The sequence below is a fragment of the Nycticebus coucang genome, chromosome 16 (genome assembly GCF_027406575.1).
Source record: "Nycticebus coucang isolate mNycCou1 chromosome 16, mNycCou1.pri, whole genome shotgun sequence".
Taxonomy (NCBI): Eukaryota; Metazoa; Chordata; class Mammalia; order Primates; family Lorisidae; genus Nycticebus; species Nycticebus coucang.
Genome location: NC_069795.1, coordinates 3,871,352 through 4,012,989, shown reverse-complemented (window position 1 = coordinate 4,012,989; position 141,638 = coordinate 3,871,352). Strand labels below are relative to the sequence as shown.

Sequence of the window (141,638 nt, the reverse complement as noted above, 5' to 3'; positions counted from 1 at the left end):
ATTAGTGATATTGGTCTATAATTTTCTTTTCTTGTTGGGTCTTTTCCTGGTTTGGGAATCAGGGTGATGTTTGCTTCATAGAACGTGTTGGGTAGTATTCCTTCTTTTTCTATATTTTGGAACATGTTGAGTAATATAGGTACTAGTTCCTCTTTAAGGGTTTGGTAGAATTCTGACATGAAGCCATCTGGTCTCGGACTTTTCTTTTTAGGGAGATTTTGTATGGTTGATGCTATTTCAGAACTTGATATAGGCCTGTTCAACATTTCCACTTGATTCTGGCTAAGTCTTGGAAGGTGATGTGCTTTCAAGTATTGGTCAATTTCCTTAAGATTTTCATATTTCTGAGAATAAATTTTCTTTTAATATTCATTAAGGATTTTTTTAATTTCTGAAGAGTCTGTTGTTATTCCGTCTTTGTCATTTCTGATTGATGAAATTAGAGATTTTACTCCTTTTTTTCCTGGGTAGGTTAGCCAAAAGTTTATCTATTTTATTGACCTTTTCAAAAACCAACTGTTTTATTTATTGATCTGTTGTATAATTCTTTTGTTTTCAATTTCATTTAATTCTGCTCTAATTTTGGTTATTTCTTTTCTTCTACTGGGTTTGGGGTTGGAATGTTCTTCCTTTTCCAGTTGCTTGAGATGTCCCAATAAGTTGTTAACTTCCTCTCTTTCTGTTCTCTTGAGGAAGGCTTGCAGTGCTATAAATTTCCCTCTTAGGACTGTCTTTGCAGTATCCCAAAGGTTCTGATAATTTGTTTCTTGATTGTCATTTTGTTCCAAAAATTTGGTAATTTCCTTCTTAATCTCATCTCTGACCCAGCTATCATTCAGCATAAGGTTATTTAACTTCTATGTTTTTACATGAGTATGCAGATTTGTGTTGTTGCTGAGTTCAACTTTTATTCCATGGTGGTCTGAGAAGATGCAAGGAATAATTTCTATTCCTTTAAATTTACTGAGGTTAGACTGTGACCTAAGATGTGATCGATTTTGGAGTATGTTCTATGGGCTGATGAGAATTATGTGTATTCAGTTTTGTTGGGATGAAATTTTCTGTAGATGTCTGCTAAATCCAAATGTTGGATGGATAGGTTTAAATCTAAAATTTCTTTGCTCAGCTTCTTCTTGGCAGATCTATCCAACACTGCCAAAGGAGTGTTAAAAATCTCCGACTATTACGGAGCTGGAGGAAATCAAGTTGCTCATGTCTGTTAGAGTTTCTCTTACAAATTGAGGTGCATTCTGGTTGGGTGCATAAATATTAATAATTGAAATCCCATCATATTGAGTATTACCCTTAACAAATATGAAGTGACCATTCTTATCCTTCCTTACTTTTGTTGGTTTAAAGCCTATTGTATCTGCAAATAGAATTGCAGCACCTGCTTTTTTCTGATTACCGTTTGCCTAAAATATGGACGACCATCCTTTCACCCTGAGTCTATATTTATCTTTTAAGGTAAGATGTGATTCTTGTATGCAGCAATTATCTGGCCTGAGTTTTTGTATCCAGTCAGCCAACCTGTGCCTCTTTAGAGGACAGTTTAAGCCTTTCACATTAATGAAGAATATTGATAGGTCTGGTAAAATTTTGAGTATCGAGTTTTTCGAAAGTTCAGTGGACATTTTTAATCCTTTCACCACTGTGGCATTTGGAGTTTGATCAAAAGTTTCTGAGTGAGTTTACTTTTGTGGTAGAAGATTGGGCTGGTCATTATGGAGGATAGGTCTGAGAATATCCTGAGGATCTGGTTTGGTTATGGCAAATTTCTTCAACATACGAATGTCATTAAAGTATTTAATTTCTCCATAATAAATGAAACTCAGTTTAGCTGGATACAAGATCTGGGGTTGAAAGATATATTGCTTTACGAGATTAAAAGTCGATGACCACCCTCTTCTGGCTTGAAAAGTTTCAACAGAGAGATCTGCAGTCATTCTAATATTCTTCCCTTTGTAGGTAATGGATTTCTTTCATCTGGCTGCTTTCAGAATTTTCTCCTTCATATTAACTTTAGTGAAGTTAATTATGATATGCTGGAGGGATGTCTTATTCAGATTGAGTTGTGCTGGGGTTCTGAAACTGTCTGATATCTCAATTTCAGACTCTCTTGGCATGTCTGGAAAATTCTCTTTCATAATTTCGTGGAGAAGGGCCTCTGTGCCTTGCAAAGTCACTTCATCACTTTCAGGGATTCCAATGAGGCGGATATTACCCTTTTTTGAATTATCCCAGAGCTCTCTTAAAGAATGATCCATTTTTGCTCTCCATTTCTCTTCCTCTTTGAGAGTTTGGGAGCATTCAAAAGATTTGTCTTCAATGTCAGAAATCCTTTCTTCTGCTTGCGCCACTCTGTTACTGAGGGATTCTACTGTATTTTTCAGATATGGAGGACTGCAAATTCTTGCTTCAGTGTGTCAAAATCTCTGGTAGTTTTGTCTTTAAATTCGTTGAATTCTTGAGATAACTTTTGAATTTCTCCTCGAATTTCTAATTCCAAATTTTGAATTGCTCCTTGAATTTCTAATTGCAAATTTTCCTCCATTCTATTAATCGTGTTTGCAATCCAAATTCTGAATTCAATTTCTGACATCTCGGCCAGCTATTTATGAATGGGATCTTCAGTTACATCTGCCATATCTTTCCATGGGGGGGTTGATCTACTCTGGTTATTAATGTTACCAGAATTTTTCCGCTGATTCCACCCCATAATTATTTTACACTGTTTGACTTTTCCCCTGGAGCTTTGCCGAGGACCTGTACAGTGCTACGGCCTGAGAAACTGGGGACCTGTTTGATGTGGTGGGGCTAAGTGGCTCTATCTTGTTTTCAGCTGGTCTCTGTCTGACCCTAGTGAACAGTTATTCTGGGTTGAAGTCTCAGCTATGGAGAAATACCAGCAGTTAAGTCGTCCCACCCCCCCATAGGCAACATTTGGAAAAGGAAAATCAAACCTTCCTACATCCATACATCCAGGGCACCACTTGGATAGTCCTTGGGCAATTGGCTGAATTCAAAAGGTCCAAATCAATTGTCTCAGTCAGCACCTGTCTTAGGTAGAAGAGTTTAAAAGGTCTCTGGCAACTAGATCACAGGGGTCTGCTCTGGTGCTCCGTGGGGTCAGGAGGATCCACTCAGCAAGTATATTAGTCTTGGAAGGTTGATGCACCTCTGTCACACCCCACTTTGCACCTCTCTCACACACAGTCACTGAAAACCCCGCAGGGCTGTGACTGAGTTGCCTCCAATGATCCAGGGGTTTGCACCTGCCTGAATCACAAGGAAATCTATGTCTCCTCAGCCAGGCCACTGCTCTCTGCCTCTATCCAGTAGAGGAATGTGAGGCCTGACATTCTCCGGAGGCTGGGGCTGTTCACTCAGTTCTAGCCCCTCCCCTGATTGATGTTACTGACAGAACAGAACAACTTTGCGGGAATTTGTTTCTGTCCCTGCTAAATTCCCCTGCAGAAGAGAAACTGCTTTGAGTTCCCAGAATCTGTGCCTCAGGCCCTGTCTATGCCACTGTAGTTTGTATTCGCAGCATGGTTACCTGTCAGTTCCAGGCTGTACCTGCCCTCCTTTGTTTATGCTGATGATCTCCTGGGGGCTGTGTGCATCTTAGGGTCAGTAAAGTGGTCCTCTGGCTCAGCCCTGCGCTGGGAATCTCTTGGCTTCGTGCACGTGTTTTCTAGTCCCTGTGCTCCACCCAGGCCGGTACCACCTCAGGCAAACCCTTTACTCATGGGGCCTGCGTTTCTGTCCCAGATCTGTTTGCCACCTGAGTAGATTACCTGGCCTCCTCTTGTTGCCCAGAGAGACAGGGGGGTGTGACTCCAGAATATCCAGGGGTGAGAGCTATTGTTGCCAAAAACGGCTGCTGCTCTGCCCCTCGGGGCACCGCCACTTGGGTGTGGTTCCCTGTCAGCTGACCAATCGTCCTCTTCTCACTCCCATGCCGCAGAATCAGCACCGACCAGCTGCAGTCCAGGCCCTGTCTACACCCCTCGAGAAATCACCCACGAATCTGGACTCCTCGGGGACAGGCCTGCAGGCCTCAGATTGAGAGTGGAGAGGAGTGTTGGGAGCTCAGAACTGCAGGTATAGAATATATACAGTTTTACAGAGTTTTATGCCTGGCAGGAGAGCGCCATGGCACCCTAGTAGGGGAAATAGGTCCAGTTTTTAGAGGGTCTCTCCCTTGGAGTATAATGGGAGGACTTTCGAACTCTGCTCATTTGTTTATGGGGTACTCCAAGCCGTTCTCATGGGGGAGGGGACTCCCATCCTCTTGGTGATGGATTGTGTACCTTTTGTTTGTATCCTTGGGGTCATAGCTTGCCTCGGTGGGGTTGACATGCGTTCTTCAACCTTCTCTTTTGGCGCAGCTCTAATCTACCAGGTTACTTGCTAAATTTCTGTCCTTTAACTCTCCTTCTGGACAGGAGCCTCTGTGGAGAGCTGGCTTCAGTCAGCCATCTTGTCTCCGCCTCCACATTTTGTTTCTTGGGGGAAAAAAAGGCTATATGCATTTTTCATGTATCTTTATTTTTCATAATGTACATGTGTAATTTATTTTTTAATTGTTAAAAGACACCTTCCTCTTCTTTCTGAACAATTTGGTCCTAAAGTCATTGGGTGGGCTGGGCAGGGTCAGCATCTGACCCTGGTGTGGGTGGGGGCAGTGTCCGGTTCAGAGCGAGGTGCAGGGTGTAAGTAGGGGAGGGTCATCCTTACAGAGAGGAGGCATGATGTAGGGAGTCAGAACCAGAGGTCAGGAGGTGTTTGTGCATGGGGGCAGCTGACTCTGGGTGTAGGTGCCCTAGCCAGGAAATGGGATGCCATGTAGGAGTGCTGCCTGGTGTGGCCCACATCTTCATGATTAACTCAATATGTCCCTAAATGATTCCCTCAACTCCAGGTCCTCCTGAGAAGTAAGGTGCCCAGCATGAGGAGGCCCTGGGCAAAAGGCAGTTAAACATGTTCATGCATTTCCCTCTTAATGGAAGCAGTTTGTAGATGTCTGCTGGAAAGAAAGTGTGAAATACTAAAATCTGGTTTACATCTGAGCATGGTGGCTCACCCCTATAATCCCAGCACTCTGGGAGGCTGAAGCAAGTGGATTGCCTGAGGTCAGGAGTTCAAGACCAGCCTGAGCAAAAAGTGGGACCCCATGTCTACTAAAAATAGAAAAACTACCTGGGCATTGTGGCAGTGCTGGTAGTCCCAGCTACTGGGGAGGCTGAGGCAGACGGATAGCCTGAGCCCAAGAGTTTGAGGTTGCTGTGAGCTATGATGCCACGGCATTCTACCCAGTGCAACAGAGTGAGAGTCTGTCTCAAAAAGTGTAAAAAAAATAAAATCTGGTTTTCATAACAAATCAATGGTTATAAACAAGCCAAATCAGAAGTCCATGGTGATATTTTACTTACTCTGTAAGGCCAGTGACAGCCAAGGGGCACACTGCTGCCCGGCCGCCTGGCAGAGCACACACGTGGCCACGCGGTCAGGAGGCCAGGAGGCCACATGCAAGGACCGGACCCTGGTGGGCAAGTGCCCCACCTGCCCCCACAGTTGAACACTGCTCTTTTATATGACAGAGAGGCCAGGGAAGGGAGTTAGAAAGGCTTTTGAGTGACCAAATCCCCAGTATTGAACATACTGGTTTTAGACCTTGGATACCTAATCTTGGGACAAATTTGACCTATCTCAATGACAATGGCCATAAAAAGTTTGTTGCACAGAGACACACGAGTGGCAGTCCTTTGGCGTGACTCTCCATGCTGGGTGCGTCCCACTCACTATCCGTGCTTCCGTTTGGCCTGTGCGGTGAGCCCGTGGGGTAAAATACAGGATCTTCCCACAGAACAGCACCACCCTGTATCCAGTCCTTGAACGTATCTGCCCATGAGAGTCGTACAAAAGGGAATGGGGAGTGTGATACCTTTGGCTTGGACTTATTTACGTGACTAAGTTTATAAAAGTGTTTAATGATTCTTGTTAGCAGGCTATATAACTTACTGCCATTTGGTAGGTGTGGCAGGATTGACACCCCTGTCCCTGCCCCTGCCCCTGGCAGACATCATTAGTCAGTCGAGGCCTCCAGTCGTACTGAGTCTGGACTTGGATCCATGGGGATTGAGGGGATGACAGCCCTGCTGACTGGTCAGACCGGGCCTATGAGATAAACCTGATGACCTCGTCCACCTGTGATCCTTCATGCTGACGGGGAGCTCCGGGGTGTTTTCTCACCAGCCTGTGCTGAGCAGGAATTTGGAAACCAGCAGAGCTCTGAGGCCTCCACCTTCAGAAGTGACCTTGAACCAGCAGAGTTCTGAGACCTTCAACTTTCTGATCAACATAGCTCTTCCCATTTTCCTTTCCACTGTCATCAGAAAAGACCCCAAACTTTGCATAATAATTTAAAGAGGTTTATTCTGAGCCAAGTCTGTGTGACCATGGTCCAGAGAGCCACACCCAAGTAGGCTTGAGCAAGTGAACTGGAATGGTTGGGTGACAGTTTGGTTTTATGCATTTCAGGGAGGCAGGAATTACACATAAAGTCAGAAATCAATACGTGGAAGGTATACACTGGTTTTGCCCCCAGAAGGCTGGACATCTTGAAGCAGGGATGGGCAGATTACAGATTGTCAGTGGGTTTAAAGATTCTTTGATTTCTATTGATTAAAGAAATGAAGCTTTGTCTAAAGGCTTGGAATGTTTTAAGTTGAGATAAGAAAGTCTGTTAATCAGAGACAAGCCCTGGAACGTATGCTCAGGATCAATGCTCTGTTAACTGAGGACCTGCAAGTGTGGCTGAAGATGTACCTTGCGCAGCCTGAGGCCTGTTAATGAGTGACAAAGGACATCTCCAAGAAGGAAAGGGGCATGAGGAGGCATGTCTGACCTCCCTTCTCATGGCTAACAGCTCAACTTTAGGGAATCTCTGGGGTCCCCTTAGCAGAGGGGGTCCATTCAGTTAGCTGGGGCCTTAAGATTTTATTTCAGCTCACACCAGCCTCACCTCTTTGGCCCCTGGGTTGCCCCCATAGCTGTGGACTGCTCTCTAGGTGTAGCTGGGCCACACTGGCCTCTGCAGTAACCCACCTGGACCCAAGTAGACACACAGAGCCTGCGTCTGTCACTAAAGATTATGCTCCGGCTGCCAGAGTCCTGTTCCCGGGAGAAGACCAGGTTGACACACCTCCCTGGGGCTGGAGGTTGAGTGGGGGTATTTCCTGACAACCGCAGCATTGTGGGGCTCTCTGCACCGACTTCCACGTCTGGTCCTGTGAAGAATTACAGTAAGTCAACCTATCTACAAAGGAAACAAAAACAGGCTTTTACCAACTGGCCTGGGAACCTAACCCCTGTGTCAATGGGAAAATGTATTCTAGACTCTAACAATCAGCCTGCAAAAATGCTGCCGTGCCCGAGGGGGGACTGCCAGCACCACGGGTGCATCGCCAGCAGTCCACAAGCTGCCCAAGCCTCCACTCCTGGCAGGACTGATGTGGGGCCGGACTTTTATCCACTGGATCCTGAAGGTCCCTTCTGCACTACGGTTTGTAGGTTAGGGTCTTCGTAATTTCAAAAGACAAAGCCTTTGGGAGTTGGCGTTTTGATGATAGGGCACATTTTTACACAGGGTCCCCGTTTAACTATTAAGAGAGTGGCCAGGAGCCTGGGAATCCAGATTAGCACTGCCAGGCCCTGGCCACCCGGCTCTGCTCTGCTGGGAGAGCCCTGAACTGTCCGGGAGTCAGAGAGCTTCAGCAGCCCCACCCACCATCAGCTCCACTTGGGTCCATCTTCCATCCCCTGGGTCCCTGGGCTTCCCTGGAGCCCTGCCCCATAACAAGGACCCCTGTGTGTCCCCGCAGTGACTCGCACAAGGATCTGCAGCACGCTGGATGAAGAACGTGCATGTAGACCCTGAGCCGCCCGCTCCCTCCCTCTGTCCCCAACTCAGCGCACCTCGCTGGTTTGGCTTTCCTTTCCTCTTGGCTCCCGTGTCACACAAATGGCCTTCCTTTCCTATAGCCACCGGAGCTGTCCCATGTGGCAGGACCTGGACTGTCTTGGTGAGCAGATTTCAGATTTGTCCAGCATCCCTCAGACTGCACAGAGGGCAGCCTCCTACCGTCACCTTCCGTGGGCTGGTGCCGTGGGATGGGCAGATTCCAGAGAAATGTAGTTTCTGGTTGCTTGAGGTTATTATTAAAAACAGGCCTAATTAATTCTATACCCTGTACCGTACCGTGCTATACCTCACACTCGGTATGGACTTGATATTAATGTTGAAATACCCTAAGTAAAAGCAAATTCACTTACTGTGACATAGTTTTACTGAGACAAACTTCACTCACTGTGACATAGTTTTACTCTGTGATAAACCAGCTTTGCAAAAGCAGCATGCAATTTTAGTGAAATGGCCAGCAATACAGTTTCAACCTCATTACTGTACTTTTTAAACTTTAAGTTGAAAAAACTTAATACTATTACAGAGAACACATGGGAGACATGGGGGCAAGGCAGGTGGTTACTGATGCTGGGGCACCCAGTTTAAGCTCTGATTTTTTTGCCGGGCTGCGGGTGGTGGCTTGGGTTCGGACAGCAGGGAGCTGGCTGTGGATGTCTCTCAGCCCAGCTGTGAGAGATATTCTCATGCGCTCTTCCGTTTCCCACATGCTGACACTATTCAATCGACACCAGGTAGCGCGGCTGGAAGTTCTGCTGCTGAGAGCGGGAACTTCTTAGGATCCTCTTCCCAAGCCAGGGAGCAAAGTGCCTGCCCTGACCTCCTGGGCCTGGTTCTGACATTTTGCACTTTCTGTTGAGTGGAGCTGGTGGCTGATCTGGGTGGCCTTGGCCCTGGTCCTGCTTCTACGTGGAAGGCTCAGAATACACACGCCCCTGCTGAGGCAGTATAGGCGCCAGACTCACCACCACCACAACCAGACTCATCTGTGAACATCCCAGGACAGGGCAGACAGCCCGGACAGAAAGTTAAAATCTGGAAGTAGGTGTGGCTGGTCTGCACTCACTGAGCTTACAAATGAACCCATGTGGGAGGCTCTGTTCTTTTGATTCTAAGTCCCTGGGGCGGGGTGGGGGGGTTGGGAAGAATGTGCCCGCTGGAAACCATATCCAGACGGGGTTGTGGTTAGCACTGTAGAAGTGCCCCAAGTGCCCAGCAGAAGCGAGGTGCAGATGCCAAGTGTGGCCAAGCACACTACCAAGACCACTCACTAGATTAGACCAGGCGGGGCAGGTTCTCCAAAGGATAGGCCCTGGCAGGCTGGAGCAGCAGGCCTCAGGGTCATAGGGGAGGCCACTGGCCCCCTCTTCTCTGTCTTTGGTGCCCACTGCCCCCCTCCCTTGCTTACCTGCCCCCTGCCCACTCCTGTTGTCTAGAAAACATCAGGCGTGTCCGTCCTTGACCTGCCTTCCCAGCCCCACACCTCCTGTCAAATCCTGTTACATTCCTAGTGTTAGTCCTCTTTTTCATTAAACCTTCCCCCATTTCTCTATTTCGAGGTGGGCCAGAGCCAAAAGCTGAGGAAGCCCTCTCTTTTGGGTGGGACGAGCAGGGCAGACGTGCTGACTCCTTGAGGGTCCTTCTCCATGTCACTCCTTACTAAGAAGGAAAGTAAACCCCACATCTCAAGCTCTGGCCTTGCCAGCTGCTGCCCACCCCACCCACAAAGGCAACTGCACTTATCCTGCTCTCTCCTAGGCCCCTCCTTGGCTCCTGCCCAGAATGTTTCAAACATAGAATCTAAAAGAACTAGAAAGGACAGTTTAGCAGTTTGAAAAAGAACTGCTTTGGAGAATGCCATCTTTTTATGGCTAAAATACTATTCTTTATTCATGGAGCTCTTTACATTAGAAGGACCATGTTTGCTCCTGGACTTGTACCCAACAGGTCGGTCAGTAAAGTAACCGATGCTCCCTCCCCAGTTAGTCACTTCCCCTGTTGCTCCTGGTGCCAGGATGCCTCTGAAAGGCAGACCACATTTCCACAACATGGGTGCAGCATGAATGCACATGTCGGGGGGAGGGGGATGTCAAATAGCTCATCTCAGATGCAAAGGGCAGGTTCTGAAAGGCAGGGAGAGAAAGACAGAGGTCAAGGACACCAGAGAAGGCATCAAGAGGGGGGTGACCTGAGGGATCCTGCAGAGGGTGGAAAGGGGGCCCCTCGAGGGCATACAGCCCCTTCGAGTGTGGAGGCTCCGCGGGCAGGTGGCTTGTCTGTGTGTCCCCATGCCTGGTTGCCACACAGGAGGGGACAGCAGCTGAGAGGAGAGGGGCTCTGAGTTTCCTGGCCTTCCACATCTTAGCAAATCAACAGTGCCTAAAGTCACCCCTGACAGTGCCAGAGGAGAAGCCAGGAGTTGGTCAGGGCCGTGAGCCCAGGAATCCGGGCTGTCATTGGTGAGTCTGTCCCAGAAGCCTATGGGTGAAGTGAACTGCTAACAAAGCTGAGCAGAGCCTGGGCTGGGGAAATAGTGTCTGGGTGGCTCGGGTGCCTCAGGAGAGCTGGGGGCACAGCTTCTTAAGGGGGGCATCAAGGAGTTGGAATGCACCTGGAGCAAGGTGGACAGAGAGCATTCCTGTGGGATGTGCCCACTCTAAGGTGGTGAGAATGTTTTTAACGTACAGACCTAGTGCTGCCTCAGGTGGGGTCCTGACCTGTTTGGGGAAGGAAAGGCACCCCCTGACTTCCAGTCATGGCCCATGACCTCGCCATGGTGTGGGCTATTGCACCGGCATTATTGTTAAAGATGGGTTGCAACATTCATCTCCTGACCTGGTTCTTGGAAACGAGGTAACAGAGCTAAGACGGACGTGGGACTGGACAGCAGCGAGCCACAGGGCAGAGGTGACGCAGAGGCGGGAGACAGGCCTCATCCCTTCTCCTGGGTGGAAGCAGCTTGTGTGTTCAGAGGCCAAACTTCAGAGAATGGCCCAGAGAATGGAGTTCGCAGCAAAAGACTTAAAAACAACTATGACAAATATGTTAAAAATAGAGCAAAAATTGACAAAATGGGTACAAAGAGTAAGCATTTCATTGGAGAATTAGAATCTGTAAAAATGATCTAATGGACATCTTAGAAGTGCAAATAAACATTTGAAATGAGGGGATTGCAGATGGCTTTGTCAGCAGGATGCATAGAGCAGAACACAGACTTTATAGTAAGCTGCAAGGTAGGGCAGCAGAAGATACCCAACGTGAACTGGAGAAAAAAGTGGTGAAAACAGAACAGAGGTGAGATACGCGATGTTCATCATCGATGAAGGTGTGAAGGCAAAGGAGGGGAGAGGGAAAGGAGGGGGGGAGGGAGGGGGGAAGGGAAGGAGGGGGAGGGGGAGAGAGAGGGGGAAGGGAAGGAGGGGGAGGGAGTGGGAAGGGAGGAAGGGGGAAAGGAGAAAGGAGGGGGAGGGAAAGAGGGGGAAGGGAAGGAGGGGGAGGGAGGGAGGGAAGGAGGGGGAGGGGGAGAGAGAGAGGGGGAGGGAGGGTGGGGGAAGGGGGAAGGAGGGGGAAGGAGGGAGGGGGAGGGATGGAGGGGGGAAGGGAGGGAAGGGAGAGGGAGGGAGGGGGAAGGGAAGGAGGGGGAGGGAGGGAAGGAGGGGGAAGGAGGGAAGGGGGGGAGGGCCAGGGAGGAGGACAGGGAGAGGAAGAGAAGCAGCATCTGAAGACCCGATGGCCACTCATCTTCCAAATCTTATGAAACACAGCAACCCACAGATTCAGTACCCAGATTCAAGAAGAATGAATGTTTTTTCAAAAGATCGTACTTAGGCACAACACAGGCTGTAAACAAATCTATGAACTAATGATTATCATTAATAAGTGATGTTAGGAAATTCACAAATACATGGGAATTAAAACCCACTCTATTAACCAATAGTTCAAATAAGAAATCACAAGGAAAATTAGGAAATAACTTACCATGAAAGAAACACAACATACAAAATTTATGGGACGCAGCAAAAGCAAGCTAGAAGGAAAACTTATAGCTGTGAACACCTATGTTAAAAAAGAAGATCTCCAATCAATAACCTAAACTTTCACCTTTAGAACCTACAGAAAGAGGAGCAAGCTAAATACAAAGCAAGCAGAAAGACGCGAACAATAAAGATTAAAGCAGAAGTGATTTTAGCAAGGCTGCAGGCTATAAAGTCAACATACAAAATCAATTCTATCTCTATACAACAGCAACAAAGAATTGGACAGTGAGACTAAAATACATCACTCACAATTAAATACTAATATGACGTATCTGAGAAATACAACTAAAGATGGATAAGAACTGTACCTGAAAACTTTATGAAACCGCAGAGAGAAATTCAAAAAGACAAATAAGGGTGCTCCTGTGGCTCAGTGAGTAGGGTGCCGGCCCCACATACTGAGGGTGGCAGGTTCAAACCCAGCCCCAGCTAAACTGCAACAAAAAATGTCTACAAAGGGCAACAAAATGAGACTCTGTCTCTACAAAAAAAAAAGAAAAAAGTAAATAAAAAGACAAATAAATGGAGCGCTCTTCTGTAGTTATGGATTAGGGTATTGAATATTGTTAAGATAATAGTTCTCCCAAATTAATCTATAGATTCAATGCAATCCTAGTCAAAACCCCAATAACTTTGTTTTCCTTTTTTTTCTCACTTTCTTTTTTGATGGCAATTGACATGTGATTCTAAAATTTATATAGAAATAAAAAATCCACAACGGTCAAGGCAACCTTGGAGAAAAACAAAATTGGAGAACTTAAACTGTCATATTTTCAGACTTAACAACTACTTAAGATGGTGCGGTGCTGGTGTAAGGACATAGCTACACAGCCCCGCGAGGGTGTGAGAGTCTGCCAGGGCAGCACCGTGAAGAGATCACGTTCTCAGTCAGTTGTGCTGGAGTTTCCCAGTAGCATGTGGAAAAACAATGTACCTTTCAGGATAGAAATTAATCAAGATGGGTCACAAACTTTAATGTGATCACAAAACCAATGGCACTTCTAGAAGAAAACATGTCAAACTAGGGTCCTATTCTTGTGGAAGGCAGAGATTTCTTAAAGAAAATTTATAAGCAAAAACCCCCACTAACTATAAAATAAACTATTGGTTGATTAGATTTTATTAATACTAAAACCTTCTGTCACCAGAAACACCAACAAAAAGCAAAAATGAAACAAAAGTCCCAAAGCACAGCACTGACAAATTGCACGGCAAGCTGCAGGCTGGGACACACAGTGGGGGTGCATCTACCTGACAGAGGACAGGCATCCAGGTTGTATCAAGTAATCCTGCAAATCGATACTAAAAAAAAAAAAATTTCAGTTTAAACATAGGGAAAAAATTGCAGGGCCACACAACTTGTCAGGGCAGAAAGGCAAAGTAAAGCCTGGAGGACGTAATCTCGGGTCCTAACAGCCGGGCTGCATTTTAAAGGAACTGACGATGCCAAGTGATGGGGAGGGCTCGGCATCCCTAGCTCAGTGAGTAGGGCGCCAGCCACATGCACCAGCCGTGGCGGGTGTAAGCCTGGCCTGGGCCTTCTAAACAATGACAACTGCAACCAAAAAATGGCCGGGCGTTGTGGTGGGCGCCTGTGGTCCCAGCTGCTTGCGAGGCTGAGGCAGGAGAATTGCTTGGGCCTGGGAGCTGGAGGTTGCTGTGAGCTGTGGCGACATAGTGAGACTTTGTCTTAGGAAAAAAAGAATAAATTAAAACACAATTAACACCAAAAAAACAAAACACAAAGTGATGGGAAGGGTGTGGAGCAGCTGAAACTCTTCCCTTGCTTGTGGGAGTATAAATTGGTATAAATTGCTATTAATTAGTAAAACTGGTTGGTGGTATCTACTAACATTAAACATATTCTTGTCCCATCACCTGGAGATTTCCTGCTAGGTAGATACACTAGAGAAATAAAGGTGTAAGAGACCAAGAGACCTTTCACAAGAATGCCGAGAGCAACTTACTCATAATAGGCAAAAACTGGAAACAACTCAAACATCTCTTAACAGGAGAATAAAAAAGCAATCTGTGGCATGATGGAGTGAACTATGGCCACAGACAACAGCGTGTGTGTGAAAGAAGACAGACGTGAGGGAGAAGGCTGTATTCTATCAAAATCAAGAATAAAAAAAAAATTATGCTAATCAAAGCCAGAATAGTGTTTACCTCTAGAGATAGAGATTCATTAGGGAAGGGAATAGGAACACTTTCACAAGCAGCAAATGTTCTATATCAGAATCTGGGCGTTTAAAAATGTAACATTCATCAAGCTTTACATTAGGATTCGTCTACTTCACTTAAAAAAGAAAGGAAAAAAAATCCTTTTTTTACAAGAAGAAAAAAATTGGCAGCCTCTGGAGCCAGACCTGTCTGTTTTTACTGAGATTGGGTACTTTCTTGCTGTGTGACCTCAGGAAAGTCAAATAACCTCTCTGTGTTTTGCTTCCCCATTGTGGACATAACAGTGTCTGGCTGGCGCTGTGATAAGGATTAAGAGAATTAAACGATATAAAGTACTCATCGCAGGGCCAAGCACCTAACACACCCCCACCCACCCATTCATCCTGTTACCAGGTGTTTGCTAAGCTTCCTTCCAGGGCCCACTGTTCCCCCTTTGCAGCAATAATCACCAGCTAGAGCCATCATAATATGACGTCATTTAGACCTTTTACTAGGCCTTCCACTAGGCAAGATTCAATTAACCCTCATCTATTATCTTATAGACCCTGATGAATTTGTTTTTACTAAAATTGTTTCCAACGTGTGTTACAGAAAATAAATTCCATCTTGTTTTACAAATGCAAAATCCATAATCTTCCCAGAATTGGAAAAGAGGTGGATTTTCAAACTAGATAGCTAGTGGGTGCTCTAATGTCCAGTGACCTAAGAGGGAACAGAACTGCCCTTTAGTAACCTTGCTCACTTCCTGTTTTCTGCAGTAATAATTACATGAGGCAATGTTATTACACACAAGATTGCCTCATGCTTATTCTGAAACAATTCTCCTTGTAGCATCACTAGAAACCAAATCATCATTTGTGGTTTAGATTTTTTTTTTCATGTCTGCAGTGGTAAAAATTGAAATGTAAGGAAGGGGCTTCTCTTTTTTATTAATTGCAAAATAAATATGCTTCACTGCAAAGGGCAGCAGATGAACCCCTTTGAAAGTGCTTATACCTAAGTTTGTGGGTGACTCATCAACAAAATAAAAGAAACATCTTTAAGTATAAAAGAATTTCATATTACAAATGTATGGAGTAAGTGCATCAAGAAAAGTGAGGTCATGTCTCCCAGTTCAGGCAGCAAGCAATCATTTCTGCCTGAAGCTGTGACACCGAGTACCTGTGACTTAAATCAGTTGGTCAACAGACACCAGCCAGTACCTAGACAGCAGCTGCTACATTTTAGGGATCCAGAGAGAGTAAGTCAGAACCCAGAAAAAAATGGGGAGACAGGGGCCCCCTGAAAACTTGGTCACTTGCACTTGGTGGCTGGTGAGGGTAGGCACAGGTAAGCCAGATGTCTTGGTGGGCCTGCAGTGGGGCTGCCCCCTGACCCTGGTGGCTGCAGTGAACTGGGCCAACACCACCAGGAGGGCCTGGCATCCTGAATTACCCCAGCCCTGGAGGGCCCTAGCAACAGGTGTCTGGGTCCCTTCAGAGAAACCTCCAAGGACACCACATGGCTCCCCAGCTTCTCTTCCCCAGTTAGCTGAGAAGATTTCTGAGCTCGTATTCCTCCTGGACACGGTCTTCCTGGACCTGGGGAGTGTCACTCTGAACAATTCTTCCTGGAGTCTTCCCACACCATTGGGTGACCTGCCCTGAGTTGATGTGAGCAGGCTCCATCCAGGTGACCTCTCCTGTCTGACTGCAGAGCTGCACCAACCTGCTCCGTGTTTCCCAAGACCCAACACTCAGCCTAGAGCACAGCAGGCACTCAGAGATGGCCCGTCTGTGCCGGGAGTTGTTCTTGGGGCTGTGGACGTGGGTGTGGACACCATGGGGAAAGCCCTGAGTTCAGGTGTGGCTCCTATCTGGACTGGGCATGTTTTAACTTGTTCTGAGAGCCTGGCTGCTAGAGAGCATTGGCTCAGGCTGGGACCTCCTGCTGTGTAGCTGGAAGAGGGGGAAGCCGGACGCAACCTGGGGACATGTGTCTCCTGCCTTCCGAGGGACTGGGGGGGGCAGTACTTCAGATGCCCCCTGGGCCTTAGTTTCTGCAGTCATGCCCCCAAGCCGCCTCATCCAGTCTGTGCGGGGTGGAGTGATGCCCCCAAACTGCCCATCCGGTCTGTGTAGGGTGGAGTGATGCCCCCAAACTGCCCATCCGGTCTGTGTGGGGTGCAGTGATGCCCCCAAACTGCCCATCCGGTCTGTGTGGGGTGGAGTGATGCCCCAAACTGCCCATCCGGTCTGTGTGGGGTGCAGTGAAGCCCCCAAACTACCCATCCGGTCTGTGTGGGGTGGAGTGATGCCCCCAAACTGCCCATCCGGTCTGTGTGGGGTGCAGTGATGCCCCCAAGCCGCCCATCTGGTCTGTGTGAGGTGCAGTGATGTCCTCAAGCCGCCCACCCGGTCTGTGTGGGGTGCAGTGATGCCCCCAAGCCGCCCATCTGGTCTGTGTGAGGTGCAGTGATGTCCTCAAGCCGCCCACCCGGTCTGTGTGAGGTGCAGTGATGCCCCCAAGCCGCCCATCTGGTCTGTGTGAGGTGCAGTGATGTCCTCAAGCCGCCCACCCAGTCTGTGTGAGGTGCAGTGATCCCACCCATCCATTCTGTGCAGGGTGTAGCTGTCAGTTGGGTCCATGCTCGTCACTGCCTTCTGGCAGGGAAGTTCCAGTGGGCAGGAGAGGTCATCTACCAGTGGACCCCCAGCCCTTGGACTCCTCAGCTATTGAGTCCAGGAGCCAAGGCTCCATCCCAGATGCTGCCGGTTTCCCCACCTGGGCAGCTGCCAGCACACACAGGTGTGGACACAAGCCTGCTGGACGTGCTCTACTAAGAGGTGTCAGGTGTTGCAGCACACCTCGCCATCCCGCGGAGAAAAACACAACACTAAAGAGGACCGGACCCCTCCCCTTCCTCCTGTCCTGTCCAACCCCACCGTCCCCCCATCCTCTGCTCCCCCGTGGCAATGTGGGGCAGGACGATGTCTGGGACTTCTCTCCCCAGACCCTGGAAACTGGATGCCGGAGGGGAGGAGGATGCTGCTGAGAGGTGTATGTGCGTCTGCTGGCTTTGCACAAATCAAAGCTCTGACTCTGAAGGTAGAATCTCCAGCCAAATAAGAGCAGAACACAGTACCACAGGCACCAGAAGGAGAGGGGGGGCTGGCGGCTGTCCCGGCTGGGCTGCACACGCAAGGTGAGAGACGGACGGGAGGAGCGCAGCAGACCCAGGACAGCACGGAGGGCCTCACTGCTGTCAGGTGACCCTGGGAATGAACCGGCGTGCGGGCCCAGCCCGAAGACCTGCCCCTGCCTCTGTGGGCTTCTCTGATCCAGGGAGGGGAGAGAGTGTGTGAGCATCTTAGTGCTTTCTGTAACAAGATACCACAGACTGGGTAATTTGTAGACAATAGAAATGGATTTCTCACAGGTCTGGAGTCTGAGAAGTCCAAGTTCAAGGCATCAAGGATTCAGTGTCTGGTGAGGGCCTATTCCTCAGAAAGGCACCTTCTGTGTCCTCCCTTGGGGAAGGGGAAGAGTCTTCTCTTCAGCCTGTTTTGTAAGAGCCGAACCCTATTCAAGATGGCAGGACCCTCATGACCCAATCACCTCCCAAAGGTCACACCTCCTAATACTAATAAGTGTATTCATCACCTTGGGTATTAGGTGCTAGCACATACATTTAGGGGGATTATAGCATTGTTTCCCAACCCTCCAAAAATTATATTCTTCTCACATGCAAAATGCCTCATTCCACCTCAGCAGCTCCTGAAGTCTCAACTTGTTCTAGCACCAACTCAAAAGTCTAAATCTAGAGTCTCATCTAAATATCATTTAAATCAGACATGAGTGAGACTAAATGAGCTATAGGTGTCTGAAATACAACAGTGGGACAGGTATAGGATAGACATTCCCATTCTGGGACAGAGAGGTAGCAAAGAAGAAACGGGTAGCAGGTCCCAAGTAAGTCCAAAACCCAGTGGGCACCCCTAAAGTCCTACCTTCTGGACAGTCTGGGGGAGGTGCTCAGGGCTCAGGTGGCACTGCCACATGGGTTGCTGGGCACAGCGCACACTGCAGCCACCCTGGGCCGGAGGTATAGGCCAGTGGCTCTACTATGCTGCGGCCTTCAGGTGGCCTCAGCTCCCCAGCTCACTGGGCATTGCCGTGATGGGGGCACTCTGCAGTGTCCCCCACTCTGGTGGCAGTTCTATGCTAGGACTCCAAGGCTCTCTGAGGTATCCTTTGAAATCTAGGTGGAGGCAGCCATGTGATGAAGGTGGCATGCACAGGTGCCATCAAGGTCTTCTGCCTGCGTCCCCTGAGGGGCAGCCACGGTGCCCCGAGCCACACCTGGGCCAGCTGATGAGCTCTGCACCAGAGTGTGGGAGCCACACCCAGGCAGCACTGGGCAGCGAGGGTCGAGGGCTTGTATTCAGGGCTGTCCTGCAGCTGTCCAGACCGTAGCACCTGGCTTCTGCCTGTCACACTGATCTCATCATACAGCAGTCTGGCTATGATTTTACTGTTCTCTCTCCAACAGGTGTTTTGTATTCTTTACAACATGGGCAGGTTGAGATTAGTCCAAAGTCTTTTAGGTCCTTTGGATTATAAAGTCTGTCTATAATTCATTTCTGCCTTCCCACATTTCACTATAAGCAATCAAGAGAAGTCGTGCTTTGATTAGGGATTTCTTCCACCAAATACACTATTTCATCCCTTGTCAGCTCTGAGGACACAAACAACTTGGTCCAGCCCTTTGCTACTCTTACAGGAGGGCCTTTCCTCCAGTTTTTGGCAACACATCTCTCACTTCTGTCTGAGACCTCGTCAGAGTGGCCTTTACCATCCATACTTCTGCCAACGCTCTGCTCACAAGCACTTGAGCAATCTGGGAAGACAGAGGCTCTGTCTAGACGCTCAGGTTCCTCCTTTGAGCCTCTCCAGAGTCGCCCTTTGTGTCCATTCTTGGCTACCCAGGCTTTCCTTAGCCTGCTCCTCCAGACTGTCCCAGCCTCTGCCCACTCCCCAAGTCCAAAGTTTCATCCCCGTTTTCAGGTGTTGTTAAGACAGCAGCCTGATTCTCAGGAGCAATGTTTATCTTAGTTCATGTGGCTGCTCTAACAAAATACCTGAATCTAGGTAATTCATAAACAGCGGAAAGTGATTGCTCACAGGTCTGAAAGTCCAAAACCAAGGCACCGCCAACACATCCAGTGTCTGGTGAGGGCCTGTTCTTCATAGATGGCACCTATGTCCTCGCATGGTGGAAGGGGCTGGGGTACTGCTCCCTGCAGCTTGTCTTATAGGGCTCCAAACCCTACAGAGCCCCCAGGCTGAATCTCTTCCTAAGGACCCCACTTCTCAGTACTACCGCATTGGGTGTTACGTTCTAGTGTGTGAATTTGGGGGGACACCAACATTCAGATCCTGGCAGAAAGAGAAAGGAAGGAAGGAAGACAGGTAGAGAAGGAGGGAGGAGGGAGAAAGAGGGGCAAGGGAGGAGCAGAGAACTGTAAGAGGTAGGGACAGGCGCAGGGGAGCCCGTGCCCCAGCCCTTCCAGAGAGCGGATGGGAAAGGGAGCAAACAGCGTTATCAGGGAGGTGGCAGTGCAAGGCTGGCAGACACACTCTGGGGCTCTCTGTAAGTTGGTTCATCTCTAATCTACACAGTCTGTTTCTTATTTTGCTGGTGCTCTTTCTGAAATGTCCTTCAGCCTCTGATGCCCAGATGTGCCCATTGCTTCTGCTGGAAAAGTAGGGCAGCTCCAGAGAGGAGCCACATTCTCCGTGCCAGGGTGTGAGATGGGGAAACCAAAGAGGAGAGGGAAGAGCAGGGCTGGGGGTGGGCAAACCCTCGGAGCCACCATGGAAAGATGAGATGAATAGGGGATGTTTTCATGGAACCAGAAATGCAAGTAAATACTTCTCAAATTACGAGGAGGCAAATTCAGCATTGCAAACAGATTGTTTCTGTTTTCTTCCACTAGCATAGAGAAAAGAAGCCCGAGAAAGATCTAGGAAACAATTTCTTCAAACACAGAAAGAGGAAATAACATCTGGCAACAGGATGACCTTCCTCGTTGAAGATTAGGACAGACACCGGAAAATTACTAGAGGCCTCCTCCCCGTACAGTGACAGCCCTCTCGCCATACCCAGCATGGTCCCCGCTAGGAAACGTCTGCAGTCCACAGGACACCGTGTGCTCCCCTCTTCCTCAGAGCAACTGCCCTCCCTGGTTCCACAAGGTCAACCATGGAACACAGCCCCCACCCAAAGCCAGTCGGAACATTCTGCCCTGAGCCAACCGCCCATGTTCTGAACGACACACGACCCGAAAGGGGCTATCGGCATTCTCCCCGGACTTACCTGGACCCTCCGAGGGGAGTTTGCTTCCCTGTTCACATTGAGTAGCTGTCAGGAGAGTGTCTGTCTACTGAGGAGGAAGTGGCCATCCCCAGGGCAGCAGAGCTGAGAGGGGGAGGAGTTATGGACAGCTCCATAACCGTGGCTATCAGGGTCCCTCCGCCTCAGCCGTGCAGTGGGCTGACAGTGGTGACCACCCCATTAGCTTGTTTAGAGCAGAAGATGAGTCAGCATTTGAAAACCAGTCCTGGAATCTTACAAATGCTGGTTGTCATTATTATTCTCTGTGGTGGGACTCAGAACTCTCCCTTTTGATCTTGAACTAGCATGAATTAGGTTTGGCCTTTTGAAGGCCAAAAGATCTTAATTAAGACAGTCAGACAGATTGACAAAGAAGTGCAAAGTCAGAGCCCAAAGCCAGTTTCAGGGAAAACACTTATGAACAGTTTACAGAGTGGCATTGCAACCCTCAACACAAGCGCCAGCCACCAAAGAGGGGACAGAGCCCAGCACCTCTCTGCATCTCTCACTCTGCACAGCGCCTGCCAGAATAGATGCTTGATAAGAATCAGGAGTTATGCTTGAACAATCTCTAGTGCTTTGGAAAATGCTGTAATGCACCTTTTATCCTCAGAACACCCCTGCAGGGCAGGGGGGCAGGTGCCATCATGAGTTTTACTTGCCAACATCGGGTTGCAGGGCAAGCCATATTTTGTTATTTCCATCAGTCAGGTAAGCTGCTGCGGTCCCCGGAAGGCAGCTCCTCCAGGCCGTCCCCGGCTGGGACAGATCAAGTCTCCAGGGCTCTGTCTTCAGTATAACTCAGCACCCTCTTACCTGAGTAGAAGTCCTCCAGCCTCCCTGCGACCCTTGCAGATCCACATCTTCCCTGCCCTCAGGCTCTGAGAAATTACTCTTCAGCCTCCAGCCTCCCTGTCCAGAGCCCCAGCTCTGTACCCTGCCCCAACAGGAAGACCTGGGGCAGTCACTCTGAGGGGTCTGAGGTTTTGAAAGTAAAAGTTTAATTAGGGGGATTATCTCCTCCAAACCTAGAAACTTTTGCCTGGGGCCCTGCAACTCAAAAGGCCAAGAGATAAACAACTTAGTTAAATAAACATTCAAAAGACTTGGCTACATTTAAAAGGTGGGGGGAAATAGCTTAGAGCAGGGAAAATAAATATCACAAGTTATCACAGCAAATTATCCTGCCACTTGAAAATAAGTAAATAAACGGGCTCTGAGGTTTGTAGCCTGCCTGGGGCCACAACTCCCAGGTAAGAATCTGGGAGTCCTGACTCCTGGCCAAGCACTGTTGCCACTTCCCCACATGCTTGTTGAGTGACTGGACCCAACCCCGACTTGATAGGAGGGGAGACACAAGAAGCAAGGTCCCATCTGCTGAAGTCCTGAGAGATGCTCGGGAAGACGTAGCGTTCCTCTTCCAGTGCTCCATGTCTTCATTCCTCCCTCTAACTAAAGACCTTGATCGTTCATTTAAAACAAATATAAGAAGATTCTGAAAGATGGGGAGAAGGCAAACATGCCAGTGACCTTGGAACTCAGGGAATTGCACTGCGGGGAGGTCTCTGGGTGTTTTTCTTTTTTTCTGCCTCATACACACTTATCTCAGATTTTGAGATAAAGAAGCTGAGAACTTGGAAATGGCAATGAGCAGAGACAAAAGAATATACATATATATTCCAGCAAAAGCACACTCTCTAGCCAGAAGAACAGGAAAGCCCCACCTAGCAGGATTGAAAATTTTTCAACAATTACTACTGTGCTCCAGCCAAATGCCACAGAAGCAGCTGTGGCCCAGCCCCACCACACCAGCAAAGAATGAGTGGGGGGCTTGGATTTCAACCCTCCTCAGGCTGAAATGAGGCACCGACCTGCCTACTCCCCGAGCCATGACAGTGTCAGAGAAGGCCAAGTAGGGTCAGGACCTCTGCCCAGGGCAGTACTGAGGAGCCTCTCACTCTCCCTGCAGGGGAGGTCTCGGAGGACACCCAGTAAAGTCAGAACTGTCCAGACCACCCAGTGGTAACAAGGACAAGGACAGCCCCTCTCCACAGTGTCACAGGGACTGTGTGGAGAACAGTACCGGCTTCTGCTACCTTTCTCAGCTATCAACCTACGGTCTCTGATATTTACAGAAGCATCCATCCAACACATTCAAGAGCCCAGGAAACATATACCAAATTGCATCACATTCTGGGCCATAAAACAAACCTCAACAAGTTTAAAGGAACTGAAATCCTGCAGACAGTATTCACTGATCACAATGGGACCTAACTGGAAACAAGCAGCAGAAAGACAGAAGACAGATGACCAGATGCTTGGAATCCAAACATGCTTGTGAATAATCCGTGAGTCAAAGACTGAGTCTCCAGGGCAATGAAAATACACTGAACTGAGCGAAAATGAAAATAAAACATATCAAAATGTGTGGGACTGCACTAAAGCCAAGAGGGGAGGAAGTTTGATGGCAGTAACTCTTACCTCAAAAAGGCAGAAAAGGGAGAACAAAATAAATGTTAAAAGAAGCAAACAATATGGATACAGGCAGAAATCAAGAAAATTTAAAAGAGAACAGTACAAAGAATCAATGAAACACAAAACTGATTCTTAGAAATGATCAATAAAATTGACAAACTTTAGCAAGACTGGCAAAGAAAAAGCACAGAGGATAGAAGCTATCAGTGTTAGGGATGAAACGGGACATCACTGTAGACCCCACAAACAGCTCTACACACAGACATCTGGTGCCTTCAAACCAACTCTGGACAATCACCTCAAGAAAATAGAAGGAACACTTCCTAATTCGTTTCATTTAGCTACTAGTCCCCTAATACCAAAATCAGACAAAGATAATATGTATTTTAAAGCACTATAGCCAGGCATAGTGGTGTGTGCCTGTAGTCCCAGCTACTCAGGGGACTGAGGTAGAAGGACCCTTTGACCCCAGGAGCTTGAGGCTATAGTGTGCTATGGCTGTGCCTGTGAATGGCTGCTGTGCTCTAGCCTGGGCAACTCAGACCACAAACAACAGGCGAACATCCGTCAGGAATAGAAATACAGAAAACCTTAGTATAATATTAGCAAATAGAATTCATCAATATATGTAAGAAATTATACACCCTATCTAAGAAGGGTTTATTCCAGGAATACAAAGCTGGTTCGATATTTTAAAGTTGATCAGTGTAGTACATATTTTAAAGTTGATCAGTGTTAACAAACTAAAGAGGAAAAATCACGTGATCCTGGAACAGTGAATGAAGTGTGGTCCAGTCATGCCACAGAGTAAGAACACCCCACCTGGATGGATCTCTATAAAATCCTCCTGTGAAAAGTGCTTCCTCCAAGAATATACCATTCTTAAAATGACAAAAATTGACAAATGGGGAGCAGGTTGGTGACTGTCAGCGGTTGGAAGGGGTGTGGCCATACAAAGGGCAATATGAGGCTTCCTTGTGGGATGAAATGTTCCGGGTCTCTACCTGTCAATATTAAAATCCTGGCTGTGACATTTTGCTATGGTTGTACAAGACGTCACCACCAGGGGAAGCTGGGTAAAGGCTTCATGGGGTTTTCTGATGCTCTTTTTAAAAACTGCATGTGAATCTACAAGTATTTCAAAATAAAACTTTTTTTTAAATTTTTTTGAACAGTGCATTGGCATCATAGATCACAGAAACACAAACTCCTGAGCTCAAGCCATCCTCCTGCCTCAGCCTCCCCAGTAGCTGGGACTACAGGCGCCCACCACCACACCCAGGTTGTTTTTATGTTATTAGTAGAGATGGGGCCTTGGTCCTGCTCAGGCTGGTCTTGAACTCCTGAGCTCAAGTGATCCTCCCACCTTGACCTCCCAGAGTGCTGGGGTTACAGGCATGAGAGAGCGGCACCCAGGCCAAAATAAAACATTTAATTTTTAAGAGGAGGCAGACCCACCTGAGGCTACCCTGAATATGGTGGCCTTGGTCCAGACCTGTGGCAGAGAGCAAGTAGGGATGGAGGAGGGATGGGACCCCCAAGACAAAAAATAGAAAATGTAGTTGTGATGCTTTGTCCCCTTCCTAGAAACGAGTGTGCTCCCCAGGTAGAAGATGATGCAAGGGGGGACACCAGCACTGGTCACTAGCTGTGTGCCGTGCTGGGCCAGTTTCCAACCTCTCAAGGACTTAGCTTGCATCAGTAAAATGGGTACAATGTTGGGCATTGTGCCTAACAGAGGGGAGGGAGGTGCGTACGCATACAACAGGTCATCCGGCCTGAGGTCTCGCCCCCTCCCTGGCCTGCCCCTTGTGTCACTGCTCACCTCTGACCTCTCTCTTCCTTGCTTCCTGTGTATGGGAAGTTCTGAAGGAGCATTGCGGTGGGGTGGTGGCGGTGAATGCACAAAGGAGCCCCTTCCAGTTTCAGATTCCCAACCTCAGATTTATAGTTTCCATATTGAATATTAATGCATCTTTTCACTAACGCTCAATCCATCTGAAGGTACATGTTCATGGTCAGTTTCCCTTACTCCAGTGGTTCTCAACCTGTAGGTCGTGACCCACAGGAACTGTATCAAAGGGCCGTGGCATTAGGAAGGTTGAGAACCACTGCCTTACTTGAAAGTTTCTGGAAATGGCCTGTGTGCGGAAACCAGTGAATTTGGGGTGGAGCCTTGGCTCCTGGACTCAATAGCTGAGAAACCTAGATGGAACTCTTCCCTGGGTGCTGTCCCTGGGGCCAGGGATCCACTGGTGGAAGACCACTCCTGCCCACTGGAGCTTCCCTGCCTTATGATGGTGACAGGCACTGACCCCATCAACAGCACACTGCACCCTGCCCAGACTATGAGAGGCTCACCTGGAGAGTGAGGCAACCAGGAGGGGATCGCTGCAGAGACAAATCCCCAGGGGCACCTGGGTCCAGAAGGCAAAAGACAAATGTCCCCCAGTTGCCTTTAGCTGCCTCCACCCCATCCCCACACACTCCACCCCAGCTACCCAGCAGGAGCTCCTGGCCTGAGCCAGTGCTCTCCAGCAGCCAGGCTCTCAGAACAAGTTATAACATGCCCAGTCCAGATCACAGTTTCAGCTTCCAATCCTCTCAGTACAGTGTGCCCACTCCAGCACACAGGGCCTTCTTTATCACGTCCACGCCCATGCCCCCAGCTCCAAAAAGGGCTCCTGGCACAGACAGGCCATCTCTGAGTGCCTGCTGTGTGCCAGGCTGAGCCTTGGGTCTCAGGAGACATGGTACAGATTGGTGCAGCTCTGCAGTCAGACAGGAGAGGTCACCTCAGGGCAGGTCCCCCTCAGTGTAGGAAGACTCCAGGGAGAATTGCTCAAAGGGACAACTCCCAGGTCCAGGAAGACTGTGTCTGTGAGGAACATGAGCATCAGAATTCTCAGCTGGCTGGGAAGGGGAGGCTGAGGAGCTGCGGGGTATTTGGAGGTTTTTCTGGAGGGACCCAGACACCTGTTGCTGGGCCCCTCCAGGGCTGGGGTAATCCAGGATACCAGGCCCTCCTGGTGGTATTGGCCCAGTTCACTGCAGCCACCAGGGTCAGTGGGCCACCCTGCTGCAGGCCCAGCAGGGTGTGTGGCTTACCTGTGCCCAACCTCACCAGCCACCAAGTGTAGGTGACCAAGTTCTCAGGAGGATCCTGCCTCCCCATCTTTTTCAGCCACAGGGAGTCCTACAGAGAGAAGCTGTATGCTCCCAAGACAGGATTCGAGAGGGGAGGCAGCTGGACTAACAGTTCTCTCTGCACAGACCTACGCTCACACGCTGCTGAAACCGCACTTGACTGACTGGATGGTGCCATTGCCTAAAGTCGAGGCCAACTTGGGCTGTGCTAATAGAAGAAGCTTTTCCAGGTTCTCCTGGCTCATTCTCTCCTGTCTCTGGTGAGCCCCAAATTTCACAGGGGACGCTGAGAAGCTGGCACTCACTCCGAGAAGGGGTCAGCAGGATGAAAGGGTGTCCTGGGGGTGTTGGGTTCAGAGGAGCAAAGTCCTGGAGGAAATACTGGTGCCATTGTTGGCTAGCCAGGGCCTGTGTCCCTGCAGGACACAGAGTAGTCAGGGGGACAGGGAGTCCAGTCAGACGCAGGGACATCTGCTAATGGTGCATCACTTAACAATGGAATGGTTGCTGGAAGTTGAGGAAGGAAGTGGCTCCCACTGGGAGTTCTCAGGCCCAGCCTGGCCTCCTTGCCAGTGAGTGATGTAGCAGGATTTCCTGTCGTGGCCAGGCCCAGACCGGGCGGTCCTGTGGTGAGCTCTACTTGTGTGTGCCTCACGCTTCTGCTCAGAGCACCCGAGACGGCCTTGGCAAAGCATCAACGCCCAGTCTTTCTGTGCATTTTCACTGGGGTAATTTTCCTGCTTTGTTCCACAGGAGCTATGCTGACACTCCAGGGCTTGGTGCCCTCTGGGCACGGTGGCTGGCTGTGGTGGATAGGATGCTACTGGGAGGGCCATCTGGAGACCGCCCCAAACCTGAGCAGGAGACCACAGGCATGCGGGGCAGGGTCTTGAAGAGAGCAAGAGGCCAGGGGTGGAGGACATAGCACAGTCCGTGGCCCGGCAGACCTGTGCATTCCCCATCATAGCACAGTATGTGGCCTGGCAGACCTGTGCATTCCCCATCATAGCACAGTATGTGGCCTGGCAGACCTGTGCATTCCTCATCATAACACATTCTGTGGCCTGGCAGACCTATGCATTCCCCATCATAGCACAGTCCGTAGTCCAGCAGACCTGTGCATTCCCCATCATAGCACAGTCTGTGGCCCAGCAGACCTGTGCATTCCCCATAGCTTATGCCAGTGGGAGGTGGATTTCTGTCACTTACCACCGAGAGTCCTGACACAGATGGCACAGATCCATGCGACTGTAGCATTTGCTCCTTCCCTGATTTGGTACTCAAGGGGTAAAATGGTGAGGATGACCCCTGGGCATGTGCTCTGTGCCCTGACCTGTGCTCTATGTCCTGTGCTCTCTGACCTGGAGGAGGTTATGATCCCAATGTACAGATGAACAAGTGAAAGAGGCCTGTAACAGAAGACAGAGCAGCTCAGGCACCCCAACAAGGACTCAGAGGAATGTCCTCCCTCTCCGGCTCCTGCCACAGGCTCCACACACTGTGTCCTGGTCCTTCCCTGCAACCCAGCCCAACCATCATGGCCAGGCTGGGCGGGGGAGCATGGACTGGCTGAAGCCTGGGGGCCTGCCATGAGCTGAAGGATGGCCAACCCCACACAACCACAGGGCGGAGCACGGGGCCCAGGGAGAGATGCCTGGAAGGAAGTTCTAGACACATTCCTGGCAGTGAGAAGGATGATCAGATAGAAAATAGACGTCCATCGATGCAGGTGCCCAGATGACGTGCCATTTGCCCTGGCCACATGGGAATCCGCTCAGCTGTGCCCTGGGTCTCCTCTCCAGCTGGAGGTCCTGTCTGGGCAGGGTTGGGCACATTTTTCTCTGCCCTTTGGCCTAAACTCTCCCCAGGAGGTTTGTGGATTTGAATCCTCTCTTCAGAACCCTCAGGCTTTGTCAGCCTCCTGGTTCAGTATGTTTAAGGCACATCATGGCGTCCTAGGCCTGGCACTGGGTCATGGCACCAGGAACTAGAGCCAATCAAGTTCCTTCACCTCAGCCAAGCATAAAATAGAGGCAACCTTTTGACTCTTGAGGTAAAACTCTTCAGCAGGGCCTTCTTCCCCTGTGAGCTCATGATCACACCTACTGTCCTTCCTCTGACTTGAGGCAGACAGCTGGGTTAAGGTGAAATGACCTGGGCATGTGAAGTGCACCTGCTAGGCAGAAAAAGCTGTGAGAAGAAAGACTCGGGCTTTGCTCATCTGAGGCGGTGGGGGGCGGGGGGAGGGCTGACCCGCTGTGCTGGGCGGGAAGAAACACCTTCCTGGGTTTTGGTGTCAGGGCCTGGATGGGACTAAAGAATGCCTTGTCACCATGGCTACCAGGAAACGGTCCCACTTCCATATAATAAGGGCTTTGGCAGGTGAAGGACCATTTGATACCCTGGCCTGGGGCCAAACGAGAGAGTGGCCTGCCTGCCCTTCCTCCTGCAGTTACACAGAGTCGGAGGAGTTCCCGACCTGACAAAAAATAAGCCTTTTCCTTTTTAGCTTGGGGGCGGGGAAGGACCGAAGCCGGGCATCTTCACCCGGCAGCAGCTATGGTTACCCACACTCAACAAGCATGTTGCACCCGTGCGCACAGGTGCCGCCCCAGTGTGAGGGGTCACCGCGTCGGTGCTGGGGCTGGGGGCTTTGGAACCGGCTCTCTTCGTTGGAACCTCAAGCTCTTACCTGGCAGGCAGGTGCCCAACAATGAAGAAAAAAGAATCCCCCTACCTCTCACCCGCCCTCCCTGGACGCCCCCTCTGTTTACATCCTCGCTGCAGCGCCCCCAGGCTTGGAGACAGCAGATTTCTGAGTGGAACCAGGGAACCCCGGCGTCTGCAGGACACCCCGCAGGCTAGCCCCGCTCTGGACCAGCCCCACCCCGGAATTCGAGACGTGGGGTTCCGGGCTAGGGCGGGCCCACAGCGCCTGCCAGGCTCAGGTGGCGGGGCGACCGGTGGTCGTTCTCGGCCCTGGCGCCCCCGAAACCCGCGGTTCGGGAAGCTGGGACAGCAGTCCGGCGCGGGAGCATAACAAGAGCACGCGCACCTGCCGGCCGCCCCGCCCCCTCACCGCCGGCCAATCGCGCGCGCGGGGCGGGGTCGGAGCCGAGCTGGAGCCGGAGCCGCAGCCGGAGCCCGAGCCTGAGTCCAGCCCAGCCCGAGCGAGCAGGGAGCGCAGCCTGGGCCCCGCAGCCTCCGCCCCGCAGTCCGCAGCCCGCAGCCCGCAGCCCGCAGCCCGCAGCCCGGTCCCCGCCGCCCCCGGGGCATGGCCTGTCTGATGGCCGCTTTCTCGGTCGGCACCGCCATGGTGAGTGAGTGCACCCTTCGCCCGCCGGCTTGTTTTAATTTTCAAGTAGAGCAGGAAACACACAAAGACCCCCACGATTGCCCTGACATCCTCTGCCTGGGAGCGCGTCCTCTGGGCCCTGACCCAGAGGGCACCCCCGGAGAGGTACTGACTCCGGTCGCGCCCCGCCCCGGCTACCTGGAGCCTTGGGATGCTCTTTACACGGGCTGGGGACGCCCAGCTGTGGGGCGGGAGGCAGCCCCACAAGTGGACAGATGGCCTTGACCTCGTCCTCCTACGGGCGAGGGGTCCAGGGCCCTGGGTACCCGGAGCGCGCTGGGGAGGGGCTGCAGCCTGGGCCTGAAGGAAGAGAGGGAAGGCGCGTTGGGCCTGGGGTTTGGGGAGCGGGGACGTATCCCACTATCCCTGGAGCAATGGGCACTGTCTTCCAGAACAAAACGGCAACTGCCCCCAGAGATCTAGAGCCTAAGCCTGCACTCCCTGGAGCAGCCCACGCGGGACCTACCGGGGAGGGGGCGGTGAAGCGCCCAGGAGGCCGCAGGGCGAGCCTGGGTACCCGCGGCCGCCCCTCTGCGCGCTGGCGAGACCCGGGTGGAGACAGAGAAGCGCATCTCGCTTCTCCCGAGGGAATCAGCTCCAGAGGGGGATGACCATGCCCTAGTGCTGGCAAACTCATCGCTAGACTCAGTTGCTATCCCCAGGGGTGGTCAAGACTCTGCCTTTGCTGTTTGTCTCACATTAGGAAAAAACAACCGAACTAACGGCCCGGCCACCCACCCACCTCCCTCACCCCGGGCCCACTTCTGCTTATCGCACCATCCCCTGGAAGGCACCGGCGTTGCAGCGCGGTGTCTGGAGTACAAGCAGAAAGTCTGGGTGTCCCAGCCCCTGCATCCTCGCGTCCTCTGCCCGCGCAGCTACTATGCTGCTAGGTACTTCCCGGAGGAGGCTGCGAGCCCACGGTGCCGAGCACGCACCGGGTTTCACCCTCGCTCCTCCCTTAATTCATTTTTAGCATCCTGTTTGAAGTCAGCAGGGCTCGGCAGGATTTGACCGACAGTTACCTCTTGCCGTGAGCTCAAGAAAAAAAAAAGTAGCCGGGCTTCTGCGCATGCTCTGTTCTGACAACCGCATCCTATGATTCCAAACAGGTTACTGTAGCACATACCGCGCTTCGCCAGCTCATTACATAACAATTTTGTGTAAAGCGATAGAATGGGGCCGAGACACGGCAAGGAGGGTGGTAGAGGAGGGGAGGGCAGCGCTGGGCTGGGGGCCGCAGGCCGCCCCCACCTGCTGGGCGTCTAACTCACAGGAGGCAGCAGCCTCCTTCCACCTGGTCCGGGGTGTGGGCAACACTTGGGAATTCTTCCTTTGCTCTTGTTCATCTACTTGGAACTCCTAAATGGACAGTGAAAAATTAAGGAGATTACTGATGTTAGTTGAAGGTACAGAAAGTTTCGGACTTTTTAGATGCCGGGTAACTCTCAAAGCCCATTTAGAGCTGCAAAGATGGCTTGGACATGTGGGAAAATAATAAGAATGTTGTAAGGTTTAGTGTTTTATACAGAGATTGTTTTAATGTTATGTTACGGTCTGATACGGCCCCCAGCTCAAGTATATGTACTGTTCTCACGCGGAGATGCTAATGGCTCAGTTCATGATTTTTTAGGGGAACATTGTTTTGTTTAAAAATAATTTCTCCCTGAAAACCTGCTAATTTTTTTAAATTTAAAAATTTCTGTCCATCTATGGCTATCCCGCCCTGAAAGTACTAATCTTGTCTGATCTCAGAGGCCAAGCAGGGTTGGCCCTGGTTAGTACTTGAATGGAAGACCACCTGGGAATTCTGGCGGTTGTAGGCTTAAAAGAAAAACCAATTAAAAATAAAAACAAATTCTGTCTAAGGCAGAGAGCTCTTGAGAGATACCCAGGATCCTGAACTTTGCTTTCCATGCCCTCCTTGCTCAGGAGCCAGCCTGGTGTGGACTTTGTGAGCCATGAGTGGAGGAAGGCGCCTGGAGCGTCAGCCCAGCACCAGGGGAGCAGGCTGGACCCTTTCTCCCCAGCTCACAGGCTTGGGAGGGACAGAAGCATTTCTGGGGAGAGGGTGGTATCTGGAGTGTTTTGTCACTCTGTCCTGTAGGTTAGTTAAAGGTGTGATGTTTTGGTTTATGGGAAGTTGCCTGGAAGATTCTTGGTCAGACACTTCTCTCGTCTTACATGCTCAGGGTACCTAGGTGGGTTCCAAGGCTGGCAGCAAGGAGCCCAAAACAGACCTGCATGCCAAAGGTCTGGGGCCGGCTAGGGCACGTCCCTCTCCCTCCCTTCCCCATAATGCTGGGAGAATTTCTACCTCTGACTCTGCCTCCCTAGTGGAATTGAGTGGATGAATCTCACAATGGCCTAGGGGGTCACTTACTGCCTGTGAGAGGCCCTCCCCAGGTAAACAGGCATCTGTATATGCCCAGCATTCAAACTGAAATCACAGCCCCTCTGCTCAGCACCCAGAAAATATTCTCATGAACGGCAGCCAGGAACAATCCAAATAGGGTCCCCTCAGCATTCAGCATCCATGAATGGACTCACTATTATTTACAATTTATTATGCAGCACAACTTGTGCATGTGAGGAGGTCAAAGGCAGAGCTTCAGTAGGAGAGAGAAACTGAACAGTGAAAGAGGGAGATGGAGGGGAAGATGTGTTTGTTTTATTTTTAATGAGCTCAGGAGGCTAAGGAAGAGTGAGCTGTAACCTACATTGCTGGCAGCTCTCATCGGAGGGTGTGTTTCCAGAGAGCTGGTCTATTTCCAAGTGACAGACCATTGCCTCGCTGGCCAATGGTTTCCATGATTTGCGTAACTGAGTGAGGCCCTGGGACCCTGTGAAGGAGAGGTGGGTGACTGTGGGTTGCTGTGGTTTATATGGGGGTGGTTTTCTCAGTTTGCTTTGGTTTTCCTATAATGGACAAGGTCTGGGATGACCCAGTGGGACCTACAATTTGCCTTTCAAAAGCTAAGCCATGTTCAAGGGTTGTTAAGGATTCTGGTAGGAGAATGCAGCTCAGACTCAGAAGCCCCCCCTGAAACTGGACCCCACTCCATAACAGGGGGGTCTTGGGCAAGTCAAGCATTCAATCCCTCCTCTCAAATGGAGATGGCAGCCCCCCTCCCACCTTAGAGGTTTGGAGATAATAGGCATAATCCGTGCAGGCTGGGGTGTAAGAGGCCCGTTATAATCTCTGAGTCAATAGTCACTGTTGTTTCTAATCAGTCACCTAGCATAGGAGGCACTACGGTTTAATATGGCAAATTGCAAGAGCTTGACTCTGGCTTCCCTCTATGTCATTCCTGAATAGGTTTAGTCCCCCAGCTTTGTCCCCCTGGCCTGTCCCCTTGCCTTCCTCCCTGACCCGGCTCCCAGTGCTGCAGGAGGTGGCTCTACAGCTCTGCTCTTCTGGTCCTGTCACTCTGTCCATGGTGCCCCAGGGACCTCTAGACAAAGTGCAAAACCCTTAACAGAGTTTGCAAGCACCTCACCATGGGGACCTGTTTGTCCTTCTGGTCTCTCTCCACAGTCCCCTGTCCGCTGCCCCCCAATCCATCCTCCAGCCCTGAGTTTCTTACAGGTTCCTGATGCTCCACTCTCTCTTGCTGTGGAGACCTTGCACAGGCTTGCAGCCAGCACCCCTTCATCTCACCTCGCTGGACTCAGCTGAGATTTCATTTGCGTGGAAACTCTTCCCTGAGTGCCCCAAGCCCAGGGTCTGCATTGCCCTGGGTGCTCCTCCAGAGTCTTTGCGCCACTCCAGCCTCACCCCATAATTCCCTGCTTTCTTGCCTGGGCCAGATCTTGCACTTGAGCTTGCTGGGCCAGAGGCCACATCTGTCCAGTTGACTGCTGATCCTGGGGCTCCACTGGTGCTCAGTGTGTCCAGAGAATGAATGAGGGAGTGGCTGGGTGAGTAGATAGGACCAGGGTCTAGTGGGCAAATTCAGACATAGGTCTGACACCTGCATGTGCCACCATTGGTGGAGGGAGGGTGGTGGTGGCTGTCCACCCTGAGGCTGACACCTGTGGTACATGATGGGGAGAGGGGATAGGTGGCCTGTGACCGCTAGCATCTTTGGGGTGGAGGTGGAGGGGCCCACACAGGAGGGGAGTTGCTGGATCACACCCATCCCTTGCCCTCAACTGAACTCACAGCCACTGTGGTCCCAGGTCAGAGCTCAAGTCTACTAGTGGGTTGTGGGTTTGTTTGCACCTCAAACGCTCTGCCTTTCTACCAGGTGGGGTGACAATGGACTCTGGGGATCAAGCCTAGAGCTCCTTGTCTTGTTTCTCTGCCCCTTTGACAACTCCCCACGTCCAGCCAAGATTTGGAGCTTTCCAGGTCTCCTTCAGAGTCAAAGCAGCAGTGTGGGACCCCCAGGGCCTCTGGGGTCTGCTCTTGTCCCCATGTTAGGGCCCCTAGAGGGTAGTGGGACCCTCTGTCTCCCGATCGGCCTGCCCTTGGCCTCCACCAGCTGCAGAGAAAGACTAGCCCCTTGAGGGTCTCAGGGCTCGTCCTCACTCTGGGCTGTAAGTCCCTTCATCAGACAAACACAGATCTTCCCTGCCTCTGCTTAGGACTGTACCAGCCACCCAAGTTGGCACTGGAAACTTGTCACACGCCTAGTGCCAGCAGCAAACCAAGCTTAATTTTGTCAGAGCTTTACTCTGCACCTTTATTTTTATCCACACAATATTATGGTCCTCGAGCTGAGTTTTCATTTGGTTAAGGTTTTCAGAAGCGGGAGGCGCCTGGAAGGGGTTGTGTGCCTGTGTGGTGTGTCTGTCTGTGTAGCGTTCAGGATGTATGGGAGTGTGTGGTGTGTGGTCTGTGTGTGGTGTGGGTGGCATGTGTGTGTATAACGTGGTGTGTGCTCAGTGTGGTGTGAGTGTGTGTCTGCACACCTTTTTCTGAATAGCAAAGCTTCACCGTCTGCCAAACCACCACCTGGAATCCTTGTACCCAACTCTCTCAGCCCCATATTTGTGCTTTAACTATTGGAAATCTTCAAGCTTAGGGACAGACTCTTGTCCCTATAAACACTCTGCTGGACCCAGCTCTTCCACCACCCAGAACTGCCCCCCAAGCCACATTCTACTGGGGGTGGGGTGGGGTGACCACTTGAGTTGCTGGGATTTGTAGGGTTTTTTATGGACAATCCAATCTCTGGTTTTGTTTAAGAAATAAAAATCATGAATAGCAAGTTACACTAAAAAAATAGGTGACAAACCTGTGGAGAAAGAATGGTGTGTAGTACGATGAGATTCCTCTTTGGAACAAGGAACAACACACTGCGTCTCCCCAGTCCTATGGCAGGGGGAACAACACACTGCGTCTCCCCAAGTCTCAGAGATGGCTAGCTCTGGGCTCACCGACCAGGCAGGCTGCTGTCAGCAGTACGGTGGCCCATCACAGAATGGCACTGTGGGACATTTCTCTTGACTCGGACACAGCTAGAAAAAGTACAACGTATTTGGCCCCCTGGGGTCCCTCTTGTTTTGGAGGTTCCTGAAGCTTATTGATTTGCATGGGGTTGCCAAGCCATTAGAGAAGGATATTCCTTTCTTTGCATAAATACTTTTGGTTCTTGGCACATCTGTTACGGTGCACTTGACTCCCACTGGAAGCTTTAAAAGCCAGCGCTAGCTACAGAGTATCAGGTGCTCTCAGGATGAGCTGAAATGGGCACCTGCCTGGGGGTTTCGATGACTCAAATTCTGGATCACTTCTACTCACTTGATTGGGGGACTCACAGCAGTGTCTCAGTTTTCTTGTCTGTGTAATAGAGGAAAGATATTAACCTCCCCAACTTGTCAGTGCTATTATGAAGATACAGGAAGACTGCAGAGTTATAAAATTGGGAAATTTTAAAAGCAAAATACGAAGGCCAACCCCCACAAAACTCAGCAGCTCAAGGGATGTTACTGCTCTGGAGAAATTTTTATGAGATTGCGCAAGGAAGGTATTAAAATAGCTGGTGGTGAAGAGAACTTTTTCAGTTATATATTTCTCAGGTGCCTCCCATGTTTTTATTGTTGTCTTTATGAGTGGACTGTAATAGATAATTTTTTTATGGTGGCCCATGTTTTCTTCTTTGAGGCAAGTGATTCATTTACTATAGTTTGGTGATTAGATCTCTTGATTCCAAAGTGAGACTTGTAGATCAGCGTAACATTTTATTTTAAGCATTTTTAATGGGAGAAAAAGTGATGGTTCAAGATGACACATTCCTCTAGGTAAGCACTTTTCAGGACTCCTGCATTTGGAGAAGTGTCACTACTAATCATCAGCGGCTCTAATGGCACACACCACTCCTTTTCTTGATGTGGTGTATAACGTGCTTTGTTGCTCTTTCCCCGTTTTTCTAGAATGCCAGCAATTACTCTGCAGCAATGACGGAGCCCAAGTCAGTGTGTGTGTCAGTGGATGAGGTGGTGTCCAGCAACATGGACTCTGCTGAGACGGACCTGCTGAACGGGCACCTGAAAAAAGTGGACAACAGCCTCACGGAGGCCCAGCGATTTTCCTCCTTGCCCCGGAGGGCAGCTGTGAACATTGAATTCAAGGACCTTTCCTATTCCGTTCCAGAAGGACCCTGGTGGAGGAAGAAAGGTAGGGATGCAGGCTGCTTTGTCCATAAGGCTGGCGGGGGGAGGGGGCTGTGAAGGACACTGCAAGTGGTTCAGGTGCACCTGAGCCTGGAAGTGGCAGACGGAGCTGCTCTTCCCAGCGCTGCCACTGCCCTGCTAGCTTATTGAATTGATTTGTGTCTAATTCTTCTCACCTATACAATTAAGAGGTTGGACTGGGTGATCTCTAAGTTCATAGTGGCTCTAAAATTCTGTGATATTATTTCAGAGAATTTCGCTAAGACTGCCCAGTGTCAGAGTGTACCTGTGTCCAGTACATGTTCAGAGCATCTGTTTTTGTGGATATGTGTATGTGAGTCTCTCAAGGTGGAACCATCTCTCAATCGTCCAGCAAAAAATTAGAGACAGGTACTACCTCTGAAGTTTGAAGAGTTAAAAAGCAGCCAGTGACCTTGACTGACCTCTCTGGAGACTCATCATTTTCTTGCAGGGACCTTGAAAGGACTGTCTTGTGGGTGGTGTGGGTTGCCTAGAAAGAAAAAGAAACTGTTGTAAAATGAGCCATAGAAATACAAATGGAAGAAAAACAGAGTGGAACTTAGGAGGTCTCTGGAAAGTCACGGGGTGCAGGAGTTTGCTGCTGGCTTCTTGTGTGTTACAGAGAATCGATGGCTGAGCATTTGAGTTTCTCAGCAACTGTTCCTAGCCCTGGATTTTCCAAGTGTGTAGAGCGAGTGCCTCGCTGGGTGGCTTGTCCTTCTCCAGCCTGAGCTGTGTCTTCTCGTGGTTCTCCTTGCTCTTATCCTCCGAGCATGGGTGGGTCCGTCTTTCAGGCACGTGGGAGAGCAGGTGGGGAGGGGACATATGTAAGGACACCAAGAAATGATGCTCCTGAGTTTCTACTAAATCATGAAAGCAACTGAAAAATCTGTGAGGACTCTGGAACAATGAAAGTCCTCAGGTACTGCTGGAATATTATAAATGTGGAGGAACTGCATCTTAAATCTAGATTCTCACTTTCTGCCTTCTTGAAGAAGACCAACCAAAACTCATTCTTTCAATCGTTATTTGTATTTATTTTCCCTATTATCTTTATTTTGTTTTTCTACCCTCTTGAAGCTAAGCCTTTGAGAGCCTTGGTGTAGGCAGTCTGGACTTTGCTGTAATCACAGTTTAGAACCTTGATAGACTGGTCTCCGGGACCCATGAGTCCAGTCAGTTGCTGGATGATTTTCTGTCTGTGCTAGTACAACCACGAACAGGTCCAGGACCTTCTCAGTGGCCAACTACCCAGCACTGTGATGTGATACTTGGATTTGAAGGGTATGTGGCCTGTTTTGTTCAGAAAGCTATTCTGTGGCAGGCTCAGCTTTGGGCCCAATTCTTGCAGCCTGTTGGAATTTCAATATAGGGTTATATATTTTTCCTTCTCAAGAAGGAAGCCTCTTAGTGAGCCTACTTCTGTTTTGGCCGCATGATCTATGTAGACAAACTATGGCAAAACTGTGAGCAAACGGAGTGGTTTCTAGCCATCTGTTACGCACAGCCTTGGGAACGCTGTCACGATGGTTGAAAAAGCCAGGGTGTGAAGTGAAGATGTGGTGCCATGCAGAAATGCAAACATTTAAAATCTTGGTTTGAAAGGTGTTGAGATAAAGCCTGGCACACACAGGTGCGCAGTCACCAGGTATGTGGCTCGTCAACCCTTTATTCTTTGAGTGTTGAATGGTCTCATTCATTATCAGAGTTAGCCAACAGCTGATGGCCTCTGACCAAGTGGGGAGCTGGAACTGTCCAGCTCAGCCCTGGTGGTGGCTGCTAGAAAGGCGTTTGCCCTGAAGTAACCTTGTGGGCCCCAATGGGGGAGGAGGAGGAGTCAGAAATGGGCCTCCAGGGACCTGCCCATGAGTCAGAGATGAGCAGGGACAAGTTGGCAGACAAGGTGGGTCTGGTGGCCCACTTGCTGGTTTCTCACCTGGTGCCGAGGGCAGTTTTGCAGTCAGGCTTCCTCCCCAGCTGTCTTCTGCAGTGGCAGCCCTCGCGTCTGTCTCCCCTCCCCCAGCTCTTCCTGCCCCTGTGCCCCATCCTGTCCTTGGTCCTGGTGCTGCGATTCAGAATCTGGGGTGGAAAACACTTCCTGGGACACAGTGCGTTCCTCTCGATCCCACGGGTGCTCAACACCTTCTTTACCTCTGCTCCAGCTGGTCCCCCGTGGGCTCTTCCCTCCCTGTCTTTGTCCCTCTGATTGTTGGGGGTCCTCCCAGGCCCCAGTGGCAATAAGACTGAGCCTGGGAGGGCAGACAAGCCTCTGCACTTCTATCTCCCTCCAGGGGCGATTTTCTACTTGGCGTCATCTCTGCATGACTCTGAGGGTGACCTTTGGGGCAGGTGTGACTTCTCTTATTGCTTTTACCACAATAGTTTTTCTGTCTTTATCAAGTTGTTTCCACATTTTTAAAATTCAACTTGATCAACTTGAGCTAACTGTAATGATCACTCTGCGGTTGGGTGTTAGGGTGTTGCTTAGAGGGAGGTACCTCCAACCGTAAGTAAGAGGCGAGGGAGTTTTGAGAGCATCTGGCCAGCTGTTCCGTAGCTTGGTGAAGGAGACAGGAGCCCAGGCACAGATGAGGTTTGCTCAAGTTCAGAGCCAAAGCTGGGACCCAGCTGCTCTGCCTCCCAGCCCACATTCCTCTCCATTACAAAGGCACCAGACCACTCCAGTAGATTCCAGCAAAGCCATATTCTCACAGTTTCTCCCAGAACATGGTGCTGCAACCCAAACTCCACTCAGAATGCTGCAGTGAGGGTGGCCACCGTGAGCAGAATAGCATTATGAGTCCCTACATAATTATTTTAAGAAGATGGGGGAAACAGCACCTCACAATCCTGAGGAGAAAGGTGATGAGTGAATGAACTGTGGTATTCTGAAGAAGGAGATGCCAGGCACTGATTCTGTACATTTTTTAAACTTGATGATTTCCAAGTATTGAGTGATGTCACTTAACAAAACATCTTGTATTTTCAATTGTAGTTACATTTTCACCATATGATTAATGATGTCTTTGGAGGAAAAACTACATCATATAATAGATTCCTAGTAGAGAACATAATTGTGAAAGGATCTATTCTCAGGAGAGAAACGTACACTCCAAGGAGGAGAATTTCTCCGGTGTCTGAAGCAGTAATTACTCTCCCTCGAGGAATTCACGCACACAGCTCACGTTGATGGGACCAGCGTCTGGAGCAGTGTCGACTTTGGTGCCGTCACACAAACTGTCGGGGGACGTATTAGAACAATCTGGTTCAGTTCTTCTTCCTAACCCCTTAGCCTGACTCTTTTGAAGCACTTTTTGCCTCCTGCAGACAGTGGGTCAGTGACATTTAGGACCCTTATTACGAAGAACGTTCACATAATAAAATTCTTAGGTGAAGATGATGGTGATGAGGTTTTAGCTGTCAATTGTTTTCAGAGCCCATTTTTAGTAGGATATGATTGACCACAGTTGACAGAATACTCAGGACACCTGATATGTTGACCCTCCCCCAGGACACTGGCTGGTGTCCATGAGTAGGTGACCGAGGGGGAGCTGCTCTTCAGTCCAGTTTAGGAGGGATTCTCCCCATTCCCCTTGTGAAAAACTGTGACATGAGGTTCAGAGTCATACCCCAGGCCATAGCAGTAGGGAAGGTGGGACTTGGCACCCGTCTGTGGGATCTTAGGCCGGCAAGGAACCTAGAGAGTGTTTAGCCCCGAGGGCTGCAGCACTGGGCCACCATGCCAGGGCTAAATCTTGCTTTGACTGTTTATGCGACTTATTTTCCTTTTAATTGGCCTGCTTAGATGTCAGTTACATGTACTGCTGCAGAAAGGGATTCCGGGTTCCCCTGGAAAGACTAACTCTTCTGTCTCCTACCAGAAAGAGGAGGGGTGGTGAGATGATTCTTAGAAATTAAATATACCTCCCAAGATCACCTTGCAATGTAGTTTAGGTTGAGAATGAATGTAATCATATCTGGGGCTTCGGAGCTTTTTCTTTACTGTTCTTCAGCTGTCCACAGCCTCAGCATGCTAACGCTGATGGAGCTTCATCTCCCGCTCTGCAGCCCACCCTCCAGCCTCATCCTTGCCAAAACCCAAGGAGGAGTTAAACATTCTGGGCAGCTCCAAGTCAGATTATCTGGATTGGTTTGCTTCTAAGCTATGAAAATGCTTTTAAACACTCTTCTCAAATTAAACTTTGCTTTCTCTTAATTTCCATAGCTGCTCCTCGAGGCTTGTAACGACAGGTTGGCAATGCCGTTAATAAATCCTTTTAGGAATTCCAGCAAGAGAAGACTGGATTCTGACCAAGTGCTGGTGACTTGATCCAGCCCACTAGAACTGGGATGAGAGGTGGCCTAGTTAAAGGCAGAACAAGGTCCTAAGACAGCTGAGCTTTTCAGAGTGACAGGAGATTTGCAGTCCCCTAGCATGAGTGGATGGCTGTTGTGCTCCTTAGGAACCAACATGCTAAGGTGGACTTTCTTTGGAGGCCAAAGGATATTGCTTTTAATACTTTTTCTTTGCCTTTGAGGTTGTAGCCAGTCCTTCAGTACAGTGAGGTGGGCTGGTCTGCTTGCCAGGATTCTCTGCTTAAGACTAGGGCATTTACAAAGAGGACCTGAGTGGCCCTAAGCTGCCTTGGTGAACTCAGAGCACTGAAGAGTCCCTCCCTTCCCCACTGGGGCCAGCTGTTAAGTTCCTAGTACTTGGTGGCTTTCAAGGGCAGGTGCACAGCTTTCCCTTGGGGATGAGACCTCCTGGAACAGTTCTGATCCTCTGCCTTATGGACCCCAAAAGTCTTTGAAGAGAGAGAAGCCTCTCACAGCAGACTCAAGTAAGATGACTGTAGAGTGACTATGGGCAAAACCAAAAAGGTTTGCCACTTTACCAGAAGAACCTTCACTAACAACCGAGAGGTGCAGACATTTCCCCTCCTCTGGCCTGCACATCTCTCCCCTGAGCACAATGCAGGCAAAGCCAAAGCATCCCTAGCTGGGACCTGGAATTCAAGATGTGTGATTGTTAAGAGTGGTGGCCTCAGGCTCGACAGCTTCCTTAGACGTGGCTGAGGTGGTTCTGCCAGCACTGACCTGGGGGTCTCTCTTCCCCCCACCACCCTCTGACTGGCAGGCTCTTTATTTGGACATACTAATATTTTGTCACCTTCTCCAAGACTGCTTCTGTTCCTGAGCCACCTGGCTTCTTCAGTCTGGCTTTGCAGGGCTGTGCTCTGCTCCATAGGAGTTGGTGTCACAGTTTAACTTCCTGAGGACATTCTTGCCACCACAATCATTTTCATCTTCATGGTGGTTGCCCTCCTGTGTTCCTGTAACACCTCAAATAGTTTTGAACCTTGAAAACATCACGTTCTCAAATTAAAGTCCTTCCTACAACCAGAACCTAACCCTCCCAATCCCAAAAATAATTGAAGGTGACATTTTGTTGAACATGAGACCATTTCTTTTGTTCATAAATTGGCAGGGGAAAATATGTTTAGTAACCATACACCTGCTCTTTTTGAGTTTGGTTCTACAATCAACAGATCAGATTATTTAAAGAACAAAGGTACCCATGTGGGTCAGATTAAATATTTTTGAAAGACTGAACTGTACAGAACAGGAGTTGATAATGGAGGTGGTTTCATTACCAAACTCATGCTTAGGAAGGAAACCTCATAGGAAAGCTCACCCCCAAACAAGATGTATCTAATGGTGAGCATGTCCGCTCATGCTGTGAGAAAAGGTATCAAGGGGAGTTTTTGGAGTCAAGGCTGCTTGCTGGAGGTCCTGCAGGGAGCTAGTCTAACAGCAGCCAGTAGTTTCAATTCCCACTTAGTCAGCTGTGTGTTAGTCACCTTGTGCTCTGTGGGGTAAATGGTATGCAGTGTAAAAAGTAAGACATTCCAGGGTGATTCCAGGGATGTGACATGTCCAACTGAGACCTATACTTACAGTCCAAATCTTGGAGCCAAAAGGGGCCCTGGAGCCACCCTAGTCTTACCTCCCACCACACAGAGCGAGCCCTCTTGCCCTACCCCTACAAGGGACGGTCAGCCTCTGTATGAGCAGAGGAACTCGCAACCAGGAACTGACACCTCCCTGGCAGCCAGGCCATGTTTGCACAACCTCCATTCTTAGAAAATGTTTCTGTGGAGCTGAAATCTGGATTTGAGTAATGTTCATTTGTTGACCAAGTTCTTTTTGGAACTCTGCAGGACAAGTACTCTTGATCTTGGAATGTACTCACAAATTGAGGGGGGAAAGCCTAATTAAGTAAACAACAATAACCAAAAGCATCTAAACCCATGGCTGCTTCGAAAGGAGGAAGTAAGAAGCATGTGGCCTTTGAAGGAAATGAGGTCATCATCCTGCTTGGGGAGGTAGACACCTGTGAGGAGAAGGGCAGCGCAGGCACACCTGCCGGAAGATTCTTGCTCTCTGTAGGCTGCTAAGGCCAGAGCTCACTGGCAGAGCAGAGCATGAATCATGTTCTTTCAGTTTCTTTTATTACCAATAAGCAACTTGGTGCAGTCCAACCAAAAAAGTCCCTCACCCGGACACCCCAACTGCCTATCTTGAAAGTAAACCTTTTGGCAGGAATTTTATGGGATTTCTCAGCTGTTATTTTTCCCCTCCCTTTTTTGGAGGGGGGGAGAAGTGTTTTTTAATTAAAAACAGCCTATGTTTACTGAGCAAATACTGTTTGCTTTATTTAGCACATTGCCTCATTAAGTCCTTACAGAGCCCGAGTTGGGAGGCATATGAGTGTGGCTATCTTATCTAGCAGGCTTAGAGGAGGAAGAGGGCTGTGCCCAGGAGCATGGGCAAGTAAGGAGCAGGGGACTCCAACTTACACCTCAAGTCTTAACTCTCTGCCTTTCAAAACGCCCCACCAAAAGCTCCTCCCCATCTGCTGTTTCTCAGGCCCACACACAATGAACGGTGTTAGGTGTTCCTTGCCGGTAACATAACCCCCAGGCCCTGGTGACACTGAGGTGCCACAGAAGGCCTCTCCTTCTTCTGGAGAAGGGGTTCCCATAAATTCATGGGTTGGAGTATGGGGGCAGCATTGGCCTCTGTCTTGTGTCCAGTTCTGCTCCCCCCACCTAGCTGGGGACTTCACTGGGCACCTCTGCTCACCCTCACTTCCCAGGATAGGGTTACAGGCCACCTGTCCTCCACCCAGACGTTGGTTGCAAGGGAAGAATTCATTCTGGCGATTGTCACCTGCATGCTCCTAGAAGGTGAGGTTCTGGCCAGCCAAGTGGCAGCTCTAACTCGGGTTTAAATACTAAGGACACACCTGAGCCAGCGTAGTCTCCTTTTGCTCAGACATGGCTGTGGTTGCAGGTTTGGCGGAGGCTGCCTGAAGGGCTTTGGCGTTCCTTGGCAACTCCAAATTCTGAATGACTCGGAAGAAAATATAGCAAGGCCTGGGCCCTTCCTGCGTTCAGGTGCGGGCAGGGCAGGTCCGCGCATGCGCAGTGTCCGCCCGCCGGTCCGCCGCCGCCTCACGGGGGTTACTCTCGGTCAATGCTCGCTAGTAACCTCGGCGGCGGCAGCGCGGCTGCGGGGAGCGGCATGATTGGTTGCAGCAGCCGGCGCTGTTGCTAAGCGGGAGGAGGAGGAGGTTGCAGAGCGGGAGCTCCGGGTCTGAGCTGCTGCGGCCTCTGTACTCCTGGGGGTCTAGGCTTCCTCTGAATCGTCCTTTCCCGGTGCAGAGGGGCTCACCTGGGGCCAGCACATCCCTCTGCCCCGTGCGTTCCCACTTTTCCCATCCCAGGACATGTGAAAGAAGGACAGGGCTGGGCGGAAAGAAGTCCCTGGCCTGAGTCTGATGGGTGGAGGTGTTTGCTACTCCCGGACGAGTAGTGTGACGTCTGTGCTGCTTTCTGTTTAAACTTAACCGGGAGACTTCCCTGGACTGAGAATAGCGCACGTATTTAGAATGGCATCCCCTAAAAGGCTGGACTGTGTGTGGCATCTGTGTCCTGTCCTGTAGCTTCCTTGGAATGGGGAGACCTCATGAATCTGCCACCCTTCTTCTTAAAGTCACAGACAGCGTCAGCACTTCTGGCGGCACAGTTTCCCCAGGAAAGGACTTTTGATTCCTGTTTTAGGTTTACAGTGTGGGGGAGGAGCAGGGCCTCCTAGGGCCTGGGCCACCGGTGAGGCAGGAGGTGATCAGTCTTAGAGGTCAGAACTGGAAATAGCCAGGGCGGGTTTTGGAAGCTTGAAATTCTTAGGAATCTGAAGCGGTGGGTCTATTAAGCCTGGTGGAATCTGGAGGGTCAGGTGACAGGGTCAGGGCTTCCCTGCTGAATCACTTCCACCCTGGGCAGCTTGGGCCAGGCAAGGGAGACGCAGTGGAGCTTGAGAGGTGTTTTCTGCAGCACCCATGGCACATGGATGCCACAAGTGTGATAACCAATGTGGGTTCTTGACCAAATGGGAGGAGACCAAGGAACTAACGATTTTCCTTGCAGTCCTGGGTTTTCCATTAGTTATAGACTTGGCATGTTTGTAAGCCTAAGTAGAGATTATAGTTCTCAAGTCTGAACTCACTGAGCTGAAGGTGGCACCCACTGGGCCAAGGTGGCAGAAGGAAGGGACGTTTGTGATAACTTAGTACACGAGTCTGGTGAAAAGATGGGGGGAGGACGCTTTGGGTTTTATATTTTATCAGAATTCCCATTAACAGTTGCAAAGGAAGTGTGCGGGTTTCCTGTGTCAAACTTGCATATGAGTTTGTCCAGAAAATGTTTGTGTCCTAAATGATGGGAGCAGGGGCCATCCGGCCACGTGCTTCCATTCCTCCTCCCCTTCAGTTATGGTAAATGTGCCACTTTTCTGACTTTTATGTGGCTTAGAGGTAAAGGCTGCCACCATCCTGTCACTTCTCTCTTCCCAGGAGTGCTCTGTGCTTCTCATACATAAGCTGTGCCTCGATTCTGAATAGGATAAGTCTCAAGAATGTAGGATTTTAGAGTGTTTTTCCCTGAGCATTTTCTTCATGTTCAGCCACTCCCCGTGTGCTAGCAGGGCTCCCCTGCCTGTCAAGATGAGGTCTTCTTATTCCAGAATTTGAGTCTTCTTTGCCCAGGCTTTGCTCAGCTCACTTTCCCAGGCTGGGGAAAGTCTTCTTTCATTCCCCCTTGCCCCGTGGCCAGGAGGGTCCCTGGCCCCTTCATGCCCTCTGCTCCTAGGATTGGGGTGATCTGCCTGTGATTTTGTGCTTTCCTTCTTCTGAACTTCCAAAGCACTGTGTTAGCTGCCCCTGCATCCCTGCCACAGGGCCAGTGTAAGGCTCCAGGTCAGCATGCAAATGAATGAATGAAATCACAAAAACCTAAATTATGGTGAGCCTTTGCCTCCAAAGACAGCTTAGAAGGAGAGAGGACTTTCCACATTTACTAGGATTCACATATACCCTTGTAAGATGCACCGCAGGTGTAATCCCATTAATCCCCCTCCCTCCCCCCTCCCTCCCCTCCCTTTCCCCCTTCTCCCTATTCTTAGGTTGTAACTGGGTTATAGCTTTCATGTGAAGGTCCTACATTAGTTTCATAATAAGGGTGAGTACATTGGATACTTTTTCTTCCATTCTTGAGACACTTCACTAAGAAGAATATGTTCCAGCTCCATCCATGTAAACATGAAAGAGGTAAAGTCTCCATCTTGTTCTTTATTATTGATTATAGTGTATTTTCTGTGAAATTGTATTTTCATACACCATGTGCCAGTGATTGAAAATATCTGCTCTCTATAGATACAAAGGGATCATAGGTCCTAGTTGAACCTTCTAGTTATCTAGAAAAACATTCTTTTTTAATGTTATGTTAATTTCCATACAGAATTTCATGGGCTAAAGTTTCTAATATTCTTGTTTTATAGCTCCTTATTACTGTGTTTCTTGTTAGGTCAGGTTCCTTAACATCAGTTTATTGTGTATTTGGTTTATCTATGTTTTATATTGTTAGATAAGAATGTGTAACTCTATATATACACTTTAAGTCAATGTAAGGTTCAATCAAAATATTAGGCATATGTATATCACAAATAATATATGTATGTATTTTTCTTAAAAAAAAAAAAAGAAGGAGAGAGGAAAAACAAGAGTGTCAGGAAGGTGGACTCTTGGTTTCCCTTTGCTGTGTCAAACCGACGAGCCATCCCTGACTAACCTTCACACAGGTGGTTTCTGGGTGCCGTTTCCTTGGGTCAGCCCAACCAGTGGCCTCCCTTATGGCCCCATGGAAGGGCAGAGGGGGTGCCGGGTGGTGATAACAGCCCAGACTCAGGGTCAGACAGCCTACTGTGGAGTCCCAGCTTCATGTGGACCTGGGCCTCAGTTTCTGTATCTGCAGAATAGGGTTTCTCAGAGCGCCAATCTGAGAGAGCAGCGTGGGGATCAGAGGTCATCATTTCCATCCGGGGCTGGCGCGCAGTGTGCTCAGGTGTCCTAGGTCAAGTTTGCTGAATGGTTGGTTTTTGTGTTCTTGGCTTCATTACACTAAAACTCATAATAATAATAATAATAATACTATCAGCTTCCTGTTTATTAGCTCACAACTCATAAGCAATAACTTACTCTGTTTTCCAGCCATACCTTGGGAAGATTTTCTGGCCATTCTCCTGGGGGTGACGAGGCTGCAGGTGGCAGCACAGAGCGCACCCTCTCTTATGTGGTATTGGGGTTTCTAACCTGCCACCCTGAGCTTTCTGTGCTCCCTGAGTAAGGCAGTTTACACACCTCCTGGGATTGTTCTGTGGGAGAGTTTTTTTAAATATTTATTTTATGTTTATTTTTTATTTATTTTTTATTTTTTTGCAGTTTTTTTGGCCGGGGCTGGGTTTGAACCCGCCACCTCCGGCATATAGGGCCAGCGCCTTACCCCTTTGAGCCACAGGTATGCTGTTCCTTTTCTAAGACTTCCTTCATTTCTCACTCATGGCTAATATTAGGGCTAAATCAACCCTAATGTTTCAGACATGTTAATAAATGCCTCTTGTTGAAGACTTGTGTAGTTACACATACAAGACAGGTAATGTTCTTTTTGTTTCTGGGAGGTCTTAGAGATCTGGATGATGAGTTTTGTATCTTTGAGCCTATTTATATTTAAGCATCTTTATTTGTAAGTTACTGGTTGGAAATTTCCATCATGAAACAAAGCTCTGAAAGCAACATTACGCTTAGAATTCGGCTCATGAGACAGGTTAATGTAGGTTATCTTAGGAGGATGTGAGATTTTATTGGGTCCTGTGTATTTTAGTTTTGTGGCTAGATTTTTATGACTGAAAATGAAGGATGTTGTGCTTCCCCAACTGGCAGCCTGGGATGGGGGACGGTGGTGGCACAGGTGTCGGTGGTGAGCCATGGCCACCCAAGAGAGGGGATGTTTGCAGCAATGGTGCATGAATACTGTTCTTGGATTTGCAAATGTCTGAAGTAAATTCTGTAATTGTTGTAGCTTTGTAGAAAATTTACCTTCCTTTGCTGTAATTCTAAGTTAATGTGTAACAAGAAGGAAGTTAAAATACATTAAACTATATGCAGGGCCCAGTTAAATTTTTCTTTCTATCTCTCTTTTTAATAAAATAATTCTAGATCTAACACCTTTTGGCAAAATGCACTTGGTAAAGGAAGAAACAGGAAGAGAGTCTGGGTTCAAAACCACCTCTGCCACTTACTAGCAGGTGACTTATTTAACCTCTCTGTAAACAGGGAATATTAATAATAAAATACCATCTTATTAGGCCATATTACTTGAACTTGATACCTATGAAGCACTGTGGCTGATAGTTAGCATTTAATAAACTGCAGCTACAATTCTTATGAACATTGTATGTAATATTATAAAATAATAATAACCTAGAACCACTAAGATGGATTACAGCCTTTAAGATACTATTCTGATTTGGCATGAAATATTAGGCTTTAGAAGTAAAAGGGAAAGAGCTAGTAAATAATTTACAGTTGAAGTTGGCTTCCCAAGTGTTTCTAAGGCCCTGGACAAAGCGCTCCTTACTTCCTCCCATGCACATGTTCCGAGAGCCTCATGTCCCTGGGAGAGGAGAGGGAGGTGCAGGGGACTCACCCAAGGTCACAGGACTATGAGTGGCAGAACTGGGAGGTAACCCATGCAGTTTCCTCTGACACCCTGGACGGATTCTTGCATCGGGGTGAATCTTGCCTCCTTGTATGTGGGGAGCGTGTGCTCCTAGAGCTGGATTCTGGGGCCTGTTCCTTGGCTGGCCCGCTGCATGTGCCTTGGTGTAGGCAAATGTTTACAACACTCCTGACACTCACACAATGAGACTTTGTGATGTGTCATCTTCAGAATCAGAGAGCTGGGCATGGGGCCTAAGCTCCAGAAGTTCTTTGATCATTTTGGAGGTCTAGTGATTGCCAGGTTTCTAGGAGCTCATCCTTCAAATTTGAGCCACAGAAGGACTCAAATTTCATCCCTTGTGTCAGGGCCAGGAGCACCCACAATGCCTTCTGCAAGGCAATGGGGAAACTGGATGTGTCATCTTGGGCTGCCTGGCATCCAGGTCAGGTAGAAGAGGAGGGCAGGTGGCAGGAGCAGGGGCAGGGTGCAGCCTCCAAGCCATTTGGTCCTGTGTCCCCAGGCCACCACCCCTGCAAGGCCATGTCCCTAACAGCTGAGCAAGACACTGTTTTCATGTTATCAGTGATGAAATCACTTGGAGTAATGTGGGTGACAAGTTCAGAGTTCCTGCCGGCAACTGGTGGACCCCAGGGCAGATCGCAGCCCACCTGACCCTAGGTTCTTGCTGTTTGCCTTTCTAGGTCATGTGAACAGTCAGGGATACCCCAGGGCCATGGCCGCTTTCAGTGAACTTGAAACATTAAAATGTTCATTGCCTTCGTGTCTGTGCCTTAACAAGTTGTTTTCAATGAGACAAATCTGATAAGCTTGGGAGATTGATTTTGGAGACTGCCAGCCAGGTCTCACAGCACAGCTGGCCCAGGTTAAGCCCTACTGCCTGTGTGTTCTGGAAGGGTAAACGGCATGACCATGGCACCCCACACTTGCTCACACGTAGCAGGTCTGTCCTCTGGCACCACCCAATGGGCCAAAGGGACAGCTGGGTACTTAGCAGGGAATCTAGGGCATGGGCAGGCCCTCCCACAGGATTCAGGAGGCCAGAGGGTCTGGAGTGGCTGCAATCCTGGTGAACAGCATGTCAATTGCTGTGACTCTCATCATTCTGACTTTCAGGGGCACACAATGAGAGTGTTGCCCACGGTCAAAAGTAACTGCCTCTCAAGGATACTGACCAACATGACTGAGGCTGGGCCACCAGATCTCAGCATCCATTCATCATGAACATCAAATGCCAGGTGGAAATTCTTCTCTCCCCATGACATCAGTGAGCTAATGAACCAGAGGGAGGAACACATCCTCCTGGGTTTCTGTGGAGAGTTTAGAAATCCACGGTGCGTTCATCATTTTCTACAGTTTCTTAAGCATGCCCATTGTGCTGGGAACACCTCGTGATGGGTTTGGTTGCTTGTTTTACAAATATGCCTGCTGCTGACAACACAGAAGAATGAAAGGCATGTCTGAGACATGCAGGCCAGTGTCAACTGGGACTTTAGGGCAATATTTTCAGCCTTTTTTGTCTCACAGCACACTTGAACCTAGAGTTAAAACTTCCATAGCACACTTATGTTAAACAAAAAATGAGTTACATACATATATATGTAATTTGCTTTGAATGTCTTTTGAAAGTGACTAAATGAATGATCTGTAAACATTTCCGTGGAGCGCCTGCGATCCTCTCACTGCACACCAGTTGAAAAATCAGGGCGTTAGTACCACATGTTTTAAGTGAAGTTCAGTGCCGACGTTCTTCCTGACATATTTTGACTTTCTGAGTTTCTATTAGGCAGTACTGGATTTTTAAAAATCTGTACAATCAGAGGCAGCTTGAGATATGTGATGTCTAGAACCAAAGGTGACCCTTGGGGGTAGACGGGTGATGACAGGGCAACAAGTGGCTTTGCTGCTGGGGAGACATGGCCTTTTGGGGGCACCCACTCCGGCTTTCCTATCTCACACCCCACGTCGCAGAGCAGTGGCACTCAGGGTTGTTATGTTGCTTTTTTTTTTTTTTGTATCATGTCTTGTCTTCAGAAGCTAAAGTGAAGTGGAGTGATTAGAGGCATGGCCCCATCCCTGAGCGAGCCCCACGCTGACTTTGAGGGAACACAGAGGAGGTGGCCCCACCCCAGAGGTGCTGAGTAGGCACTGCTGCTATGGGGACCCCACTTTGAGAACTGCTGAAATAGGACAAAGAAGAGTGGACAGCTACTTGGGAGCCACACCTGGCCCTTTGCAAACCAGAGAAGGAAGTGGTCCTGTCCACACTGGAAGCAGGAGGAGTGGGGGCAGTCCCAGTGTCCAGCAGCTCCCTGGCGTCAGCATCGGCTCCCTCTGTGGGCCTGGATGGGTGGAAAAAGATGCAGACAGCTGCTGGAGGGGACACAGGCTGGACGCTGTCTCACGAACTCCATCCCTCAACAGGGATCGGAGTAAAAGCTCAGTGTCCTCAGGGCTGCTACACGGGGATAGCAGGTTTCCAGATGCTGATTCCAGAGCAGAAATGGCTGGATTCAGCAGGTTAGATCATTATTGTTTACGAAAGGGCAGAATTTATTTTTATCTTAATCTGCACCACATTTTAACACCGCATGTGTGTGTGTGTGTGTGTGTGTGTATGTACGTATGTGTGTGTGTAAGTGTATGTGTGTATATGTGTGTGTGTATGTGTGTGTGTTTATGTGTACCGGTTTGCAGTGTCACCTGGTGGGATAAAGATTAGGTCTCTTTCTGCTTATTCATAAAGCTGTTCCGGCCCACAATATGGTCTTCATGATTTCTATCACCATCTCATTTATCTCCCACCAGCTTCTCTGTAAATCTGGAAAGAGACTAGGGACTGAGGGGCTGCCATAGAGGATGACCGTGTGACTGGAGATGGACGTCCAGACACAGAGGGCAGGAGGGAAGCCAAGGGAAGTGCAACTCTAGCCTGGGAATTTTCTTTCCTCATCTGTGAACCCATCTTATCTTTACCCTAAATAAATTTTGGTCTCTTCTGAGACATCACCATAAGTGACAAAATTATTTGCAGAGGCTAGAGTATGAGGTTGGCCTGGAGTGGGGAGAGCAGCCTTGGAGTGGACACAGGGAACTCCCAGGCATTCAGGATGGAGCATCCAGACCTTGGCATCCCTCATCCCCTCCACGGCAGGGTTCTAACTAGAGCCTCTCTGAGCCCAACTCTCAGTATTTAGCAGAAATCATAACAGAAAGGTTGGGCATTTCCTTAATCCTCTGCACCAGCTCTGGGGACTGAACAGGAACTCAGTTAACACAGCGGTTGCTTTGCCCATAAACTCCTGCAGCTGAAAGACCCCAGAAGCCTGTTCTCGGAAGCACTGCATTCCCAGAAGTCTCGTGTATGGCGTCTTACATGGCTATCCCCATTCTTTTTTTGATAGAGAACTGAGCTTTTCCTCATCTAAATGACAGCAGATTTTGAGTTGCAGGGATCATAGTTCATGAATTTTAAAAATTATTCATAGACGTGGGCATAGCAGTCTGAGCCTGAGCTGGGTGATGGGAAGGCTTCTTGCCACTGCAGCCAAGGGCAGAGCTGTCAACACGACATCCACTTCCCGGCCGCAGAAAGCTTGGGAAACACCCACGTAGAGCTAAACGTGCTCTTTACAGGGGAAGCACGTTCACATACAGAATAACTGTAAACAGGTCAGCCCCAAGCTGGGCTGTTGATGCAGCTAGAGCTGGGTGTGGAAGGGCATATAAAAACCACAAGTGCCAACTCCATAGCCCAGCTCTGGCTGAGAGGGACCCCCCAGGGCGGACGACAACCTGAACCCCAGTCATTGGCCCATCTCTGCCCCCAGGTGCTCTGTGAAGCTCAGGGCACAGCAGGAGTCAAGCTCTGAGTGACACAGGGGGTCTGCTGGACCTTGTGTATCTGGAGCCCCCTTAGGGGCCCTGCAGTGAATCAGGACATCCCATGCTTGCACCAGGGAGTGGGTAGGATGGGTGGACCTGACTTTTCAAAATCAGAAAACTTTTGAAAAGCCACAGATGGAAGAACCAAAGAAAATGCTATTTGCTGAGAAAGTTGTGCCTACCCATGACTTGCATTTAAGTCTGCTTCAGGAGAAAGCTGTTGGGTTGGGGGTTGGTAGTTATGAAAATTATTAAGGAACCAGAAGATCAGATTCTTTTCAAGTTGGCTTTAGGCATTGGGGCCAGCTAAACGGATTATGGAATGAGGGAAATAGAGTCTCTTAACACCGCTTCCTTCATGATGCTGCTGGGATGACACTGTCCTAGGAGCAAGGTCCTTTCACTCGGTCAGTGGGTCTTGCCAGGCATCCTGCAATCCAGCTCAGAGGAGGGGGCCTCCCTGGCCAACTGTGGGGACAGGAAGAAGACAGGATAGATGACAAAGGGGAAACAAAAGTGAAGCCGGGTTCCTGATGTGGGAGGGAGTCAGAGAGGGGCCCAGAAGGCTGGACCTGCAGCAAGAGCTACACTGGGGCCAGGGAAGAGAGAGCAGCTCACGGCTGAGCTGAGACCCTGCTGTGGGAGTGGCCAGTCCATGGGGCCACACACTGGTGGGGAAAACCCAGCAGTGCAAGCATGTTTTCCTGCTGTTCCTTAGGTCTACCCTTTCTGGAAATCATCTCCATATTTGAGCAGCCCAGTGGAACTTGATGAGGAAGAAACAGGGCACAGGCTGTGGGGAGTGCTGCCTCGGCAGCCCAAGACCACGGGCTGGCTGGAAAGGGCTGGAATCATATCAGAGCAGTGGCTCTCCCAGGAGTGTCCCAGAGGGGCAGGGCAGGCAGGGACAGTGGATGATGTGCTGGAGGAAGTAACAGCTCTGGACAGGCAGAGATAGCCCACTGATAAGGCCAGAAGGAGGTCACTCTGCCACCCACTAGATGCACCTTAGGGGATGAATGTCACTTGCAGGTGCCGGCTAACCTCTAGATTCCAGGAGCGGCAGAGACTGAACTTGCCATCCAGACACTTCAAGGGAACGAGGGAGAGGACTTTTATGGAGGCTGAGAAGTAGTCATCAGTGGATGTAAAATAGCTTTGAGACAGAGTCATTATTGAGACATTTTTTCACCTCTTTAAGATACTAGTGAAATAGTAAAGCTGTTCTGATAATTTATTTCATAACATAATCTGTTCATGTGCAAAAATAATAAACAGAGCTACTTCACTCCAATAGCTGAGAAAATTCTCCGTTGCAGCTTTAATGGTTGTAAAGGAATGGGATATAATTCCATGAGCTTTTTAACTTTTTTCATTATTTTACCTTGCAGAAAATAAAAAAATATAATTTCAAGATATTGTACAATGGCATATGTATATATTATGTCGTATATATGAGTGCATTCATCCTGGTTACAGTGAGAGCACTTTTATGAAGTTAGGAAAAGACCTTAACAATCTGTACACAGAGTCCAGTCTTCTCATTTTATGGATTAGAAAGGCAAGGCCCCAGTTGAGATTTTTAGTTTAAGACAAAACAGTTTTTGAGATTAAATCCTGGTACCGCCACATCTAAATTTATACCTCATATTCCTGTATTTATTTTATTATGAGTAAGCAGGTGACATATCTTTGATTCTATCAGCAATTCAAAAGCTTTAGGTAACCAGGGTAGAATAAGTAAAAAAAAAAAAAAAAAAGAAAGCAAAAGATCCTATAATTGAAATGAAGCCAGAAGACTTAAAATTTGACTGTGATTTTGAAACTGTACTAAAGAAACCTTGTTCTACTTAGACACAAGTGTCTGAAGTCAGAAACACGAACTGTTATAAACTTCTGAGAAATAATTTCTAACTGACCTTCTTTTTACTTATTTTTGTTGTTGTTGTTGTTGTTCAACAATTTTTTTTTTTTTTTGGTTGTCGCAGATGGCAGGCCTGGGCTGGATTTGAACCCACCAGCTCTGGTGTACGTGGCTGGTGCCCTAGCTGCTGAGCTACAGGCGCGGAGCCTGTTCAACACATTTTTATCATCTGTTATAAGCAAAGTATCTTTGTTCAGTCTTGGGAGAAAAAAGTGAGACCTTGGTGAGTTTATAATCATCAGGGAAACAAGAGCCCTCAGAATCGGATTCCCTAAGACAGTGAAAGATGCCGGGGACGAGTTCTAGGAATTAGAGGAGAGCGAATTTCTGCAAGAAATCACAGGCTTTAAGAAAAGCCACAGGGAGGAGCAGGTCTGGGACGAATGGAGAGAGTCCTTCCTGCGTGTTCAGACTGTTGGCAGCAGGAGGACACAGATGGGCAGTGACCGGGAGGGGACTGTCGAGGACTCATTTGCAGCAATCTGGGTGCACAGCCTGGAGTGTAATGGTGACAATGGTGTGGTGGGTTGAATAGTGACACTCTCCTCACCCCTTTGGCATTTCCAAGTCCCAACTTCCAGAACCTGCACCTGTGACCTTATAGTCTTTGCATACTGATGTGGTGAAGGATCTTGAGATGGGATCATTCTGGGTTAGGGTGAACTCAAAGTCCAAGAACATGTTCTTACAAGAGAGGAAGAAAAAGTCACAGCAACACAGGGGAGAGTGGAAAGGACCCTCAGAGGACCCTGTGCCAGCCGAGCACAGAGGTGAGCTTGCAGTGATGCAGCCACAAGCCAAAGGTGCTAGGGCCAGCAGAAGCTGAGAGATGAGGAAGGACCCTGTCCTGGAACCAGCAAGGGGACAGTGGCCCTTCTGACACCCAGATTTTGAGCTTCTGCCCCCAGAACTATTGTTTTTAAAAACAATTTTGTTAAGGCAGCTCTTGGACACTTATAAAAGAATGGACGGGGGTAGGGATGAACATTTCAGAAGAGAAGGGTGGTATCAGGTGTGAGGATGTGGAGCAAGGGCAACCTGGGGGTGTCACCCATGGGTCTGACCTCATTTGGCTGCACTGAGCCCAGGTGAAGACCACTCCCTCTGTGACCCAGAGCTGCTACTCCAACCTGATCTCACGCTCTCAGCAGCACTGTTAATTCATTTATTTTTTACATTTTAGAATATTAAGCGGCTACAAACATTTGGTTACATAATTGCTTTTGTACAGTTTGAGTCACAGTTGTAAGTGTGCCCTTCACCCAGTGTGCATTGCACCTGTTAGGTGTGAATCTGCCGGTCCCATCCCTCCCCTTCACCTGCTGGATTTCCAATGAGTGTTATTTCCATACGTGCACTTAAGTGTTGATCCATTGGATCCAATTTAATAGTGAGCACCTGTGGTGTTTGTTTTTATATTCCTGTAGTACATCTTAGAACGGTCTCCAGGTCCATCTGGGTCAATACAAGAGGTCTTAGTTCACGACTTGTTTTATGGCTGAGGAGGACTCCATGGTGTACAGAACCACGTTTTATTAATCCACTCACATATTGATGGGCGCTTAGGTCGTTTCCACATCTTTTGCAATGGAGAATTGTGCTGCTCTAAGCACTTGCATATGGGTATCTTTTCTTATAAAACACCTAATAACAAAAGACTGGATGTGACCCCCTTGCTCATCGGAAGAAGCGGGAAGAAACAAACTGAGCTTGTCTCACAGTGGATCGTTGTAGAGGCGGGAAGGGAAATGAACACGTTCCAGGCACAGGAACGGATGGAGCCCACAGATGGAACAATGTTAAGGAGGAGAAATAATTCCTGGAATACATGCCGTGTGACACTGTTTATATTAATTCCCAAAACAGACAACACTTACCAAACTGATTAAGGATAAATACAAATGTGGTGACAATGGAGAGAAAAACAAGAGGATAACAGAATTCAAGAGAGTGACACCTGGGGTGGAGGCCGGGGTCAGAGATCAGGGAGGGGCGCTGGGGCTTTCCAGCGTCACCACAGTTGTGTCACCTCACTGGGGTTGGGTGTGTGCATGTTCCTTGGTTTTTCTACCTCATGTCTCAAAGATATGTGATCTGCATCAGAAAACAAGCACCATCTGAGAACAAGCACAGACCCTGCAGCCGGGCTCCGTTTCAGTTCTGGTTTTCCCGCTTCCTAGCTGTGGTCCCTTGGGAAAGTTATTTTAGCTCTCCGTGCCTCGATTTTCTCATCTGTAAAATGGGTACATTGAAATATGTACCTTATTGGGTTTTGGTGAAAATTAAATGAGTTAATGTGTCTAAAAGCTTAGAATGGGGCCTGAGGCACTGTCATTATCATCACCATCATCAGCATGTGTGCGTGCAAAGCAGCTTGAAATCGAAAAAGAAAAGAAAAGAAACTATGGAAGTGTAAGGAAATGGGGGGCGGAAGGAGGAGTTCTCGCTACATGAGGAAGGCCCTGTGTGTTGTGTGGCTGGGGTCACAGTGTGAGCACACAGGGGGTGCAGGAGTTAGGAGCTGGAGAAGGGCTCTTAGCTGTTAGCCTGAGCCACCAGGGATGGGGGCGGTGAAGACGGGTGGCCACCGAGGGCTTCTGGTTGGGCGTGTCGACTTACTCCCACTGAGGCCGTGTTCCTAGGAGACCAGTGGAGTTCAGCAGGCGTTTCCGGACATTGGTGCCCATGAGCACATTTTGAAGGTGTTATAAATGGGTAGAAGCCAGATCCAAACCCAGTTCTGTCCACCTGAGCTGACTGTGTGCCCGTGGGCGTCCTTCACAGAGAGGACTTGGGGCTCCCAGGGACAGGCACCACATACCGTGGCTCAGACTTTGAGGAGCACTCGAGCTAGCGGTCAGAGTGAGCCCAGAAGATGGTGCTGGGGCCTCTCAGAGAAGAGTTGGGGCCACCCAAGAGTGCCCAGAACCCCTCCCTGTAGCCACTCAAGTTCCTCGAGCGTTTAGTTCTTTGGGTCACACGTATTCTCAGCACCTGTGGACGGGACACTAGCCTGCACTAGGGTCTCACGCAGTACCGTCAATGTGGGCTGTTTCTGGGTCTTATTTTTACTATACTAGAGACGACACAAACTTTTCTGTCCCTCCTGCAGGTGGTCCTCTGCTCCCTGCCATGCTGTGTGGCTGGCATGGAGGCTGGGTGAGGGGTGGGACCAGGGGACACACACGGCATTATTAAGGCCCATCCCTGCTCCCAGGAGGTGTCAGGTGTGGTGGGAAGAGTCACCAGATACCCGAAGGTCTAAATGGCATTCACAGTGGCAGCGATAGCAGCTGACAAGGCCCAGCACAGGCCGCCCTGTACACCTTGCAGGCACTGACCGACCAACCGACCTCAGCCCTGAGGGGAGCTATTATTATCCTTTCCTGGGGCACTAGAGCTCCATAACCTGCCCCGAGGGCAGTGGGATTTGGACCTGACTGGTTTGCCTCAGGGCCTGCTGTTTTGACTCCCCGAGTGGTAAAATGATGAGTCTTCAACTTGAACAAATAGATGTATGCAGTCCCGTTGCCTGGCAGGACCTGAATTCATGGAGGCCCAGATAGGTGAGTTGGTCCTCATCTTATCTTGTCTTCCCAGCAGTTCAGGGATAGGTGGCTATCGTTATCCCCAATTTACAGATGAGAAAAGAGAGGGCTGGAGAGGTACGCTAAGCTGCCAAACGTCGGCTGAGTAAGGACTAAGTATCAGATCTGAGCTGTGGCCATCACCCTGTAAAGTTCACCTGCCTCCAGGGAATTGTGCTTTCCAAGGGTGGGCAGGGTAAAGATGGGATGAGGACAGGGTGGGCGTTCTTGATGAGATGACCTGAACAGCCCAGTGAGGTTGGGAGACCCTGATCAAACCAGCCTGGTGCAAGGGGAGGTTGAGGCAGGAGGTGATGGAAGATGGGCCTGGAAGGGCCCATGCGGGAGGACTTGAGCCCCAGGCTTAGTGCATAGAGCTGGAAGGAGCTCTCCCACCCAGAGAGCTGGGAAGATGCCTAGATCCTTTCCCCTCCAAGAAGACCTCTGGTCCTGGCTGAGCCAGGCAGAATTTGTCCCAGGGCTGGGTAGCCTCCAAGTCCAACTGCTTGGGCTCCAGGCTGTTGTTTTATTTTACAAGAAAAACATGGAACTGGGGCCTGTGTGATGGCCTCATTCCTGCTCTGGAGCAGGTGGGATGGGGGCAGCATCCCTTGGTGGCTCCCTTGGCACGACCTTAGGCTGGTACAAACCCCAGCCATGGAAATGAGGTCACTGCTTCTTTGCTGTCCCCAAACAGTTCCCAGTTCCTGGCAGATGTGGCCAGGCATGGGGACAAGTGTGTTCCCAGAGCATCTCCAGGTCCCCACTGATCCCTGGACAAGAACGAGCTGCCTGGTGCCATTACCTCTTAGAAAAATCTTATTAATGTAAATATTCAGATGAGATCGGGTGTGTTCAGGGTGGTATAGCCATATACATTAATGTAAATATTCACAGAGTGGGAATGGCCAGTGGTCACCAGCTGGGTCCTGCTCCTGGAAGCTTTCCAGACATCACTGCACCCACAGTGCACATGTCCTGGCTTTCTGCCCATCCTTCCTTTTCCTGTTGGACTTTGAACGTGGAATTTGAACATAGTCATTTAACATAGTAGCACTGTGGTGCTGGCTGTCATTACATAGAACCCAGTTCCTCATTATCCGAGTGTGCACAGACCAAGCTTGAATCTGCCGAGTCTGGTGGGGATGCCAAGGGCCCATGGGGGCACAAAGCCAGTTGTGAACAGTGTCGAGTGAGCCTGGCCAGGCAGGAGGCAACTCAGTGACACTTCTGTTGTCCTGTTTGAGAGTCTCACCTGTGGCTCTTTTAAGGGCCTGTGGCTTCTGGCTGGTGCTGTACCATGTTTCTTTGGTGGCCCCAGGTCATTCATCTTGGATATGTGACCCAAGATGGGTCCCTCGAGGACAAGGAGCTGGGAGGGACAAGGATTGGGGCCACTGTTCCTTTGCCTGAAGGTCCCTCCTTACATCTGGGCAGCCACCTCTTGGATCTGCTGGTGGGACGGTGCACCATTTGGGTTTTAACCCCGCTTTGCCACCAGGGTAGGAAAGCCATCAGAGGAAAGCCCTCCTCCCAATGTCACCCAGGCCAGGTGGTGTTGGGGTGAGTGAGGTTCTGGTGTCTGGGGAAGCCGCTGCTTGGGGATGGTGGTGAAAGTGGAAAGAAGTCTCCTGCCAGCAGCTGCCACTGGCGTGCTCTGCACAGTCCTGATGACTCACCTGCCAAGTCCGGGCATGCCTGGACACCACACTGGCATGCAGGATGGGCACAGTGGGTGGGGGGTCTAAAATCCAGATGCCCACTGTAAAGTGGCTGGTGAGACCAACGCTGTTTCCAAGGGATTTATTTGGCCTATTCCCAGCCCTGACTAGAAGGAGGGTGTCTCCAGCAGGAGATACCAGCAGTTGCAGAGCAGGTCAGGGATGGCCTCAGCAAAGGCAGATGCCTGGCAGATCCAGCATCAGACCAGGGAGGAGCCGACTCTGGCTGGGTGGAGCCTCGACCCAGCTGCTGCAGAGGCCAGGGAGGAAGCCCCCCTGGCTCGGCGCCATTCAGCAGGACTGGATAATGCGTGCTTCCCTTCCTCACCCGAAGCTCTTCATGTCCTGCTGGGGACACATGCCTTCCCTTGCTAGGCCCACCTGGCAATGGCAGTTAGTACGCCATGGGCCCCAGGTGAGCCTGTCCTAGAGCGGGGGTTTGGGAGGTCATTCAGCAACCTGATTGGTGCTATTGGCATATTTTAAATAAGAGGGAGGATTTTTTCCTTAATTGTTCTAGCCAGGTTAGAAGCTTGGAAAAAGATCAGTTCTGCTTCTAGAAGTGAAAAAACACTGAGGGAATAGAAAATGTGTCATGCTGACAGGCAGCCATGAGTTATTTCTTGCTGTGCTGGGGCCTCCACTGCCAGGGACCTGATGAACCCAGCAGCCTGTGGGGCGTGTGTGCCAGTGTGTGTGTGTGCTGTGCACATGTGTATGTGATGTGTCTGAGTGTGTGGTGTGTACGAGTCAGGCATGTGTATGCTGTGTGGTGCACATACGTGTACATGGTATGTGTACATGGGTTTACATGGTGTGTGTGCACATAGGTGTACACTGTGTGTGCATGTGGTGTGAACACATGCTGAATGTACATGGTGCATCTGTGTACAGGGCGTGCATGGCACCTAGGTGCACACAGCTGCCTTACTATCTGAGGGCTCCTCCAGTTGTGAATGGAAGGAGAAGGTGGGACATTCATTCACCTGCCTTCCCCGCCTCCAGGGGGTGGGTCTTCCAGCAGCTGCACACCAGTCCTCAGAGGGTGGATGCTGTCTGCTAGCCCCAGGAATGACGGTCAGGAGGGGCTGGTCTGCCTGCACCTGACCTCTCACACCTTCCCACCAGAGCATCCAGAGACCCAACAGTTTCTGTGTCAGCATCAGAGCAGCTCTAAGTACCTGGCCAGGGAGTGCTGGCTACCGGGACTGTGGCTCTGGTGCCCTGTGTGACTTGGGTGAGGAGAGACATTGTCACAGTTAATATCCTGTCAGCATTGTCTGGGACGCCCACCCACAGAGAGGGGTCAGCTCTCATGGTTACAACAGGCTCGGGTGGGCTCCTGTGGTGCTGGGGATGGGTCCCAGGCAGCTCTGTCAGCCCCTCATGGAGCAGCGTCGGGTGGATTCAGGGGCACTGCAGGAACAGGCCCGGCTCTGTGAAAATAACCACAGCGTACAGCAGCTCGTCTGGAAAGCCAGACCTCAGGGCCACTTCCCTTGCTAGTAGCTCATGCCCACAGCTGTGTGGGGCACAGAGAGGATTCTTCACTCACACAGGACTCAGCTGTCCTCTCCTGACCGGAGACCTCTCGGCCTCTTTATCGAGTTACTGGCGCTCTCCAGCGAGTCTCTGCTGTGACCTTTGTCTCCAGTTGCTCCTCCGGCACCTGCCCTTCATTAAGTGCTTCCTGCCTGCCGTTGTTTGAAGACCCTCAGGAGGGTCCAGAGCGCAGGCGGCATCAGGAACTCCCCGGGCTGGAGGCTACACGGAATTCCTCATATGCAGTGTCTGTTGCTAGTGCTCGTGACAGAAGTGGCGGGCTGGTGAGCACACCGGCCGCTCAGCAGGGCGTGTGCCCAGAGTGTTTCGGGGTGGGGAGGGTTGTGCTGGGAGCTGCCCACCCTCTGCCCAGAGCACTTGTGTCTCGTGTCCTGAAGCACATTTCAGAGACAGCACTGACCCTGGGAAGGGATGACGCTGAAAGGTATAGATGTTGGCTGCTTCCCCACTTTGCTTACTACCTCCCAGGGTGGTTGTGCTATTCCAGAAATCAGATCTGTTTAAATTTGTGACAGAGAAGAAGGTCACACTCTTCAGGGTGTAATTAAGCTGGACACAGAAATGCACCTGCAGTCCAGAAAGGGGTCTTTGCACAGTGCAGCGCCAGGCGCTGTGCCGGGCAGTGTCCTATACAGCACAAAGGCGGAGCACACACAGGCTCAGGGGTGTGCCTGCCGGGTACTCAGCAGCAGGGGTGTGCATGGAGTGGCCACACCCTGGGTGGCGATGCAAATGGGCAAAACATGGCTTGTCATCACTTGAACTGTCAGGCAGCCCCTCCAGGATGAGTCGCCCTCCCCTCTGTCACCCCCTTTGTCATCACCCAACTGGCAGGCTATTCCTCGTTCTCAGACCTGGAGAATTATCTGGAGTGTCTGTGCCAGCCAGATCAGACACTCTTTTGATGGCTATGATTTTCACATCTCGTGATACGGGCATTCGTTTTCATTAGCAGGTGAGAATGCCTGGCTGTGTTTCCACCTGGAAGCAAAGAGAAGGAAGCGTTGATAAGACAGTGCTGGGGCCTGGCCACGGGCGTGGGCGGCGGGAGGGCCGGCGCAGTGGGGTTTGGTAGAGAGCATTGATAAGACAGTGCTGGGGCCCGGCCACGGGCGTGTGGGCGGCGGGAGGGCCGGCGCAGTGGGGTTTGGTAGAGAGCATTGATAAGACAGTGCTGGGGCCCGGCCACGGGCGTGTGGGCGGCGGGAGGGCCGGCGCAGTGGGGTTTGGTAGAGAGCATTGATAAGACAGTGCCGGGGCCCGGCCACGGGCGTGTGGGCGGCGGGAGGGCCGGCGCAGTGGGGTTTGGTAGAGAGCATTGATAAGACAGTGCCGGGGCCCGGCCACGGGCGTGTGGGCGGCGGGAGGGCCGGTGCAGTGGGCTTTGGTAGAGTCTTGCCTGACAGAGCTATGAAATTCTCTAGAATTCCGAGATTGTGCCATGAAAAATGTTATCATTTAAAAAAAAAAAATGAGGCTTGGCGCCTGTAGCTCAAGTGGCTAAGGTGCCAGCCACATACACCAGAGCTGGTGGGTTCAAATCCAGCCCTGGCCTGCCAAACAACAATGACAACTGCAACCAAAAAATAGCCGGGCGTTGTGGCGGGCGCCTGTAGTCCCAGCTACTCAGGAGGCTGAGGCAAGAGAATCGCTTAAGTCCAAGAGTTTGAGGTTGCTGTGAGCTGTGATGCCATGGCACTTACCCAGGGCGACAGCTTGAGGTTCTGTCTCAAAAAAAAAAAAAAAAAAAGGAAAGAAAGAAAGAAAAAAAGACACACCCCATTTAAAAATAGTCAATGGTCTGAGTTCATTGCCTGGCTCTTTGTGATTTGCTCAGAGCGCCTCCGTTTCCTCTTAGTGGTCATTGTTTAGAACCAATTGGAAAATCCGTCTACAAACCTCAGTGTGGAACAAAGGAGGCTGCTTCCAGTTGAGGGGAGAGTTTGTGCCACGCTGTGTGATGGCAGACTTGGGTCTGGCCTCACATCTCCTGGAGATGTCACCATCTGTAGCCCTCATGTCATGACCCGTTGGATGTTTCAGCAGGAACCTGAGCACCAGCCTCGGCCAGCACTGGGTTGTCTGATGAAAGGAGCTCAAAACCCCGTGTGCCTCATACCCAGTGGAGTCTAGTATTGGAAGGGGCTTTGGGGAGGGGACTTTAATGATGGAGAAACTGAGGCCAGGACTATCTATGTCCACCGCCTTGCCTGGAGCAGGGCTGGAGGGCTCACCCTGTGTCTCCAGAGCTCGAGACTCACCCTGGGCTTTGCAGTTGAATATGCTCCGGTGCACCTGGTTGCATTTTGGAGTCATGAGCAAGAACGTTCCACTGGAAGATGGGCTCTGAAGTCTGTTTTTCCTCTGGCTCCCATGGGAAGGGGCCACCTGTCAACAGGTGCTCCGAGGACTGCCAATGAAGGCTGTCGCTGGGTGGTGGCCCTGGCAGAAGATTTGTTCCCTAATTAGGAGGCATGGGAGAGGTTTGGGATGCTAGGGGAGGAAAGCCCCTCTGAAGTTTCCTTATCAGTAACATACCAACAACTGCCCCTTCCCGAGCCAGGCTGAGCAGTTAGTTATAGAATTCTGGAGAACCATGAGGTTCAGTGCTCCTAAGGGCAAAGCCACTGTCCTGGCTCCTAGGATTCAACTCCTAGGGGTGAATTTTCTCTGACACCTGCCTCAGCTTCGCCTTCACATCCTGATTCCCCCAAGAGGTTATGCGACCCATGCTCCACTGGCCATCCTCCAACCTCATAAACACCCCACCCCAGGGATAGGACTTACGGGACTCATGTTTCCCAATGTCACTGGTGCTAGTCAAACCCAGCTCCATCATGGTGGAGCAGCCTGGCACCTGCTGCTGTGTCATGAGACATCAGCAGGTTCAGGCGTACCCCTTCATGTAAACAGGTAGCTCCTGCACGACAGCAGTGCTGAGTGGTGGCGACAGACTGCGTGTCCCACAAAGCCTAAAGCTCTCGTGAGTCAGCCCTTTGTGGAAATTGTGTGCCTGCCCTGGGGGCTTAAGCCTTGCCGTGGGCCCTCACTCCAATGACTGTTGCTGGGGGCTTTCCTGGTGGGGCCCTGGGACTCCCATAGAGGATCAAGGACACAGCCCTTGAGGAGTGGGCCTTGTCTTCTTTCCTCAGTGTCACTCGTTTTATTAACCGGCAGGACTGCGGGAGCCATGTGCGTGTAAACCACCAAGCATTTGTTACACACCGTGGCTCAGCAGGGATGTCTGCCCCAGCAGGGCAGCTGGTGGGCTTGTTACTTACCACAGGCCCCAGTTAGGGAAGAGCCAAGGCTGCCCATCCAAGGCCACTTCCACCCCAGACACGCCAATGAGGGATGACATTGGGAAGCAGGACAGACGGCTCATCTCCCCTCCCAGCCCCTGCCAAGGAGCAGCAAAATATTCTTCAGTGGGAAGTAGAATATTAGAGACATCCTGGACCCCAAAACACAGGCGGAAGGTGCCCCCATGCTGATGGCCATGCGCTCGGCTCTTCCCCACACCTGCATCCCTCCCTCCCCCCTCCCCCTTTCTCCTTCCAAAACCAGGGGGGTGGAGGCCCCCACAGCCCCTTGCTGGAGGCCTGTGTTCCTGTTTACTAAACAGAGAGGCGTTTGTGAGGGGATGTCACACGTGCTGATTTTTGTAGTTGGAAAATTGACCTCATGGGTGTGGAGTGCTGGGGAGTGGGGGCTGGTTAGGAGGGTCAGTCTGTACATGATGGTCTCCGGTGTGGGAGAATGTACCCCATTGGGAAAATGACAGGGCAAGACTGAAGTTGGACTCACCACCAGGGTGCAGGTGCGTGAGGGGGGCTGGGGCAGCCCCTCCCCCACTCTCTCTACTGAAGGCCTGAGGTCCTCTCTGCTCTCAAGGACCCCAATCTGTGCCCAGACATACCTTCTCCCCATGAGGCTAGGAGGAGAATGTCCTGCCTGGCCCAGCCAGTCAGCCAGCTGTGGACTGAGTGGACAAAGGCCTCTGCCGGCAGAGCTCTGTGAGAGTGGGGTGACTAGTTTCCTATTGTTTATCCTCAGTGGTGTCTGTGGCATACTTGGCTCCCAGAGAGGTCAGAACACTGTGCTAGCAGGGTGGCATTTGACCTTTGAGCAGCCATACAACAAGGCCCTGCCTCTCTGCAGACGCCCACTTCACCTGGTCCCGCCCGGCCCAGCACAGCCAGACAAGACGCCTTTGTTGGTGTAGCTGGGACCAGTGCTCAGGGTGGTCCAGCTCTCTAGAAACACCTGCCCCTTCCCATCCCAAAGCCTGTTGGACCCGTGATTTAGTCGCTGGCTTATTATTCACTGCAGGTAACCAGGATCAGCCTCCCAAGGGGCTCAGATCCCTTTGTTGTTGAGCAGCCCCAGCAGGTGGCAGGAGAGATTTTGTCACAGGTAGCTACAGGGGGCATCCATTTGGCTTGGGATGTAAATTTCCTAGGGAGGCTGCAAGGGCTTCTTGTGTTATATAATAGGGCTTGAGTCCTCCCTGGAGGACAGCCGATCTTCCACACCTTGGCAAGAACTATTTTTTTTTTTTTTTAGTATATTTTGTGGAATGGAAAAGAAATTGAAGGATAAAGTCAATTGGATAAGCAAAGAGCTCTTCAGATGGACATTGGGAGCCTCCTGGCCACAGCTGTCAGAACATCTCACTGCATCCCTGGGGGGAGCTGCCCTACCCACCCACAGAGTAACCTTGGCCTTTGGTGACCCGCGTGACTTCTTCCCATCCCCTGCTAAATATTTCATGCTATTGCAGAATAAATGCACATTCCTGAATTGAGCTGGCCATTTTGACTCAGTGGGAACACACCTGCTCACAGGAGGAGGTGAGGCAGAGGGGGAGGGAACCACCGGCCAGGGACTGCTCACTGTGTGGCTTTGGCCATGTCATTAACCGACTCACAGCCCCGTCTGTCCTCTGAAAAATGTGGAGGAAGATGCATACTCCTCTCTCGTGAGGCATAAGCAGAATGATGTCCCCTATGCTGGTGTCCTGGACACCCCAGAGAGCACAAGCCCAGCCCTGGCCCTGCCATGGCACTCAGCCACTGCCCTGAGGGAGAGCTGGACTGCGTCACCTGCCTTCTCCTTCCCGGCACTTTTCTGCAAAATGAGAAAAATTGCCCTCACCTACCTAGTCACACTGTAGGTGTTGATGGATACTGGTCTTTCTCTAAGACACTGCCGGCCAGCACAGTCAAAGTGAACGGGCACTGGCTCTGCTTCTGGATGCTTTCCTGAAACATTCTGGGCTGAAAGTGGCTTGACCCAGGAGTTGTCTGTCCAGAGGTGTAGCCTGACCTTGGCAGCAAACAGGAGCTCATGTGGTATTTGGGGAGCTATCGCCAGTCTGAGAAGAGTTCCTTGATCTTTTCATGGACAAAACAGAGTTGTCTGGAGGGAGAAAACAGTCTGTTTTTTCCTTTGTTTTAGAAAAAAAAAGTATCCTGCTGTTTAAAAATCAACACTGTGTTCTCCTTAAGATTCTGAAGCAATTACCCCTGAGAGGAGGGAGGGGCCCTGGTGGCTCCTGGGGGTCATGTTTTCCTGATACGGGGCTTCAGCAAACTTTCCATACAAACGAAATTACTCTGCAGTGAAGACAATGTGCACGGCTTGAATGCTGTTATGCAAGGTTTTGCTGGTGACTTCTGTGCCGTCCACCTGAGGACAGGTATATGCTTACAGGACAAGTTGGGATGTTATCAGCTCCATAAAGACACAAAGCCACAAGTAAACTCTCTCCTTTGGTTAGATCTGGGGTGGGCCAGGCAGGGCATCTGGGCCTGCAGAGGTCCCGCTGAATTCCCAGCCAGCTTGCATCCCACAGGGGTCTGCCCTTTTGGAGGGAGGCGTGGAAAGAGGTACTGAGACTTGGCTGTCCTCTGGTTCCCTTGTGCCAGGAGCCCACCTTCTGCTCTGGCTCTGCGGGTGCCAGCCACTGCCTCAGCACACAGACGTGTGGATTAAGTAGCCAGTCCTGGTCATCTCCTTGTGGAACTGACGATCTCTGATGTTCTCTGAGAAGTCGGGGGAGAGAAGGAGAGGAAGAAAGAGAGGAGAGATTCTCAGGGTTGAGGGGCCCCGTCAGCGTGCTATGTGGGCGATCCCAGGTCCTGTTGGGCCTGTGGGCAGGGTGGGACCAGTCATGGGTCCCTTGGCAACATTGGGAAAGGTGTTGAGGAAGGCAGAGCTGGTCTCTGACCTTGGGGCTGTGTGCACCCGTGGTTCCTGCCTGTCATGACAGGTAGTGAGGGCTGGGTCTGTGCCTTGCCCTTTCAGCCTCCTGCTGGCCCCCAGGCCCCTTGGCTCACATCTCTGTCCTTGAGGATGAAAAGGTCTGAGTGGAGCGTGCTCTAGCCACCTTCTCCTGGGGTCTCCTATGTGAGGGACTTGAAGGGGCTTAGCCCTCAGGCCATCCCCAGCCTTGGGGCTGAGCTCTGGGGACCAGAGCCTGCTTGGCACTCAGGCACTCATGCTAGGGGAGCACCTTCTGGTCCCTCAACCCTGGAAGGGACAGCTTTGTGTCTTTCTGAGTATCCCTGGGGGTCCTCAGAGGCTGCACATGTGCTAGGCAGGGCTGCACCCCCAAAGGCAGGGTCTATAGTGCCTGGGCCCTTGTGGACCTCACCTTGGGGTAGATAAATTCCCTTCTGGAGGCTGTTCCCAGCACAGAAGCCCAGGGAGAGTTCTTGTTCTCTCCAGCATCACTCTCAATGATGAGTTGAACTGTATCTCCTAAAAAGCTATGTCCTAACCCCTGGTACCTAACAGCATAACCTTATTTGGAAGTAGAATCATTTCACATGGAGATGGCTAAGATGAGACCATACTGAACTCAAGTGGCCTCCTAGAGTCCTTATAAGAAGTGGGAACTTTGGACACAGAGTCACAGATGCATTGAAGACAGAGGCAGAGATCGGAGCGATGCAGCCATAAGCCAAGGACAGCTGGGGCTGCCAGGAGCTGAAAGAGGCAGCAAAGAAGCTTCCTGCAGCAGGTTCAGAAGGTGCGTGGCCCTGCTGAAGCCTTGGCCAAGGGCTTCTGGCCTGCAGGGTTATAGGAGGAGACGTCTCGTGGCCTGCAGTGCTGTGCTGGCACAGCCCAGGAAAGTGACATACTCAGGGGCTGCCTGATGGCTCCTTGAGCCTCTGGCCCAGGAAGCAGCCAGAGACATTCTCTCCGCCCTTGCAATCTGTGGGTGTATAGCTTGCCCATCCCTGTCATCTGAGAGAGGGACCCGTGGTTTTCTCAGTCTGGGCAAGGCTCGCCCTCCAGTCTGGCTAAGAGGACTTGCTCTCGGTTTTAATTTGACAGTGGACTTGTTGTGGATTGCAGTATGAAATACAGCCAAGGTGGAATCTGGTTACGCTCAGAGCTTTATGGGCAGCTAGTTTTTTCCCAGCCCCTTATTATAGTGAGCAGCTCCGGGGGACCAGCAGGCAAGTTCCCATCTGCCCAAGTAAGTGTAATGCTGGGGACCATCCACATCTTCAGGAGAGAGACCCTGAAGCTCGTCCCTGAGTATCCCCAGGCGTGCACACTTCTCTGATCCCTTCGGAGGGCTCTGCCGTCCTCCCGCTGGTGACACGCACAGCCCCGCGAGTGCTATTTGGGCCCATTGCTGAGTTCCCCGCATTGTATATTAAGAAATAAAGATTTTCACAGGTCATACAGTCTTGTTTCCTGTCTAGGGTGAGATGCTATAAATAATCTTGTCCCCTTCCCTCTTTCACACATGTTGACTTGGGGACCCTGAGAAGAAATGCAACCTGCCAGTGTCACTTAGGGAATTAACTCCTGAGCCGGTGTCTGTGCCAGGGCCATCCTCGGACCCCACTCGTGCCCCTCCCCTCTTCTCTCCATTCCTCAGAGGCCCTTGTTGAACTTAAGGCTTTTCTGGTTTGATTAATTGACTATGGATTTGCATCCCCTAAAAAGGTATTAGCTGCGTTGTTTCTGCTCAGCAAGCAGCTCTCAGAGAGCACAGGGTCAGTAAAGACTGTGGGGCTCATGCAGGGAGGGGGTGGAAGGGACAGAGGGAAACGCACAGCGGGTCCTTTCTCACGGGACCACAGGTTCTGCCTGGCTGCCTGCTCCCTGTGGGTTCTGGTCGGTGGTTTCCACCGGGGGTTCTGTGCTGGAGTCTAGTCTGGCTGTTCTGGTCTGAGGTCTTGGTTCTGTCTGATTCTGTCTGAATTCTGGTATGGGGCTGGCTGGGTTGGGTCTTAGTTCTGGCTGGGTCAGATCTGGTTCTGATCCAGTTCTTCCTGGGGTCTGGTCCATGTCTGGTCTGGATTCTGGTGTGGGTCTGGCCAGTTCTGATCAGGGTCTGGTCTAGGTCTGGCTGGGCCTGGCTGGTTCTGATCTGGTTCTGATTTGGTCTGCACTGGCTGTTTAAAGTCTACATCTGGGAACCCCTGCATGGGGCTGCTGACACGCCTGGGTGGCCCTTCCCCTTGGGTGGTTTCCATGCTGGCCCCTTCATAGAAGAGCGCAGGGCAGGTGCCATGGGGACAGGAGCCCATCAGACAGGCGGCAGGTGGCCTATCTGTCGTGCCATGAAGCGGGCTGAGCAGAACTCACAGGTGGGTAGGTGGAGCCGGGGGTGGAGATGTTCCTATCAGTAGCTTAGACAAGGGGGCCAAGCCCAAGGCTGTACTGCAGGATGACATCACCAACAGCAACCATCATGCCGGGTGCTCCAGAAACCCAACAAGAGCAAGAACGCTGCCCGCGGGAGTTCCCAGCCTTGGTTTCACACCTGGACCTTGCAGACATACACAGATACACAGGGCCCGTCGCAGACCCAGCTGTCCCAGAGCATAACAGACTATTTACTCGACTTAGTTTCTTAAAAGTGCCACTTGTAAGATTCTTCAATCCTTCCTCATTAGTATAGTGGCGAGTAAAAAAAAAAATCTTCAATCCCCATATCTGACTTTTTCTATGCTCATTTTGTCAAAGTCTCACTTTGTCACCTTTGATAGAGTGCCGTGGCATCACACAGCAACCTCCAGCTCTTGGGCTTAGGTGATTCTTTTCCCTCAGCCTCCCGAGTAGCTGGGACTACAGGCGCCCGCCACAATACCTGGCTATTTTTTTGTTGCAGTTTGGCCAGGGTCAGGTTCGAACCCGCCACGCTTGTTATATGGGCCCAGCACCCCACTCACTGAGACACAGGCGCCACCCAGTCTTTTTCTATACTTGAAGAAAAATAATTCTCTAATAGAGAAGCTCAGCCTGAGTTGGGTCTCATGTCCTCTGCTGGACCCCACAAGGGCCACATGGATAGGAGCCTTCTCAGCTGCAGCCACACCATGCCTGGGTGCCCTGGGAGCCAACACCCTTCCCCCAAGCGAGAGGTGTCAGTGTCTCCAAGCAGGGTAACGTGCAGGTAGTTTTTGCTCAGCCCTGAAGATCAGACCTCAAAGTCTCAGTGGGTCAGTTCTAAAAGTCAGGACCCTCTATTCTTCTACCTGGTCTGTTTTTCCCAAAAGAGGGCTGAACGCTCCCAGCTTCTGCCCTGTCCTATTCCTGGTGTCCCAGAGTTTTGGCCCGTGTGAGCTTCCTTGTAGCTGGTGTTGCCATCTGGTGCCCCAGGCTGGACCCTGCCTGAGGACCAGCCCCAGGTCCTGTCGGGAAAGCCCTGCAGTTGTGCCCCCACAGGGTGGGTGGGCCTGCCCTGGGGCTGCAGGAATGGCCTTTGCAGGTTCAAGACTGCCCTCAGGGGAGTTCGTGACCCGATTTTGTGGGGAGGGGACTCCTAGCAGCAGGTAGTCGGCTCTGTGACTGTGTGTCCTGGGGCAGCTTCAGGGGTATGGGGCCCAGCTGGGGATCAGCTCAGGACTCTGATCCGATGCCAGAAGGAATAGGCAGGTGGTAATGAGCAGGTGCCCTCCATGATGTCGTGTGGGGCTCCAGGGGGTCCGGGTCCCCAAAGCACCCGGCCCCGGGACACAACACCCTGTCACGCTGGGAGCTTGCCCTGTGGAGGAGGGATCCCTGTTGTCCCAGCTCTTCCATTCATCTGTCCATGGAGGGGAAGCTGTGCGGGGCACGAGGCTGTTCTGGGGTTCCCCATCCTCCCTCCGTCCCCTCTCTCCGCTCTCCAGGCTACATGTTTGCAGCCATCCTCACTCACTTCCCGGTCACAGGAGCTGGATCCGTTTGCAGCTCTGAGCTACCCCCACGTCTTTGTTCCTGTGCTCCTTTTCCCACCGGGATGATACTCTTGGCCCTCCCTGGGGCGACAGCCGCCCTCCTCTCTATAATGAGGCTGACTTGCAGGGCCACTAGCTTCCTGCCTGGCTTCCGTGCCTCTCTGCTGCTCTTAAACAAGGCCTCAGGGACTCTAAGTCCAAGTTAAGGTGGCATCTGATGACAGGGTGGAATGTTCAGGAGCCCATCTCTGAAAGACAGGAAGACAGCAGGGAGAGCTCTCCCCTGGGCCAGGGCTTTCAAAACATGCAGGCTTGGGTGCCTGGCAGGGCCCGGGAGGAAGTCTAAAACTAGGGGTCACTAAGCACCCTTGGCTTCCTGTCTGGTTAGGCCCCTTGGGGCTTTACATGAGGGCACTAAAATGTACTTACTGACTCCTGACCATTTACCATTTACGGGACATTCCGATCTGACACCACACTGAGAAATATCTCTGAATTGAGAGTCATTATCAATGCATCCGGTTGCTTCTATTTTATTCTTTATAGCACTTTTAAATAGTCGACTTGAAAAAAAATTAGTGTGGCTTTGCTTGGGGTGTGTAGCTTTCTCCTTTTTATAAAACTCTCAGACGGAGACTTGGCAGAAATTCTAAAGCAATTTGATGTGGCTGCAAAATGTTAATCTCTTTTAATTATTAATCAAGGAATTAATAATGTATTGATTAATTATAAAGTGATTATTTATAAATAAATTATATATAAATAATTTATGCTTATATCAACACATGAAACAAGTACAGTATTTAATTAATACAAGCGTGTGTGTACCCGGGGTGGGGGGACAGCCCAGCCAGTGGTGCAGCCCTGGGTGAGGACCCAGGGTCCACCTGACATCACTTCCTCACCCTGCAAGGGGCATGGTGGAGTCCCCACAGACTAGATAAGGAAGGGGAAAGTGCTCTGTGAGCCCTAAAGCATTGCACACAGCTGGTAATTATCATTATTATAACCTGTGAAATGCGTGGAAGAAGTAAACTATTCTTGGTAGAAAATTAAGATACAATGTTCGTTTTCTTGCTCAGAACGCAGTGCTTTATATCCCAGCATGAAGAAAGCTGCCTTTGACCTTGGTTCTGTCATCAAGTGTACTTGTGTGTTTGCATATTTACTGTGTTGGGACAAACCAAAATGAATCCTGTGACAGTGACAAAATAAATGTGATCTGCTTTTTGCAGGATACAAGACCCTTCTGAAAGGAATTTCTGGGAAATTCAGCAGTGGAGAGCTGGTTGCCATCATGGGTCCTTCTGGGGCTGGGAAGTCCACACTCATGAACATCCTGGCGGGGTACAGGTGAGCCACCTTGCACGGGGAATGAGTTCTCACCCAGGGCTCAGGCCAATGGCATGAGCAGTGGAGGGACTTCAAGCAGCCCCATTGCCCCCGAGCATTCTGTGGGCCACAGGAGTGGCCTCTAAGGTTCTATACGCACAGGCTACTGAGGAAAATGAGGAAACAGGGCCCAGGGAGGAGAGTGACACTGAAAGGTCGCACTTGCCGATGGCCACATGAAGGGTGGTAGCAGGTGCTCAGGGAGGGGTCATGGGCAGAGCAGGCACCACTGCACCCAGAGTGAGCTCAGCCTTTGGGGATAGGAAGGTCAAGGTCAGGTGGCTGGATGGCGGGGTGGGGGGGGCACACTGAAAGAACAAGTGCGAATCAAGCAGGAAAGTAGAACGAGGCATTCTGAGAAGAGAGTGAGAGCTGCTGGGCTGGGCTCATGATGCTGCTGAGGACTTAGAAGTCCAGACACCACAATCCTGGTGTTCCGCCCCATGCCAGTCATTTGTGAACGATTAGAAAATAGAATCTTTAGAAGCATTTTTAAAAAGTACTTTCTTAAAGCCAGTTCCTTTCACTTTTTATGGGTCCTATTTGCTAACTTTAGTAAATAATAATATAAAAATAATTGCATTTACTGAAAAAAAGACAAATATCACCCTTTTTCTTTGGAACTTCTGAAATTACTCTTTAATGCCAGAAATTAGGGTTTCAAAAAAAGGTCACTTCTGACAAATTCCTGCCTGTTACATTCGTATCTAAAGGTTAAAGCCAAATTCTTAACACCCAGAGTCACGAGTGGCTGGAGGAAAGGGGGCACTTTCTCTGGGGGCTGCTGTTTCCCCACACATTAAGCACCCATCGCTCCCGGCCGCCTCAGGGGGTGCTCAGGCCTTCTTGGGGCTCAGGGCAGCCCAGGATCATCAAGATTCCAGGGATCCAGGAGAGCCAGGTGGTCCTGGTCTGTTCCCTAGAGGAAAGAAGGGAGAGAAGGGCCAACTTCATTTGGCCCAGAGGTGTCACAGGCCAAATGAAGTTGGAAACCAGTGTGACTCCGTCCGTCCTGGTGATTCTCCCAGGCCTCTGTCCTCCATAGCATCCAGGGGTAGGACTGGAGCGGCCAGACCCTCAGACACACGGGAGGGCAGACTGCCTGGGTCGATGCTTTTGGAAAAGTTGCAGGAAGGCAGAGATGCTCAGCAATAGCACAGGAGCTCTCAACCTGCCCACTCGTCAGAGAGGATTCTCCTGGGTGGGGAAGGGCCACCCACTGAGTGGGGCCAGGGCCCAGCACCCCCCTCTGACCCACCTGAGCCCGAGGTCCTGCTGGTGCTCCTTCCTGGAACTGACTGAGGGAGTTCTCTGCCCCTGGCTGCGCACAGCAGCATCCCTGCTCCCTGCGGGCCTTTGTTTGATGGGCAGAGAAAGCGCAGCCGTGACACTGGGCGCAGACATGGCGACCACAGGGCTCGTACACACTCTTCTCCCCGCGGGGCACTAGGTGTTGCTTCTCCCTCCAGATTGCCCTGGTGCTGTGTAGCTCCTGGTCCCTGTGTGCCCCTCAGCAACGCTGTGGCCATTTGTTCAGCTGGGAAGTTTCAGGGAGAGAAACCCCCCTCCCTGCTCCCCTTCCCAAGCGCCCGAGACAGAGGAGTAGAAGGCCAGGAAGGCCAGTGACAGCTTCCCTTCTCCTGGCTCTGCAGGGAGACTGGCATGAAAGGGGCCGTCCTCATCAACGGCATGCCCCGGGACCTGCGCTGCTTCCGGAAGGTGTCCTGCTACATTATGCAGGACGACATGCTGCTGCCTCACCTCACCGTGCAGGAGGCCATGATGGTGAGCTGCCCCCCCAACCTGGCTGTCCCCCACCTGCCCTGCATGGGGCCATCTGTGTGTGGTCAGCACCCTCCCCCAAACCCTGATCACCTGCAGAGTTTTAATGCCAGGCTTGCTGTTTTGACAGCTTCATCAGAAACAGACCCCTAGACTATGAGTTCTGAGGGACTTTGTTTGGTCTAATTCTGAGATTATTGACTCAACTGATGTGGGTGATATTTCCAGGGCAACCATAAGCCTACCCCCACTCTAGGCTCCGGGACCTTCCCTCTCATCAACCGTCCTTGAGCCATCCTGTGTCTTTGGCCCAAGTCCCAGCTCACCTTGGTCAGCGCTTGGCAGTCTTATCCCCTGATTCACTTGCCTGCCAAGTGTGGGGAGAAAGCCAGCAATTGCAGAGCCCTCCTGGGTCTGCTGTATGTGCACAGAGCCTGCACAGTCACCAGGCATGTCATCTCAGCACAGTGCACGTGACACGCAGCTTCCAGGAGATAAGCAGTGAGCCCAGGGTCACCCAGCTGCAGACCTCTTTGACTCACAAGGGGCATCTTTGATTGCTGGGTCAACTACCTTGCCCCACTGTTGTTTGATCTCCTGCAGCCTCAGTTTCTCCAACTACAAGATAAGGCCAGGCTGGTTGAATATTGAATGGGACAGTATGGGGACAGTAGGGATGGACCCCGTCCTCCTTGTTATTACACTTGGTCGCTGTTTCTTTACACTCCCAGTGCCTCTCCTGTAGTGGCCTCACTCGCATCCTTCCTGGATACATCCAGTATTTGTGGGGAATTAAAAAATGCCTTCACCCTTCCGGGCTACAGAGGTGTCCAGGTGGTGTCCTACGCAGAATCCTCCTATGTAGAGGACTTCTGGCTGTGCACAGGGGATATCCCAGCCATGTGATGTCACTCTGGGCTTCCAGGCCTACTTTTTAAAAAGGCCCAAGGGTGACCCAGACCCCGGACCTAACTGTGGGCAGGGGAAGCCACTAGAACACCTGTCATGGAAAGGAGATCTGCGCATCAGTCTGCAGGTCACAGCTTGCTTTGTGCAGTGAGCTGTTTGTTTTTCTGCTTTCTCCTTGTCTGCTGCAAAATAGAGTCCCTGGCCTCCGTGCCCCTCCTGGCACCTCAGGGGACGTTCTTGGCCTGTTCTGGCAGCCGTGCAGTATTTCATGAGAGGGCAATTCCAAGGTGTCCTCAGCTCAACAGAGAGAAGCAGGTTAAGTTTTTAGATACGTGATCTGCCTCTCACCTGCTTTGTGGTGAAACAGAGAGAGGGCCCTGCAGGGCTGTTCTCACTTGTCCTGGACGGTACTGTGTGTTCTGGAGACAAGGGGACACCTGTCCATGAGGCCAGCCCCCCCAGGAGGTGTGGCTGGGCAGCTTGGACTATCTATCTGGCGTCCAAATGGGCGATCAGGCCGGGCGTGGAGGGCTCACGGGGAGTCTCCTTTGTCCTGATGGTCACTGCTCTGAGTATGCAGTAAACCTTCCCTTTATATACCCCTGTTGATTCCAGGTAACCTAAGTTTAGACTCTGCTATGAAATACATCTATTTCAGAATTAAATTCAATTAGACTTTGATTTTTAGAATTTTGTAATGCCTTTAGAAATACTTTGACCCCAGGTTCCTGGTCACCTGTGGGATGATGTCATCCAGCGGCAGTGGCTGAGTCCTCACTGCATGTCAGACTCAGCTGTGTGTTTTTATAGGCACTCCTGACCCTCCTGACCATTGGGCAGATAGGGAAGTGGCAGTCAGTGTTGCAGGCAGGCAGCCGGCCCTGTCCCACCCCAGGGCCTGTGACCTCTGTGTCACTCTCCCTTGCTCTTGAATCTGTCATTTGATCCTTGCAGCAACTCCACTAGCTACTGAGGAAAACAGGGTTTAACCCATGAGGAAACTGAGGCTTCTTGTTTGGCCAAGGCCACAGCAGAGCCAAGGATGGCAGTGGGTATTGTGACGGCAACTCAGGGTTTACCAGACAGGACAGGGGCCCAGCACATGGTATCTCCACCCACAAAACAGTGCAATAACCAAAAACAACATCCTAACGTGTAGACTTGCCAATTTCCATGGTATAAATACTCTCTGTGTGTGTAATTTCAAGCTGCCAATGGTTTAGCAAGTGTTTAGTGAAATTCCTAAGTATACACTGTCCCAGCCCAGGCAGGACTGGGAGCCCCTGGGGCCTCTAAATAGCCCACATCTAACTTTTCTCACGGTACAGCAGAGAATTCAGCTGAGACAATGGAGGCATCCCGGACACATACTGCTCTCCCCTCGTTAAACCCCAGGATGGGAAGTGCAGGCCTCCTTGGGTTTCAGTAGCCATCATGTAGCTCAGAGAGCCATGAGGCTCTGGACCTGGGGGTATGAGGCTCACCCTGCCAACAGCCATCTGTTCTGTCCCTTCACCAATGACCTCGTCCCCTGCAGGTGTCAGCACATCTGAAGCTTCAGGAGAAGGATGAAGGCAGAAGAGAGATGGTGAGTGGGATGTTTGGGGCCACTGTGGTCCAGAGTGTGCGCTTTCCTTTGGAAAGTGCATACGCAGGGACGTTTCGGTACTGGGTTTTGCTTGTTGATTTGTTTCCACCAAGCCTGCTGGGGGAGGGCAAGTGCTGTCCTGGGGTGTGTTGTGGCTGCCAAGAGACCAAGAGAGGTGGCTCCAGTGCATAAGTCACAGCTTTGATTCTCGGGTCCAGGAGTCAGGACCCGTGCTGGGATGGTGGCCTCAGAGCACAGGTGGCCAGAAGACACCAATTTCAGGGCCAGTCTAGGAGTGTGGCCCGTTTCAGTGATTAATATGCTTTATTTTAAAATGTTCTTTTATAAAATACTAACAATGAAGATACTTAATCATTCGTTTAAAAATAACCACCCTCCACCCACCCACACTTGGAAAAAGAAATTTGGCTCTTACATGCTATTAACCGGCCTTTAAAAAAAAAAAAATAAGTAAGTTTCCAGGATGACGAAGACTTTCTAACCACTTTTCCCACATTGTCTGGCTCCCTAAGCCCTCTGAAGCGGGGGTTGGGGGTTGCTGGGGCCACATTTCGGGTGGAGATGATCAGGCTATGCGTTCACACACCCCCCAGGGGTGCTCAGCAGTGCTGGAGGGGCTATCAGTAGGAGATAGAATTTGGTGAAATCCCCCTTATATAATAGTATCTTGGGCTCCTAACGCTCTTACAGAACCACATCGGGGCTGAGAGCTCGGGAGGTGCAGGGTGCGAGCTGCAGGTGCTGGTGTGTGGTGTGGGTCGGATGTGCTCAGGGAACATGGGCAGCGTCTCCATCCCATCCTGTCACTCATGATAGTCACTAGTAAGCACATTCACACTACTTTGGCCTGGGAAAAAAGTCTGGACAACCTCAGGGTTGTCCTTCTTCTCCTTCCTGTGCCCCTTAAAACTCACGGAGTCTAACCCACGTCCTGGGGAGCACAGGCAGAAAGATCCCAATTTCTGAGAGAAGTAAACAACTCCTCGTTGTGATGGAAAATATTCTGTGTGGGACTTCTCTGTTCCGAGATTGAGAAGACGACGGACAAGTGGAACGAAAATAGAGAGTGTGGGCAGCACACATTTCCGTGCCGTCACGGGGCAGGGGGACAGGGGGTGTGACTTTTGTACAGACTGAAAGGAGAGACCCCCTGTGCACAGCTTAGCTTGGATGTCAGACCCCTGAAGACCCCTCCTGTGCCCACCGCCTCCCGCACCTGGGTGTCCATCATACCGTCCATTGTAGGACTGTGTTACAGGCTGAGCCCCACTACTGAAGTTGGAACCCCAGAACCTCAGAATTGGCTGTATTTGGAGACAGGGTCTTTAATGAGGCGATTAAGTTAAAAGGGGTCATCAGGTGGCCCTAAGCCAGTGTGACTGGTGTGGTAAGAAGAGGTGAGGACACATGGACACTTGTCCCTCTGGGATGACCCTGTGAGGACACGCCAAGGGGAGACAGCCTCAGAGAAACCAGCCCTGCCACACCTTGGCCTCCAGGATTCTCCTCCTTGTGAGTTCCTGGGCCATGTGGATGACCTCATCTCCCCAGAGGAGCGACTGGACTGGGGTCAGCTCATTTGCGCCACCAGAGCAGGGGCCTGCACTACGGGGTACCCTATGGGGTGGGGACAAAAGCTGGGCAAATTTGGAGGGAGGCTGGGATGGTGGCAGCTGACATGGCACCTGCCCTCCCCTGGGCTTCTAAGAAGATGCTGGGGCTGTAACTGGCCGCGCCAGCTCGGAAGTCTGCCGCCCTCACTGTTTCCTGAGCCAAAGCCAGATCAATACTCTGGGACAGGCCGGGCGGCTCCACGTACAGGGCACCCACTGGCCCCGTGGGGGTTGTAACCACATTAGGCAAACACCACACCTTGTTTGGCCCTTGTTTTCAAGCCAAACCTATTTACGAGCACAAAAGTGACTTGGTTCCTGCTTCCAAAGGAACCTGGCTTGTGCCCTTGCAGGAGTTGGGTTTGCAGTGTGGATTTAGCCGTGAACAGTGGCACCAAGTCCTTACGTTGGCCAAGTGCTGCGCCAGGCACTTAGCATCTGCTATTTCACTAATCGGGCATGGCCTCCTGTGTCCTGGAGAGACCTGACCAACTGTCCACTCACATCCACCCATCCATCAGCTCATCAAGCACAGTAGAGCCTCTGCAAGGTGCCCACCCGAGGGACTGTGACAGACTGGCCAGGATGTGGAGTGGTCAGCATGAGGGGCTAGGCCTCCCGTACTGACATGAACATGTGCTTCATATCCAGTCTGTGAGAATGAGGCCAACGGGAGGGGGTGGTCAGTGTGGGAGGTGGTCAGCTATGGAGACTTCACTGTATTTATTGGATGTCTTCTCACGCTGGGCTCTGGGGAAGGCTCAGAGGTGAGGCATGTGCCCTGGTCACTAGCAGAGGTCAGGTGGGGACTCAGAGCCCCAGTACCCTGGTCACCAGCAGAGGTCAGGTGGGGACTCAGAGCCCCAGTGCCCTGGTCACTAGCAGAGGTCAGGTGGGGACTCAGAGCCCCAGTGCCCTGGTCACCAGCAGAGGTCAGGTGGGGACTCAGAGCCCCAGTGCCCTGGTCACCAGCAGAGGTCAGGTGGGGACTCAGAGCCCCAGTACCCTGGTCACCAGCAGAGGTCAGGGGGGACTCAGAGCCCCAGCGCCCTGGTCACCAGCAGAGGTCAGGTGGAGACTCAGAGCCCCAGCGCCCTGGTCACCAGCAGAGGTCAGGTGGGGACTCAGAGCCCCAGTGCTGTTTCTCCCCTGGGCAGTGCTGTTGGGAGGTCCCGGCCCCACCAGGATCACTATTATGCACACACTGCCTACCCATGTATTACCAGACAGCCTGAGGACCAGGTATAGTGTGTCCAGCAGGGTGGGGGCAGCCAGCAGGTCTTCTACACAGGCCCTGCCTGGGAAAGGGTAACACCCAATGGCAGGAGGTTCCTAACTGGGAGTCTGGTTCCACCATCCTCCAGGTCAAGGAGATACTAACAGCGCTGGGCTTGCTGTCTTGTGCCAATACACGAACCGGGAGCCTCTCAGGTGGCCAGCGGAAACGGCTGGCCATTGCCCTGGAGCTGGTCAACAACCCCCCAGTCATGTTCTTCGATGAGCCCACCAGGTGAGCCTGAGCCTTGGGGCATCTGGACGAGCCCCCTCCTCTGCTTGACAGCTTCCAGGTCAGGTTTCCCCTGCCTCCCCACCCTCCATTCTGAGATCATTAGGCAGAGGGGCTGATGCCGCCTCCTGTTCCTACTCAGGACCTCGTCAGCTCAGACCTAGGCCGTGTGCTTGGTGTGGGGAGATGGCTTGGGGGAGCCGTCCCTTCATGGCGCATGTGTCTTCCCATGGGAAGGGGCCAGGGACCTGGTGTTAGCACATTCAAGGCTCAGGAAAGCAGGAAGGACCTACCCCCTTCACATTTAGGGGGCCCATTGGGAAACACTGCCCTGGGTTCCTGGCTCCAGTGCCCATGAGCCATGGGTCAAGCTCGCTAGCTCCTGAATGGGTCCTGTGTGGTCAGTGACTCCCCACTGCCACTCCCCGCTCCAAATTCCAGCTGAATTTGACAGTGACCTGCGGCCTTCTGCAGGGAGGACACATCTATTTTGTTCACTTCACCCGGCACAGGGCCTGGCCCGCAGTGGGCGGCGCTTATACAGCTCGAAAAGATAGTTTAGGAAAAGTGACCACAATGAACCCTGAAAGTGGCACCTTGCAGGCTGCCTGCTCCAGGAGAAGCCAGCCTGGGGGTGGCTCAGCACTCACTCATTCCACGTCCTGTCACTTCAGCATCAAGGAGCAGGAGGCAGGCTGGGATTTGGGGCAAGAGCCCACAGTGAGCCTGGACACCCTGCACTTCTGGGAGATACCAGCGTGTGCATGGAGATGTCTGCCGGGTAAAGCCCGGCCCCGGCTGCTCCAGGACCTCCCTCTATGCAGCGACGTCCCCATCACCAGGCCCCAAATGGGGTGAGGGGCCACATTGCTCATCTGGGAGGCGCCACTGACTGCTTGGACTCTGTCTGTGCCGATGTCTCTGTTGAACATAGATGTATCCCTGCTCCCTTCAGTGACACTGACTGGGATTCCTCCATCCTTTTGAGGAATAAAATGTGGCACATAGCCCCACTATGTGCCCTGCCATGGAACATTAAAGCAAACAGGTGGAGCAAAGCCTGGCCTTGGGGACGGGTGTGACTCCCGGAACCTGGAGGATCTGGGGCAGCAGCTTGTCCCTGCCTGCTGCCCGCAAGCATCTCATAATGTCCCTTGCCTTGTAGTGGCCTGGACAGCGCCTCCTGCTTCCAGGTGGTGTCCCTGATGAAAGGGCTGGCTCAGGGAGGGAGGTCCATCATCTGCACCATCCACCAGCCCAGCGCCAAGCTCTTCGAGCTGTTCGACCAGGTAGCAGCCCAACCCCTCCCACCCTGGGCCACCTGCCATGTTTCCATTGGCTGCAGTGGAGCCAGAGCCTGGGGGCTCTCCCTGCATTTAGCTTGAGAGGCCTTAAGTGTTACGTTTCATGAGACTTTGGGACCCATTTGCAGTGCAGGTGGTGGGGGAGTAGAATTGCTAAGCAGTGCCCTCTCTGCCCCTGGTGACTCCTCCCTGGTACATCACTAACATCATGGGACTCATCACTTCCTCCGCTAAAAGGATGGGAAACACATGTTTTACAGAATTAAATGACAGATTACATTTGTGCAATACCATCTGTTTTACAAATTTTAGCTTTCAGTATTAATATGAGCAAAAATAGTCTCAAAGGCATGAAATGTGTACAGCTCCAAAATGTTTTTCTGAGCAGGTAGTTAGTGTTTTTTTTTAAGTGCAATATGCACATGTAATAAAATGATCCCTGGCCGCATGACCTCTGTCTGGGCTGACTTGCTGGGGCTCTCCCTGTGGGCTTAGCGGGGTCCTGAGGGAGGCCCTCAGGATAGGATGGCGGGATGGACTGGCCCGTGATTGACGGGTGGGGAGCTTCTGCTGCTGACCCAGCAGGCAGGCTGACGCTTTTTGTCTTCACGTTTTTCCAGCTTTATGTCCTCAGTCAAGGACAATGTGTGTATCGGGGGAAAGTCTCAAACCTTGTACCATATTTGAGAGATTTAGGTCTGAACTGCCCAACCTACCACAACCCAGCAGATTTTGGTAAGTGGCACCCTGGCCAGTGGGAAGGGACAGAAGGAGCTTCACTTCTCTCTGACGGCCACTTGACAGTTCCACCAATTTCCTAGAGCAGAAAAGAGGCTTCCCTTCCTTGAGATATAAACATGACGCCAGCCTGTCCCTGCCCCCTGTCTTCACGTGGCCTCCTCTGTCCCTCTAGGACCTAATCACCTTGTCTCATGAGGACATCAGTCAGTGGCTTTGGGGCCCACCCTAAACCTGGGATAACTCAACTCAAGATCCATGACTGGTTACCTTTGCAAAGACCCTTGTCCAAACATGGCCACTCGCTGAGATTCCAAGTGGCCATCCCTCCTCTTGGGCCTCTCATAAAATATCTGGTCACATAAACTTGCAGGGCTCCCTGTTTTCTACAACATCATCTCCCAGATGGTGTCCCCAAGACGCTGTTCATGAGCAGCCCATCTCGCTCACAGGAAGTGGGCTATGAGTGGAGGGACGGAGGGCGGTAAACAGAGGCAGTGACACCAGGAAGGGAGGGTGTGAGTGTGCCTACAGCCCCGGAGAGTGTCCGGTGTGTCGTTGTGTGACTGTTCATGAGACGTCAGTGAGGGATGCTGCTGAGCAGGGCAAGGGAAGTGAGAAATGGGAACCTGGAGGGAAGATGGGGCAGGGGACGAGAGATGAGGCACTTGGGGATGCAGGGACGCCGAGAGGCCCTGGAGTCTGAGGGTGTGCCCTCCCTCAGCACCGTCTGAAGGGTGGCAGGTGTGAGCAGCCAGAGGCACACCTAGGCTGCCTGGGGTGTATGGGCAGGGTGCAGGTGGTCGCAGAGCACAGTGTGTCCTGGTTTACAGCCTGATGCTTGGGAGCCCTGGCACCAGTGAGGGGAAAGCAGGGAGCTGGTTCTTCCAGAGAAGAGTGCAGAGCAGAAGAGTCGGGGCCAGGGAGCTTTGGACGTGAGAGTTATTGGAGTGAGGGGCGTGTGGCACAGACAGGAATGGGGGGCCGGCTGGGAGAAAGCCAAGGTGGGTGGCAGAAAGGAGGCCAGTGGTCAGGGGAGGGTGGAACCACCTGGGGCGGCAGGTCTGGAGAAGGAGCAGAGCAGTGACAATGTGTGTGCATGTTCAGGCCCCTGACGTGATAAACGGCCTTGAGAGCTGGGTGTTGGGTGATGAATGGCTTCAGTACATACCAGCTTCACCGTCGTGCAGAAGGTGTGATCGTTTGAAGACATCCCGTGTGGCTAACGACTGTGCTTAGTGCAGCTTTCCCGGGGCCTGGGGCTGACCCCACCCCGTCTGTCTCACGCAGTCATGGAGGTGGCGTCTGGCGAGTACGGAGACCAGAACAGCCGCCTGGTGAGAGCAGTCCGGGAGGGCATGTGTGACGCTGACTACAAGAGAGAGCTCGGGGGCGATGCTGAGGTGAACCCTTTCCTTTGGCACCGGCCCTCCGAAGAGGTAAAGCCGGCAAAGCGGTGGGAGGGGTTGAGAAAAGTAATGCCCATCCCAGGGCCTGGGGCCGCGCACGCTCCGCCCTGCTCTGCGCAGACCCTTTCTTAGCAAGGAGGAGACGGGTCCCGGGACTGGACCTCACCTCTCTCCCTTCTTGGGTGTTCCAGGACTCCGCCTCCGTAGAGGGCTGTCACAGTTTCTCGGCCAGCTGCCTGACCCAGTTCTGCATCCTCTTCAGGAGGACCTTCCTCAGCATCATGCGGGACTCGGTAAGGCTGTTCCCAGTGTCCCTCAGGGCAGAGGAGGCCACCTTCCGATGTACCCGTCCCAATGGTTTTCCCTTCATTCGCAATAGTCAGCGTTCTCCACCATGCTGCAGTGACAAATGGTCCCAGGGCTTGTGTCTGCAGTGTCCAGGCTGTTCTTGCCTGGTCATGTGTCAGCGACTGGGGGTTGTGTTGGGTTTCTGCCCCCGCCGTCTTTACCTCCTGGTACCCAGAATGAAGGAGCTGGTCCTACCTGACATTCCTTTTAAGATGAAGGCAAAGGGAAAGTACAAGAGAAACCAAAAGGCAGCCCTTAAAACTGCTGCTGACCAGCTGCAGATGGTCCCTGGTGCTCACCTTCCATTGCCCAGAACAAGTACATGCAGACCTGAGGCTGGGCACATGGCCGGCTCCTCCTTCAGGACCACGCTGCACGTCCTGAGGAGGAGCCTGAACGATTCCTGTAGGAAAGGAGGTGGTGCCCACGGGACACCATCCTAACCTGCCCCCTGCCTACGAGAGGCTGCGTGCCCGGCATGGCCGGTGGAGGGAACAGCCCACGCTGGGGCTCGTCTGTGTGGGCCTTTGATGCGGCCACTTCCCCCTCACCACTGTCTGCACTTTCCTCTCTTCTGAAGGGACACTTCCCTCCCTTCAGAAGAGGATTTAACAAAGGATAGTATAGTTGTCCCTCAGGGTCCACAGGAGATTTGTTCCAGGACAAAGTGAGGTCACCAAAGTCCAGCACACTCAAGTCCCAAAGCACGCGAACGGCTGGCCCTCCGTACACCTGGGTCCACATCCCTCAAATACTATATTTTAGACCCACGTTTGGCTGTGGATGTGGAACCCGCCAATACCGAGGTTGACTGTGTGGATGGAAAATAACTGTGTGTAAGAGGACCCGTGTAATTCACAGCTGTGATGGTCAAGGCTCGGCTGTAATTACTTCTGTTACAGTAATGACAGAAGCCTGCCCTGTGTGTGAGCATGCATGTGGGCATACAGGTGTGTGAGAGCAGGAACGCGTGAGCACGTGTACGAGGCGATTCCCGTGTGAGGGCACGCACACGTGTGAGTGTGTGTGTGAGGCTGTTCACACATGAGGGCCTGCACATGTATGAGCATGGTATGTGAGTCTGTGTGGGGGAGCGTGCACCTGTGTAGGAGTGTGTGTGTGAGTTATTTCAGGGTGTGAGCTTGTTTTTCTGGAGGAACAGTGGGGTGCAGCCTGAGACCTGCTACCCCAGAAACCCGGGTCTGAGGCTGCTGAAGGCCTCGGCCCCGCTGCTCCCGAGTGAGACCCATGTCTGCCCCAGGTCCTGACGCACCTGCGCATCACGTCACACATCGGCATCGGCCTCCTCATCGGCCTGCTCTACCTGGGCATTGGGAACGAAGCCAAGAAGGTCTTGAGCAACTCGGGCTTCCTCTTTTTCTCCATGCTGTTCCTCATGTTCGCAGCCCTCATGCCCACCGTCCTGACGTGTGAGTGACTGCAGGGAGCCCCCTGCCTTCTTCTGAGTCCTACCAAAGGGGGGTGTGCCTGAGGCCAGGCCCTGACCCACGGGTGCGTTTTCTGAACTCATAGTGTGTTTGATTTTTAAAGTGCCGTCTTCCATGTTGGAAGACACAGGCTTTATTGGATTTTTGTTAAACAAAATATAATGTTGCGGCCAAAAGAATGAATCACTAATGGAGGATTTGTAAGTGTGGTAGAAGCCCGATCAGAGGGATATTCCTCAAAAGCTTACTCCTCAGGGCCCCCCACTCTGCTACTTCAGTGTGGCCTGGTTTGGTTGTTGAGGTGGCCCCAGCGCAGCCAGAAGTGGGCAAGCTGTCCCAGACAGGCCCGTGAAGTTCCGGTTTGTTCACAAGTAGGCCGTTCTTGGGCACTCTGGGCTGGCCATGGAGAAACCTCTTGCTTTGCCAGAACTTCAGCACAAGCCCCGCTCCCCTCCAAGCCCCTACCTGCATTGCCCTCAATTTCTGAGACCAGCTCACAGGTCAGCCTTACAGGCAGGGGTGACTTTGAGAAAAGCAGGCTTGGTGGGAGCAAGGCCAGCAACGAATACCTGCTTTAGTTACGGGGTGACGCTCGGCATCCACTGGGTGCCTCCCATTCTGTACATGGTGGCCCTCAGTGTCAGAGAGGGAGGCAGTTTTCCCGGCCAGCGAGACACTGTGTCGTTCGTTCAGCTTCTCAGTGTTTGGGTGCTGAGAGCCCGAAGCTATGGCACAGGCCGGCACTGGGTCGCCTCTACTCCTGTCAGCATAGTTGGCCTGCTCTTGACCCTGGTGTTCCTTTCCTGTCCCCTAGTCCCCCTGGAGATGGGGGTGTTTCTTCGGGAGCACCTGAATTACTGGTACAGCCTGAAGGCCTACTACCTGGCCAAGACAATGGCCGACGTGCCCTTCCAGGTACGCAGCGAGGGCCTTGTTTGCAGGGGCCGGGGTTCTCCTTTACACCCTTTATGTTGGGTGGGGCACCGATGTCCATGAGGGCCTGCCAAGGAGTGAGGGGGGCGTGTCCTGAGGGGAGTCCTGGCCGGAGCCGGGCCCCAGTGATGCCACGGTGATGCCCCCTACAGATCATGTTCCCCGTGGCCTACTGCAGCATCGTGTACTGGATGACGGCCCAGCCCTCCGACGCTGTGCGCTTCGTCCTGTTCGCGGCCCTGGGCACCATGACCTCCCTGGTGGCCCAGTCCCTAGGCCTGCTGATCGGAGCTGCCTCCACGTCCCTGCAGGTATGCACCCTGGTCACACTGCAAGCTGGGCCTCCCCAGATACCTGGGCCTCACGAGAAGGCTCATCTGACCAGAGCATAGGCTGTGACACCCCCCAAAGACCAGGCCAACATGCTATACACACAGCACACGCAAAGACCACACACACCACACATAGACCACACACGCACCACATACAGGGACACACCACACGCAGAGCACACACGTGCCACATACAGGGACACACCACACGCAGACCACACGCGCGCCACATACAGGGACACACACCACATGCAGACCACACGCGCGCCACATACAGGGACACACCACACGCAGACCACACGTGCGCCACATACAGGGACACACCACACGCAGACCACACGCGCGCCACATACAGGGACACACACCACACGCAGACCACACGCGCGCCACATACAGGGACACACCACACGCAGACCACACGCGCGCCACATACAGGGACACACACCACACGCAGACCACACGCGCGCCACATACAGGGACATACCACACGCAGACCACACGCGCGCCACATACAGGGACACACCACACGCAGACCACACGCACGCCACATACAGGGACACACCACACGCAGACCACACGTGCGCCACATACAGGGACACACCACACGCAGACCACACGCGCGCCACATACAGGGACACACCACACGCAGACCACACGCGCGCCACATACAGGGACACACCACACGCAGACCACACGCTTGCCACATACAGGGACACACACCACACGCAGACCACACGTGCGCCACATACAGGGACACACACCACACGCAGACCACACGCGCGCCACATACAGGGACACACCACACGCAGACCACACGCGCGCCACATACAGGGACACACCACACGCAGACCACACGCGTGCCACCTACAGGGACACACCACACGCAGACCACACGCGCGCCACATACAGGGACACACCACACGCAGACCACACGCGCGCCACATACAGGGACACACCACACACAGAGGGCACCTCTCACGGGCTGCACCCACGGGGATGTGGACTCCTCAGCACGGGGCACACACACAGAGACGCCCTCATTGGACCTCTGTCCACTTTAGATCAAGACTCAGGGTGTTGTGTTATTTCCAGCCTCCCCGGGTCCCCAGCATCCCTCAGAAGTGGGGACCACACACACACAGATGCACAGGGCTGTCCTCTCATACAGGACCTGTGGCTGAGGAGCTCCAGACACTTGTCCCCAGCCACTCAGAGCAGCTGTGCAAAGGGGGCAGCAGCACATCCTGGAGCGTCCCTGGGGCCCACGTCAGCCTGGCTTGGGGGACAGCGTCCGGGGGCTCTCTTAGTTCATCTAGGCTGCAGGGGAGGCCCTGGGACTACTGGTGTCACAGCAAGGTGGGTGGTGGCACTACCTGACTGCCAGCTGCTGTGGGACGGCTGTGTCCTTTGCCCCAGGAAGCACCCCTCCTCACCAGCCAGGGGACACCCACCCCTGCTCTCGGGGAGCGCTGCCTGTTTCTGATCTCCCCTCGGCCGCTGGGGCCATGCGAGCCCCCTGCCAAGACCAGCTGGCTCTGCAGAGAGCTCTCTTTGCCTTTACCCGGCCCAGGTGGCAACATTTGTGGGACCCGTGACAGCCATCCCTGTCCTCCTCTTCTCGGGGTTCTTCGTCAGCTTCGACACCATCCCCACATACCTGCAGTGGATGTCCTACATCTCCTATGTCAGGTAAGGGGGGCTTCCGTACCTCGGGAACCGCGGCCAGGAGGCCAGGTGCTCACAAGGCCCACTTGCTGTCGTCTGAGTGTGGGTCACCAACTTGTGGGTCATCGACGTCTTTCATGGTCTTCCTGGTTTAGGGCATCCCCACCCTTATCGACACACACACACGCCACACAAAGATGGAATGCACGCTGGTGACTCACACCCTGAACAAGCTGGGTGTACCCGTCGTCCGGGAGCTCCCAGAGCTGCCCTCAGTGCTGGTATCTCTACCCGGTAGGAGCTGAGTTCCTCTCCCAAGTGAACGTGCTTACGATCAGGTCCTGAGTGCTTGTAAGACCTAATGAGGGATCCAGTGGAAAACAAGTCATCTTGTAAACATCCTAGTACCTTTGAACTAGAATATTCCAGTGCCTTGGGCCCTGCAGCTATGGGATTTCCACCTGCCCCTGAGGAGTGGTTCTGTGGCACTGCAGTAGCAGGGCCCGTGCCCATTTTCCAAGGCCCCCTACTGCTCCCAGCTGCAGTGAGTCCACTTGACAAAAAGATCTGCAGCTGGGAACAAACTCTTCTTTTCCAGCGTGTCAGATCAGACCCAGGTATATTGTTCAGGAAAACAAAATCGGAACAAAGCCTTTGTGCAGAGTTTCAACAATCTGTGTGCTGTCCAACACCAAGAAATCTGAAACCAGTGTCAACTCAAAATTAGCGTTTTTGTTCTGACACTACAGGGCTGGAGCGGGGATGTTTGTGGAAATGCTTTCAAGTCCTTGCAGGCTGGCAGCCCCGTGACTTTTTAATCTAACCATTAAAAAGTATATAGCACCAGGGCAGCGCCTGTGGCTCAAAGGCGTAAGGCGCCGGCCCCATATGCCAGAGGTGGCAGGTTCAAACCCAGCCCCGGCCAAATAAATAAATAAAAAGTATATAGCACCAGAGGCAGTCAAGGCATTTTCCAGCTCACTGCAGCAATAAATGAATACCTACCTTCCATTCCATTTTGGCTTGGTGGTGGGGGCTCTGGAGGAAACAAAATAGGGGAAAACATAGTCAAACTATTGAAGGTTGTTAGGAAGGGCAGAAACACACAAAGCTTCCCGAGAGCAGTGGTGGGTGTCCCCTGGCTGGTGAGGAGGGCTGCTTCCTGGGGCAAACGTAGTCAGACTATTGAAGGTCGTTTATCTCAGGAGGATGTCGAGTGAAGTTCTTTGGGAAGGGAGGAAAGGCAAACGGAGGGCTGCAGGGAGAGCGCACACTCCGTCGTCAGCAGACGCGTGGTCAGCAAGGACAGGGTCCCTCCCTCCCTCCCTCACCCAGAGGTCTCCCCATCAGGTACGGGTTCGAAGGGGTCATCCTGTCCATCTACGGCCTGGACCGGGAGGACCTGCACTGTGACACGGATGAGACGTGCCACTTCCAGAAGTCAGAAGCCATCCTGAGGGAGCTGGACGTGGAGAATGCCAAGCTGTACCTGGACTTCATCGTCCTGGGCGTTTTCTTTGTCACACTGCGCCTCGTGGCCTATTTTGTCCTGAGGTACAAAATCCGGGCCGAGAGGTAAAGCAGCCGGACGACGGCAAGAGGAAAAGTGGACATCGTGGCCAAGGGCACTGTCGAGTTGTGGCAGCGAGGCCATGCCCAGGGACACAGGGACTCCTCCAGCCCCGCCCTGGGGAGCACGTCTGGCCCGTAGGTGGCTCAGTTTCTTTGCCCAGCTGGGTTGGGTCTTCTCATCGTATTTTCCTTTCTAGCTTTACCTAGGAAGATGTAGATAGGTTGGGGGGGTTTTACACGCAGAATTTAAAATAACACACTGGGGCAGAGTTTAAAACTGCATCACAGCTGGTGACGAGAAGCTTCCTCAGTAACATTCTTCCTAAGACCAGGCCCCGGCAGGCCTGGGCAGTGGATCGTGAGCGACTCTTCAGCTGATCCCCGTGCCTCAAGGTGTCACGGGACAGAAGGGCCACGCGTGGAGGGAGGCCATTCATGACTGTTGCTTTTCATAGTTTCATTTCTAAGGTTTGTCTCTTTTCCACCGAGAAGTCATGTTCCAAGCCCAAAGTCTTTAAATTTCATTCATTTTAAGAAATTGTTCCTTTTTTAGTACTTGTTGAAGGAAATATGATCCTTTGTTTAAAGGGTTTACCTGATCACTGACCTGGTTTGCGGTATGAACAGAACTTTCGAAAGATTCAAACCCAGTTTCCAGGTTGAGGGAAGACTTTGGCCCCATCTTCACTGAGCCCCAATGAAATTTTAAACATTATGCAAAAAGTCATAAGATGAAATTGGCTCTTTCAAAGTCTTTTATTTTCCACATGATTCTTATTTTAAGCAAAATATATTATTTCTTTCTAACTGATCACTCTAATTTTGCCTAAGAAATTTCTAGATCAGCTATGTTGGTCTGTAAAAACAATTTCCCTTTCTTCCTATATCACATCAACTACCTCCACTGAACCTGGAAAAACTGGGCTTAGGGAAATTTGGGGTATGACCCTGAGGATGGGGTCTGCAGGTGCAGCCAGCCAAGGACAGGTGAGCCAAGTGCCCAAGAAGGCAAGATGCCAGCCAAATGGCACCAGGATTCGAGAGCCTTGTGTGAAGTCAGTAAAGACGTTAGTGCACGGAGGCCTCTGTGATTTTATCAAACATTGAGCAGTGCATCTAGAGCTGTGGGTGACCCCCCGCCGCCCCGCCCGGGTCTGGTCCCTGTGACCTCTCAGCAACACCACCTCCATGCTGGGCTTGTACAGACTTTGGGCTCTGGGGGCCCTTGTCTCCTCTGACATAATCACACAAGCAGAATCTCTAGGGCAGGAGTGGTGGGCACAACTTTGGACCAAGTGGCCTTTGAGTTCATAAAGAAGCTGCCCTTGTCCTTGTCAGCTCTCCGAGGCAGTTTGGTTGCAAGGCCAGAGAAGTTCATCTGTAGGAAAGGGCAGCTGCCTTCTTCCAGAACATCGTTATCCTAGAATCAGGCTCTGCTAGTGAAAGATTGCATTTTTGTGGACAAATCCATTAACCTTTCTGAGCCACGGCTTTCTCCTGTAAATAGTTGCACAGATCGTGTTCAAGGCCATGTTCAGCTCTAGAAGACTGGGAGATTCCTAGGTTGTGTCCCTGGAGCTCTTATTTCCTACCTTTAGGGAATGAAAAGGGTCTGAATTTACTCCCCTGTGGGATTTAGTTTGCAAATGCTTAGAGATTCCTTTTACATGCCCAGATCTTTTTTAGTAAACTCCATTGAGATATGTATTCAAATGCAATTTTAAGTTTGTTTGTTGTACACAGTTACATCATTGCTTTGCACATTAAGTTTTAAACCAGGGTCAAACAGCCTTTATAAAAAGTTTTCATTTAATTTCAAAATAGATCTAGCCTGTAAGACATTACATGAGGGAAGCCCTCCCTTAGGAGCAGCCTGATGGAGCATAGAACCAGGGAGAGGACAGAGTCCTCCACAAGGCCTCAGAATTGCATCAGGGAGGTCAGTGTTGAGAGCACCCTTCTCTTTGGGAGAGCTTCCCTGTTGTGGGTTAGTGTCTTGGGCTCATGACCCTAACAGGATCATGTCTGCCAGGACCTGTGTCACATGGGGCCAGTATCCTCACCCCAAAGACAGTGCCCTCTCCTTCCCTGAGCACATGTTGTGTCTCAGCCATTTCAGAAGGGAGACTCCTCTAGATTTAAAATCTGGTTTCCAAAGGCACCTCAGTCCTCTAAGGAATTGTTTTCCTAGGAGTTCATGTTTCCTGCAGTCTGCTTCCCACCTTTGACAGATTGCACTTACCCCTTAATAGATGAGGAACTGGCTGGGATGCTTTCAAGAGGCAGATCTTGGGGGCTGGGAGAGGGTTAGGTGGCTACGAGGGAATGCATTTGAAAGGTCACACGGCGTTGTTTGTTTTAGAGGTGTTCACTGGAGCAAGGCTGCTCAGCCCATCCCTCACGCTGCCTCCCTGCAGCAGGATGGGCAGGGCCCCCGCCTGAGTGTTCTCCTCCTGGTATTGGCTCAAATGCTGCTGTTTAGATTCCCAGAGGTTTTCCCTGCTTTCTGTTTTAGAGTAGAAGCTAAAATGCCTTATTCTAGTGACCTAAGATAACATCCAAGCAAGTGACCATTCCCCCACAGTGTGGTGGGAGCAGTTCGGCCACACTCTTTCTTCCATACGCTGCAGTTTGAACCCAGGCCGACTCCTCAGATCTGACACGTCTAGTAACTTCTGTATGTAATGACCTACATGTTCCTTTCATCTCTGATGGAGTGTCTTCATTTAAAGGAAGGAATCAGGCTTAGATAAAAGCTACACAGCTGCCCCTGTTGTTAGAGGTGGAAACAGAGAAGCCCAGAGTGGGCGCTGTGCAGCGAGACCCGTCCGGAGGCCCCAGCGAGGCTGCACCAGCTCCGAGCCCTCCGTGCCTTCCTCTCTTCTCTCACTGAACTTCAACTAGAGAATTCTCCAAACGTTCCGGGCCAGTGGCATGGGAAGCCACACTAGGACAGAGAGCAGCCATGTGAGGATATTACACAGTGGACAAATTGCTCAAATGGATTATGTCACCTGGGGGTGGCGCCTTCCCGACCAGGAAATGGGGCATCAGCTTTTAGGTGAAAACTCATCTTAGAATTTTAGGTTGGGGACAGACCACGTCCACAAGGCTGAAATCACCTGGCTTGTTCCCATGAGAAGGGAAACGTGAGGGTCCCGCTGCTGCTGGGTGCCTTAGGACCCCTCTGTTCATTTGCTCATGCGTCAAACCCCGCTGGCTTGTCTCTCTGGTCTGGTGCTGGCTCAGCCCTGGGGGACTCTCCAGGGCCTGCCCTCAGGTGTGACAGGTGGGGACTGTGTGGCCCTCTGCTTAGCTCTGCCTACTGTGTGGATGTGGAGGTTGAGGCTGGAGATGCAGAGCCAGGGAAGGGAGGGGCTGGACTTGCAGCCCAGGGCTGGCCCCAAAGCCCCTATTATTTTGTTCTGCCGAGCTGCCTTCTGTTCCCAGCGTCCGGATGTACCTGAATGCTTTGTAAGGCATGAAGTAAAGAGTAAGTTAGAGGCTACCAGTTAATTTGTCCTGTCACCAGATGGCTGATTGAGAGGGTGGCCTGTGCCCCTCGCCCCTCAGTGGCTGTACGTCTGAGTGTCTACAAGGGGGTGTCGCTAGCTGGCTGGGGGGGCTGACCCTACTGCTAGCCTCAGGGGAGGGGGCGCCCTCCGCCCTCTCCTGGTCCTGGCTTCACAGCAGGTGCTCCTGGGTGCTAACCCATGTGTGCGTGTACCTCCCTGCTCCCAAGCCACACGCGTGCGCTCCCAGTGTATCTAATAGTGTTATTCTGTGGCACTCCCTCCATCTCAGTCGACCACCAGCCTCTGAATCCCCAGTTATTCTTTACTCCAAGAAGCAAAGAAAAATCTCCCCTTTCACACGTGTGGTGCGGACAGTGAAGGTGGAGTGAGGACAGGAAGGCTGAAGGAGGCACAGCAGAGGGTGAGGCAGGCGGGCCGGCTGTGCAGGGAGGGTGGCGTGTGCATGCGAAGTCAGACACTTCTAAGGATAAAGACTGCTAATAAAATGTTTTATATAAAACTTTTTACTTGTATTCAGTGGCTTGTTTGAATTTTACTGTCCAGCTGACCTTTAGACTGTATTTGGAGCCTACCCGCGGCACCTCTTGTAACAGTCACGGTTTGTTATTCCTACTTAGCATTCCCACCTGGCACCTGGCTTAAGTAACCACCTTTCTCTCCCAAGGATGTTCACGTTTATGTTGAACTGTCTTAGAGTTTCCTCCCAGACTCCTCACCAGATCCCCCTGACGTGACCTCAGGACGTGCCCAGACAAGGCCTGCTTTGGTCCCCCCGGCACTGCAGTGGCCTCCCTCCCCAGCTCTGGGCAGTGGCTCCAAGAGAGGGATGTCCCTTATAGTTTTGCTGCTGAGGCTGCTGTAGTGGGAAGCACCGCCAGTCACGAGGTTCTGGGTCCCAAAGTCAATGTGAGCAGGACCAAGGAGGCACTTGGCCTCATGTGCTACATCAGCTCACTGGCTCCCCAGGCTCCAGCAGGAAGTCCACTCAGAGCGAAGACTTGCAAGGAGCAGTGGTAGCGTAGGGCGGGGCTTTCAAACGGGGCTTCCCTCCCACCTCTCTAACCCAGAGCAGAGAGCCGGGCTGGGCAGCACAGAATCTACCCACAGATGGCTCCTGCTGCAAGACGGGGCCTCAGGTGTCAACAGGGGGGGTGAGGTGCACTGTCAGCTGAGCTCCTGACAGTGCACGTCACTCCCCACCCATCCAGCCCCCAGGGTCCAGCTTGCATGGAAGTCATTGTCTTTCTGGGCCACTGGCTTGGCCTCTCCTGTCAGGGAGATTCCTCTGAGGTCATCACCCCCTGTAAAGACTGGTGCTGCTGAGGCCCAAGTTCGGGCTGATGTTCTTTGGGAACCCTCCTGAGACCAGAAGCAAGGAAGAGATAGGGGCACCCTGAACCCCCTGTTGCACAATCTAATTTTCATCCGCCAGCTTACTGCAGGCTGTCCTTAAAATCCATGCCTGAGGGACAGCGTGGAAAGGGGACACCGCACACATACTCACACTGCCTGTAGTGGCCTAGATTTCATAATAATATTCCACATCCTTCCCATTTCTTTCTTTATCTTTGTGGAGACAGACAGGTTTCAACTCAGCTGTTGTTTTATGTTCCCTCTGAACATGTCAGCTTGGTGTCACTCCTCACCCAGACATGCTGTGAGCTGCCACAGGGTGACCAGGTCAGCCAGGGATGCTTGCTTTGTGAGGCAGATGTGAGTGACACCTGTGTGCAGTGGCCAGGGTTAGGGACCATGCCACCTCCATGCTCTCGGAAATAGTCCCCTAGAGTCAAAAAGCAGAGGACACTGCACACTGGCACTGCATCCTGGCCCGGCTGGGGACTGCTGCTGGCAGGGCTCGTAGAATGGACCATTGTAACCCAGAGAATGAAGAAACAGAAGCACACGAGTGTCTAGCTCTGCCATGGACAGCGGTGGGGCCTCTGCAGGCCTGGGCTCGGCACTGTGAGGGTGTGTGTCTCCTCAGGGCTCTTCCACAGCTGCTCCCCTTTCCTGGGAAGCTGCCCCATAGCCACGTTCAGGTCCAAGTTGAGAACATAGCCATAGGCACAGGAGGGCTTGTTGCACTGGGGTTCGGAGTTTGGCAGCAGTCTTCAGCTGTTGGGAAAGGCACACGCCCACATCCGTAGGAAGTAGCAAAACTCCAGATTGCACCGTCAGCTGGGCTTTCTCTCAGTGCAGCCCCGTCCTCTGGGTGCTCCACTCTGAGCACAGAGAATCTGGCCAATTGCTCTGGGTGTCTCTGGCCTAAACCTCATACATGAATTTATTTATTTATGTTTTTCGTACATGAATTTAAATGTGCTCCCAAAACTGGGGGCACAGCTAGAAACAGTATTTACTTCATGGCCACTAATGTTATGAGATCTGCCCTCTGGAAACTTGTAAGCCACCTGCTGTTACCTCTGACTGGTGTGGTCCAGCACCACGATGGCAGGTGGGTGGGGCAGAGGCGCTGAAGCTCTGAGGGTGGGAGGCCATGGGAGCTCTAAGGGGGGACCCTGCCCGGGGCCTGCTCCGAGGCCAGACCTCTCAGCCCCCAGGCGAGTCTCTCTGGAAGGAGGCTCCCTATAGCCCTCACTGCTAGCACCTGCTCTCACTCATCTCCCGCTTCACCTAACCAGACCGGCACACCCCCAGGGCACACGCTTGGCACCCCCCTCCCTCCTAGCAGAGCCCGTGTGTGCATGATGGGCACCTGGAGCTTCCAGGGAACAGGGTTTGCCAAACAAGAGCATTCCACAACAGGTGGAATCAATATCTCATTGTTAGTCCTTATTTACCAAACCGTCTCCCCTCCTCGAGGCCCTAAATGCACCCTCTTCTGCCCCTGCCGCATCTGGCCTCGAGGTGAACAGTTAGGATGTCACGGGGCACCTGTGCTTGGGGGTGAGAGCCCCAGCTTCACAGGCCCTGGACATCCCAGATGCTATGTAATCGAATCGTGCCACAGTTTGATTTTCCTGGAAATACTGTAGCGACCGTGGTAGCTGCTTTGTTTCATGCCCGCCATTTTGGTCATTGTCCACCTGGGGAGAGGGATGCTCTTTGCCGTGACCTCAGGCTTCCTGGGCTTCATTATCAACATCTCATTGTTTAGTCCTTGGCCAATTCTAAACAGTAGTGGAACTTCTACATCCAAATTGCCTGTGAGATGGACCCATGGCTGCACCCATGCAGGGGAGTTTCCTTTTTATGGTCTTAAACAGGGTGTGGGGGACGGGGGTTTTCAACAGGACACGTGCATTTGGGAAGTTAACACATGTTGCTCACCCCTTACCCTCGTGTGCACCTGTGTTTCCCTTTGTAGGCACAGCTGAATCTGTCAGTCATTATCTTTTATTTGGTGAGGGACTATTTCATGTTTTCCCTTTGTTGCTTCTTCCAAAGCAAAAGTCAATGCAAATAAATTTTTAATAAGCGTGCAAACCTGCCTATATGTCTGTATATCTACTATGTAAGCATATAATGCCTGTTTTTATAATGCCACGTGGTAACTTTACAATGATTTAGCTGTTACTTTAGGAAACACGGCTGCTTGCACGCTGTGAGATTTGCACTGTTAGAGACAAACGTGACCTATACACACCTACACATATATATATGTTGTCAAAATAACATTGGCTCCTTTGGGTGCTGTTCCTTGGCTGTGTCAATCCATGGGAACAGGGAGCCCAGGCAGAGGCTGGGGCATGAGCCTTCTCGCTGCACATCACAGACCAGGAGCCGAGCGTGTATCACTAGAGTTATCGCCTTAGATTTGTACATTCCTTGCAGACTTGAACTGGGTTTTCTGAAATTAGATGCCATTTACAAAAATGTGACATAAATCAAATAAAGCATTGTTATTTTCAGGTTCCCACTTCTCTCTTCCTCTTGCTTTCAGCAGCCCCCACCCTGGACCTGCAGGGGAGCGAGGCTGGGTCTGGGGAGCGTCTGGGCGTTTCTCCTGCTCTCGTGTGCTGCAGCCCCACTCTCGTGGTGGCCTGGTGTCTTCCCTGTGTAATGTCGTTTAATCATCATCATGGGAGCTGGAGAGCCATCACAGCCCTTTTTTGCAGATGAGGAAAGCGAGGCCACAGAGCTGGTCAGCAGGATTCACACCTTGACAGTCCATCTAGGGAGCCAGGGTGGACTGTTGACCATTTTATTAAGCTCCCTTCCTTGGAAGAAGACAATTAGGAGTTAATGGCACAGCAGGGTCTCAGGCTTTGCACAAAGGGTCTGGGGAGATCTGTCCTTGTGATCAGTGAAAATTTTGTCCCCACACACTTTGCTGGGTAAAATGATGTGCCAGCTCCAGGGGCCAGCTTTGGGTTCCTTAGGCTGGCTCAGGGGGGCCTGAGTCCAGGACACTCTGGGTCCATCACCTGGGCATGGCCTGTGGGGCAGGACTATGTTGTCATTGTAGCTGTGGAGGAAGGTATATGTGTAGAAAGGGGACAGCAAGAAGTCACTGCCCTGTGACCTGGCGCACACACTCGGCCCGTCACCCCTGCGCTCCCCACTCCTCCCTGCCCAGCTGTGTCCGTCCCTAGATGCTGTCCTGTACCCCAGCCCATGTGCCAAGCACATAACCCCACCCTGATCCCCACCCTCACTCCCTGTGAGGTCATCCAGGTTGTTCACCCCCTCCACAGCACAGAGAGGGACGGCCACCTGCCCACACTGCTCTGCGCCTGGCTTTCCTTCCCTGGCTCCAAACTGTCCCCAGACCAGAGGCCAGGCTGCCCGCACTTGACTCTCTGGCACACCATCGTCAGCGTGTTCTGGAATCCCCTCCTTCTGAGGGAAGCTGAGGTCGCTTCTATGATGGGCCATGGTTTAATCTGAAAATCTGGAAAGCCTCCTCATACATACACATATCCTTATAACCCACATACAGTTCAAGCCACAGAAGCCTTTCTAGAAACCCAGATCCAAAATGCAAAAGAGTGCAGTGAGAAGCCACCACCCTGGAGGCTGCACCCTGCTGTGAGGCCCTCCTCACCTTCACGTGCCTTGGAGGACCTCAGGGCCACTCCCTACCCCTCAGACGGTCTGCCTCCAGCCCCCGGCCTCTGGGTTTCAGCTGACGGCAGTGACTTTCCTACACTGCAGGTGCAGGGGGGCACCATGAACCCAACCAGAGCAAGGAGCCCACAGCAGCACTCTCGGTGCAAGGGAGTCACATCCACCGGGGGCTGGTCTTCCTGACATTATCACCAGGATGTGGCTGAACAATAACAGCCTCATTCTGCAGAGAGAAGAAAGGACCAGAAACAGAGGCAAACTTGATATGGGGCACTCTTCTTGAGGAAACCACTGACACTTCCCTGTGCCGTGGAAGCAGGTGTGCCCTCCCCGTGGGAGCAGGTGTGCCAGCCGTGTTCAGTGTGTTAATATCAGTGTCGTTCTGCTCTGATATTAACATGAGTGACCACAGCCAGGCCACCTCTTCCAAACAGGTGACCTCGGGAGCTCTGGGACCTCATTGCTCCTGGTTTTCTCATCTTTAAGTAGCCTGGTTGCCATATTTGAAAGCAGGTGTCAGAAGGAGACAGAATCTCCCTACACCCCGAGACTGAGACAATTCCTCTGGGTTATCATGGGCTGGGGTAGGTGAGAGGCCCAGAGCAAGGAATGAGTGGACACTGGTGCCCAAGCTGGGGTGGTGACCCTCCTGGGGACAGAACATGGGGAGGCCAGTGGGAGGGGCTGGCTGTGCCCCAGGAAATTCATAGGAAGGGCTGCAGCGTCCTGGTCAGCAAGGACAAAGGCAGCTGAGCAGAGAGAGGCAGCTCCTGGCTCCTGTGTCCAAGGGTGGCCCAGAAACAGTGGTGAGAGCCCTTGAGCCTGGAGCTACCTGGAAGGGGACAAGACCACCTGAGAAGCCACCTGGCAGGACAAGCTGCCCATTTGTGGTGTCAAGGAGCAGATGGGCCAGCCACACGTTGGTGCTTGGTACTCCCAGTTCTCAAAGCAGAAAGTCAGACAGTGTCTAAGTCGGAAAATCAAAAGACATATAAACATGTGTGCGCATCAAATTGCGATGTCGTCCTTGTACCATACAACTCACTCTTTCAAAGTATACGATTCAGTTGTTTTGAGTAAAGTTTACAGCTGCACGGAATTGTGTGGCCACCATCACTCATCCACAACACTTTCATCACCCCAGCAGGAGGTCCCCTGCCCATTAGGGGACACTCCCATCCTCCCCCACCGGAAACCACCCTCCGCTCTCTGTGTCTACGAATTTGCCTGTTCTGGGCATTGATGTAAATGAGTCATACAGAAAGTGGCCTTTTGTAACTGGCCTCTTTCACTTAGCATAAAACACACTTCGAATTTAAGGACAAAATCAAACCTAAGGGGAAAAGGAAGCCAAGGGCTCTCCACACTTTATGGCCAGGCTGCTGGTCCTGAGCCCCTAGGTGCGACCAACACTAGACAGTCCCTCCCAGCCTATACTCCCTCCCATAGAGCTATTGCAACTGTCCCCACTCTGCTGATGGGAGGGAACTTTGAGACCTATGGGTTCTTTCAGTCTTTTAATATACCCCAAAGAATGGAGGCCCGAGGGGAGGATTTCCAGCCTCTGCAACAGGGCACAGCCCCGACCCTGCAGGGCCTCAGAGCAGCAAGTGGAGGCTCCTTGGCTGCCCTGCAGATGGCCACCCACGGCCAGCTGTCCCAGGAAAGCACCTGCTGCAGCAGGAACCCTGTTAACTGACCTCCCCAGTGCTGTCCTGGAGCCACCACAGCACTCACAGCAGGCCACTCCTGCCAGACCCAGGACTCCTCAAAGAGCACTTGGCTTTGGGAACCCTCCACGGGCCTGGGGGATACTCTGTCCAAACTGCACCTTCGCCAGAGGCTCCACCTGCCCCTCGGCTCAGCGGGGTCAGACTGGCACCCAGCCTGCTCCCCTCCCTCCCTGCAGGGTTCCCAGATGCGTCTGCTGCTCCTCTGGGCCTGTGTTGGGGCCTGAGAATGGAGCAAAAATCCTCCTGTCTGTGTCACTGAAAGCTGGAGAATCTTGGAACAGAGCAATGACAGCAAGTAAATGTCTAACACACTCTGGAGCGAGGTGGCGCTGTCCAGCTACCTAGCTATCTAACTGTCTAGATGTCCAGATGTCCAGCCACCACCGGGGCAGCCTGTGCTCCGACTAACTGTAGCAAACAGCAGTTGTGTTGACGGCCATAGCCTGGGGGGAGCCCAGCATTTACCTCCAAGTCCCACCTGCAGCAAAGATGTGTTCTGGCTTTTGGGCAAGTCAACGTTCTCATTCCAATGGGTTCTGGAAGGTTCTGGAAACATGGGCCATTTACAAGTAAGTGGTGAAGGTATTTAATACCAAAATATTCCTGGATCCTATGTTTGCAATTCATTATTCGAATTCACCCTGAGCCACGGGGATACAAATCAGGAGGCAGGAAGGCTTAATGTGTGGTACAAGGGCCATGTGGGCTCTGGACAGTAAGTGTCCACTGACGCCCAGGCTGAAGTGCGCTACTGAGTACTGGGTCACCTGCAGCCCAGGAAATGTGGCTGGCATCTCCTAGTCCTGACCTTTAGCAAGGCATGGGGGTCGCGTCTGGAGCTAGGGGTGGGGTCATGAAGGCCACACCTGGGATTAGATTCACCCACAGGGAAGAGGGGTTGAGAAAAGACAAATCCCCGTGACGGTCCTTTCCCTTAGTTAGCAGAGAAGGGTGCTCAGTTTGTAGCTGCAGCTCCCAGATAGCACGGCAGGGGTTCCCTATCTTCAATCTCGTATCTGGGCACAGGCAGGCACTTAGCTTTGCCCAAGTCAGAACTAAGCCATTTGAGAAGTTACCTGGGTGGAAAGGAAGAGGGGGAGGGAAGGAAGGGGCCCTGAGGCTTTAGGAAGGAGCCAAGCCCCCTTGAGGGCATCCCTGCCCCTCCAGGGCCACCAGAACCCAAGGCCTTGCTGCTGCAGCCACTGGGCCCCCTCAGGGCACACCCCAAACAGGCTGGAGGGTGCTCCAGACCTAGGCACAATGCTGCCCTCCAACCTAAGACCCAGCAGGCTCTGGGTGGAGCCAGGGAGGCCCCAATGTCTCCCGTGGGGTGGGCAGGGTGGTGCACCCTTCCTGCACCCCAGGGTTACCTGCTACCCTGCCTCTAGCCGCTGTGGGAATATGTGGAAGAAATTGATTGTGTTGGAGAGGGGCAGGGGGCAGATGACTACTTGGGAAGTCAAAGGTGCACACTTATGGGAGGATATGAGCCAAAGTCTCATACCCCCCGCCATCAGGGCCAGGAAGGAGGAGGGGCAGGGGCCTCAGGGAGGCTGTTCCAGGACAGCATATGTCAAGGTTTGGTCTGATTTTCAATTCAAAAGCCATGATCCAGGTTTAAAATAGAAAAGATGGGAAAAGACACGGACCGGACTGGGCAGGGTCTGCTGGGAAGCTGCAGGAAGGGGCGGGGCCTGGCAGGAGGCACCCCTCATCTGCGGGACCCCTCCCTGGTTTATATCAAGTACTCCGTCAGACCTCTTTTGCTATCCTGAAATGAAACTCATACTTAATATTCATGGCTACACACAACATTTTGAAAAATAGATATGCATGATACCTCATAAAGATATGAGAAATGAAGGGAAGCAACACCTAATGTAACGATGTTCTGTGTGCCCAAGCTCCCGCTGTCCCCGCGGAGGACGCAGTGAGGCAGAATTGGCAGGCTGGGCAGAGACTCACTTCCACAGGGACATTGACATTTGACCTTTGAAATAACTCAGCTAAAGCTCCAAAGTGAATAAATGCAGTCTCCCCTTGGTTTACACAATAAGAATTCCTGCAAAATTCAGGTGTGTTCAAACCATGCAAAACAAAAAACAACGGTGACAAAATGACCGTGAGTTAAGATGTGAAACAGAAATCATCTCTGGGCTCGAATCTTCACAAACAGGTTTGTACCCACTGCGAGTGTCCAGCAGGTCACTGGAATGTCCACTGGGGGGAGGCAGTGGTCTGCATGGGACACTCAAGGACATAGAAACTCCTGCCATGTCTGGCCTGCATCCACTTGATGCCCCCATTCATATGACACTCAGAAGCACACCCACAGGGTGCCACTGTGGCAATCCAGCTTCCACTGGGGACCCCTGGTTCACCATGTCCTGATCATCCCCACTGAGCCCTAGATGGGGGCACAGGGTTGGGCACAGGATGGCAGGGAAGCCACACTGGCTACGCCTGTCTGATGTTCCACCAGGGACCCCGGGACACGTGTGTAGTCAGAGAAACAGCACAATGTGGGACATCTCCACATGAAGGTGCAAGAAAGGGTTCCCTGGAGGAGCTGGGCTCGCCTTTGCCTCATGTGCTTCAGGGGAGGTTCAAGGAGATGGGCTTTGTCAGGATTGGGCACTGTCAGGCAGCAAGGGTGGGTCTGCGATTGGGTACATTGATTCTCACAGGACAGGTGCCAGGGTGCAGCTGGAATTGGCTGGGAGCTGCGGTCACTCCCAGGCACCAGCAGAGGGCGCTGCTTGCCCTCGTTCTTTTTGGGACCAGTTCTCTGCTGGGTGGGCTCAGGGGTGGTGGGGCTGGGCTCGTTGGGTCTTGCTCCACCACATGGAGGAGGCTGCTCCAACACTGGGCTTTTATGATATCTTTTATGGAAATGCCACAAGCCCCCTGGGCACCAACAAGGGCACAGCTCTTTTGCCTATAAACTCCACGTGGGGCTCTGGGACTCCTAACATTCCCATGGAGAGGTAGGAGAGAGACAAATGGGGCCAAAGCACCTGGGGCAGAGAGAGCATGGGGATCCAGCTGAGGTACATTCCTGGACCCCAGGAGGCTGGACCCCAGGAGGAGCAGCAGATGCCTCCTGGGTTACCCCAGCCCAGAGACTCCTAGGGAGAGGGGGCCTCCCACAGACCATCCTCCCTTAGGAGAGGCAGACACCTGGACTTGACCAGGTTCCAGAAAGTGACTAGGTTTTATTTTCGTCCAAGAACTTCAGAGTGAAAGACATCTGGTTATGGTAAAAATTAAGTTACAGTTTAGCACACCGAGTTCATGAGCAGGAAATCCAGACCTATCAGAACAGAGGTAATGACCACTTTGGAATTTGGGGTGCATTTGGTTAGTGTGTGGCGTGTGGTTTGTTAACCAACAGCAGAGCTCACAATTCTGGGAGTTTCCTCTCCTAAATCAGCAACACCTGGCCTCCCAGATGCTACTTACCAGAGGAGATGGGAGAACTGCCGTCAGGTGGGCGGGAGCAAGTGCTTATGGCTCCCGCACCCAGTGCCCCCACGCCCTTCCCCCTGCCACTGCCTCCAGCTCAGTCGACAGCACACTGGTCGACATGGCCAGCCTAGAGGCTGCTGACCCTGGTGTGAGCATTTATTAAGCCTCTGTGACCCTCCTCCTCTTCTTCTCTGGGACTTCCCAGGGCTATGCTGAACATCACAGCCCCTACAGTGAGGCCTCTGGGGCCCCTCCTGCTCCAGTGGACTCACCGCACTGTCCCCACTGGATGTCCCTGCCCACTGGGCAGGGATGAGGGTGAGGTGAGCACAGAATTCACCTTGGACAGAAACTGGAAAACTCAGTCATCAAGATAAATATGTTAATGCAACATTTAAAATCAAAAATAATGCAAAAAGGGGATGATGAACAAAACATCAACAATGTAAATAAAGACAGGTTTGAACCCCACACTCAGACAATTCTGCCTCACTCACCTCTCCTAGTCCCAGCCCTCGTTCTAATAAAACTGTATTTACAAAAATGGATGAGTAGTCCGTAGGCCTTATGTAATTTGTTGACTGGATTTTTAGAATATTATATAAACGATGCTTCTGTGGAGTACTGAGTCTTTGGGAAACCCTTTAAATTTCATGCCCAGGACGGGTACATGACCCTCCTCTCCAGAGCCCTGGCCTGGCCCTGTCCTCAGGTCCGGCCATTCTGGCTGCTCTGATGCTGCAAGGCTCCTACTCCAGCAGATGGGGACATGGGGACAAGGTAGCCACAGGTTTTGCTTATTTAGTTTTTGACACCAGCTTATAAGCAGCTGGGGTCAGTGTCCCTGGCAGCAGGTGCCTCCCTCTCAGGATCTGTGGGGCTCATCCTGACTCTGCTATTTGCTCCTCCATGGATGAATCAAGGAGGTTGAGGACAGCCAGCAAGAAGACATGGGCTCAGGAGTATCAGCAGGATGGATGAGGAGGGTGTGTGCTGGATGAGTCCCGCTTGCCGGATGGAGGGTGGTGAGAGCCCGTGTGAATCCATAGCTGCTAGGGGTGGTAGGGCCCCCTGCCGGTGGGGACTGCCTGCTGACCTCGGCAGTGGACACTTTCGAGAATAATGTGCTGGTCGGAAGGGATCCCACTGCCCAGCAAGACCTCCCACCACAGGCCTCTCAGTCTCTGCCTTTCCTCCGGGTAGCAAGCTCCATCCTCCACATGCCCCTGAGGGAGACCCAGGGGTGGGACATAAGGACACAGGGGAAGCACGGTCCTATCAAACAAGGCACAGGCCCAGCAGAGGGATGGAGCAGCTTTTGGGGGGGCGCTCTTCCAGCTCAGGCTCTGGGGTACCCTTCCTCTCAAGGCCCCTGGCGTGGTGACAGCTGGAAGGGAAGTGCTCAGGGTCCCAGGGGAAGGCAAGGACAATGTGGGCAGGCAGCTCCTCGTTTAAGGCCTTGCCTCATTCAGGAAGGCAGCAGGGTCCTGGTCCTAGGGGTGAGGCCATCGGGCAGTTATCAAGGGAGGAAGCAGCACCCCGTCATCAGTCCCAGAGCCAGTGACCCTCACCTCCCTCAGCTCTCAAAGGCTGGGCATGGTCTGGAGGGAGAGGGACTCAGGGCCCCACTAGGAGGACATTCAGGAGAGAACAGTGTTGGGTCGGGGGTCCCAGCAGGGGAGGCCTCACTTGGAGCATGCCCTAGGTCTGAAAGCAGCTCACGTCACTGGGCAGTAAGGGCACATCCAGGGCTTCCGAGTCAGAGCAGGATGTCCTGACATCCTCCCCTTTCATTAGGGGCTTCTATAAAGAAAGGCTGTCTTTAATCTGTACGACAAGGTTCATATGTCACTTCTAGACACATTGTGAGCTCGAGGAACCAAGCCCCAAGTGCAAGCTAAAAAACACAAAGCCGCTTTTCCAGTGGGAAGAAATAGCTCAGATCAGGAAACCCCACCCTGCAAGTCTGCACTGTCCTCTGCAGGCTGTGTATCTGGCTCCAGAGAGTCCCCGAGAGAAGCCACACAGGAGACACAGCCAGATGACCCCTGCGGAGCTCTCCACACGTGAACAGTCCTGGGTATGAGTGGAGAGTGGCCCTGTCCCCAGAATGCAGCCTGGGCAGGGGCCAGATGAGGCTCAGATCCAGAGGCGGTTAAGACTTCATGAGGACCTGAGATGGGACTCTCAGAGACACTGATCTATTCATATAGCTGCGTCCATTTCCATAACAAACAGAAAACACAAAGTCACCAAGGGGACACGGTGTCAAACTTGATTTGCAAACAAATATGGGAAAAGGATGAGTTTGTAAGATGGTTTTATTGGCTTGCTGCCTTCACCAAGAAAGACATTAATAATTTTTAAAAACTTATATTTGAGATGTATTTTCTCAATTTACATGCGAGTGTGGCCACTCACAGGGTTCCTGGCCGTCCCCAGCGGGTCAGCAGTGGGTCTGAGATGTAAAATCGCCCACATGAGATGCAGCCCCAGGGGTTATTCTCCTGCCCTTGAGGCCCCAGGGCAGACCCTCTCCTGGGAGACACGATGGATAACACCTGGCCACCGGCACCCGGGACATGCTGCGGAGGAATGCGTGTGAAGGGTGGAAATAAAACACAGCAGCGTAAAGGCTCAGGAAGGAAGAGCCGTCCTCGTACCGAGCACGGGATCTTTATTCTTTAAGGCATCAGGCCCCAGACGTTAACTTCCAGCAGAAGCCCCGCCAGGAGGAGAGGGCCAGAAAGGCAGGATGGTGGGCAGGGCGCCCAGAGCACAGAGCCTCACGTCCGCAGAGCCTCACATCCGTCCAAGGCGCTGGGGCAGCGGGTGGTGCTTCAGAACGTGCATTCTGTAAACAGAGCAGAGGCCTCATCTCCGCTTTAGTTCTCCATTCACCAGCTGTGTGGCCCTCGGGGGCAGGGCAGGCTCCCACTTGGCACCTGATGCTGCCTCTTCCCCCAAACCCCACCAAGTGGCAGACCAGTCAGGCACCCAATGGCTCTGAGATGATAGGGCCCAGGGATCAGACAGATGCTAAGTGAGATGACCCTCGGCAGGGCCCCTGTGCAGCTCCAGGACTAGGGGCCAGAGGCCAGGAAGCAGTAGGCACTCCCTCCTGCTTCCCCTCCAGAGCCCCTATACACCCCACCCAGCTTTCCTGGGCAGGGCAGGGGCCTCCCAAATTGATCAGGGAGCAGCTGGACCCCTGGAACAAAGGCAAGAGTGGCCCCTTTAGATGCTGCTTCCAAGAAGGTGCCTTCGAACAGGTGTGTCCTTTGAAGGTAAGCCTGCCCTGTCCAGCCAGGCGGACAGCCCTGAGCACAGGGCCATCCGCTTGCAGAGGACGTAGCCCATCTTGGAGAGGACCTCCCCAGGGAGAGAGGGAGGTAAGAGGTGCACTCTCGCAGGGCGGGGAGGCTGGGAGGTGTGGAGAGCCATAGGGTGTCCCGCCCAGTGTCACCACCCGCTGGCCTTCTGTTGTGGCCATGTCACAGTGACAAGGACTCTGGGTGGCAGGTCTGTGGACAATAGCCCAGGAAGTCAGCCCATCTTTCCACTCCTACGTGTTTTCCTCCCCTCTAGAATATAGCATCTTAGCTTTGAACACCTTCTGAAACAGTTGCTTTTCTGTTTTACATGAAAAAGGACAAAATAGGACAGCCACTGCCCTGGGCATGAAGCCTTCACCGTGAGGCCCACGGAGGGGCAGCGCAGTGCTGACATTCTGCCAAGGGAGGGCCTGGGACCCTGGGCAACAAGGGGCAGGCCCCTCTCAGGCTCAGGCTTACCTGTTTCCTGCAAAGGCTTGAAGCACCAGGGCACCTCCGGGATGCTGGAGTCGAAGCAGCAGCCCCTGTTGTTGCACTGCTCAGGGCTGATCTCAGGGTAGCCGCAGTCCACCCTGTCCTTGGCCGGAACCGCACACTGGTTTGCCGCTGTTCCAAACAAAGCCTGGTCATTTCCAGAACCCTTACCTTTGGAGTGGGTGTGTTTGTCATTGTGTAAGTGTGCACCCCCCCACCATGCTCCACATTTCAAAGGATGGCGATACCCCACCCTAGGAGGATGGGCTGTGCACCTAAATGTGTGAAGAGAGACATCCTGTTAGATGCTCCGCCCAGGAAGCCCAGCCTTGGCACTCCTCTCACCTCACCAAGAAGACCAAGTTGGAACTGGGACAGCTGGCAGGAGCCTTAGGAATCTGGGGGCCCCAGAATCCAGATTCAAAGTTCCCCTTCCTTGTTTGATCACTCCCTGAAAACTTGGCCCCTTGTTAAAATGTCAAGTGTACACTGCTCCCTCCATAGAGGAAATCGCTGTGCAGGCTACTTTTTAATTCTGTTCGGGATCTCTCTGTTCCTGAGCTGTGAGTTTGGCGCATCCTCCCTGAGCACCTTTCCGTCTCCAATATTCATTTTTTGAGCACACCTATGTGTCACTATGTGCTACAAAGGTTCACTTTGTCTCATCAGCTAAGGCTTTTCTTTAGGAAAGTAGAAATCATATGAATTCTCATAAATCTCATAAATTCTCATCTGTTGCTGCCAGTGCCTGAGCTTGGATTCCACTGGCCCCCACACTGCTCACATTGGCATCGGTGGGGTCCCTGCCTGGAGACTTCCTGATGTAACTGGTCGCCCTGGCATTGGGGTTTTTCAAGCTCTGCCAAGTTTGGGAACCACTGCCTTCCCGTGCTCAGGGATAACCAGATAATAGCTACACCCTAATCCCTCCAAACAAGGCTAATACTCCGCCCCCATCCAGAGTGGTAAAGAAACAGCTGAAATGCAAATTGCGTTCCTTATGTTGAAAATGTTCTAGAAGTAACCAAGTAATCGCTTTATCATCTGTCTTTCACTTTGTTTGGTTTTATTTTATAAATGTGCCAGAACAATGCATAAAAACCTATGTTGTAATTCAGAGATCTCTGGCAAAGAAGGCTGTGGAATAGTAGGGGACAGGCTAGGGTTCGAATCCCAATTCCAACCCTGACCAGGGAGGACCAGGGAGGATCTCCATAGGCAAGTATCAACTTTCTCTGTTGATACTTGGAGTCCCTGTCTGTGGAATGGGCACAGTCAGATGCTGTGCAGGGCTGTTGTAAGAGAATGCGTCCATCTGACAAATGGTAATTCTTAAGTGAGTGTGGAAGCTCCTCCATTTTCCCAGCTCTTGAGTCCACAGAAAGCCCCCTCCCCGAGCAAAAGAAAAAAGAAAGCCCCCTCCCCTGGGGCTTCTGCATCTCTTACCCAGATCCACCCCCTTCCCCGTACTCACACAGGCCGACATAGGCCTGGGCCCAGCTGGAGGGCACAGAGGCCAGGGCCAGCAGCAGCAGGCAGAGAGCTCTGACCTCCATGGTGACAGCCTGAGGACTGGTGTGGGAGGCTCTGGGCCAGGAGACTCATTTATACCCCTGTGTTTGCACAGCCACTCCGGGTTGTGTGTGTGTGACAGCTCTTCCTCCCCTTCCTGCCCTCCTGCTTCTCCCCTGCATGGGACTGTCCAGCCACCATACAGCCGGCTCTTCTCCCCTGAAGGCGAGAGTTGTGGCTCGGCCCCCATTCTCGGTGGCTGGTAAGCAGCAATGCCAAAGTCCTATCTGGGTTAACGTTCCTCTGCTAAGGTGCAGGCCAAAGTTTAGGCAAAAGGATTAAGGCTCTGCCACACAGAAGACCCCCACACAGTGACAAGAGTTCCCCAGGCCACTGAACCCCAGATGGGCCTCAGACAGTTGGGAAGGCAGGAACTAAGGGTGAGGTTTGTGCGCCTCTCTCATAACACTTGAGAGGTGGAGATTTCTTTCCTTTCTTTTTTGCTTTTTATACAGCAAAAATATGTATTTATTAACTACATTTTAATAAATGTATGGAATAAATATATTCAATGCATTTAAAAACACAAAAGACGCGCTCCTGTCCAGACACATCCAGTTTTGGCGCTTCCTTAGGTCTCCGGCAGGAAATGTTCTCTCCAGAGCTAAGTGCGTTTTTAACACAAATGGGAACTGAGTGTACACCTCTGCCCAGCTTGCCCTTATTTTTACTGAATGATATGTCCCTGAAATTGTTTTATAACAAAGAAACAAAGGCTCAACATTCAGGTGCTGCGAGAGGCTACACCCCAGCCCTGGGGGGCTGGGGCTGGATCTGCATCTGTGAGAGCCCAGGTCTCAGCAGGTGGGGTTGGCAGCCCACTCCCCGCGCAGGTGGCTGGTGCAGAGAAGGATCCTGCTCTCATTCTCTACTTTTTTTATGTTCCCTAAGTTTATTTACCAGAAAAACATGGAGTCCTACTTTTGTTATGTTCCTTAAGTTTATTTACCAGCCGGACATTCTGACCTTACTCATCAACTCTTCTGAACCTCCATTTGAAAGTTCTCGGTGTGGGTTTTGTACGTTATGCTAAGACGTGAGTGCTCCAGCTGTTTGAATTTCACCTGAACCGCCCCGAGTGCGTCCCTGAGCTGTCCTCCCCAAGGGGCTGATGGGGGCCAGACTGAGCACACACTGGGGACCAGGATATGTCCTGCCTGGAGACGCTGACCCCACCCTCCGCCCAGCAAGCCCTCCTGAGTGAAGTTGAAGTTGAAGCTGAGGAGCCCCTGGGCTGGGTTTGCCCGTCCTCCTGAGGACCCTGAAGGAGGAAGAAAGGGGGAGTCTGCCTGACTTCCAGGGCACTCGCTCCTTTCTGAGGGAGAGAAGCATGATTTTCACATCATTAAAATATGATGGACGACGTAGAAAATTCCTAGGGGCTTTTCCCCCACCCCAAATAACACCGAGAGGCCAGGCCAGGGCATGGAGCAGGGCTGGGTTCCAGGAGGGGTGGGGCTGCCTCTGTCTGGATGGGGTCATTTGAAGCTGCCTGGGGGGCCCCACCATCCAGATAGTTGGAGGAGCTCACACCGGGGCCCTGTCCAGCGACAGCCCTGCCGTTCACCCCCTGGGCTGGTTTCAGCTGACTCAGTGACTATTGATCCACACTCCGGGTTTGTGGCTTGGGAGGGGACACAAAGGTGGCACATTCCTGTCCTTGAAGGTCCCCTACACGGGAGATGGGCTCATGTTGCAGTTAAGATGGTGAAGCCAGGAGACCTGGTCTCCAGTCCTGCGCTGCCTGACCTTGGTGAGTTGCTCCCCTACATGTGCCTCCAGTTCCCTCGCCTGTCACAGGTGTCCAGCCTGCAGGATCTGGTGAAAGGTGACCCATCGCCCAGGGGGTGTCTGCTAGGTGAAGTGCAGCCCCCATGGAGGCAGAGGAGCCAGATGCCCTGGTCCCTGGGCTCTGGTAGGAGTGACAGCCCTAGTGACGCCCAGAGCCAGATCCCACCAGGTGGGGGTGGCACAAACATCTTAGGACAGCAGGGACCTGAGCTGTGCCTTTGGAGACTGGAGCAGCTGAGTCAGCATTTGTCCATGGTCCTGACCCTTCAGTCCCTTCCTTCTGTTCTACCAGGTCTCTACCCAGCGACCACGATCAACCCAGGAAGAGGAAGTGGGAACAGGAGGCCCCACCCTGCCTCCCCAGCCTCCCTGCTCCCCTGGGAGAGCTCAAGTCCCATGCTGTTGTCTGAGCTGCAGGTCCACAGGGTGCTGGGTATCAGGCCCTAGCCTGACAGTGGCTGTGCGGGCACCACCAGGCCTGGGTTAAGCAGGCCCTGGCCTGTGGGGCCTAATCCCTCTTCAGCAGCCACATCTCTGCAGCGGTCACCTCAGCTGTGCACTGTCCTTGGAGCTGAGTCCTTCCCTGAAAGTCCCTCCCCACCCCCCGCCCAGGGCTTTGTGGGTGGGTTGATGTCCTGGGGAAGGGCAGGGCCTCCTGGATGGGTTCAAGAAACAGTCAGTCTGGCCCTGAGTACTAGGGCTGCAACCTTCCACTAGGGAGTTCATGGGTCATTGGCACACATATCTTGCTGAGCGTGGATCACAGGCCAGGCACTCAGCCTGCACAGCCTAGAGCCTTGGGTCACCAGGAAGACCTTCCAACCTCAGAGCCCATGGGCAAGTGAGGGGACACAAGCTTTAAAGTATAAATTGTGGTGTGGCACCATCAGGGCTGGCAGGGTGGGGTAAAATATGACAGGGTCTTGAGGGATGAGTAGGAGCTCAGCAGGCGGGTTTGAGTCAGAAGAGTACTTTAGTTGAGGCTGCAGCACGGCCTTCATGGCTCTACTCATCACCACCCGCAGCAGACAGAGTCAGCGTGGCGTGTGTAGGGTTATGTGATCCAGGACACCCCTCAGTCTCTAAGACTGTCGCTCTTAGTTACTCAGCCAGCCAGACTCAGATGGAAGAAGAAGGAACAAAGTCACCCTCAGGCCTCCCAGGAGCATCCTGCTGTCCAGCTGTCACTTGTGCTGCTGCTGCCTGGGGGGCAGCCTCTCCCTCAGCACAGAAATTCCTCCTGCCTTTCAGGAGGGCCTCGCAGAATCTTCCCGAGTAGTTAAGACCTGAATGTAGATGTTTTAGGGAGGCAAACACAGTGACCAATTCAGGGATGCTCCTGTCCCTTGACATCTGGTCCGCTGGGGATAAATAAGGGAGGGGGGACTAGGAAAATGTGCAGAACAGGAAGGGTCAGACAGAGACAGCAGCCGGTGAGCTCAGGATGGAGGACGTGGGTTCTAAGCCCCCGCAGGGACCTGGGTCACTGGGCCAGTCCCCTCCTGCAACCTATGAAGACAGCTGCTAGTGGGAAAACAACAGTCTAGTTCAAATGATACTTTGCGACATTTCAGCCACTCACCTTGGGAAAAAGCACAAAGACTCTAAGTCCAGAGCTTCCTTGGGTTTGTGACTATTGCATCATCAGCCCCATCTAAAGAGACAGGGAAATGCCTGAGGTGGGAGTGCAGGTTGCCTGTCACCTAACAGAACCCTGGTGCTGGCCTGGAGTGCTCAACAAAGTTGCTACAAATTAGACTAAACAGGTGCCAAGGTAAGTACTGGGGCGGGGAGGGTGGGGGGCAGCACACACGACTTTCTTGCCCTGAGACAGCCGGCTCGAACTGGCCCTGAGCTTTGACTATTCTATGGTGTACCTTATCTTTTCTTTTTTTGAGGGCTACTTTGTCGCCCTCAGTACAGTGCTGTGGCATCACGGCTCACAGCAACCTCAAACTCTTGGACCAAAGTGACCCTCTTGCCTCAGCCCGAGTAGCTGGGACTACAGGTCCCTGCCACAACGCCCAGCTAGTTTTTCTGTTTTTAGTGGAGATGGGGTCTCGCTCTTGCTCAAGCTGGGTCTCGAACTCCTGAGCTCAAGTGATCCACCTGCCTCAGCCTCCCAGAGTACTAGGATTATAGGCAGGAGCCACTGCACCTGGCCATCTTTTATTTATTTATTTTTTAAATAAAATCTTTGAGTCACAGCACAGTGCCCTTTCACTAATGGTAATACTTAAACCCCTGTGAAGTGAAAGCCGTAGCATCGTAAACATAACAGGGCCTGCGCGCTATGCTGCCCCTGTGTGGTGCGTCCACTGTGAACTAGCAAAGATGAAGACGCAAGGTGGGCACTTGGCATTAGTCACGGAGAGATTTGAGGCAGCACTGCAGGGGAAAGGCTGGATTTTGCACTCCAGAAGCTCCTGAGGACTCCAGAGGTTCCTGTGCACCCAGGAGCAAGCACCATTGTGAGCGGCCTCTGTAAACTCATCTAACTCACCAAGCTGGTCTTGTCTGAGCCATTCTCTGATCTCTCTGTTCCCTCTAAGTTTGGGGGCAGCATTTCCTACACTGTCCTGGGATTTTCGGGACACAGCGATGTGGGGTGCAGGGAGCACAGCTGCTGAATGTGGACAATCAAGAAGGGGCTAGTCCCAAGGCTCAGGTTGGAGGGGCCAGCCTCAGGTTCCATCCTGGAAATCTGGTCACATCAAAGAGGCTTACAGGGCAGGGAGGGGAGGGGACCACTTTTAAATCCCAGCCAGCACCCAGCTTGGCAGGAAATAGCAGTCAAGTCGTTTCAAGTTTTGTTACTTTAACTCCTAGGTCCCTAGGCCTCTGCTGTGCAATCTCAGCTTCCTCCCTGTACTGGCAGAGTGACAAGCCCACTCGAGCACGAGCACCCGCCCAGGCCTGGGCTGGCAGGGGGAGTGGACTAGAGAGGCACCTGGTGTCCTAGAGGGAAGCACTCAAATAACGTGTTGATGTTTTATGATGTTTTGAATATGATTCATCTCTGGGTCAAAGGCACCACCTGCGTGTCACCCATGCTGTGTACAAGTTCATGTACAAGTTCATCAGAGAAAACAAACTAAACCAGAGGGCATTATTCTGACTTCCTGGGAGTGACCACTAATTTGTTTAAAGACCAGAGGGGAGATGGTTAGCCAGCAGAGTGGAAGAAATAGTTGCTTGGGTTTTTTATGAAGATGTGGGACTAGTATGATCAGAATTGAGAGCACCACACATCTCATAAACTGCAGCCGCCTGCACTGCCCAACCCCACCGCGCTCCCGGCATTTGTGAGCCCCGCTGAGCCCAGAGTACTTTTCAGGGAATTCAAAAGAAATCGAAAGCAGAGTCCACCCTGAAGAAACACGTTATTTCCCCAAACCAAAACATAGCGGGCTATCAAAACCGAAGGGAGAATGTGTGAAATGGCTCAGAACAAAAGTGCCACGAGATGCCTCCCTTGAGCCCCCACCTCAGGCAGACAACTCGATATTGGCCTGAAGGCAAGGGGCTATCTACACAGGGAACAAGGAGATCTCCCCAGGGGAGAAGCCCCTCACAGTTGGCCACCTCTCCTGGCTGGTTTGCACTAAGGGCGCCCTGTGGATATTGGTGGATTTGAGACAAATACACCTCTCCCTGGGCTCTTCCCAGACTCCACCACCATATTAGCATTTCAAAGTATGCTTCTCCCGCTGCAGGTATCCACATGATTAAATATTTAATCTACCAGGAAATTGAAAGCAGAGTGTGAGATCACAGAGAAGGACACCATCCTTGAGCAGGAGTCCACCTCCTGGCCAGCGCCTCTCTGAGGCTCTTAATTACAAAGGGGTCCCATGTGGAAGAAACCTGTTTTGCTGTCACTTGGCAAGAAGCTGAATGCCAACGTTCGGTAATAGTTTCTTCCCCCTTCGTAACACTCATAATGATACCTAACACTTGTTTTTAAATGTCTTCAGGAGTGTAACCAAAGAGTCAATATTTGTTGAGCTCCTATAGACAGAAATATTATTGAACAAAGAACGATTGGTCAATATTTACTAAACATCCACTGTTTGCACAGCCTTCAGGCCAGATGCTGTGGGAGGTTGAAGAGGAAGCAGGTAGTGTGACCAGTGTTGATAGAGCTGTGGCCATGGAGGCAACATACACTCCACCGAGGCACCGTCAACTCGGAATTCATGCACTTTTATCTACCCTCTAGGCACCCAGCATATCAAAAAGGATTGAGCAGGCCAAGTGGAGTAACTGCAAAAATAAATTCGCACATGCAGTTGCCTGGGAGGAAAAGATATGAGGGATTGGGCCTCGATGTTAGCACACAGGGCATCTTAAAGAGAAAAGAGAGTCTGGGACTGGGCTCTGCCAGGCAGGAGCAATCTGCTTGGGTCAGTGGGAAGGCACAGGAAAAAGGGGATGATATGTGGAGACGCAACAAGAGAATACCTTTCTCTGGGGCACTGGGGCGGGGAGTCTACACAGTGGGAGATACCCTGGACGGCCCCTGCAGAAGAGCCCCCAGGATGTGGCTTCCAGATGGCAGGTGCTTGAGGACCCAAGGCACAGTGGTCGTGACCTGAGCCATTAACCTTTCCACGTTTTTTCTTTACCCTTGTAGGTTCTTCAGGTGGGGCCTCCAGACTAAACTTATTTTTTAAAAAGAAGATTAACAGAAAAAACAATACAAATTTTACTTGATTTTAATATTATGATGTTTTATGTGCACAGAGGCCTTTGTAGAAAAGAAGTGAAAACCCAATGACATGGTCAGACTGGGAGACTTACACATCATCTTAACAAAAGGGAATAAAGTGTGGAGAAGTGACAGACAAAGGAAGGCGAGATAGGAGGGAAACGAGTGGAAGATGAGGGTTATCTTCGTCAAGTTCGTTCGTGCAGACCCCTCTGGGGGCCGACTCTCAGTCCGCAGTGCTAAGCCTGGTCCTCCTCCTGGGGTGAGGGAGGGAACTCCTTCACACAGAGAATTTATGCTCTGCGTCCAGGTGGATGCGGGGAAGGACAAAGAGCTCTTTCTGCATCTGGTGCTTCTTAATTACCTTCAGCTCAAACAATCCTTAAGTCAAAGTGGTGTGTTTTGGGGGTGGGATTGCTGAAGTGCAGGAAGATTGACAGGGGATGGCCCATGGGGTTCAGGCTTTCGTGGGGTCCGTGGACCCTGGCCGGGGTTTCCAGTGGATGGGAGCGGGCGGCACACCCGGAAAGGGGACCCGCTGCTCCTGTTGCAGGCCCAGAGAATCAAAGCCAATAGCTCACCAAAGATTATAGGGGAAGGAATCTTACGTTAGCCTGTGGAGCCACGGCAGATTAGAACCTAAAACGGCCGAGCTCCCCATCAGCTCTGTCCCTGTCCTTTTATTGGACTCACAAGTAGACAGACAAAGGAATTACCATATTATTTCTCACTGGAGGTGTCAAATCATGTGCAGGGTTTACAGAACGAGAAGCAAAAGCAGGCTTTCCTTTCAAGGACCCGGGAAGCTAAATGCGACAAATGTTTCGGGGCGGGGTTACCCTGGAGGACCCTGCAACAGTGTTCCTGGACTTCTCCGAGAAGGCTTTGGGGTTTTTTTTAGGTTTTATTTTTCCCAGGTAACCTCCTTTACTCCCTGACGGTGGCAGGTGATGTTGCGGCCGTGACAGGAGGTCTCCACAGACCATTACCATTAGTGCTGAGATGCAAACTCTATCTAAGCTCAGTCATGATTCAGTCCGGAGCGACTCCTCAATCTAGAAGCAGCTCCCTGGCTTCCCAGGCCCTTCCAGTCTTCCTGAGCCTCCTCTGCTTAGGGGGAAGCTGCGCTCAGCTCAGCTCCCTGACTGTGGGAGGATGGAAGTCACTTCAGGGGTGTGCAAGTGAGATGCCTGAGTGAAGACATGGGAAGGCCTTGCCCCGGCCTGGAGCAAGCCAGGCAGTACGCCAGCCCGGAAGACAGTTTTCCTGTGGCTCGCAGGGCTCTGCACAGGCACCCGGCGGGTACTGAATGATGAGAAAACTGCCAGCAAAGCAGGCTGGGCTCCTGCTTATCATCCTGTCTTTACGGATTCCGGGTAAAGCAAACTGAGGCGGGCAGGAAGGCAGGGGCTTGAGTTTGCTTTATCTGCCATTGTGAGGATCATTTAGATCATAATTCAGTGTATTCTCCATGCCAAAGTACATTTTGCAGCACAACATAACCATAAAGCAGATGTGTCCAGACAAATCTGCAGCTAATAAATAACTCGTAGGGTTATTATGAGGCTGGTGAGAGATAAGGGATCCAAAAGCAAGTGAGGGAAGAGCATTCCCCACACTTTTTGACTTGTGAACAGAACATCTCTCTCAGTAAAAAGGAAACAGAAAGGCTCAAAACTCTTTTTAAGAATTACAAAAAACCATTTGTAGTAACATTGCGTAATATAGGATAGAATGTACATGAAAATATTTTAAATAAGTATTTCACTAAAAATACAATAGAATGTCTTATGGTTTTTAACATTGTTTTTAATTTGTGGAAAAATTGATGTGCTCTATGACATTTTTAAATCAATTCATCACACATGTTACCTTTTGAAGAACTGAAAATTAATTTGCATTATTGTCTATTTCTATTATTTTTATATTACTATTATTATTCTCATTAGCTCCTGGCATTTCTTCACTCTGGCTTTCTGCTTTTAGCCAATAGCTGTTCTGATGGAAAATAGATTAACATATTGTTAAAAGCGCAGAGTTTTAAAGTACCTGATGATCAGGTGATTTAACCTGATTTAACTACGAGGACCCTGAGCTATGGCAGGGTCTGCCATCTCCACATCTGACACAATAGAATTCACTCCACACGGTGTGTTAACCATGATGAAGAAGGGAAACCGGTAAGTCACAATGACAGTGGAGCTGTGACAGTTGTAAACACCTACGCCAGAAGTAATGAAATGCGATCAGAATTAAATAAAAACCACAAGTGATAACAGAAACACCATCCTGGATATAAGACAAGTCAAATAACAAAAGAAAGTATGAAAATAAGAGACTTAAGGAATATGATCAATAAAATAGACAGCTTCCAGATCTCATGAATACACATACACATACAGTGTGTACAGATGTGTGTGGATGAAATTTTAGCTCCTTATAGCAACACAACTTTATAAGTGTACCTGAAATAGATACAAAATTTGATGGCATGTTTGTTCATTAAAAAGCAGTAAGTTCCCTAAAGTAGAAATGTTGTAATCACCTGTTGATCAAATACAACAAAACTAGAAAATATGGACATTTAAAAAAGCCTCCTGCACATGAAAATTTAAATATCTTCTATTCAATACTTGTGGCTAAGAGATAAACTGCAAACCAAAATTACAGAAGTTTTTAAAAATCATAATAAAAATACTACATTTCTGAATCTATGGGGAATCAGAGGAAAACGCATAGCTTTAAACCTGTGTCGTGAAGACATGAATGAAATTCCAACCTCAGAACACTAGAAAAAGAATAACAACCTGGGCTGAAATAAAAGAAAGGGGGGAAAAAAATCAATGAAGCAGAGAAAAGAAAAAGAGTGGATGGAATGAAGTAACAAATTGAATCTAAATTATTAAAAAAAATGCAAACCACTAGCCAATCTAATCAAACAAGAAAAATGAGGGGTAAGAACACCCAAACACACAAAATGAGGATTAAAAATGGGAGCAATAACTATAGAAACAAAGGAGACTTTAAAAAAAAATGTATGTGGCTACTCAATATCTTTATGCAATTAATTTTTAAACCTTATGTAAAATGGATGCGTTCCTAGGAAAACAGGAGTTTAACAACAACAATAAAAAAATGTCCAATAGGGTCATAAAACTGAGATACACCATAGAGAACACGGAGAAAGTTATCAAACAACTGTCTACAAAACCACACCAAAAAAAAAAAAACCAATACATTTTCTTTTAAAAAAGGAAAAGAGACTTTATTCCAGTGACTAGTTTGCAAACTCAGAGCATAACCTTCAATGCAAAACAAAGGTGCTTTCTGAGAGAACAGAGGGGAGCTTTTCTTTTTATTTATTTATTTTCCCAAGACAGAGCCTCAAGCTGTCACCCTGGGTAGAGTGCTGTGGCATCACAGCTCACAGCAACCTCCAACTCCTGGGCTCAAGTGATTCTCCTGCCTCTGCCTCCCAAGTAGCTGGGACTACAGGCGCCCGCCACAACGCCCGGCTATTTTTTGGTTGCAGCCGTCATTGTTATTTGGTGGGCCCAGGCTGGATTCAAACCCGCCAGCTCAGGTGTATATAGTTGGCACCTCACCGGCTTGAACCAGCCATCTCTGGTATATGGGGCCGGTACCCTACTCCTTTGAGCCACAGGTGCTGCCCAGAGGGGAGCTTTTAATACAGAAAATTCCTACTCACTTGCCCACACTGGTCTGCTATGCAAATGAGGGCTATAAACTGGCTGGGTTCTGACTGGTCGACATAGGTCTAGTCCGTTGATCAAGTCCCTGTGGGAAGATGAGACTTTGGGGCATCCCTTGATTCAGGAGGAGTGAACAGGAACAGAAAGTTATGAAAGCCCCAAAGTTATGCCCACCCAGAGTACACGTGTCACCTCTATTCAGCAATTGGCCTCTTGACTCTAAATTGAATTTAGGCCCCGTTAGGCACTTAGAATCCATGTAGAACAGTGTTTTTCAACTTTCTTTTAAGTCATGGCACACTTGAACCTATAATTAAACTTCCACGGCACAGTTAAATTATGTTGATCAAACAAAAGTGTTAAAAAAATACTTACTGTGCTTTGAACTTCTTTTGAAAATTATTCAATTAATTAATTTAAGAGCATTACCTTTAAAAAATTTCAAGGCACACCTAAGATCCTCTCCTGGCACACCGGTTGAAAATCACTGATCTAGAAGGATTGGCTTTCAGGGTTCATAGAACAAACCTGTAAAAATCTCCACACCCAGATAATCTCCCAGGGAAATTCTAACAAAGCTTCAAGTACCGAATAGTTCCAAGGCTGTACAAATTGTTTCAGACAATAAATAGCAAAGAAAAATGTACACATTCATACTGAAACAGTAACTTAAAATGTGTCACAGACTCAAAATGTAGGAGCTTAAGTTATGAAACTTCTAGAAGAAAATATAATAGAAAATTCTTGTGTCTTTATATCAGGCAAACATTTTTAGCTAGGATTCAAAGTGTGAATCATGAAAGAAAAATCAGAAAAGTTGGATTTCATCAATATTAAAAATACATGTTCTTTGAAAGGAAGTGGACGGAGAGGCCAGTCACAGGTGAGGGGGAAATGTCTGCACCTGTACCTGACTAAGTGCTCGCGTGCAGACTGTACAAAGAACTCTTACAACTCAATGTTAAGAAGACACCTAATTAAAAATGTGTTTAAGATTTAGAAAGACGTGTTACCAGAGAAGGTATATGAAAATCATAAGCTCATGGAAAGATGCTCAAACAGCCTTAATTATTTAGGAAAGTATAAATTAAACTGAAAGTGGGATAGCACATTGCACACAACAGAATGGCTAAAAGGTGAAAGACTCATGATACCACCTGCTGGCGCGGATGTAGAAAGCATCTGGGTTTCCCATCCATCCATGGTGGGAAGGCAGGCAAACCATTTGTCAGATTCTTAATAAAGTTAAACATATCGCCACACTAACCAGCATTCCATTAACAGGCACATACCCAAGAGGAAAGATATCTAACTGAGTATTTACCCAATCCACTCAAATACTTGTATGTAATTGTTCATAGCAGCTTTATCCATAATTGTAAAAAACTGGGAACAACTGGAATGTCCTTCTCCAGGAATGGATAAACAAACTGTGACATGTCCCACTGTGGGACGCGACCCAGCAATGAAAAGGAATGAACTGCCATTACGTGCAACAGCCTGGATGGCTCTCCGAAGCATCACGCGGAGGGAAAGAAGATGGCCTTTGTGATTAAACTTACATGACATTCTAGGAGAAATGAAACAAAGTAAAAGTAAACAGATCCTGGGGTTCTTGGGATGGAGTGGGGAGACGGCACTGACCTCAGCAAAGCGGAATGAGGGAATTTGCAGGGGGATCAAGGTTCTACACCTTGGTGGAGTAAGGGTTCACACAGTTGCATACATTTGTCAAAACTCACTGAAAATGGGTGAATTTTATTGTATGTCGATTATACCTCTGTAAAGCCAATCTCAAGGCAGAGGCACTATCATGATCGGTTTAACTACTGTGAAGACACCAAATTGATTAAATGAAAGGGCTGTTAGCAACTTACAATGGTTATTGAGGTCCATCTCTTGACATCAGGAAACTTCATGCTGTGGGATACCAACTCTGCCACCTGCAGGCTGCAGGACAGGCTAAGGCTCCTGTTCCCAGGAGGGCCAGCAGAGGGCGCAGGGGAACGGACACAGCCACCTGAATCTGCATCATCCTGGAAGGTCCTGCATGGAGGACACGTGCCCTGAGTGGGATGTGCAGAATGGCCCTTCCTTTCTGTAAGCTGAAATTCTGATTATGCTACATTAAGGTCAAATAATTATTAAGTGCTGAGCACTCTTTGAGTCACAGTATTAAATATGGAGGCTGCCAGCCACTGGACCTTGCAGAAACCAGCCACTTGATCCCCAAGTGATAGTGACAGCAGCACGTGGCAGGAGGCCTGGCTGCAGCTGGGACCTGGTCCGTTCGGCAGAGCTTTCAAGTGAGGCGACAGCTCCTTTCACAGTCCATTTAATTTACCTGGAGGCTGAGAAAGCTCCAGGAAAGCTCTGGAAACTTCTGAGACTCTCTGCACAATGCAGACAGCCCTTCAGAAGCGGGCAGGTGCAGAGGGGGACAGGCTGCATCAGGCAAGTTGCGGCTGCCAAGGAGCTATGGTCCCGTATGTGGGAATCAGCCCCCAGCCAGCTTCCCAGAGGCCTAGGGGCTGTCTGGTGACTGAGAGGGCACAGTAGCCCAGCTGCTCCTGCCTGTGCCCCACCCCCGAGGTGGTGCTGAGCAGCTGCAGACCCAAGAAGCAACAAGCTGTATGCTCTGAAGCAGGGGCCTCAGGTGCAGAGTGTACCCTGCTCCATGGAAGAGGAAAAAGCTGCCTTCTCAATGCTGGAGGCCAAAGGCTGAGGCATCCTTGTTATGACATCTCCCAGCCAAGTGCCACCTCCCCCATTTCACTGGGGGAGACCCTGGGCGTCTGCCAGCTTTCTGGGAGGTGGGCCTGGGAGCAAGTTTCCGGCCTGTGGTGGGGACAATTGTGTATTAGGATCACAACATTAGCCCAGGCCATAGGAAGGCCAGGGAGAGGCAGACACGGTGCCGGTGCGGGGAAGGGAGTTTCCTCTGGGAGGGGTCCTAGGAGTGCTCCTGGCAGAGACTTGGCAGGCATCAGCCTCCCTGTGTGAATAGGAAGAGTGCAGGGGGTCCGATGGCAGGGTCCCCTCTGCTGGAATAACACATGACATCCAGGACCATATGCAGCTTCCCAGATGAATGTGCCTGGATGTCGGAGTATGTGTGTATTAATAACAGTCAGAACTGGCATCGCTAAACACTCGCTGTTCTATGGACACCGTGCGTTAACTCACGACCCCATGGTGAGCCCATAGGAAAGGTGCTTTTAACATCTGCACTTTACAGGCGCCAACAACTAGGCGCAGAAAGACTGAGCATGTTGCTCGAGGTCACACAGCTATGGCTGGCCCTGATATGGAAATTGCTGCAGAGCATATAAGCACAATGTAAATTCTGAGATCTAAGACAGACACTCTCGTTGCAGCCCCCAGTCACCTGCCCGGTGTCCCGTGGAGGCTGGGATCAGGCTGCTGCCTCGGCTCCTCCTTCTAAGGCAAGGGAGGGGGTGACACAGAAGGGGCTGGTTGTCTGAAACAGCATGAGGGATATTTATGTGTGTCCATGCTCCAAAATACACACAGTGCATGTGCGCTCCCTCACGTCACACGTGTGGCCTCTGTATGCTAATGCACCTCCTCACTGCAATGTGTTTGCAACACCAGAATCGATACTGTGGCACTTGTGAGGTCAGTCACAGAAATGCACAGAAAGGTGACAAGTTTGAGTCACTGACGAGCATGTTCTCAACTAAAGTCAAAAGGCAGCTGTCTTGTTTCAGCTCGTACCGCCCATTTGCTGCTCCATCTGTCATGTTTTTCTGCCGCTCTTGGTGGTTTTGCTGTTGAAACTGACCCCAGGCATGGTGCAAGAGCTGGCAGTGTCCTGAGCGAGGTCGTGACGTGCTCTACAGCGGAGACGGCCCATGTCCTCTGCTCAGAGAATGGCTGGCTATGAGTTCAATGCTAATATATCAATAATATTCATTAAACAAGGTATATTTAAACAGACACACACATCAGACAAGGCCATGCGTGGACTGGGTGACAAGATGAGTCCAGATGCCTGCGGGAAGCTGAGCTGGCGTTCCCCCAGCAGCAGGTGCCGTGCTCACCGCCTGAGGGCAGCATTAACTTCACAGCACTGTCGCCGGTCCAAGGAGTCTGTCTGCCTGTCACAGAAGCCAGCCAACACAGAAGCAGATGAGAAATCAGCAATTTCACTTTATTATACAGAAAATCCAGCAAGCAATTCCGGATAGCAGTGGGGATATCTCCTCAAAGAGCTGTTCGGCTGCCCTGTTTCCCTTTGTCCCTTTTATGCTCCCACAGTAAGAGCAAGCATCGGCACTATTGGGAATCATCGTGGTGTGCATTAAACGGATCAAACACATCTCCCGTCACAGGTTACAAGGTTACCCGATAGCCGCCTATCATTAAGTGGTTATCTCTTCAAAGTATTCCCGCTCTAGACCAAATTTATAGTTCATCAGTACTTGGTGTCTGGAGCTGGGGTGCGGAGGAAGTGGCTGCAGCATGGGTCCTGGAGCCACTGTGGGGACGGGGTGTATTGTTGCTCCACAGAGGCCATGCAGGCTGGGAGCCCCACAGCTGATCCAAGTCCCAGCAGGACATCCTGTGACCCTCACAGAACACAGGAGGTGTGTGAGGTGCTGCCACAAGGCCCTGTCCCCAGCCTCCTGGGAGGCTGCCTGGCACCAAGGCCCTTGGAATGTCCAGTCTCTTAACTCTGTCTAGGACAGAGACCTTGTATGTGAATAAAGTGATGGCAGCACATGTGCTCGTCGGCCTGTCCGGCAGTGCCCTGTGTGTAATAGTAACTGAGGACAACAGCAGCTGCCACCAGGACTTCCCTGAATAGCCAGAATCTGCGGGCTGTGTTTACTGTGTGTGAGCAAAACAGCCCCTGTGTGTGTGCAGTCACGTGACTCTTAACAACGGGACACGCTCTGAGAAATGTGTACTAAGGGATTTTGTCATTGTGGGAAGAGCAGGGCGCACTCACACAGACCTAGAGGGCACAGCCTGCCCACGCCTGGCTGCGTGGTGTGGCCCTGCCCCGGCCACTCACTCACACAGCACGTGACCTCATGGTGCCGGCAACTGCAGCGCAGCGGTGAGTATTTGCATCTCTAAACATATCTAAACACAAAAGAAGTGCAGTAAAAATACGGCTTAAGGGAAAAATAATAGTGCACCTGTTTAGTGTCCTTACCGTGCATGGAACCTGCAGGACTGAGCTCTGGGTGAGCAGCGAGTGGCCATGAAGGCCAAGGATGCCACTTAGCTGAGGTTGCACTAAACCAACAAAGAGTATATTTCTTCATTCAAAGAAGAAAATTAATCTGAGCTTACTGTAACACTTTAGCCTATAAACTTATTTTTTAAAAAATAATTTTAGGGGGCTCCTTTATCATAACACTTAGCTTAAAGCACACTTTGTACAGTGTGAAAAAGTATTTTCTTTCTTTATATCTTTATTCTATAGGATTTTTTTATATCTTTAAAATTATTTATTTATCTTTAGCTTTTTAACCCCTTTTGCTAAGAACAAAGACACTAATGCAGTTGCCGAGGCCCGTGCAGGGTCTTCCTCCTTCAAGACACTGACGCAGTCGCCCATCGTTGTGGAGTACAAGGTACTCTGACCTCAGGTGTTCCGATGTCCACAGGTGGTAGGAATTTTTAGCTCCATTACAACTTATGGGACCGCCATGGTGTATCACCGTGTCACATTGGACCTGTTTTGAGTGAAAGGTCTTGGGCAGCGTGAGGCTGTGTGTGGAGTCAGGACACATGAGATGGGTATGTGGCAAATAAGCCGTACTCCGCAGGGCCCACCCATACCTGGGGGCAGAGGCTACAGGACAAGACCCCGAGGCCCCAGCTTGCCCGGTCCTGCACCAGGCATCTCACAGCTGTGATTTCGCTTCCCGTCATGATCCTTCTAGGGGTGCAGTTATTACCCAGACTTTACAAACAGCCTGAGAATCTGAGAGACTCCCCAAGGTGACCCCCCAACATATGAACCCACGTCCCAAGGACGTGCCCTATGAGCAGACATTCCCCCCCAAAGCACCTTGGATACCTGAGCTGCCAGTTGGGGTCCTGGAGGGGCCAAGTTGCTGGGAGACCAGGGCAGGTGGCTTGAGGGCCACAGTGGCCCCGTTGATGAGATCACTGCCCCTGGACTCTCTGCACTCAGCCTCACTTCCTTGACCACCTGCGGGGTCCCTGATGGTGCCTGGCAGTGCCTGGAGGGAGGGGTGGAGGGGACTGGACCAAGCAGGACCTGAGGAGTAAGGCGGGAAGGGAGAAGGCTGTAGAGAGGCAGAGGGAGAGGCCAGCTTCACTCTCCCAACAGAGCGGCTGAGTGTCACCAGCCATTGCTTCAGAGGCAGCAAGGGCCCTGCAGTGACCGCCCCCCCCCCCCCCAGCCAGGGATGAGGGAGGGGGCAGAACAGCCTGAACTGCCACGGGTGCTGCGCGGACAACTCACTCTCCCTGCAGCAGCCAGTGGGAGCTGCAGTTGTGACCCGCCCAGGCCTGCTGGAATCACTTCAGCTCCAGGCTCCCATGGTTTCAGGGCAGGGCAGGGACTGGCTCCGAAATGGGGCGTCCATGCACTAGAGAGAAATTCTGGAGGAGGAAGTGGGATTGGGGCTCGGGTGTGAGACCAAAGCTCCCAGGAGAGATGCCATGGGGAACAGGACTGTCCACTTGTTATAGGATGTCCCTACACCTGGTGCCAGCTAACTGCACACAGCCCTGCCTAGGAATGAGAGGGCTGTGACCAGAAACCCCCTATGGTGGCAGGGAAACAGAAGCATCCTTCCAACCTGAGACTCAGGAGGGCTGCGCCAGGACCTCCACGCTCTCGGCTCAGGAGGCTGTGCAGATCGCCACCTGCCCCATCAAAGGTTATAGGCTGGCCTCGGCCCTGCTGGGGCCCTAGAGCCCTGGACCCCTGTACTCTGAGCACTAACACCAGCCGCACAGTGCTCTGGGAGGAAGCAACTCGCAGACTGTCTGCTTTCTGGGCTGCTGTCTTGAGTGTGTCTGAGACCCCGTGTTGCCAGTAAGAGCTGTTGTTTGGTTGAGCTTATGCCATGATGAGCAGAGGCTGGAGGCTGCAGGTGCCGCCTCTCACAGCAGACACCCCCAAGGTGATGTGGGGCCAGGTCTGCCCCTGGAAGAAGTGCTTTAATGCAAATCCAGAAAACCAGCCCTGCCTCACCTAGAGGGCAGAGGCTCTGGAGGGTGGGCCATGGGCTGACACACCTGCTCAGCCAGTGACTGGGGCTGGCAGCAACAGAAAAGCTGACCCAGGCAGTCCCTGCTGTGCTCCCACCCCAGACTCAATGGTACCAGGACCCTCCAAGCAGCCACACGTGAAATCTTTCAGAAGTGGAGCCCCCCCGCCCTAGCTGGACCACCTCCATGGAATGCTGTTGTCTTTCCTCAAGCACCCTCAAATCTCAGAGTGTTTTCAGAGCTGTGCTCGGGCAAAGGAGAGGACACAGAGAAACACGGAGCCGGGAGCGAGCCTGTGGCCACGTGGCCCAGGCCATTCCTGCTCATGCCCGGAATGGGGGACAGCCTGTCATGCGCAGGCATTTCAAAAGCAAAGGGATTTCCTAACTGTGGTCTGAAACTGATGTCACTCCAAGAGGTTCTTAGGGCTGAAGTTTTTGAGTGTTTACAGAAAGGATTGGGTGCAGGGCTAGAAGCTCACCTCTGGGCTGGCCGTCATCGCTGCTCCAGGGGATTGGATGTGTCTGATAAACTGTTGCTATTAGAGTGAGTGGAAGGTGCTAAAGTGCACGCTCACTCACAAATGCATGTACCCCTGAATACAAGCACACACACGTCACACACAGGTGCGCACACACTCACGAGCACATGGATCCGTGCATATGTGCACTCACACATGTGCACACAGTCACGTGCATGCACCCACACATACATACACGCACTCACACACGTGCTCAGTCACGCGCATGCACCCATACATACATGCACACACACACATGTGCACACACCCATGCGTACATGCACACACAACTGTTTCACCTTTTGTGTAAATAGCACAAGATGAAATTAGATAGATTTTAAGAGTTTTCTTTATTTGAAAGTTAAACCTTTGAAGTCATTAAAAAAATGATTAAGAAAACCCAAGAATGCATGAAATTTGAAGTTGATGAGAAAGTAAATTTTCTTCTTTTGTCCCAGAACATCCACAGGCTAGTTGGGTCCTGGGAAGGCAGCGCCTCTTAGTAATGACAATCTGGAAGTTCAAACAGAAGGAGGCTGGTAAGCACCCTGCAGACACAGGGGCCAAAGTGAGAAGCCGGGGTGGGGTCAGGAGACGGCAGGTCACTTGGCCCAGCAGTCTCCTAATGAAGACGGGCCCTCTCCCGGGGGTGGGGCATGCAGGGATGAAATCCCCCCACCCAGGCTAGGGTGTCCTCTGGGAAACTCGTTCTCCCCCCAAACTGGGAATTTTCTGGATAAAAAAATCACTCAGAAAGCCCTGAAAGTGAAGTTTTCTCTCAGGAGAGCTTGGTACCCTAACACAGAGAAGGAACGCGTCCTGGGAGGATGGCAGCTCCATGTGCTTGGTCGTCTCCTTATCTTGGTCCCGCCATCTCAGGGGCACATTGAACTAGGGGCTGGGGACGGGGACAAATTCACATCTAAGGACAGGGCCTCCCACGTCGTGGGCGACAAGCACCACTCGCAGTCACACGGGAGGGAACTGTGAGGCCATGCGCGAGGGGCCTGGCCCAGGTGCCCGGCACAGTGCACGGCACTTGGTGGCATCCAAGTAAGGTGACTACAGTGCAAACAATGGCACTGCCACCCCTGTGCAGACCCTCACAGGGCTGGGGAGGAGCTGCCTTCCTCACCACCCTCAAAAGGACACAGCGGCAGTGCTGGAGGTGCCAAACTCACTGAAAAGATGCTATTTTTGTGAGAACATTCTGGACACGCCATCAGAATCCTACTGGATACAGGAGCCCTAGCCTGGGATGGCACCGAGGCAGATCCCCTGCCCAACCCCAGCTGTGTCTGGGGACCCAGGGCTGTACCTTCCACTGGCTGCGGAAAGAAACACCAGGGCACCTGGAAGACCAGGTCGTTGAAGCAGCAGTCTCGAGAGGCACACTCCTCGGGGCTAATGCCTGGGTAGCCACAGTTCACCCGGGCGGAGACTTCCATGATGCACTTCTCGAGACCTGCTCCCAGGAGGGCACACGCAGACATTGGTTAGGCCAGCAGTTTCTGGAAACCTCCTCAGCCCCCACCAGGAATACTGCCAGATCTCCGGGCTCAGTGTGTCCTATGGAACTGCCTGGGTAGACTGTAATACCCAGAGGTCAGCTGGCCTGTCCTCCCTGAGGGTGTAGATCAGAGTGGGCCAGTGGTCACAGCCAGATCTGGAGAGCCGGAGTACTGGGGCCCTGGGAACATCATGTGGTCCCACGGGACTCAGTGTTCTCCTCTGTAACTGGGGTGGCCCAGGGTGAGAAGAGGATTGTGGGCACCTTTTAAGAATGTAAAGCATTTGCTCCAAGCCCTGATCTCTGAGCACTCAGTAGAGGGCCCAGCTAGCAACCAACCCTCTGTCTTTGGGGCCCAGTGAGGCTTGCGGTGACAGGCTCAGGGGAGTAAAGCTCTTCCCATGAATGTGAACAAGAGGCGGCAAGTGCCAAGTTCTAGGCATGCAGGTGTGCTTTGTACACGCAGTTTTCTTTTGTGCACACCTTGACATTAAGTCTGTATCTTAATCATATACATTGATATAAAACTCATTCCTGAAAGCATCCTAGAAGTCTTAACTTACTTCCTTTACATTTGAGATCTTTTAGCACTATGCTACTAATGCCCTACTAAACACTTTATGTCCCTCTAGGAGCTTTTTCAGAGACTTAAGATTTTTATTTTCTCAAATAAAATAAAATTGATAGATTCAGACACGTCTGATGAAAGAGCAAACGGCATAGACATGGGGTGGGCGGGGCATTTCCATCTCCCTGTTGGCCTACTCGGCCTAGCTCTAGACTACTGGCCTAGGCTAGCTCTAGGCTAACAGACCTGGGCTGGCTATGAATTAAAAGACCTGGGCTAGGGCGGTGCCTGTGGCTCAAAGAGGTAGGGCGCCAGTCCCATATGCCAGAGGTGGCAGGTTCAAGCCCAGCCCTGGCCGAAAACCACAAATAAATAAATAAATAAAAAATAAAAAAATAAAAGACCTGGGATAGCTGAGAACTAACAGCCCTGGGCTAGCTCTAGACTCACAGACTCAGGCTAGCCCTAGACTGACTTGGGCTAGCTCTACTAATTGACCTGGGCTAAATTAGCAGACCTGAGCTAGCTCCAGACTATAGACCTGGGTTAGCCCTAGACTAACTCACTTGGGCTAGCTCTAGATTAACTGACCTGGGCTATCTCCAGACTGACAGACCTGGGCTAGCTCTAGACTAACAGATCTGGGCTAGCTCTAGATTAACTGACTTGGGCTATCTCCAGACTGACAGACCTGGGCTAGCTCTAGACTAACTGACCTGAGCTATCTCCAGACTGACAGACCTGGGCTAGCTCTAGACTAACAGATCTGGGCTAGCTCTAGATTAACTGACTTGGGCTACCTCTACTAACTGACCTAGGCTAGCTATGAACTAATAGTCCTGAGTTAGCTCTAGACTAATAGCTGATGAAACTCTAGACTTAAGCTGGGCTGGGCTTCCTGAAGCCCACTTTGGATTCTGCCTGTGAAGCTGGGTCCTGGGCTCTGGTCATCAGCCCAGGAAGAGGGTCTGGCTTCCCTCGAAGATTACCTTGCTTTGGAAGGGGCTCAAAACACCACGGTACCCCAGAGACAGAGGAGTCAAAGCAGCATCCATTGTCAAAGCACTGGTCAGGGGTGATGCCTGGAAAGCCGCAGTTCTTCCTGTTGTGGGGGCTCAGCCTTGAGCACTGGCAGGGGGCTGTGAAAAGACCCCATCAGCTCCATTGCAGTAAGCCAGAACCACCCTCTCCACCTGCTGTCAGAGGCTGGGGGACACCTTTATCTTCCCATTGGCCCGAGGAGAAATGCAAGGGCTTAGCTTGCCCAAATTTGAGCTGTGCCATTTCCTCCTGAGGAACTTTGCTAAAATTATTTTATTCATTTTTTTAAAGAAAAGAAACCCTTCAGAAAAAGGTGGGCATATGGACTCAGACAGAGGTCACCTGACCCTTTTCCCAGAAGGAGCCCCTTCCCAGAGGTCTGGTGCAGCCCTCCCTGAATAGTGCACAAACAGCACTGTCAGCATCACCCATCATAGGGATCTGCTCTCGAACTAACTTACGATTCCGCCTTTTCTCTTTAAGGGAAACAACAGAAAGTGTGCAGAGCCCTACACAGAGGCTCTGCAAGGGTCGGAGGCTCCCTGGCCCCCTCTTCTTCCAGATGCGCCAGGCTGGCCCTCGGGGTCACTCGCGGCCTTCACTTACACGGTTTCTGGCTCCTCGCCGGTGCACACAGCCCCAGGACGAGGAGAACTGCCAGGAGCCAGGCGCCGCGTGGTCCCATGTCCAGTTCGGCTGCACCCAGGTGGCCTGCAAAATGCACAGCTCCCCCTTCCCAGGGGTGTTTTATAATCTCCTGGCTGTTTGCTCAACAAGCACAGATGACCTTTCTCTTCACCCGGTGGCCCCAACCCTCTAGGTCTTTTGTTAGGGGCCAAGGCTGAGAGAGCTCTGCTGTGGAGGCCCAGAGGTGGCAGCAACACCATGCCCAGAGCAGGTGACTCTTCCGGGAGGGTGCTATGCCCCCCACATGGCCATGCCTCCCCCTGCCCTGGGCAGGGAGCTGAATCATGCCAAGCTGCTGACGTGGAAGCTGGCCATGTGCAGGTCTGGGGTTGGGTACACACGGGTTACACCCAGGAAGGGATAAGCCATGCATTTCCCCTGATAATGTGTGTGACTACCAAAGGAATCTGAAAAATATTGGGACCAAGGTTACTGGGGAAAATGGACAGGCCTGAGGGCAGCCCAGAGAAGACCCTCCCCTGGTCCCATCTTCAACAGGGACTGTTCCCCACAGAGACAGGCCACAGGTCAGTGCAGTAGCCTAGAAGAGTGTTCTGTTGTTGGTTTGATACGTGCATTGTCAACCAACCCCTGAAATTGGTTATTTTTTCTTCCATGAGAATTATCTACATTTCCTAAATGATGACATCTGGAACTGGGCAATGCTCTGCTGGGCACTCAGTGAAGGTGCCATCTGTCTTTGGGGATGGTGTTGTCTGTCAACTCACATAGAGAGAACAGTCACCATGTGGGAACCTGTCAGCTATCACTCATGAGGACGTCTACCTTTGACTATGGAGTAACTGGTACCAGATTAGCCCTTCCACCATTGGCGACTATAAAACTACAAGCAACAACAGTTTACAGGTGTTGGTCCACTGACAGCATCAGCCAGTGATCACTGAGAGAAGGGAAGCCACAAGAGAGGGATCCTGGGACTGCCCAGGCCACAGCACAGCGGTCTCACCAAGCTGTGGGCACAGAGCTGGAATCAGAAACTCCTGAGGCTGCTGGATTTTCAAGATAAGAAAGAAAGCTCTCAAAATATGAATGTGTGTCCCTTAAAGTTTTAGTCAAATATTAAGCTGTTCATGCCACTAGGCAAAGCAACTGCTGGGAGCAGAGCGAGCCCTGCAGGACTGGACTGAATGACCAGAGCAGCACCCTCAGGCTGAGATTCCTTAGCACTCTGAGAAACTGCAGGAACAAAATGTGTCATGGGAGCAGCCCTGATATGTTCTGGAGTAAAGAATTCTAGATGCATTCTGGAAAAATGTTAAAGCAAATCTTAAAGAATCAAGTTAACCTGTAATTGAATTAACTGCCTGTATCAGTCTACTAGGGCTGCTATAACAAAACCCCACGGATGGGTGGCTTAAACAACAGAAATGTATTTTCTCCTAATTCTGAAAGCCAGGAGTCCAGATTGACTTGTTTCTTATGAGGCCTCTTTCTCTGTGCTTCTCATGGTCTCTCCGCTGCACAGGCACATCACCAATATCTTAGGGTCCACCTTCACAGGTTTTTTAACTTAATCATCCTTTTACGATACTGTCTCCAAGTATCATAACATTCTGAGGTACTGAAGATTAGAGCTTCAACATATGAATTTGGGAGAACAGACTTCAACCACTAACACTACCTGACAGAACAAAGCTCATCACTTCATTAACTTCGACAACCAAGCCCAGATACTCAAGTTAGCATCCATAATGTCCAACACAAAGTCAAAAGTCTCTAGACACAGGACAATACAACCCACAACCCTTAGGAAAACTGGAGAATAGAAATTGACCCAGAAATAATGCAAAAATGTCCAAGAACTTAAAGAAAAACATAAAAAGATAATGAAGGAAGATAAAAAAGAATCTCAAAGGAAAAATGAAAACGAAAAATAAACTAAATGGAAATAATAGAAATGAAAAATACAACATCTGAAATGAAAAACTCATGGTATGGGCTGTAGATTAGATACTGAATATTAGTTGCTGCAGAAGAAATGGCTGGTTTACTTGGAGCCAGTGTAATATAAACTATCCAAACTAAAGCATAGAGTGAAAAAACCTAAAAAAAAAATAATTAACAGAATTTCAGTGACTGTGAGACCATATCTAGCAATCTAACACACATGTCTTTGGGGAGCAAAGAGAGAAGAGTCTAAGTATTTTAATAAATAATGGTCAAATTTTTTGGTAAACTTGATAAAAAGTATAAACACACAAATCCTAGAAGCTCAAAGAACTTCAAAGAAGGTATAGACAAAGAAAACCAAAGCATTAAGGCACAGTATGATCAAATTATTGAAAATAAATGATTTAAAAAAAAAAGAAAATAAATGATTAAAAATCCTTAAAGCATCTGGGAAAAAAGACATACTGCATAAAGGGGAACATAATAAGAATAACAACAGACTACTTATCTGAAACAATGCACCCCAGAAAGCAATGGAATAACATATTTAAAGTCCATTAACTTTCCATGGGGAAGTTAGAATTGTACACTCAGTAAAAATATTCTTCAACATGAAGGCAAAATACTCTTTTAGATGAACAAGGCTTAGAGAAGCTGTCAGTTGGAAACCTATTCTCCAAGAAGCCTCCAAGAAAATTCTTCAGGCTGAAGCTGTGGCCATGCCTTGATTCGGGACACTCTCTAGGTCACCCCAGCTGCTTCCCACCCGGCTGCTTCTGTTCTGCTAGGGCCTCTGCTGGCCTCCGTGAGTATTTTCATTTATAACCCACTCCAGCCTCCAAGGCTTCTCACGTGGTTTGTCACAACTGTCTTCTTGCTAGTCTCTGAAATACATACATCCTTATCCCTATCCAGGCAAAAATCTGCCTTAATGATTTTTTTAAAATGAAAATCTATGCCACTCCCCTGCTAGTCCCAGGCTCCCCACAGCCTGGAAGGTAAAGACCAAACTCCTGAGTATGGAAAGCAAGACCCTTTATAAACTAGACCCCCTCCATCATGCTCCACTTTTTCTATGCCAGGCTCTTTGTTGTCATATAAGCATCTCACAGTTCCCTGCACACAATGATCTCCGAGCCTTTGTTAGGGAGTCATCCTTGCCCCCACCACACCCTTCCTCCATTCTTCATGTTGCTAACTCCCATCCTTCCTTCGGCTCTTAGCTCAGGAGTCACTGCTTTCAGCAAGTCTCCCTTTACTTCCCCAGAGTACACACAGGTGCCCTTCCCCTCATCCCCATGGCACATTTGTCTACCTAAAGGATAACACTTATAGCCACACTCACTTGTAAGTGAATTTAAACTTTCTTGTGTATTCATTGTACCACAGGTAACAGCTAATACTGCAGCTTTCCTTGTATCAGACAATACTCTAAGGGTTTTTACCTGTTTCATCTCATTTAATCCTCTCAACAATGCACAGGAGGGGCTAAAATGACCATCTCCATTTCATAGTCTAGATAAGTGAAAGAGTTTGCCTACGTAACACAGCAGGCGCGTGCCTGACATCAGATACCAAACCACACCTTTCTCATTTTGTATCCCCGATCTAGTGTGGGCACATGGGGACAGACACAACAAGGTAGTTGAGTGGGACAGCCCAGAACTTTGGGGAACTGAAGGTAAAATTTGCCAACTAGCATTGCCCATCACATAAATTACCTTCTGAAATTAATAAAATAGAATCTAGGCTTTACTGACCTGGGCAGATGCAAATATTTAAGGCAAGCTTCTACTTCTCTTGATCAATTTCTTTGTCTGTAAAAAGGGAGGCAGAGTGAAAACTTTACAGATGCTCAATGACATCTCCACAGGCTCCAGCACCCAAGTGTGATACCTCCCTTCACACTGTCATCAGAGGAGAATGTAGTTTTATTACCAAAATGTACACACCTACAGTCCCTGACTGTGGGAGGGGAAGGCTGAAGGGCTTACCGACTTGGTTCCCCCTCCCAGCATCCTGGGCTTCTGGTGCTCTATTATGCTCGTCAATATAGTGAGTAAATATCATTTTAACAAAGTTTTTTAAAGTCTAGGACTATCCACATAGCAAGGACCAAAGCTAATAGAAGAAAACAAAAAACAGATGAATCAATACTGATGAGAATTTTCATACAGAATTAGGAAAGAAATGAAATTACAAATGTCTTGATGAGGTATAGTTAGGGGATATAATTGGAAAGACATGAATTTTAGTACATTTTAAATATGTGTACCATGTAATTCCTCTTTGCACTTTTTCAAGAAATTTTAGTTAAGATTTAAACTATTTTAAATGTCTCTTTGGTATCCGAGTAGAAGTTTTCATTTGTTTGACACCATGTTGAGAAAAGCCATATTCGGGCCAATCTTAAAACTTAAAAGTATTTAAACCATTTAAGTTACCACATGTCCAGGTAAAATGATATAGTAGGAGCTGGAAAAGTGTGGCTGAAGGACCAATTGCCTGTGTTTTAAAGAAAGCTTTATTGAAACACAGCTATGCCCATTGGTTACATACTGTTTACAGCTACTCTTAAGCTATAATGGCAGAATTGACTAAGCTGTATGGCCTACAAAACCCACAATATCTACTATCTAGTCCTTTAGGCTGGACACAGTGACTCACGCCAGTCACTCTAGCACTCTGGGAGGCCAAAGTGGGTGGACTGCTTGAGCTCAGGAATTCAAGACCAGTCTGAGCAATAGCAAGACCCTGTCTCTACTAAAAATAGAAAAAAATTAGCCAAGCATTGTTTTGGGTGCTTGTAGTCCCAGCTACTCAGGAGGCTCAGGCAAGAGGATCCCTTGAGCCTAAGACTTTAAGGTTGCTGTGAGCTAAGATGACACAGTATTCCACCCAGGGTGACAGAGTGAGACTCTGTCTCAAAAAATAATAAAAATAAAATAAATAAATTTTAAAAGAATATGCCTATTTCTATGCTATAATCTTAAAACTATCTAAAAAGAATTTTTAAAATAATGATGGAGGGAAATACTTGTATTCTATTTCTTGATAAACAAAATGTTACAAAAATAGCCTTAATCTTTTCCCCTCTCCGTAATCTTGTCTTAAAAATGATGTATGTTGGTTGGCGGGAGACAATTTTCCACAAGTTACTCACATTTCTGTGCATCTCATGAATAAAGAATTAACTGTCCTTATGGTGTAAGATACAAAATTAAGGTTCAATGTTAAGTGTGTCTTGATATCTGGGGAAACTGAGAGGGCCTCAACTGGCCTAACCACAGTTCTCCTCCCCTCTTTTCTCTCAGGGATAAGGTCCCCTAGCCAAACAACCCTCCCCTGGTCAAGGTCCCCTTGGCAAACAACCTTTCCTGGATAAGGTCCCCTCACCAAACAACCCTCGGCAACCACAGCTCTTGCTTATCCTAAGTAGCGGATTTCAGCTCCCTGCCAGCCCACAGAGCTATTTAAACAAGCCAATCACATCCTCCCAGGGAACCAGTGAGCGCCACACCCTCTTGATACTACAAAGCCTGCCTCCCACAGCCTGGGCTTGTTCACTCTGACGCTGAATGCAGCTCCCATGTGGCCCTGCATGGCGGGCAGGGTCCTCCTCCCCAGGCTGTGAGCATGCACCACCTGTCAACTACAATTGCTCCCATCCATCCTGGGTTGCATATGCTGTGTTCAGGCATCCCATAACTCGCGGGTGGAATTCTTCCCTCACCAACTAGATGTGTATGAGGCAGTCAAAACATTTTTTTCTTCTAAACTATCTTTTCAAGGATGTTTGTGTAGCAAACAATCTTGGGAAATAGATAAGGTGTCTCCCTCTGGAACAAAGGGCAGGCAAGCATTCTGTCTCTTATAAAAGATGTGAGTCCCTATGGTCAGGATTCCTCTCCTGCAATGCTGCCCATGGTGTGCGCAGGCGTCCACTTGAGCGCATTCCTGTCCCCTGGCAGGAGTAGAGGGCAAAGGGAACCTACAGCAGCTTCCTGTCATTTGTACTACTTGCTGCAATGTGACTAGTAAAGTCTTTTGTCTTTGAGCCTAGGATCTCTTGTCTCCTTCCTGCAGACTAACTTGTTAGCTTGCAAATAGGATGAAAGCATGGCCCTGCATAGTTCTCTGCTGACACTGACAAACTAGGTCAGATTAAGTGTAGAAACTCCTGTCACTACCTGCTTTTAGAATAGATATTTTCTGCTCATTAAGTTTGCTGAGCCCCATCATAGTACATACATATGTAGGTGTGTATGGTTTTGCCTAATTTAATCTGTTTGCCACTTCAAAGATGTCCACCTCAGGACACCTCTGAAGAACTAAAAAAGGACAATTAAGAAATACTGTTAAGTCTCCATCTTTCTTTAAGACTGCATAATATTCCATGGTATTCATATAGCACAATTATTAATCCATTTGTAGGTCTTTGCCTCTTACATGTTTACATGGATGGAGCTGGAACATATTCTTCTTGGCAAAGTATCTCAAGAACGGAAAAACAAGTATCCAATGTACTCAGCCCTACTATGAAACCAATTTACAGCTTTATTATGAAAGCTATACCCCAATTATAGCCCAAAAATATAGGGAAAGGGGAGAGGGGAAGGGGAAGGATGGGTGATTGGTGGGACCACACCTACGGTGCCTTTTACAAGGGCACATGTGAAATTAACTAGGTGTAGAATATAACTGTCTTAACACAATAACTAAGAAATCGCTGTGAAGGCTGTGTTACCAGTGTGATGAAAATATTTTAAATTGTATAAAAAACCAGCACATTGTACCCCATTATTGCATTGATGCACACAGTTATGATTTAATAATAAATACTGGTAAGAAATATCTCTTAATGGAGCGCTATTTATCCTGTCTCTGTACGCTTGGACCTTTCGACCGGGGATCGATCTGTCCAGTATGTGACGTACACAGCAGAGTTCAGGGTGTGTGTCCCCTTCTTGTTGGCCTATGTTTCCTATCAGCTCATGGGAATTAAACATTTCAGCAAACTGCCCCTACCCTGTGCTCACAAAGGAAGGTGGGGAGTTTTCTTAAGCTGACTATATCTTTGCCAATGACCCTACAAATATGATCTTAAGCCACAACTTGGCTTTCAGAATTAGTTCCTGGTCTGGTCCTTAGTTCAACATTCCCTGGACAGAACACTATTATCGTGTGGCAAATTATCTAGGAGCCATGGAAGAGCCCACGTGCACAGGCAGCTGTGGAGCCAAAAGATTCATGGGCCAAATCAAGGTGCTCAAACCATACAGTTTACTAAATCAATTTATAGCACCTGGAGGAAAATGAGGGGCAGGAGAAGGTTCATATCTTACTGAGGGTGCGAGTGGGTGGAGGGAACACCCCTGGATCCTGAGCACGAGGTATGCACCTATCCTCCCCGCTTTCTGAAAAGGGGCAGGAGGTGGGAAGGGCCGAGGGACTGCACACTCCTGCTTTATCCAAGGCTCAGGGGCAAGCATCCTGTCCCCGCTGCAGCCCGGAAGGAGCCCCGGGCCCCCTACCCTCCTCTGCGTTTTTGGGTCACAGAGTGTAGCTGATTTCAGGATGATGGAGCTGTCAGCCCAGAAACGCACCATCACTTCGTACGACGTGGCCTCCTCATGCTCTTCCCCCTCAGATAATGTTCTTGTGGACTCCATCCTCTCATCACATAACCCTCCTGCAGGGTACACCCCTCACTGCCCATGTTGGACACACCTTATGAGTGTGTGCCTAAAGACTGCACTCAGTCTCAGATAAGAGCAAACTATCCTAAATCACTCTCTGATCATTTGCACTGACCAGGACTCCTTGGGTACAAGTAATAGACATCGGCTCTTTGGTGGGCTAAATTGTACATACCCCTCAACTTGCTAGGTGGGAGCCCAAAATCCTGTCCTCAGAATGGAACTGCATTTAGTGATAGTGACTTTAAAGAGGCGATTAAGTTAAAATTGCAGTGTCGGGGTAGGACCCTAACCCACTTTGATTAGTGTCATTAAAAGGAGAGGAAATTTGGACACACAGCCCTTAGGCCCACCAATGCACGGCCACATTAAGAAGTCACCCCCCACCTCTCTCTCTCACAGTCCTGCACCCTCTTACCTCACCCTGCATACTCTGGACACACAGCCAACAAGGCTCACTGGCCTATGCTCAAGGCAAAGAGCGCATACCTACCTCTTCTCACAGCAGCTTCTAGAATCTTCGGAGAGTTCTAGAAGCTCCAGATCTCCCACCTGTGCCCTGAGAATGCCCACAGGATGAGCAAAGTGAGGGGTGGGGCTGGCACTGTCCTCCTTTTCCTGGGCTATGGGAGGAAACATCTCTGTCCTCTGCTTCATCTCGCCCCACCCCACCCCACCCCCACTGCACCCTGAAGACAGGGAGGAAGCCGCACATCTCCCCTGATTATCCCAAGCCTCAGGGAGCGCTGCAGAGGTCACTGCAGACATCCAGAGCAGCCCGGGAGGCACGTGCTGCCTCCAGCGCTGCTCCCCTCCAGCTACCCCAGTCCGGGCTCTGCTTCCGCACTTGTACTCCCCCATCTGCTGCATTCCACTCTTGGAAATGTTGTTGATTTTGTCACTTTCCACAAGAGCCATGTGACAGTGGACATAGCCTCCAGCAAATCCTTTGTACCCTCTCCTGCCTATGAGAGGCAGAAGGCTGTGGCCTCCTGAGGTGGGTGAACAGAGAGGGCAAGGGGTGTAGAGGGGCCTGAGGGACACAGAGGGAGGCATTGCAGCCCCCTTGTCCTTCCACCACCCGCTGGGGGGACCCAGCAAACCAAAGGAAAGCAGATGACCAGCCCAGCCAACATCCCTGGGTGGAAGTCATCAATTGCCATACTCATGGTGGCTGGACAGTACTTCAACCCACAGGACACTTGGGTCTACTTACTGTGGAGTCTGGGGTGGGAGGTGCTCGGACCAGGTAAAAAGCTGCTGGGCTTTTCCTCCTTGTTTCACAGAGTGGCTGCCTGAAATACAAAACACACCCACCTCCCAATCTCCCAGAAACAGCTGCAAGTGTGGTTCAGGGAAGTTGGAGAGCGCTCTTCCCTCATCAGGGATCATGGAGGGTGCTCTTCCCTCACCAGGGAGGCTGGAGGGTCCTCATCCATCATCAGGGAGGTGGAGGGTGCTCATCCCTCATCAGGGAGGTGGAGGGTGCTCATCCCTCATCAGGGAGGTGGAGGGTGCTCGTCCCTCATCAGGGAGGTGGAGGGTGCTCGTCCCTCTCAGGGAGGTGGAGGGTGCTCATCCCTCATCAGGGAGGTGGAGGGTGCTCGTCCTTCAACAGGGAGGTGAAGGGTGCTCATCCCTCATCAGGGAGGTGGGGGGTGCTCATCCCTCATCAGGGAGGTGGAGGGTGCTCGTCCTTCAACAGGGAGGTGAAGGGTGCTCATCCCTCATCAGGGAGGTGGAGGGTGCTCGTCCCTCATCAGGGAGGTGGAGGGTGCTCGTCCTTCAACAGGGAGGTGAAGGGTGCTCGTCCCTCATCAGGGAGGTGGAGGGTGCTCATCCCTCATCAGGGAGGTGGAGGGTGCTCATCCTTCAACAGGGAGATGGAGGGTGCTCTTCCCTCTCAGGGAGGTGGAGGGTGCTCATCCCTCATCAGGGAGGTGGAGGGTGCTCATCCCTCATCAGGGAGGTGGAGAGTGCTCATCCCTCATCAGGGAGGTGGAGGGTGCTCGTCCCTCATCAGGGAGGTGGAGGGTGCTCATCCCTCATCAGGGAGGTGGAGGGTGCTCTTCCCTCTCAGGGAGGTGGAGAGTGCTCATCCCTCATCAGGGAGGTGGAGGGTGCTCGTCCCTCATCAGGGAGGTGGAGGGTGCTCATCCCTCATCAGGGAGGTGGAGGGTGCTCATCCCTCATTAGGGAGGTGGAGGGTGCTCTTCCCTCTCAGGGAGGTGGAGGGTGCTCGTCCCTCATCAGGGAGGTGGAGGGTGCTCATCCCTCATCAGGGAGGTGGAGGGTGCTCATCCCTCATCAGGGAGGTGGAGGGTGCTCATCCCTCATCAGGGAGGTGGAGGGTGCTCGTCCCTCATCAGGGAGGTGGAGGGTGCTCATCCCTCATCAGGGAGGTGGAGGGTGCTCATCCCTCATCAGGGAGGTGGAGGGTGCTCGTCCCTCATCAGGGAGGTGGAGGGTGCTCGTCCCTCATCAGGGAGGTGGAGGGTGCTCTTCACTCATCAGGGAGTTGGAGGGTGCTCATCCCTCATCAGGGAGGTGGAGGGTGCTCGTCCCTCATCAGGGAGGTGGAGAGTGCTCGTCCCTCATCAGGGAGGTGGAGGGTGCTCATCCCTCATCAGGGAGGTGGAGGGTGCTCATCCCTCATCAGGGAGGTGGAGGGTGCTCATCCCTCATCAGGGAGGTGGAGGGTGCTCGTCCCTCATCAGGGAGGTGGAGGGTGCTCATCCCTCATTAGGGAGGTGGAGGGTGCTCTTCCCTCTCAGGGAGGTGGAGAGTGCTCATCCCTCATCAGGGAGGTGGAGGGTGCTCGTCCCTCATCAGGGAGGTGGAGGGTGCTCATCCCTCATCAGGGAGGTGGAGGGTGCTCATCCCTCATCAGGGAGGTGGAGGGTGCTCATCCCTCATCAGGGAGGTGGAGGGTGCTCGTCCCTCATCAGGGAGGTGGAGGGTGCTCGTCCCTCATCAGGGAGGTGGAGGGTGCTCTTCACTCATCAGGGAGTTGGAGGGTGCTCATCCCTCATCAGGGAGGTGGAGGGTGCTCCTCCCTCATCAGGGAGGTGGAGGGTGCTCTTCACTCATCAGGGAGGTGGAGGGTGCTCTTCACTCATCAGGGAGTTGGAGGGTGCTCGTCCCTCTCAGGGAAGTGGAGGGTGCTCGTCCCTCTCAGGGAGGTGGAGGGTGCTCTTCCCTCTCAGGGAGGTGGAGGGTGCTCTTCACTCATCAGGGAGGTGGAGGGTGCTCGTCCCTCTCAGGGAAGTGGAGGGTGCTCGTCCCTCTCAGGGAGGTGGAGGGTGCTCATCCCTCATCAGGGAGGTGGAGGGTGCTCATC

At 51.2% G+C, this 141,638-nt stretch overlaps 3 protein-coding genes across 4 annotated transcripts; 1 reads left to right on the top strand and 2 right to left on the bottom strand.

Annotated features, from left to right (window-relative positions):
- Window positions 1-29,376: 29,376 nt before the first annotated feature.
- Window positions 29,377-93,801, top strand: ABCG1 (ATP binding cassette subfamily G member 1). 2 transcript variants are annotated; one of them, XM_053565106.1, is made up of 15 exons: window positions 29,377-29,522; window positions 35,943-36,186; window positions 72,446-72,563; window positions 74,255-74,387; window positions 76,831-76,881; window positions 79,880-80,025; window positions 81,188-81,311; window positions 81,947-82,061; window positions 83,355-83,503; window positions 83,665-83,766; window positions 85,083-85,251; window positions 86,084-86,184; window positions 86,355-86,513; window positions 88,105-88,223; window positions 89,550-93,801. In XM_053565106.1, the coding sequence occupies exons 1-15, from the start codon at window positions 29,481-29,483 to the stop codon at window positions 89,776-89,778; spliced, it is 2,001 nt and encodes a 666-aa protein (XP_053421081.1). In that variant the 5' UTR covers window positions 29,377-29,480; the 3' UTR covers window positions 89,779-93,801. The 2 variants fall into 2 exon arrangements, with proteins under 2 accessions (XP_053421081.1, XP_053421082.1); XM_053565107.1 differs by having other exon boundaries at window positions 86,381-86,513; window positions 89,550-89,763.
- Window positions 93,802-106,179: 12,378 nt separating this feature from the next.
- Window positions 106,180-108,925, bottom strand: TFF3 (trefoil factor 3). The gene is made up of 3 exons (XM_053565295.1): window positions 108,826-108,925; window positions 107,337-107,483; window positions 106,180-106,396 (listed from the first exon to the last, which is right to left on the bottom strand). The coding sequence occupies exons 1-3, from the start codon at window positions 108,905-108,907 to the stop codon at window positions 106,383-106,385; spliced, it is 243 nt and encodes an 80-aa protein (XP_053421270.1). The 5' UTR covers window positions 108,908-108,925; the 3' UTR covers window positions 106,180-106,382.
- Window positions 108,926-127,224: 18,299 nt separating this feature from the next.
- Window positions 127,225-130,765, bottom strand: TFF2 (trefoil factor 2). The gene is made up of 4 exons (XM_053565445.1): window positions 130,608-130,765; window positions 129,950-130,099; window positions 128,201-128,347; window positions 127,225-127,395 (listed from the first exon to the last, which is right to left on the bottom strand). The coding sequence occupies exons 1-4, from the start codon at window positions 130,684-130,686 to the stop codon at window positions 127,382-127,384; spliced, it is 390 nt and encodes a 129-aa protein (XP_053421420.1). The 5' UTR covers window positions 130,687-130,765; the 3' UTR covers window positions 127,225-127,381.
- Window positions 130,766-141,638: the final 10,873 nt, after the last annotated feature.

Bases quoted from the DNA above. Each gene is read 5' to 3' on its own strand.
- ABCG1 (XM_053565106.1), top strand. From the start codon at position 29,481: ATGGCCTGTCTGATGGCCGCTTTCTCGGTCGGCACCGCCATG. The intron at 74,388-76,830 runs GTGAGCTGCCCC...CGTCCCCTGCAG, and splicing joins CCGTGCAGGAGGCCATGATG to GTGTCAGCACATCTGAAGCT. The intron at 76,882-79,879 runs GTGAGTGGGATG...ACCATCCTCCAG, and splicing joins ATGAAGGCAGAAGAGAGATG to GTCAAGGAGATACTAACAGC.
- TFF3 (XM_053565295.1), bottom strand. From the start codon at position 108,907: ATGGAGGTCAGAGCTCTCTGCCTGCTGCTGCTGGCCCTGGCCTCTGTG. The intron at 107,484-108,825 runs GTGAGTACGGGG...TGTTTGGAACAG, and splicing joins CCAGGCCTATGTCGGCCTGT to CGGCAAACCAGTGTGCGGTT.
- TFF2 (XM_053565445.1), bottom strand. From the start codon at position 130,686: ATGGGACCACGCGGCGCCTGGCTCCTGGCAGTTCTCCTCGTCCTGGGG. The intron at 130,100-130,607 runs GTAAGTGAAGGC...GTCTTTTCACAG, and splicing joins GGCGAGGAGCCAGAAACCGT to CCCCCTGCCAGTGCTCAAGG. The intron at 128,348-129,949 runs GTAATCTTCGAG...TCCTGGGAGCAG, and splicing joins TGAGCCCCTTCCAAAGCAAG to GTCTCGAGAAGTGCATCATG.